The sequence below is a fragment of the Seriola aureovittata genome, chromosome 17 (genome assembly GCF_021018895.1).
Source record: "Seriola aureovittata isolate HTS-2021-v1 ecotype China chromosome 17, ASM2101889v1, whole genome shotgun sequence".
Taxonomy (NCBI): domain Eukaryota; kingdom Metazoa; phylum Chordata; class Actinopteri; order Carangiformes; family Carangidae; genus Seriola; species Seriola aureovittata.
In genome coordinates, this window is record NC_079380.1 from 7,745,812 (window position 1) to 7,855,035 (window position 109,224).

At 43.3% G+C, this 109,224-nt stretch overlaps 3 protein-coding genes across 10 annotated transcripts; all 3 read left to right on the forward strand.

The window, feature by feature from the left end:
* Window positions 1-332: 332 nt before the first annotated feature.
* syt3 (synaptotagmin III) lies at window positions 333-33,610 on the forward strand. Its single transcript, XM_056402381.1, has 13 exons — window positions 333-782; window positions 5,759-6,111; window positions 7,439-7,863; window positions 12,382-12,777; window positions 14,439-14,547; window positions 15,125-15,301; window positions 20,280-20,406; window positions 23,508-23,726; window positions 25,455-25,575; window positions 27,006-27,177; window positions 27,973-28,102; window positions 29,525-29,618; window positions 30,090-33,610. The coding sequence occupies exons 3-12, from the start codon at window positions 7,713-7,715 to the stop codon at window positions 29,612-29,614; spliced, it is 1,692 nt and encodes a 563-aa protein (XP_056258356.1). The 5' UTR covers window positions 333-782; window positions 5,759-6,111; window positions 7,439-7,712; the 3' UTR covers window positions 29,615-29,618; window positions 30,090-33,610.
* Window positions 33,611-39,580: 5,970 nt separating this feature from the next.
* Window positions 39,581-63,091, forward strand: med25 (mediator complex subunit 25). Of its 5 annotated transcripts, none has more exons than XM_056402471.1 (20): window positions 39,581-39,717; window positions 40,380-40,529; window positions 40,628-40,673; window positions 40,774-40,898; window positions 41,046-41,144; window positions 41,700-41,820; window positions 41,952-42,108; window positions 43,423-43,547; window positions 43,696-43,771; window positions 44,124-44,386; window positions 46,114-46,215; window positions 51,768-51,853; window positions 51,952-52,009; window positions 52,131-52,238; window positions 52,858-53,034; window positions 58,651-58,764; window positions 58,995-59,066; window positions 60,252-60,422; window positions 60,536-60,656; window positions 61,524-63,091. In XM_056402471.1, the coding sequence occupies exons 2-20, from the start codon at window positions 40,384-40,386 to the stop codon at window positions 61,625-61,627; spliced, it is 2,271 nt and encodes a 756-aa protein (XP_056258446.1). In that variant the 5' UTR covers window positions 39,581-39,717; window positions 40,380-40,383; the 3' UTR covers window positions 61,628-63,091. The 5 variants fall into 5 exon arrangements, with proteins under 5 accessions (XP_056258446.1, XP_056258447.1, XP_056258448.1 ...); XM_056402472.1 differs by having other exon boundaries at window positions 58,654-58,764; XM_056402473.1 differs by having other exon boundaries at window positions 51,771-51,853.
* A 4,840-nt stretch (window positions 63,092-67,931) lies between these two features.
* Window positions 67,932-101,652, forward strand: lrrc4ba (leucine rich repeat containing 4Ba). 4 transcript variants are annotated; one of them, XM_056402046.1, is made up of 5 exons: window positions 69,924-70,123; window positions 74,607-74,701; window positions 75,433-75,524; window positions 93,321-93,861; window positions 96,833-101,652. In XM_056402046.1, exons 4-5 carry the CDS (start codon window positions 93,616-93,618, stop codon window positions 98,792-98,794), a joined length of 2,208 nt encoding a protein of 735 aa, XP_056258021.1. In that variant the 5' UTR covers window positions 69,924-70,123; window positions 74,607-74,701; window positions 75,433-75,524; window positions 93,321-93,615; the 3' UTR covers window positions 98,795-101,652. The 4 variants fall into 4 exon arrangements, with proteins under 4 accessions (XP_056258023.1, XP_056258021.1, XP_056258022.1 ...); XM_056402047.1 differs by lacking the exon at window positions 74,607-74,701; XM_056402048.1 differs by lacking the exons at window positions 69,924-70,123; window positions 74,607-74,701; window positions 75,433-75,524 and adding an exon at window positions 67,932-68,062.
* Window positions 101,653-109,224: the final 7,572 nt, after the last annotated feature.

Sequence of the window (109,224 nt, forward strand, 5' to 3'; positions counted from 1 at the left end):
CCACCACCACATCTCCAGGGGCATCTGCAGGAGTATTATTATCTAATCACAGCTCTAATAAGACCAAACAAGATCCTGGGCCCTTCTAACCCACCCACCTACCCTCCAGGCTGAGAGTGGCCATTACCCTCCCCACCATCCCCGCACTCCCCCTGGTTCCCAGTAATACACACAAGCACACACACACACACACACACACACACACACACACACACACACACACACACACACACACACACACACACACACACAAGCACGCGCGCTACCTCTCCCTCTCTCTCCATCCCTCCACACGCCCCACATACATCAGTATGTCTTTAGCACTGGCCGGGCTGTAGAGGCAGTGATAGGAAAGACACAGTATTAGTATTCAGAGCACAGGGAGGAAAAATAGAGGAGGGAGCGAGCGAGCAGCCGAGAGACAGAGAGAGTGAGAGGGAGGGGATAGTGAAACAGAGAGGAGGAAAAACACAAGGAGGGGGGAAAAATATAAGAGAAGAACACAGGAAACGGGAGGGTAAAGAGGGGAGGGGAGAGATATCATATTGTTCATTTCTCCCTCTCAGTCTGCCATCCCGGTTGCGGGGCTTATTGCTCGGTGCGTCTTGGAGAGAGAAGGAAAAGACAGAGAGAGAGAGAGAGAGAGCGAGAGGTGGGGGGTGGACAGAGCGAAAGAGGGCGGAATGCCCCTTTACAAGCGTCGCATCTGACTAAAACAGCGGACAGGCTCGTAAATCGGGAAATCGGACAGAGAGGGAGACAGTGGTTTCTGCAACGCCAAGGTAGGAAGAAATCCCCCCCTTTTCCGTTGCTCCTGCAGCCAGCATGCATTGGGCTCTGTGATATCTGCGATGTGTGCGTTATTCTCATCATATCTGCTTTGATCCTGCACCCCGCACTGGGCTCTGCTGAACATGCCCTAAATCTAGCAGCATGTGTCTGTTTTTCCATTAATATTTAATCTATATTATTTGTGCATCACCCTGGCTCTTCCATATTGCATTCCACCATAGGTAGATATATGTTTCGAGCCTATAGTGGGGTGCATGTAGTGAGGAGGCAGTCCATGAGGCTATGATGTAGGCTGTACTAGCCTATGTAACACATAACAGGCTCCTAGCTGTATAACAAGTGTATCAATGGCAGCTATCCTCACTGATGATGATGATTGAACTTTTGTTTTTTTTTTTCCTCCACGTAAACCCTATTAGATATGAGACGAACAGACAGTGGGGGTGCGCGCACGAGCACGCAGAAAACACACCGAAGACAGGTTGACGTGCGTAAGCCGTGCGTAATTCCCCCCCTCCACCCACACCCCGGCGATCCCACCCCACCCCGCCCCCCCCCCCCACCCCCCTCCGCCCCGCACCATCAAAGGCACAGTTGCTCTGGCTTCCCACCACAGAGAGCGATATTTATGCAAATGGTCAAAAGGAAAAAAAGAAAAAGAAAACCCACTGAGACACACTGACTCACCGACTCTGACATAGCAGTAGGTGAAAAATGAAGTGAGGGCGGCCAGTTGTCTGTGTGTGTGTGTGTGTGTGTGTGTGATTACACTCCCTGTCTGTAAATAGGTCCCACTCTGCAGCTCCACTGGCTGTGCAAGAGACAGGAAGAGCAGTACCAATATCCCAGGGTTCCTGGCTGGCCACATGCTCTCTAGTTCCTGTGTCATGTTATAGATAATTTAGACACTTGCAGCTCCAACAGGCCCAGAGTGGCAGAGAGCTGTGAAAGCCCGGACAGCACCCTTTGATATGTGTAAATGTGGGACAGAAATAGGTGGAAACAGAAGGAGAGAGTTTCTGCTCGGATGTTACCGTGTGTTTGATTGCATGTTTATTGTGATATATGGTCTTAAGCAGATATTAAAGCCCACTAACTCCCACCTCATGTTATTTATTTGCTGAAAGGGTGTGCAGGAGCTATTATAGGACAGGCTAAATTGGGACAACCTCGAGGCTGAGGCTCCACAAAGCTATTACCTCTAGTCAATAGACATTAATATCCCCACGCTCAATCTTGGCCTCATACGGCGCCGTCTCTGTCCTGGCGAAACACAGCACTGCTCCACTGGAGTAACCAAAAAGATGAGTTGTAGTAGCCCTATCTGTTTATCCCCATGCATCAATCCGTCACAGCCGAATGAGCAGAGAGGAGTGATGATAGCATTGTCTCGGGCAGACCGTCGCCGTGGCCTCGAAAGGAAGTGATGCAAGGAGGATATGCCAGCGCCGGTGGAGCGAGGTCATGACCTCTATGAATCAGGGACAGTCCTGGCGAATAGCGGATGATCTAAGGGTACATGAGTACATCGATTTGAGGTGATACACAACATGATATGGCCCAGCAGGGCACAGCAGAGCAGACAGCATCAAAGTCTGGATAAGAGAGGAGCAGGTCACAGGGCCAAGTCACCAGACTGTGGAGTACAGCCGGCAGGAACCGACATGTTTTCAAAGGGGAACACCGCTAATGTCATAAAAACGCAGACGCGGGGACATGTGAAATTTACTTAAACACTTAAGCACATTTGCACTTTAAAACAAAAGACAACAACAGAAGCATTCAGGGCAAGGATGAGAGGTGCAATTAAAGATGACTTCCAGGTACAGATGAAAACAAAAGAGAGAGCATGGCAGTGGATAGGACGACTTGAAAGAAGGTTCAATGAGATCCTCCTGAAACATCCTATTAGGTATATCCGATGGATTAGTCTCCTTTGTCTACAGAAACGTTATGTTCTCACACAAAAAAGACTCTGACTGTTCTCTGTTAAATTTTGCAATTATCAAAGTGTTCAGTTTCTCAATTTAAAAATAATTAGACATTCTAGCAATAAACATTAATTCTTATTAGTCCAAGTTGATAAAGAGAGAAAACTGAATAAGGATGTGATCATAAACCTTCCCGATTGTTCAGTTAACTTGAAATTAAATTCTATAAAAAACCTCACCTATAATTTTGATCCATTTGTCTTTGAACGTGATTTACTTTATTCAATATAAAGGTAAATATACAATTTGGCCAGAGAATGAAATGCCAGATGATGATATGAGGGGCTTGGAGTAGATCACAGGTTTGTTGTAAGCATCTGAATGTCTTCCTCTTATTCAGCAGACAGCAGCTTTTCAAAGGCCTTATCACTGTAATTCCCAAACCCAGCTGAGGTGTGTGATTCATCCCTCAGAGACAGATTCCACACACAGATTTCAGATTTCAGTCACGCTCTCTAACATGATCCTTGTTACTGAAAAACACACCCCCTGGGTTTTTTTTTCTCTTTTTCTTCTTTTATCAAATTCACATTCGCCCTGCTCGAGGATTTTTATTTGTTGCTGGCTGTCTTCGGTGGAATTTCCCAGCGACGGGGAGAAAAGCACTGGAATTCTTGTACGAGGAGTGCTGGGCCAAGAAAAATAAAAAATCCAGTACAACTACTCAAAAAAAAGAGTGAGGGAGTGCATTCGATATTAGATAAATATTTATTGGTATATGCCTCGGCAGTAAGAACTAGGAGTACTGTGGCGAGTTCTGCTTCCTCACTCTAATTTGTATTGGATTTGCTGGACTTTTTTTTTTTTTTCTGCTCCCGCTCTCTGTGCACCTGAGGGCGGCTCCAAATCCGCCCTGTGCAAATACAAGAATGATCCCTTCATTATAAGGGGATACAAACATAAACGCCTCATCTGCTTTATCGCCTATAAGCTAGGTTGAAGATGTAACGGCTGGACAGAGCCATTAAAAATGAGACATTTAGCTGATGCTCTTATCCTAAGTGATTAACAGGAGGGGCCAGCCAGGGGCTCAGTGTCTTGCTCAAGGGCACCAGTGGAGGGGGTTGAACTTGCAGCCTCAATCTGACTTGAATTTTAGTTTATATCCAGTGGCTGTCTGGTCCTTGTTTCTGGTGCAACTGCCCCCCCCCGGATTTAGCTCACGATCCGACTGGCCGCCTTCTTTCATAATTGAGCACAGACGTCCTTCTCTTTTTTTCCCTCTCTTCTGTCTGTCGTGTGATTGGACAGGACCGGCGTACACTGATTCTCCTCTCTCCATACCGTGATTAGACTGTGACCTTGCACGCCGTCCTGTCTCCTCTGCCCAATCGGACAGTGACCTTACTGGTCGACTGGTCTGTGTTGTGGCGTATTCGTTCCCTGAGAGTATTGATCCCAGTCAGAGCAGCAGTCAATGGAGCATCTGTGGGAGGTTTAGTGTTGCTCTCTACAGTATAGTAAGAATGTGTGTTTCTGGGCATGACGCTTTCGGAGTGGAATGATTCGTCAACACGTTTCTGAAGGCATATTTATCTGTGAATAACCAGCCTCTGTAAATATTTTGCTTGTAGTAAATTGCGTCCTCAAACCCTTGATTACCATTGTTGCTGTGTCACCCTCGCCGCCAGCTTCCTATGTTTTTTTTTTTCTGCCCTTCTCTGCTCCAATTTTTTTCCCTCCCTCTTTATCTGTCTCGTCTCCAATTTAATGTCAGCATCTCTCTTATCCCTCTCTCTCTCTCCGCCTCCCTCCTCCTCTGTCTCTCGCCACACAATCGTTCTTTCTGTCTGTCTGTCTCCTCCATTTCTTCTTCTTCGCCTCTCCCTCCCTTCTGATGCTCTCACTGGCATTTGAGGCGGCCAGTTTTGTGCCAGACAGCCATTCCTCAGATTGAGATATCCTGGGTTTTAAAGTCACTCAGACAGATTTACTATCTTAATGGGAGAGAGTGATGCTGGAGCGGGGGGGGGGGGGGGGGGGGGGGGCTCATGTGGGATGTTGGGTCTGGATGGCGTTTTGATTCGCTAATTTCGGATTCATTTCCGCAAAAGGCTGCGACGCGATGGACAGATAAATAGACTCCACGTTATCTGAGTTCTAACTTTAGACTGACACACGATCTTAATGTGACAATCAGCTTCTGAACAGAGACAGAGGCAGAGGGCAAACAAGAGGCGAAAAAGTGTGTTTCTATCTTCAAGAAGAGAGACAGAAAGCTCGAGAAGGAGAGGAGGCATTTTCTTGTTTCCAATCTTGTTCTGGAGTGAAATATGTCTTTGCCTAATGTGGAGATTGACTGATGGCTGGAAGACAGATGGACACATAAGGAGCACTTTGCTAGGAAGGTGCCACTCAATGCACAAAGACTGACGCTTGACATTTCACAGAACAACATACATCAAATGATCAATAGTCCTTCCCCTGTCCGACAAGGCACCTTGCTTGAGAAATAGGTCCGCCGCCTCACAAGGACAAAACATCTCGGTGGAAAAGTGAGCTTGACCCCCTCTCCATGAATAGTATTGTTTTTCCAGTGATCCCCCCCCCCCCCCCCCCCCCAACCCGACCAAGGGCTTGTGCAAAATGTCTCGCCAGACATATTCAATACCAGGGTTTGGATCGGTATTATTAGACACAACTTTGCATACATTTTCGTCAGTCAGAGTCCCTGGAGCCTCACAGACTGTGAGAAACTGGAGTTTGGGCATTGACCTGCTTTTATTTAGACAGAATGAGTTCAAAAATAAAGACAGTATGCTAAAGAAGTCTAGTTTCTTTTGGATGAAAGGACAAGGAGCACGCACATAATGCAGTCAGACTTAATTCAGCTAATTATACCTCAGTTTGATGTTTTATGAGATTTTGTAGCCCTCCAAACATTTGTTTGATTGGTGTTCTTGATGCTATTTGTCTCTGCTGCACTTGTATTCATGTGTCTCATTGATTGATCAATTGATTTTTTTTTTTGCAAGGTGATGTTGGAGAGCTTCAAAAAACAGAGTCTCCACAATCCTTCCAGTCCACGCTGATGTGCTGGAGAGATCACAGACACGGACGCCTTCCACCGTTTCCTGTTGGAGCTAGATGACAAAGAGCTCAACTTTCCAATTTGTAGAGAAGAGAAAAAAGAAGCCACTTGTCTGCAGGCTGCGGTTTCTGGTCTTGGAAACATTAGGAAAATAACAAGCTAAAGGTTATGCATGCACTGCAGGCATAACTCTACATTCTTTAGCCAAATCCATTTGCAAAGAAAACTTTGGAGTGCTTCCGCTCCGGCTTGCAAATTCACCATGGCCCAGAATCTCGACAGTCAAGTCCAATAAAGGTAAAACACACAAATGAAGGCTTTATGACAATATTAAAGATGATGAAATGCTTTAATTTGGATTTTTCCTTCAGTACAATAGAAGCTAAATGTGAAGCTAAATATAAGGTAGCTGGTACGACTTGTTGTTGTTGTACTAATAAACCATTACCAAGAAAAAAAGCAGCTAGTCTCCATCACTCCTTCAATATATTTGTGTTACAGAAGGTTGTAATAAGTGTGTTACATAATACATGAAGTTTCAGGATGATTGACCCATTGTTCAGTTTTAGACACCAAAATCATCCTCAGGAGATCACTGACAGTAGAGCTCTGTGCAATTAAGTATTCACCATGTTGAGTGAGTACTGACTCATCTGGCATTATTCAAAGTAAGAAGGTTGACATTTAAGTAATAGAAAGTGAATTGCGGCTTTCATTATGTAGTTTGCACATTCATTAATTTTGAAAATAAATTATTAACTCAGTATGATTGTTTTAGGAAGGTTTGTTTTTGCGACACTATATATTATGCAATTTTGGCTGGACCATTAATTTACATCAGCTTCGCCACTTCCCAAAAGTAGTATTGCATTGTATGTTTTCTCTCTTGTATTTCAAAACTGTGTTGATTTTAGAACATAAAGTGGCTCATAGAACTGAACCCAGTAAGAATCAACACCTAACTCTTCTTTTAGATTCAGTTCAGTTCAGAGGACTTTATCATATGTACCTCGAGGGGTCATTTAAGGCTCATTAACTCACTGGTTTGGTTCTTCTGCCCACACAAAGACTGTATGGTGCCTTCGCTTACCCAAGAGCCTTCCCCTGCCACCCCTGTACAGAAGAATGGAAATGAATTTGACAAAACAAAAACGTACTCTGCCTGAAGTAATTTCCTGCTGCTACATAATTCACAGACCTCACTGTCAACCGGTTTTGACCAAATGTTAAAAAGTGATTGTGATAGTGACAGGAGGCTCACAGGTTCACAGGGAAGTGGGGAAACAGATTCTTTCAGAACTTGGGTGAACTGAACCTTTACTGTAAATTTGACCAAACTCAGCAAACACCTGTCATACTTTCTCACACATCAGGATACTTTTGGATGTGCCTGCAACAAGATGGAATGTTCTCACCTCTTACTTGATGCCAGTTGCCTTGTATCACTATGCTAAAGCGATGTTATGTAGCACAGGAGCCAATGATCCATCGGGTACACACTGATGGTTTTGGCATCAGTGTTTGCACTTAATGGGTAAGGTGACCAATCTGCCAAAAGCTTGATTTGTACACTTTTATGTCCTTACACTCATGCTGCCAATTTCTCTCCCTTTATCTCTTTCAGGGAAAGTGAGAGGGGTGGGTGTCGCTCAGTCACACATGGGCGCGTCAGTCTGGTCTCTGTGATCCAGACCAAGACACCCTGCAGAGCCCCTCTTGTTCTTCCTTTATCGCTGCTGGCCTCTCAGCTTCCTCTGCCTGCTCCCTCTCAGTTCACACCTTGTAAAAGGTGGACGGGTCAACACTCTACTTACCCGAGCGCCGTCCGATAGGTGAGGGCGGCGAGGGCTGCGCTGTCATTGGCTGACTGCTGGTGAGAGTGCGATGCGGATTGGAGGATGTCGGGGGACTGGGATGAAGACCTGTGTAAGAAGGCGCTGGTGCTGGTGGAGGAGCTGTGCTTCAACTCCCCGAGAGGTTACAGCCAGAGCGAACGCTGCCAGGAGTTCAGCTACCTGCTGAGAGGTCGCAACAGACCGCTGGACGCAGGTAACTGACACACCTGGAGCTTCTTATGTGATGTCTACACATGTCATGGCTGACTTTTTTTACGAAAATATCATAAGTGTAAAAGAACCTTTCTTTTATACTTTGTTCTCACATGATTTAACAGTTTGTAAAAACCCATATTAATCTGCCTCAACCTGCCTTAAAGGAGCTATTTGCAAGTTTTGCTATTATATGTAGCCAGTGTTAGCATTAGCAGCTGTTTATCTCCCAGTCTAGAAGAAATGTTTGATTTCAACAACAAGTTAGCACACTAACCAGCTAGCCCCGACCTGTCTTGTCACTTTCTGATAGCGACTCACTGTAGCCTCCAATCTGCCCTGAAGAAGTAAGCTAGTGCGGCTCAGAGGACGTATTACGTATAACCGCTTGTCTTGTAAATGCAATGATGGTGGAAGCTCTTGTCAATCAACAATCACCACCACCTGCTCCTGGCAAGAAACTGCGTTCAGCAACGGAGAAAATGTACAAATAGCCCCTTCATCCAAAATCTACCCTTGTAGTATCAGGGTCATCCCATGTAGACTGAAAGATGGCTTATAAAAGCTGGTAGTTTCCTCCTTCACACAGAACAGAGGCTGCGGTCATCTTGATCCATGTCTGTGTGAATGCACTCCAATAATAGCAGGCTCACAATAGACAACGTCCACAGAAGCATCTCCCGCTGAATAAACCACTCTGCTCTGGATTCATATTGTGTATTCATTCATTCATTCATACACAATATTATTACATATTTTTACAATGTGTTGCTAAATATTCTAAAAACTCTGACATGGCGGGTCTGTATGTTTTGATGCTGTTTCCTGTTTTTTTTCTTAAGTTGGCTTTACTCTGTGAGAGAGGAAACCATGAACTAAACAGACGCCTTTCAAGCAGACAGGGGGCGAATCTTTGATGCTAAAATGATATTGGGTGTCTGTATGTTTCATTGAAGATTTTTAGTATCCCATGATGATCTGAAACACCCATTTACTTAAATACTTAAATGGAAACCCTAATGCATGTCTATCAAAAGCTTCAACAGAATATTTTCAGTATTGCTGCATCACTTGTGGAGTCGCACGGGAACATGGCGTACTGTGTGTTAGACTTCAAGGTATGAGAAGGTAAATGTTAAGAAGAGTGCTCATGTTTAAAGCAGGTTAGAAGTGCTGTGCACTCAGAACAACAAACCATGAAATATTCATCTGCTAGATTGAAATGGCTACGGTACAAGTCCATCCCATTTCGTTTACGAGCCCCAAAAGAGTCTCAGTAGGATTCTGCGATTGTTATCTCAGAGCTGGATTTTTTTTTTTTTACCAAACTGAGTAGGTGCATCGTGCTCCACGGTGGAGTGTATTGTGTGCAGAGTATTGTGTGTGGGTTCTCATTGAAGCATTTGGAAGTGCAATGTGCTGTTATGCAGATTAGCATGGATATCTATGGCTCAGTGTAGATTAGCCTGGATTGGCTGCGTGTTGCCTCTGGAGATTTGGATGGCTCTGTGAAGAAATGTCACGCCATGGTTTTAGGCGTTGGCCCCCTTCGCTTACCAGCTGTGATTTTTTGGTGTTTGCTGACGGAAGTCTCCGTGCCCTCCGAGGGGCCACGGCCGCCGCAAGCTGTCAGTGAACGGCTTGTGTAAGCAGCGGAGATGTGTTTGATGTGGAGCAATGTATGACTCCCAGTGGGCCCGCATCAGCTGCTGATTGACAGGGAATCTTGGTCCCTCTTCACGGCGCACTTCAGAGGCCTCCAAACCACCCACCTACCCTCCCGCTGACTTGGTTTTTATGCTTTGTGGATTAGCGATGGATCTTTGACAGGATCAGTGCTTGGGAAGGCACAGCGACTGCCCTAAAGAGAGACAAATGGAGGTGATCGGTTTGGCCTCCGACAGTCCCTGTGCACGTTTGATCACAGCCACGTCTTATCAGTGCACCCTGATCTGCCAGCCACACACACTCGTACTCCTCTGCCTCCTCGCTTTGTTTTTCCCCCTCCAGATCAATACATTAACCTTTCTCATCCTTAAACCCCTCCCCGCTTTAAGTTTCACTCTAAATCACTGTCAACTCTTTCACACATGCCGTGGTAGTTGCATCGACTTTATCAATCCTCCTCCCTTCCTCCTCCTCCTCTGAGGAAACTGAAAGAGGGAATAAACCCAGTCAGCTTATATGTCTGTTCCAACATGGGCGCCAATCCGTTTTCAGGCCTCTCCCTCTGTCTATCCCGGCCCTGCTGGCCATCCTGTGGTTTCGATCGTTTTTTTCTTTCTCTCCATTCCCCTTCATCACAGCTGTCCTCTTTTTCTTGATTTTTTTCCTACCTTGTCCTACCTTCCTTTGCCCTCTTTTCCCCTCCTCTCGCCTCCTGATCTCCATCATCATGTACTATCTTGCTTCGCTCGCTCTTCCTTATTCCCTCCCTTGTTCCTCACTTCCCACCCGGTCTTGTTCTCCACCGCGACAGATCGATGTCCCCGCGCCCACCCCCCACACCACCAGCTCGCCTTCCCCCAATCATATCTTTTGAACAAGTGCTGATTAATGACATACACAGGCTGATGAATAATTCACCAAAGAGAGAGCGAGGAAAGGGAGGCAGAGAAATGGGGGAGACGAAGAGAAGGTAGGGGTGACGAACAAAGAGACAGTCGCTGAGGAGAGGAATAAAGTCAGAGCGTGCAGAGGCAGACAGCATGGGAGAAGAGATGACAGCGAGGAATGAGGGGTGTTTGAGGGGATTATATAGAGGAGAGAGTGAAAGAGAAAGAGAGGGAGGGCGGGCGGAGACAGAAGCGAACTGAATTCCAGAGGATGCACCCCAGGGCTGGAGGATTGGCTGCTGTTGTCTTGTTTTCACTCATTTGCTCTCAGTCTTGTTGTCAGCCTGTTACAGATAAAATTTCATTCTCTTTTGTGTGATTTAACAGTGCTTATGTCTTTGTCATGCCCATAGAGACGCTCTGAATTGAAGGAAAAGGGGTTAAAAGAAAAGGAGGCCTTTGTGTGGGACGGTACAAGCGTGCGGTGGTAGTGGTGGGGGTTCGGGAAACGTTATCCCCGATGGTGAGACAGCGCTGTTCTACACGAAGGTGATGATTGGCCGGCCCACATATAGGAAGACTTGTTAATTGGTGTCTCCCTGGTCTGGAGCGTGCACAAAAGCGTATACCAAAATCAGCACATTGTATCGTAATGAGTCTTCTTGGTCTACTTACAAACTATGAATATTCATGTTCAGGGCTGTGGGCCATTGAGGGCTCTGATTGGTCCTTTTGTGAAGACAGTTATCAGACCCAAAAGATGCTATTTATAAAAAAAGACTTCAAATGGTTCAGGATAATTATAAATATTCATTGTATATTTAGTCTATTTATTTATAAGCATTCATGGAATATTTATAGGGTATTTACACATTTAAAAATTCATAATGAATTTACGTATAATAGGCTCCGACACGTGCAGTTGTGCCCTTTGAAACCATAAAAGAACTACAAAAGTGGCTGAGCTCTGGAGCTGATGTCGACTCTCTTTCATTGCTGCTCCTCTTTGATGGAGGCTGTTGCTGGAACTGTCCAGCAGTCTGGGTGCTGAAACGGCGCTTTTCTTTTACTCTGTGCATTTTTTTCTTTTTCAATCGGATGAGTCATACTCAACCCTCGCTAACACACCCACATCCCCACCCTCACATCCCCAGCACCCCCACACCCCCACCAACCCTCAGACACAATCCTTGAGCCGTCACAGATTAAAAAGCTCATAGCCATGAGGAAATGTGGGATGACATTGCATAGAGACATCACTGTGGGTGTTGGTGTTTTTTTTTTTTTTTTAATTGTTTGCTGAACCACCACCCCCTCCCTCCTCAATCCCACCCCAACCCGCCGCTTTGCCTCCTCTCCTCCCTTAAGAATATCCTCTCCGCCAACGTTTGCCCCCATTTTAAGCTCTGGATTCGAATGTAGGATATGAGCTTCAGGGGACGGCTGCATATCAATTGATGCCTTCAGCGGGTTCCCTTTCCTGCTCCGTGATGTGTGATTTGTAGATGCTGTGGTGATGCTGGTGACGGTCTGTGTGTGACGGGGGTGTATGGACTGTTGATCATCCAGTGGTTTACAGCTGATTTGTTAGGCATATGTAAAATGTGTTAATGTGTGAATACATATCATTAGGTTGTTGTTTTTTAGCTGCGATAGCAGCATGGCACTGTGAATGGGAGTGTGGTTCTGTTGGCTGGTGGATCGCTCCACCACTTTTGTCCAGCTGGACGGATTACCAGGAAATTTTGTACAGTCATTCATGTTTCCCAGAGAATGGACCCAACTGATTTTGGTGATCTGTTGACTTCTTCCTGTAGTGCCAACATGAGGTTCACATTTGTGTTTTATAGTGAAATGTATCAATGCTTAATGGATGGATCGCCTTGACCTTTAGTACACACATTCATGTCCCCTTCAGGATTAAGCTTTTCTATGTTTTCTTTCTTTACCTTCATCCTCTGTAGAGATCTCTGTCAGCTTGCTGTCGGTCATCGTGACATTCTGCGGCATCGTCCTCCTCTCCGTCTCCCTCTTCGTCTCGTGGAAGCTCTGCTGGCTGCCATGGCGGGACAAGGAGGGCGGAGTCCTGAGCCTGACGTCGGGGTTGCTGCCCGGTAGCGCTGGCGTCGGAAGCCTCGGAGGCACCGGGGGCCCGTCGCTCTTGCCCCCGCTGCTGCAGAGGAAGGAGGGCCACTCCTCGTCCTCACTGTACCCCACGCTAGGGCAGCAGGGCCAGCACCACCCCCACTTCTCTGAGCTGGTGGGGCTGGAGAGGGGGGAGGTGGGAAGTGTGGCTGGGGGGCCGCATGAGACCCAGGAGCACTCCTACCTGGACATGGACTCCTACCCCAACAACGCTGGTGAGAGAGGGCGCGAGCTCACAGACATTAGACTCTTAATCCCAGTCTGACTGTAAGAGTAATGTAATGCCATGGTCAATAACTTCTCATTTTAATATACTCTCAGTACTCAATTTAATACATTTACCTACATACAGGGAAAATAATTTATCTGTGCTGCACTAGTGTGATGAATTCTGACCATTATTCTACATATAAATGGGTTTTCTTTCAGTGGAGCTACATTCAAGGAATATTACTTTTTCATCTCACTGGCCGAGTCTCTTATTACAGACACTTAGTTATACAGTGGTAAAAAAAAGTTACACTGCCTGTTTGAGTTGAAGTTTTAATTACAACAAATATCGCCTACATTTTCATTAAAGGATTAATTTGTTTATTCCTTAAAGCTGCATAAATCAATTTTTGGCAGTACGCTGCAGCAAACAGACACACAGACTGTTTTATAATCGCCTTATAAGGCTGTTACGGATAACATGTTTGCAACCGGCAGAGCTCCGGAGTCATGTTTCTGGCCACCTGATGAATATAACTCCTCTGTTCGATTTCTTTTTCGCTTTGTTTTGGTCTCTGAGAAAATCGTTAGCTGCTAAATGTTCAGCTTTCTTCACCAGTTAGTTTTATCAGAGCTTGTTTGCAGAAAACGGCTGCCTGCTGCTGCTGCTGCTGGAAACAAGGTTGATGTGAGCAGTGAAACTGAACCAAACAGTAAATGTGCCATGACAATGAGCTCAAAAGCTCGCTAAAGCTGCAGAGGTGGCCCATAATTCTGTGTGGGTTTGTTACTACGAAAGAACCCGTACACATTACACTAAGTCAGACTTGCATTAGTTGATCGGCAGAATGTTTGTTTTAAGTCATTTTTCAAGAACAAATACCATCTGACCATTACGGCTTCTCAAAGCCCTGAGAAGTTTCCGCTTTTCTTTGTCTCGCATGCTGATGGGTTTAATATTTTGGGGTTGTGGATCCATATGACATCTGGGACATTTGGCATTTGAAAAGACATTTGATAACATAATTGGCATTTTCCATTGTTTTCTGATGTTTTATAGACCAAATAATTAATCATCAAAAAAACATGCAGATTGAATAATAAATAGAATAATTTTTAGTTCTAGCCTTCTCAAAAATACATTAAAAAATATATACTTTTATGAGCTCCTTCGTGATGGCGGCGTGACTGGAATCGTCCACTTAAGCTCAACAACAACCACAATAAGCAGTAATTAGAACAAGAAGTAATTTTCACAATACAACAATGTTTTAAACTGATGTCAGCTGCAGCAGCAGCTATGAGCTTTCATTGTGTTGATGAATTAATGCTGGCTGTCAACTCCAGCGCAGGTTGTTTGTCATAATTCACAGTCAAATGTTTGCTGGCTGTCTTTATTGGAGCTGGATGTGCGGCTGTTTTGCGTCTCTGTGCTGTTGGCTTTTCATGCCGGCTCATGTTCTGCTGTTGTAAATATGTCTGATCACTTCTTCCCTTCTCTCTGCTGTTGAATCACTGTCTGTTAAATCAATGCGATACAATCAATGAGATCGATGCTTTGCAGGAAGACATACACGTTGCTGTTAGAGACACTGTAATGGCCGACTCCACAGCCACAGCAGCGCTAATGAAACACATTGTTTTGTCCGTGTTCTTCCCCTGTTAGGAACTCTGAAGCTGAGTCAGACGTCTCCAGACGTCCCCAACTCAGAGGGGGGAGCCCATCCCCCAAAAGACCTGCCCAACGCTCATTCCCAGCAGCAGGTCACCTCACGGTGAGTGTATCAGTGTGCTGCTGAATGTGTGTGTGTGTTTGTTAGTTTCTGATTGTGGGTTGTTGTTGTGAAACTCAGAGATGTCATGGTGAGTAAAAACCTACAGCTTGTGATCATTAAAGTAAGAAGGCATCATCGAAAATTACATAAAAGAAGCCTGTACCTGATAAAAAGTTGTTTTTGTGAGCACTCTGGTAAAAACCATGTTGGCTTTAATCTTGCTTCACTCTAATGAACACTTTTTGCACCTCTCCATGTCAGTCTAGTCTCGAACAACAATATTATCTGATTTTTCTCTGAGACTCATATTTTGCTATTTTGTTGTTGTTAAGTTGTGTTTCTTGTGGTTTGTACAGAAGCACCATCATCATACAACTAGCCTTAATTAGATAACACTACAGTGCACGCAGGTGTGACAGTGGTTAAACTCATTTGGATGGTTTACCCGCCACTGCTTCTCTGATTAAGCTGCTGTATAGCGGACTATATGTGTGTGTGTGTGTGTGAGTGTGCGTGAGTGTGCGCGCTGTGCTCTTCACTTAATAGTCACCCTCTGAGCTCTTACGTGTCTGTTTAGGCCCAAGCCCATGACTCACCAGCTCTCCAGTCCTGATTTCCATGGTGAGGAGAAGGAGCAGGTAACCAGCATTGGGCAGATCAAACCAGAGCTCTACAGACCCAAGGGCGACCAGGGTGAAGGCAAACAGGGTGACAACTGCGGCAAGATCAGCTTCCTCCTGCGCTACGCCTTCAAGTAAGTTTTACACCGAAACAACCTGCTGGCTCTGTCAGTGCCCTCTTATGTAAAAAGGAAAATTTAACATTAATAAATCATTGCCAGAAATAATTTTAAGTTATAAAGTTCATCTGTAAAAAAAGAAAAATGAGGCCATTACATCACCACCAGGTTGGCCTAAAGGTGCTGCAGCGTCTGTGTGGAGCCCCATGGACTTGTCTGACTGGAAAACTGCACACGTCCTGGTTTGATGAAAATAGTGCAAAAACACAAAACTCTTCTAAAATGTTTTTTTTCAATGTAGAGGTGGATTCACAAAAAACAATGTTTCACTCACATTTTTAAAAGTCTAAAATGTCGCCACAAGCCACCACAATGTAAAAACACTGTACCGGACATCGTACTGTTTTCATTTAGTTCAGTTAAAACCAGGAGAAATGTTATCAACTTTAACTTTAACTGACTATGAAACACAAAACAAAGAGTCTACAGCCACGCTGCAAGCTCACCGCCCACTGGTTCCAGAAGTGTTTCATCCTCAGTGTTACTGAACACAGAAACACGGGACCTTCAGAGATAATGTAGCCACCCTATAGTTTTATAAAGTGACGCCCAGTTTGAATTATTTCAACTTTGTTTCTGATAAATCACATTTTGTGCGTAATTTTGGTTGGTTTGGCAGAATGGTCTAGATAATACCATACATGAACTTTGACCGCTGTTGCCATGGCGAAGTGGCATGAATCAGAGCCAATTCAAAACACTTTGTTGTTACAGTTGAGAAGAAAACGCAGCGCTAAGTTGTTAAAGTCGCCCAGGAATGAGCCAGAATGTAAACAACCGTAGTTAAAATCTACCTCTGAGTTTTTATGTACACTTTTATGTACCTTCAAGTTTTTATCAAAGAAGCAGATATTTTCTGGTGTGTCTAAAAGAGCATTCTGCATTCTGCAGCTTCTTGTGACAGTGGTGCACTGTACGGAGAATTTTAAACCTGAACACTGTCTGATGAATCCAACCACTCCACTATAGTTTTGCATGTCTCCGGTGAATGTCAATGTTTCTGTTTCTGCACCACTTTGATGGTGGCGGTGGGTGTAAAGTTCTTCAAACACTTAAGTCAGAGGGGTGCGAGCCGACGCTGGTTTGCTGCATTTCTTTATGGCACTGAACAGACAGAAGGTGCTTCGTGGGAAAATATCTTTCAGCGTGTTTATCCTCCTCAGTAGACATAAAAAGAAAACCTCAAGTAGAAAATTGAGTTTTGTAACAGTGAGCGTTGGATTTACCCTCATTCTGAAAAACACCACTTAACACAGTGACAGCCTGAGATGTGGCTCAATGGTGGTCCTGTTTGTTTGTGATGATGATACTGAAATATTAATGTTTAAAAATAAGAAAGTGGTACTGTTAAATGTAAATGACAAAGCAGTGTCTGTGTCTTTTATGTACTGCGTGGCACAGATTGCTGTAGTTACTTTAATTTTGCTCCTTTGACAATTCTCCGTTAAATATTCTCTGCTGGAGAATTTGGGTCTAAGTACGTAATTGGTGGGTGCCACGCTGTGAGGGCTGGCTTGTGAGAGTGTGTATGTGAATGTGTGTGCCGGCTGTAAGTTTTGGGATGGTTGTGGGTTGTGGGGATGAGTGTGCAGCCCGCCGTCTGTGGCTCAGCTGACAGTGTAACCCCCCCACCCCCTCGCTTCTGCCTGCCCTGACATGTAGAAACATTACAACAGGCGAAAATGCTGATGGTCAGAAAATAAAGGGAGCGAGAGGCCGTTTGAGTCATGAATTATATATGGTGAGCCACTTTAAACAGCAGCCTCTGTCACCACATAATAACACCAGACTGCGCTGCAGCCGGAGAGTTACAGTTACAGGGAATTAGCAAGGGAGTTGGATGGAGAGGGAGGTTAATGATGAAAACTATTCATGTGCCCCTTTTCCCCCATTTGTAAAGTCATGAGATAATTTACGTTGTGCTGTAGCTGCCTGTCATGGAGGGAAACGGTTTAGTGAGAGGAGCAGGACAGAGGGAGTGACTGAGGGATAAAGAGGGAAAGGTAATAGATGTAGCTGCCGCCGAGTGTGTTTGGGCACGTGTGCAGAGACACACGCGTACAGGTGTGTTAGTGTTGGAACTGAGATAAGATTGGTATGTTAATGTGTTACACCCCTGCTGTTTGGAGTGTAACAGTCAGAACAACAATGTCAATCTTCCTCAGATCCTCTGGGAAAGCCATTTCCATTGACAATCCCATTAAAAGTTGACACATTCCCACTGTGGGAGTAGCAGCTAGCTTTCGGGGCTTTGTCTGCCAGGAATAAGGCCGTGAATTTTCGCTCTCTGCTCGAGCGGTAATAGGTATATGCTCTGCAGCACGCCTCGGGGATTGTGTATAAAACCTTGGTTTCGGTTCGGGCTCATGTCTTGTTCTGTAAAAAGACACGTGAGTGCAGGAGAAATCTGCAAATGTGTCTTTGTAACAGACAACAGATGCAGGAAAATTCATGACGATCAGGGAGAGGTGTTTTTTTTTTGTTTGTTTTTTTTTTTGTGCACAAGCTTCCTGTCGTTTCCAATTATTACACATCTGAGCACTGCCATGAACCACACTGGTTAATCTAGGGGACTGCAGACTCTCTACCAGCAGCATGTCACAAATTCATACTGGATTAAATGATCATTAGATACATATTTGAATTGGTCAGGGTTTTCTCGTTAAAATATTTATCTGGCTGAGCTGTAAATGTAATTTCCTGCAGCAGTTCGCTCTGTGTATCATCTCCCTGATTTGATGTGATTGCAGAGTGGGCATGTTTATCCAATTGCCTTAATTGGATATGATGCAGAGGTAAACACGTGTCCCGATTGGCCGCGGTTGTATTGTCAACCAGCATATCTTATTTGTGATTGGTAGAGATGGACAGAAGACATTATAACCGCCGGGGTCACTGCCGGCTTTTGCCCTGCTGATCCCTCCCCAGCCCCAAAGTTCATGCTGCTCTCCTAAAGCAGCTAATGAAGTGCTGACACACTGGTTAACACAGGGAGACACAGTCTAACGAGGTCTGATTAAAGGCCTCCGAGCCGTCTTCATCTTCATCTGGTAATTAAATACATAATAAACGGTGCGTGAGACGCAGCCACGAGTGTGGATGGAGTGTTCGGATGTAAAGATGTGTGTGTCCGCTTGCTCATGTGTGTGTTTATCCTTGAATGTTGTGTGCGTGACAAAGAAAGACTTACAGCCCCGCTGCAGAGTGTGTATCTGCTTGGTTTGTTGCTTTAACGGCCAATAATGCTGTTGATTTTCCTCATTTTGTACTTGTATTTATTTATCTTGAGGAAAAAAATATTCCATAAAATACAGATCAAGTGTTCGATGTAATATTCTTCTCGTTTGCGTGTTTGATTCTTATTGGTGAAACAGCCGTCACGCCACAACACATGAAAACGCTTCAAAAAGGCCACATAAAATACTGTGTATTGATATAACTGATGAGTTTATTATCACTGTAAATAACTGATTAATTGTTTGAGTCATTTTGTAATTGAAAATACCAGAAACATCCAGTGGTTCTAACAAAGAAAAATGTGATAACCTTGATTTTCTCTCTGTTATACAACAGTAAACTAAATGTCATGTTGTTCGGACTTTTGATTGGACAAAACAAGGCATTCAAGGATGTCGCCTTGGATTCAAGGAAACCATTATTTACATTGTAAGGACCAAATGATTTATTTGGTGATTAATTAAGAAAATAATCAGCAGATTAATCGTTTATTAGTTGCAGCCATTTAATTACTTAGATCTAGTAGTTGTTTAATTTCAGAGCCACATCCAAACTTTTGTTTTAAAATATTTTAAATTTTGATGTTGGGGCCAGGTTTTTAAATATAAAAAAATAGAACATATATTATTTGTACTGTACGTTCATGAAATGAAACAAAAAGACTTCATTCTAATCTCTTTAGGTTTTATGTTGTTATGTTGAACCTGTGACCCCACAGGTTGTATTTCATTAAGATGTCAAACTTTATATTTAAAGATAAAAAAATATTTAATATAATATTATATTGATAATAGTAATAATAATAATAATAATTTTGTGTTGCAGTCTTTTATTTGTACTATTTTATACCAATGACCAATCATTTGGTCATCTTTTAGATTCATCTCATGACCCTTGTGGGGGTCCTGACCCCCAGTTTGGAAACCGCTTCTTTAGCTACACTTTGCAGTACTGATTAAAATGTACAAGAAATATCCCAATAGCCCAATGCTCAATGTTTTTTGGTGGCTTTGTTATTTATATCTTGTGTAACATTGCATTATTGTCATTATTGATTCATCTTTAATCTTGTTATTTCTATTTTTCTTGTCTTCTTTCTTTCTTGATTAATTGAAACCCAAATCTGTTCAACTGACTGTCATCTAGAAGCTGCAAACACTCACATCTGACAAAATCACTCCGTTTTAAAAATTTGTTCCTGTAAAATGAGTCAAGTGATTGATTGATGATAAAATAGTATAAAATTGTCCTTGATTAATTTTCTGTTGATTGACTCGGCAGTTCATCAGTCCTCTCAGCTCTGTTCTTCTGCATTAGCAGCTCTGTAGGGTCCTGTGTTAAGGATTATTAATGAGCTCAGCTTTAGCCACACTCTGTATCACTGGCTGTACATCTGTGCTTACATGTAACATCGCTGATAGTGCAGCCATGACGCACGCACACACACACACACACACACACACACACACACACACACACACACACACACACTCACACTATTTTGGCTATTCCGTCCTCCAGAGACGCAGAACCACCCCCGCCATTATGTGTGTATAAAGCCTGCACAGGTGCTTGTGAGTGTGGGTTGATCCTGTCTGGGCCCCCCCCCCCCCCCCCCCCCGAGCCTTTTGTATGAACATGTGAACGTCTAATAGAGTTTGCTGTATATATGTGTGTGTGTGTGTTTGTGTCTCAGCACGGAGCAGTTGGTGGTGAAGATCCTGAAAGCTTTGGACCTGCCAGCGAAGGACGCCAACGGCTTCTCTGACCCGTACGTGAAGATCTACCTACTGCCAGACAGGAAGAAGAAATTCCAAACCAAGGTGCCTCCCACTCCCAAAACGCTCACCTGCACCCTCAGTCTTAATGCTCTGTGAACACAAATAAACAAGAAAAAACAATACTACATTAACTTGTTTTAGCCACCGTCATCTCACACTGACTCACTGTTTTCCTCCTGCCTGTTTCCTGCCGCTCTGATGACCCAGCCTCCTCATGGGGAATCATTACAGCTTCACTAATGTAATCTAATCTAATCTGGGACATAATTTATTCAAGATAATGTGCTTCAGACTATTACAGGCCACTGCTACTCAATTCCAGTGTGTTATTCTGGTTGTTTGAGGACAGTTGAGTCAATATTTGAGTACGTTTCAGGACGTTCTGTACCAGGAAATCTACCCTTAGCCCTCAAAAAAAAAAACAAAAAAAAAACTCCTCTCCTCTAATTTATTCTCTGCGGAGAAGCTCGAGACTTATGAGCTCGGTGGCCTCACAAATGTGAGTTGTAGTGCTCTGTTGTATACCCATAAATATCACCAGTAGTTTTCGACTGAGTTGGAATAAAACTGGGAGAAACTCTGAAAACTGAAAAGGGTCAGAATTGATTGTAGAGCCATTGAAAAGGAAGCCTTCAGTGACAGTGAAGCTGCACCAGTTTGAAATTTCTCTCCTTTGGTTTTCCCCCCTCTTTGTGTGACTGTCTCCTGTACATCACAAAAGCCCCTTCAAGGCATTGAAAAGCGTGAATGCTTCCGTCATTTGCATAATACAGGCTCCTCTTTTATTTAGAGTGTAGATGATTGTTTAATTTCAATCACATCCTCATTAACATGGAATTTTTACACCACTCATATTTCGCCACACTTTTATCCCTCCAACTAATTTCAAAAAAGAGACACAGACGTCACCTACGAGTAGATGTTAGAGCTTTGTGTTTGTGCTTTCTAAAGGCTCAGCGGCTCCGTCAGCTGCTGTTTAATCCAAAGCTAACAAGTAATCATCAAGTGCTAATAAGCCAGAGTGACAGAAAGGACTTACGCAGGAGAAAAAGCTGGATTTTGAAAATCGAGTGTGTGTCACATTTTAATTATCACAGGCTTTATTGCATGACGGCATTTACTTCAAATGATTTCATGGCAACTAGATCCAACGAATAAATCAACAAAAAGTAGAAATTCTGCGCCGGAGATTGGAGACAAATTTGCAAATGTTGTCCGCAACGTGTTATGATGATATGATGAGCAGGAAATGACTCTCCATCAGGCCAATTTAAAATGATCCATTATGTTTGACTTGCTATGGAGGAGGTGACAGATGGAAGAGGCAGGAAACACAACACTGAGTCACAACAGAGGTAAAACTGATTTGGAATAGATGCAGGGACCTACCGGAAACGTGTTGTAAACATTTAAAAGGAAAAACTACTTTACCTTGTACGTCTGGGAACAAAATATTGAGGTTTAAATTCAGTTATTTCATTTGAGAAGGTTTGATTTGATCTTTCATCCCACAAGAAAAGGTGTAATGCACTTTTCTCCCTCTGGCTGAGGAACAAGGTCAGCTGGTGCGGTAGAGGTTAATTATGTAGCCTAAGGACATTTCAGCTGGTATGGCTGCGCTATTAATCAAAGCCCCTTTTTTTTTGAATATTCGGTGTCTTGCTATGTCTTGTTTTTTTTTTTTTAAAGGAATGTAGATCAGTCAATTTAAAATACTGATTCATGACATTTACTTGTAATAAAAGACAGTTTTGCTGCTTTCAGCACGACGTGAGTCTTTCCACAGGCAGTTAATCAAAAGCTTTTATATTCACAAGTCTGTGTGACGAGGAAAAAAAAAAATGGGTTCACAGGAAGTGATGCCTTTTATGTTTCCAATTTGTTTTGGATAAAGCTGGGTGGTTTGCAGGTGCAGAAAACAGGGAAAAAGAACGCCACTTGCTGAAATGCAAACTCAAATACAACGATAAAGATTCAGCACAAATAACACAAAAGCGATGAGAGCTTTCAAAGAAAAGTGTTTTGACCAGCTGTATCTCTCGGGTAAGTGCAGCACTGATAGCTACATTTGAGTCACAGATTAAAGCTACATGACGAACTTTGAAAAACCCCGCAGCTCGTTTGACGGGAGTTACTGCGTTTGTGAAGAATCCTCAGCGACGCCTCGACTCTGCTCCTACGAAAAAAAGTCTCCCTGTTTGTTTTGTTGAGGAAATAAAGATGCACATGAAACAGGTTAGAAATCCACTTGACTGTTGCAGCCGGAGGAATATTTTTCAAATCACAAGAGTCTTTGAGGATTCTGGACGTGCCTTCAAAATATCATTAAGTCTTGTCAAACAGCAAGTGGTGGTTTCTTGGCTTGGATTTATTTCTGAGAAAACCTCAACTCAGAGCTGTCAAGGCATCAATGCAAAAGTCTCAAATGTAAAAACAAATGATGACATGAAAGGCATAAATGTGGTAAGCTTTAGATTACAGCACACAAATCACTGTGTCATTATAGAGACAAATTTGTTTTTTTACTTTACTAAGGAGCTATTTGATAATTGCATTATAAATGGATAACAAGGAAAAATGTGTCAACAATTATTTTAAAATTATGACACATTTACAAAACAAACTTTCAGAAATGACAACGTAGAAACTTTCTTAACGTTGAGAATTCATTTCTTTTAATATTATTATAGCGTACATTATTGTTGTTTCTTGGGAACAAAACATTAGGCATAAGCCTGTGAGAAAGCGTGCACCTTTGTAGCTGTAGCGATGAAATAGTCAGTCCCCTGAACCATCATAAACTATTAAGGATATATAAATACACAAGGCAAAAACAATTTTCTTTATGTTACATTTTCACATGCATGTGTAATGTCAGCTGTGGTTACTTTTTTGTGACGCGTGTGTGCGTGGGTATGTGGACTGTAGAATGAAGTAGTGTGTTGTTAACTCCCTAATGTTAAAGCTCTATAACCTCGTGATAACTTCCTGTCCTAATGGCCTCAAACCTTCCAGTAGATACCAAACTAAGTATTACATGGGTGTCCCATCTGTACAGAATATTCACACTGTAATTTGCAGGAATTAATGTGAAATGTCTCCCTCTGTCTCTCTCTCTCTCTCTCTCTCTCTCTCTCTCTCAGGTTCACAGAAAGACCTTAAACCCAGTGTTCAACGAGACATTTCAGTTCGGCGTGCCGCTGAATGAGCTACATTCCAGGAAGCTGCATTTCTCCGTGTACGACTTCGACCGCTTCTCCAGGCACGACCTGATCGGCCAGGTCGTGGTGGACAACCTGCTGGACTTCAGCGAGGGCAGCGGGGACAAACCTGTGTGGAGGGACATCGTGGAGGGCACTGCGGTAAGGACGACGCGCCGCCGCAGAAACAACCAAGAATGATCACATTCATTTGGAGGAGATGCCCAATTTAGATTAGATGAAATTTGAATGAGCCTCGCGGCGATGTCAGGGCCCGTTGCAGATGCAAATTGTTGGGCCAAAGCCGTGAGAAATAGATTTAGAACCAGGGATGGAGCATATCGAACATGACACAGGTGACAGTTTCAGTTCTGGATTTTAAGTAGAAATGTGACATTATGAAAATGAATCTGAATTATAGCTGGGAAGAAAGAGAAAATACAAGAACAATGAAATATACAAAATTGCAATATTGCAGTATGAAGCCAAATGGTAAATATAAACACACATGAGTGCAGCTGTTGTTGACAGGATGTGCAGAATGTGCCCTGGACGAAGGATATACATGCTCATATTATCAAATATGTTATATTTAAAGATGTAAACAATGTGCAGGTTTTTGCTATGTGTTGTATAGTCTGTTCACCTCTTATAGCAAATTAACAAAAGGCCATTTTATTTTGGGCAAAAGCATGATTTTAGGTTTTTTGGGGGGCTCTACAATTTTAGAAATATGAGTGTTCAATATTTAAAAAACTGTTGAATTTATATGGTTGTTTTTGTATCAGAAAATTCAAGTCAAAGTCAAAGTATCAGGTTGCTGGAGACTGGGAAAATTTGGATCCCACAGTTTAGAATTCAAAAACTGATCTGGTTTTTTAGATTGAAAAACTTTCAGAGATAAGATTTCAAACCATATAAATTCAAATATTCCAAGTGCGGTGCTGCAGGTATTTAAAATTTCAGGACTGACTATCCCGTGGTGGTTCGGTTTCAGTTTCTCAAGATCCAAAATATTACCCCCTTCTGCTGCTTTTAATGTGACTCAAAAAATCCTTTGCATTATTGTGTGTTATCTGAAGATCCTGGATGTACACTCGTACTGTGAAGAGAGGATGCACAGAAGTTGTGCAGACTGGAAATTGCCTGCAGTGTAGATTAATTCAGAGGCTGGTAATGTGAAAAACCAGCTCAGATAGATTACTGGAAATGCACTGCTGGCCACATCCAAACTTTATATCAAGCAGTGTCCAAGCAGATTTATATGGAATATTCATAGACGGCTATTAGCAAATTAGATAGAGCAAAGAATTTTTTGGCATGGGCATTTCATTTATTGAATAAGTTTAAAACATCGGGCCTCTCAGTGTATTTCAGTGTTTCACTTGGGGAAGTATTGATTTGTGAGGCTCAAAGCCAGTGAGGAGTCATCACGCCCTAGTGTGACCTGAATACCACCGGTGTCATTACTGTGGTGCCACGGAGACCACGAGGCTGCGAGAGGATCAGTAGATGGGAGCGGAGGGAGGGATATAAAAAAAGGCCTGGAGAATCGTCACCTCTACTTAGCACCTTCCTCCGCTCGGGGCCATCAGCAGATTGGCGTATGATTCATTTACAGTGACGGCGCTTCCCCTCTGCCTAAACACCGCCTGTCCACATTAGGGCGCCTGCTGTCACCCGCCATCAGATTTACTGTAGCTCTTTCCAGGCAACAGACGATCATCAAAAAAAAGATTATTATTATATCTGTTAGTCCCTGCTCCATTTCTGATCCATTTCCTGTGTGTGTGTGTGTGTGTGTGTGTGTGTGTGTGTGTGTGTGTGTGTGTCTGTGTGTGTGTGTGTGTGTGTGTGTGTGTGTGTGTGTGTGTGTGTGTTGACCCACAGGAGAAGGCTGATCTCGGGGAGCTTAATTTCTCGCTGTGTTACCTACCCACTGCAGGCAGGCTCACCGCCACAATCATCAAGGCCACCAACCTCAAAGCCATGGACCTGACTGGCTTCTCAGGTAAAGGATTTACACACTCACACACTCACACACACACACACACACACACACACACACACACACACACACACACACACACACATGTCATGCTGCTGCGAGACCTCCAGCGAGCAGCAGCCTGACTGGAAACTTGTTTAAGAGGGAAAAAAATGTGACAGAAAACAGTTTTAACACTGTCTAAAAATAACAGCGATTGGTGTTGCGCGTTGCTTTCCTGATCTGGCGAGAAGCCGTGTAGAGACATTTTTCTCATATATAACATCACTAGTAAACACAGAGCCAGTTCACTGAAATAGAAGAGGAACTTATACGCCATTTAGCAACAAATAAAAAAAAGTCTTTCCCAGTGATAGCACCCTCAATAAACCAGCAAACAATGCAGCCACAAGATACTATATGTTGCATTTGTTGCAAGCAAAACCAACAAGTTTGCGCACAGAGGTTTAGCAGGGAGTGATTTCTCAAAACCTAATAAATCAACACCTGAAGGAGAAGCAGACGAAGCATGTTGAGGGAAGCGCAAATGACTATAAATCTTTGCTAAATTAATCCTGGTATGAATATGAGCATCACAAGATTGATTGTTTCGAACTGTGTAAGAGAATCTGAGGGGAGATTTTTTTTTTCAAGAAACAGAAGTAGAGTTTATACATTATGAATATCGAACCTGAGGCTGTGAAGTTCATTTGTTGCATAAACAACATGCAGTAAAAAATTTGTTTCCATTACTGTATGTCTGTAGAAATACAGCAATAGTTTTACCCATGAGACTGATATTAAGAATTGCTAATGCTAATATTGAATTAACAAAGGCATTATGTACAGGTTTTATTCTTTATTTACCCTTCAGTTAAAGACTTGGTGATTGCTACGGCAGTGTCCTCTCAGATTAAATGAGATCTCAGATGATAATGACCACAGGCCGTTATTATTGCCACGGTGATCCTGAGATGATTGTGGCGCCTGAAAGATGCTTAAAATTGCAGCATAAAAATGGAGTCGTGGGTGTGTGTGTGTGTGTGTGTGCGAGTGTGTGAGTGTGTGTTTTCCCTGGCTGCTGTCACTGAGCTGCACATGTTGAATGGATAACTGAAGTGATTCAACCTGTGCTGCTTTTCTCCCTTTGTGTTCTTAATCCAGCTTTGCCAAGGTGACTTGATTTTCATGCCTTTTATGTGTTACAGACGCAGATACCTGTGAGCATAATACCGAACAGTGTTTGCAGGAGTCCCCCCCTTATCTTATTCTCTCTGCTTCCTCCCCCGCTTTCCCTGTCTCCCCGTCTTTTTCTTCCTCTTTCTACTTCGCTACTTCCTATCCTACCTCCCTCTCCCCCTTTCTTTTTTTCTTTCCCAATACTCCCTTTTTTTTTACCCCCTCTCCTGTCTCCCTTATCTTTCTCTCCCTCTCTGTCTTTGTTTCTCCTTCAGATCCGTACGTGAAAGCCTCTCTGATCTGTGACGGGCGACGGCTAAAAAAGAGGAAGACCTCCATTAAGAAGAACACGCTGAACCCCACGTACAACGAGGCGCTGGTGTTTGACATTCCCAATGAAAATATAGAAAGTGTATCCATCATCATTGCAGTGATGGACTATGACTGGTGAGCGGAGCTGCCGTTACACTGCTGCATGCTCTGGGGGCTTTAAGATGAAACTGATCATTACTGTGAAGTGTGCTGTTTACAGAGTGTGTGTGTGTGTGTGTGTGTGTGTGTGTGTGTGTGTGTGTGTGTGTGTGTGTGTGCGTGCGTGTGAGTGTGTGTGTGTGTGTGTGTGTGAGTTTGTACATGCAGCGCGATGCTTGCTACTGCTTTGTGGTCGTCACATTTTGATGGTGTTGCGGCTGTGTTGAACACGATGTGGGGAGCCCCCCCTCATGAGTCAGCCTCCTGGTGGACGTTCCCTGTTTTACAAAGACGGGCACCTCATGAATAGTCATGATTTATGCTAATGCTGAAAGAGGAAGTGTAACCCTGCCAGCGTCTGTCTGCCTCTCGCAGCAGCACATGGCCGGTTGATGTGTTTGTGTATGGATGCACCACCTCCCTATTATGTAGTCTGCCCTCCATTTGCTGTCTCTATAGGTGTGTGCTCTTGTATGTTTCTGCTTGTGCCTGCTCCCGCTCTCACATCAAGCTTTTATACAGGGGCCGGGTGTATTTGTGAGCTGCTATTCAATATCCTTCCTCGGCAGCTGTACTCTTTTCCTTATACTCAAGGTTGATAAATGAGACCCTCTGTGCCTGTCTCCCCCTCTCTCTCTGCTTTTTTATATGCTTCTCTCTCTCTCTCTCTCCGCCCCCCCATCCCTTTCCTACTCTCTGCTCTGTTTTCACTCTCTCTTTCTCTGTCTCTCTTGTCCTTGCTTCCATCCCTCATCCCTCGCTGCGTGTCAGTATTGGTCATAACGAGGTTATAGGGATGTGTCGTGTGGGCAGTGAAGCCGAGGGTCCAGGCAGAGAGCACTGGGCAGCCATGCTGGCCAATCCACGCAAACCAATAGAGCACTGGCATCAGCTTGTGGAGGTAATGAGCATATTATCATGTGTTCACGTGTGTGTGAGCAGGAATGTATGTGTGTGTGTGTGTGTGTGTGTGTGTGTGTGTGTGTGTGTGTGCATTCATGTGTCACAAGTATGATCTCATACCACATATGTTATGTTCTGTTCTTCTGTTGGCGCTGGGCATAATAGCAAAAATTATTATTTTTTTTATCATACAATGATTATCTTTAGAAGCAGCAGCAGGGATACTTGAAGAATAGCAGTAGTGATAGTAGTGTAGAGGTAAGGGTCCAGTAGCAGGAGTGGCCCTGATTAGCTGTATTTAACTTTGAAGAAGCAATACCAAAATAGAAAATAAAAATCCATTATAAGTAAAAGTGCTCATGTAAAATCATTATTAAGAGCATAATGCATATAATTATCAAATTAAATGTCCTCAATATGCAGAATAGGCTGTATATGTACCAAAGTTTCATTACTTTATATACTGTTGGGTAATTAATCTATCATATTTTAACTCATATTAGAAGCTGAAATGCGTTTTGTAAGTAAAACCTTGATTTGCAAACTATCTACTAACTATATCTGTCAAATAAATGTAGTTGGGAAGCAAGTACAATATTTTCCTTTGAAATATTAAACATATTGAAAAACTGTACTTAAAGAAATAATTGACATTTTGGGAAACATGCTTTCATGCCAAGAGTTAGACGAGAGGATCAACACCACTTTCATATCTGTACAGTAAATATTAAGCTACCGCCACCAGCAGCCGGTTAGCTTAGCTAACCCTGCGTAAAAACAACAAGATGTTACACATTTTTGTACATATTAAAAAATGTGATACAATTAGTGAGCTTTACAGTAAAAACCTCTGTGATTGAAAACTGAAGCAAACACTGAAGTGCCAGAAACTGCAGTTCCTTGAATGACCACTTGAGGCTGGCTCCAAAAGTGAGTCAATCCCCATGGACTCAACTTTACAGCAAAAATAAACATGTTTACAACCTGGTACAAAAAAACAGTTTTGGTCTCTATAGCTAATTTGACTGCTGTACAGGGGTGAATATTTTTATAGAAATTTTATTACAGCTTAAAGTTATGTATAATTGAAGGCATGCACCAAAGTCTTGGCTCCACAAAAGCCCCACCTCTTTGCCCATTTCAGGATTAGCCAGGAGTTAGGCGGGGTCAGACACTGCCAAGATGGCGACAGCGGAGCAGCTCACTCTGAGCTTCAAAACTGCTCTTCAGAAATCTGTGGGTGAAGTCACAGAGGCCGCGTCCATCTTTATATAGAGTCTATGGGTAGTAATAGCAATAGGCTACTGGTGGTAAAAGAAAGTCATCACATTAAAATTTTCATTTATTTCAACTGAATGTAAAAAGTGATTCATTTTGTTATAATGCTTCGACATTAATAACATTTGTTTTTCCCCTGCAGGAAAAAGCAATTGGTACATTTGTGTCGAAGAGTGTTACAACACCCTCCCCTAAGCCTCACATCGTGGTGGACAGTCCTCACTCCGATTAAAACTGTGAGCCTATCCTCACTTTATTTTTTATTTTTTTACAGCATGATTTTAACACATACAATTATTTCCTAGTCAACTGTGTATCGCATTTTGTACCATCATTCCACAAGCCATCCAGCAGCTCCTTGATTTCTGCTTGTAAAAAGACTGCACTGGAATCTTAAAGTATAGTACACATCCACATACATAGCAGCAGATGCTCTCTAGTCAGATTTACACAAGGAAACTGGTGGAGGCTTTAAAAGCATGACCTGACTGTGAGTGTGTGATAAAGTGGAGGCTGCGGAGCTGTCAGATGTAGGACCTCTAAGGCAGAAGCATCTGTATAATCTAGATGTTATGGCTTATGTAATGCATCACCCCCCTCCTCCCCCCAAACGTACAGTACTGCATACTGTTTATATATTCTCTTGCCCCCCTGCTGTCTCTCTCTTGCTTAATCTGCCTCTTCTCCCTTATTCCCTCTTTCCTCAGGTCATTATCATCTCTCCAGCTCCAGACTTTCCTTTTTTCCTCTCATCTGTGAATAATTCTCTCCATCAAAGAAAGAGAGACGCAGAGACACTGCTAGTGTCCAACTGCTAGTGCTGTTTTGCTCCAGCTAATGAATCCTCCAAAAACCTGTGCTGTCTTTGCCAAGCCGGGGAAAAAAAAAACATCTACCACAAGCAAAACTTTGAGCATCAGACTACACATTTACAAACCCATGCAGACATTAAACAGTACAGTAGGGCTCAAATCAGGTGTAAATTTGGGATATAGCAAGGGAACTCACACACATAACTCACACACTCACACACACACACATATACACACAGAGTTTGTAGTATGTGCGTAGTTCATGTGTGCTTCAGATTAGTGTAGTATTTCATCTAGGAGGAGTGTGATGTGACAAACTTTTCTCTCCTGAAAACAAAAAAACAAAAAAACAAAAAAATAATAAAAAATGAGTAAGCCATCACAGAATGGGTCATTTCAACCAGGACCAAAGGTTCATACCCTTGTACAGACTATAAAAGAAGAAAATCACTATGTCGATATTTTTCTTTGCAACATTGATGTACAGTATATTCTGTACTGTATAGGAAAACATCTCATGTAGTACTTAGCAGGACAAAACATCCATGGAGGATTCTCCCGGGCCATTTTGGACGCCTTCTCCAGGCTCCGCACCCTCTGGTTTTTGGACTTATCTCACTTAATGTCGCCGGAGGAAAGACGACGAAGCATCCTGTGGTCTTTATTGATGTCAGAGGAGTGAAAAATGAGGACAGACTCATTGGTCTAAGCATGTTACGCAACCTTGAAATGTGTCCCTCTTCCTCATGCTTTTCGTCACAGTCCTCATGGTGCTCATCAAATACCAACTTTTTTTTTTTCTAATGATTTTGCTGTGTCTTTTGTGTCATACATTATACATATAACCATCAGGAAAGGAGTTTATTCATGCCGTTTTTTTACAGTCCACTGAGGATGAGATGGTATAAGCTTCTGAGTGACATGGACTACTTGATCGTCCCCGGAACTCCGGCCAAAGTGGCTGACTTTTCGTACTGTAGGACTACACGGGTTGGATGAAACCTGCGATTAGGGTCGGACCAGCATCCGTCTGGAGTGCACTCTCTGGAGGATGTAACCCACAGGGAAGGATATCACCACTCAGTTTTATTTTTCTATCATCCCAGGACTTTTTTGTGTTCTTATCTCAAGAAGTCATCGTCCAGCTTCAACTGAGAAAAATGTTCTTCAAGTCCACATCATGTCTCCGACAAGACTTTCGAAGGACACACACGTCCGTGTTGCTTTTATTAGTGTGTGTTTCCGTGTTTGTGGGCGTGTTTGTTTTGTATTCGTGCGCGTCTGTGTGTGTGTGTGTGAGTGTGTGTATGTGTGTATGTGTGTGTATGTGTGTGTGCCTGTGTGTGTGTCACTGTGACCTTGTGTGTGTGTCTAAGTGTGTGTGTGACACGTTTCTGTGCTCACCGCCTCCCTTGTCCTTTTTCTGTCTCCCTCACTCCCCGAAATCCCGGCATCCACAGACTGAAATGCTTGTCTCGGAGCCAAATGTGTCTTCTGTCCTGTGTCTTTACAAGGAGCCATTTTGTGTGTGTGTGTGTGTGTGTGTCTGTGTGTGTGTGGGTGTGTGTGTTTGAAAGCGAGTATATGTGTGTGTGTTTGTGTGTGTGTGTGTGTGTGTGTACTATACGTGCCTGGGGAAACACTGTCTTTCATAGACATTAGTTTGTATTGTCTATGTCGTCTCTAAAATCAGCTGCCAATCATTCAACCCTCCTCTCCTCTCTAACCCTTTGCCTGATGTAAGTAACTGTGTTGATCGTGTACTTCTTTCAGTAATTTGTGTACTGTATGTCCGAGGGAAAAAAACAGATGGCACAGTGATTGGGAAATAAATTGTGGGGTGTGTTTTGATTAAATTTACAAGAAGGAACACAAAAACAAACAAACAAACAAAAAAAACTAAAAAAAAAAAAAAGAAGAAAAAAGAAAAAAACATGGGAGGCTCATTTGTTACGGCCTAAAGATCATGACAAACTTAGATCCCCTTAAAGCAAGACAACAGGGAGGAGGTGTTGTGAGAAAATAAGCGCCTGGAGTTTCTGCACTTCCTGTGTAAAACGATACAGACTTATAAAGCCATGTCTGTCACCGCTACTACAACTACTACTGTAACCTCAGCAAAAACAACAGTACAACACCTCACTACAGCTACTTGTATTTGCTATCGTTGCCATCTCCCTCTCATCCTCTCGCACGCAAACACACACACTTTTGTCGAGGAGGGTGTGTGCGTGTGAGTGTGTGTGAGTGTGTGTGTGTGTGTGTGTGTGTGTGTGTGTGTGTGTGTGTGTGTGTGTGTGTGTGTGTGTGTGTTTGTTTCCGGGGAGGGATGTAGTTTATTTCTCTTTACCTCTGGATCGTGGAAGTGCAGGGCAGGCAGGACTTACCGGTGAGCTCGATGGGGTGTTCGGGAGGTGACACATCCCGCATCATACCCGCAAGTATCCTGTGGGGTTTGTCAGCTGGGGGACTATTGATCAGCTTGTATAAGTAGATATGGTATTGATCCATTGGTCTTGAGGCCCCATAATTCTCTGTTTCCCAGCCTCTCTCTCTCTCTCTCTCTCTCTCTCTCTCTCTCTCTCTCTCCCTCTCTCTCTGCTTGTGTCTACCCTATTTAGCCCTTGTGTTACTGCCTGGTGATAGATTACAAAACTCATAGTGGAACCGGCATATCCCCTTATTCTCTTCCTCCCCCTGTCTGCTACACCCCCCCCTCCCTTTTCAGTTTCTGTCTGTCTGATTACTGTCTGATTACTCATTCTCTCCTCCAGCAATCCTTACCTTTCCTCCCGCTCCAACCCCCCCTTACCTATCCTTTTCTCACTCCATTTTTTTTCACCCACTTCCCTCCTCCCTCAACATCATCCCTCCATCTTGCCCTCTTTCTTTGTATCACCCTTCCTCCCTCTTTCCTCCCTCCCTCCTCTCTATTCTCTTTCTCTCGCTGTCTTCTCGTGTTAGTGCAGTTCTGAATGGTCATGGGGAAACATGTTTGCATGCTTATATTAACATGAATGATGTCAACTTGATGCAATGAAAAATTATATAAGTGATGCTTTAAGCAAAATCTGACAATGAACTTGATACTAATACTACTAATGACGACTAAATGGAGACCTAGCAATTGTTTATCTCTGTGGTCAAAAACAACAATGATGAAATAACATTGTTTATGCTGTATTTATCTTTCTCGAATTGGTATTCTTTTTGATTTTCAGTTGTTTTTTATATATAATTTATTCAAGAGGTTTACTTTTTTATTGGTTAATGCTGAGAATTGTGAGTGAGGGGTTCAGTCAGGGGCGATTGTTTCAGTCAGGACAGCTGTACCAGGTCGCAGGATGTCGGTGAATGTGTAAGTAACAGTGTGACTGAAGCAATGATAATGGAAATAAAGGATATGTATCATCCAGCCTCGAGTTCCTGTCTTCTTTTAATCTGCTGGGTCGGGAGGCAGAAGAAGTGGTGGAGCTACTGTCACACATTCCAGGCGGTGTGCTATATATAAAATGCAAAGCCCTGAGCATTTCAGATGTACAGGCATGGAAGGTAAGACACTTTACCTGGACAGAAGGAGCTTGAACCCAACTTTTTTTATTTTTTATTACCAAGCTCTCTGACTTTCTGCTGTGCATTAAGTCATGTGTAATTATTCAGCCACTTTGTCATGAATTCTTTATTGTGGCCGCGTTTTGCCTAAATGCAAAATGGAGCACGGCTTGCCTGCCCTGTGTGCTTTCTTCCATCTGGCCCCCTGCTTGTGTTTCATCTCCTTTTATTTTTAAAACACATATTATTTGTCATGTGGTTATTATCTCCCGTTAAAGCGAAGATGCCCACCAGTAGCAATCTGCAAGCCCCAGCGCTTCAGCGAAAAAGCCAGATAGAGAGGAGGAAGAAGACTGGAGCTCAGATGTGCAGGGGGAATGACAGAGAAGGAGGAGTAGCAGAGGATTAAACAAACGAAGGAGGATGAAGACCGGGAGAATGCCAGTGAGGAGGAGGAAGAGGAGGAGGAGGAGGACACGAATGGGAAAACCTGGAAGAGGAGAGGAGATAGCTGCATGCAGGATGTGCGTACAAGTAGAGACAGGAGGTGGAGGAGGATAGCTCTGTATATAGACACTCTCATCGTGGGGCACCTGCAGCATACTGACAGTGTTAACGGTTCAAAAAGAGGGAAACACACACACACACACACACACACACACACACACACCACCGATCACGCGCACATACACATGTGACAGCGCACAGTTAGCACAGCTTTAATGCTGTGTAGACTGTTGAGAGAGGAAAGTGTGTGTGTGTGTGTGTGTGTGTGTGTTGGGGGGGTGGGGGGGCTGTTGTCTCCATGGCAACGTTCCCACCGTGCAAAAAAAAAAAAAAAAAAATCATTTAGTCGGAAAGACATTTCACTCAGTTCAGTGAGCTGAAAGAGGCAAAGAGGGAGGGTGGGGAGGGGAGCAAGTTAGACACCGGGGGAGGTGTGTGCAATATAGAGCTGTTTGTATCACACTGGAGGGATTTATCTAAAGTAAGCTGACAGCAAGGCATTAGCTCTTATTGCTAATATCTGATTATTATACATAATGATAATGAACTCCCTCGCTTCATTAAAGATGAATGCAGTAGCTTTGGGTGATACTTTGGCCTTGTAGTTTTCTTGACAGGACCATCTGCATGAATCTGAATCTATGTCTTTATGTAGCATGATAAAATTCGCATTACCTGCACCACCTTTTCCTGACGGGGACTCCAAAGTTTAGCTTTCTCCTCTGGAAAGCACTGCGCAAAAGGCACTCCTTACAAGACCCCCTTATTATGCCACGTACACAGTTTTTAACATTTTATTCCATCACTATAAATAATACCCAAAACCTTTCAAAATAATGAATTCAATGAATGCATGCAAGAGGAAACCTCAGTAGCTTGCCTCTGCAGGGGAACAATGTATTAAAACAGGACCTGGGCCCCAGGATCTGACCTTCTCTGTAAATTACTTTCAAGGCACAACTTAATGATATTCACCTTACAAACAGAAACTTCTGTGAAACATCTTTTGGCATTACATCTCTGGTACTGAATGAAGTATGTAAAAAGGAATTTCTGAATGTGGGGTTCTTTATAAAATGAATAAAAGAATCTTGCCATTTAAGAAATGAAAGTAAAAAAAAATCTGCATTTAAGCCCTGTTCATTATTCACTACATGGACGGCACAGCACCAGTGCTAGACTCAATAGAAAAAGCCCCAGAGACTGGCAGGGCAGGGTACTATCACAGCATCCCAAATGCTCTGGGTAGTTCTGGTAACCCATTTGTGTGGATGTCAGTGTATCAGCATGCTGGCTGTGATTACCTGTTGTGAGCAGACCATCTGGCCCTCAGCATCCCAGCTGGGTACCGCGGTCAGGAGACGGATTGTCTTTACCACACCACCTGGACCTCGCAGACATAGAGCGCCACAGCACCGACCATATTTCTCATTCATATTTTATTATGTCATTTTCTGACCAAACGAAAAACAAAATGGAAAAAAAAAAAAGGGAAAACATTGTGTAGTTTTCCAAAGGCAGACCCAGGGAGCAGGCTTTCTGTAATTGCTCGGCAACTGTTGGCACTGTTTGTGTTGAAGTTCAAAGCAGCGAGACACACAGTATATATCCCTCTGAGCAGCAGAGAGCATCAGGGTTGCAGAGTATAGGCTAGCTTACGCAGACACATTCACACACATACACACCCAAACACTCATGATCCATTCTGTCAGTTTAATTTGGCCACGATGCTCAGTCAGAATAAAAAGCTCTGCGGGGGGGGGGGGTTTAATGTTTGGATGCACAGGCTTGCCTTGGGCATAAACCCTTCCTCAGATGAACTTTGCTTAGATTGCTGGAAGCGGCCCTGCCTACTGACGCCTAAATTGAAAAGCTGCTTGAGTCCACAGCTTGTTGCCCTTCCTAGAATTTGGGGTTAAATTGATATGTAGCATTGTTTCTGTGGGAGGTTCTGAGTTTGATGAGCTCTGAAGCCCTTTGTTGTGCGCTGTGCTGAGTCGACTGCCTGGCATTGCCACAGGGGAGTAGATGCTATTGTTGGACCCACAGAAACAGTACGCTGCTGTCTTACAACTACAGGTTAGGCGCTGGTGTATTGTGCTCACCTGACAGCAGGTTAGCCTGCTGATACCTGCTGTAGTAATTATGCTCTTGTTTTCAGCAGTGAGGCTTTGGAGGGGATGGGCAAGTGTTGTAGAGAAAATGTTATATAGGATGGGGAAACTGCAAAGCAGCCAAGCCTGAAGCAAGCTGGGTGTTTCAAAGTATCAGATCACATTTTCTGTTCATTTAAATATAATTAAAAGAAGGGTCAGATGAAATTGTTCCTGAGGAAAAGGGCTGTTGTTGGTGGTTGTCCCTGGAGCTTTTCCTTTAAGTAGCATTATGCAGTCTAAACATATACATACTATACATAGATCCATCTCAAGGCTCTCTGGCTCTCAGTGAGGGCGATGTTCTTTCATGTTTCCATCTGTAACAGTGTCTCTGTGACGAAGAGCAGACGTCTACTGTACTTACTGTAGATATTTGCTGACATCTCCTGGAGATCTGGCTCAACAGCACTTGGAAATCTCCAGCGTTCTTTCCTGTTTCAAACATACAAAAAAGAAAACGCTCAACAGAACAATGGTGATCAGAGAGTATCACACAGTACAGTCAAAGGTTTATGATATTTCACTCTTGAATCCCTCCATTTCTGTCACGAGTCTGAATCGTGCTTTTGCTTCCAATAAGTGGACACGTGTTAAGGCTGTGCGCATGATTTCTAGGCCTACACGTTCCAAGGGATTTGTCCTGAATGGGCCGGTGCTTAAATGGTGCACCTCAGCTTTCACTGCAACAGACACGCTCAAGGTCAGTGCTCAGCAAGGTGCTGGGGTTTAGCAGGTCCGTGTAACAGCATCAATTCTGCTGCTGTTCACGTAATACCAGGAACACGTTCAGGTTTCTCTTCCCTCCAGGCGAAGTATCAGACCAGTGTTAGTTTGATTTTTATAACAAGAATGTATAAAAATCTGAACACGATCTTGAGCTTGGTCAGTAGAGCAAAACTGAACATCATGTTTCTGTCATTGCAGTCTGTTAAAAGTCAGCGGTTAATTGTGTGATGCCTTCTCTTCACAGTCAGTTAGGATTTTAAAAGTCTTGTATAGATTCCCAGTTTTACCCTTGATGAAAGTTCTCTGTTGGCCTCCTGCCCTGTCCACCTCAGGGTGGCCTTTAGATGGATTTCAGGCAGATACGATAACAGACGACCTTTCTAATGACTAATGCCACTGGTGGAGGACTTGCAAAGAGTGAGGTTTGGAGGTTTAATCCAAGATAATATTCAGTGATGACCTTGTGCCTCCAGGCTTCATTCACCCTCAGTGTCAGCACCTACTAATGCACTTCTTTGACAAGAAGCGGTTAGCTCATAGAACTAAACTGAAGTAAAATGAACTTCACTGGATGCACAGGAAGAAATTGTCATCTCAGTTAGGTACAGCTGGCCTGCACATGTGGAATTTGCAATTTAATAAAATTCGTTTTCTGACCAACTTGTATTCAACAAAGATAACCCCATTAAAAACTTTTATCTTCTGTCGGCTTGACTACTAATGTTGTCTTTAGAGGTCGTAAGGAGTCGATGAGACAACAAGCCAGTTCAAGAAAGAGGAAGACATCCCACCAGTTCTCAGACCTCTGCACTGCCCTCCTGTGTGTCAAATACTTAGTCTTGAAATACTACTGTTGTTTTATAAAGCAGTGAATGGTTTGGGGGCAAAACACATGTCTAATTGGCTGCAATGTTATGAACCATCCAGACATCAGGTCATCTGCAGGAGCGGTGTGCTTACTCCCCAGAGATGAAGCCAGGTTTTATACACCACATATCTGGAACAGCCTCTGAGACAACCTGAGGTCTGACCAGCTCTCAATTATTTAAAACCGAGGTTTAAAGCGTTCCTCTTCGCCACCGCCATATACTTAATTACATTTGGGACTATTCATTCATATCCTGAACTGCACTGTCACTGCACAGTAATTTTTATGCCCCTGTTTCTTCACTTTTATATCTTATGTTTTATTTTACTAAAATAAAATTTTACTAAAATCATGTTGCTTTTCATTTCCTTTATATTTTGTCTTCATGCAATACCTTTTCATGTGTCATGTAAAAAGCACTTTGAATTGCCTTGGTACTTAAAGGTGCTATACAAATGAGCTTGCCTTACCATGGTGATAATCTGGTGAAATCACAAACACGAGCTTGTGAAGAAGACTGCTTGAACCTACAAGATGAAGAAAGATAAATATCAGTCATTCCATTTAAATGAAACAAAATTCAACAGCTTTATCCCATTTGACCCAACAAATATTCAGTAAACCATTTATGATGCAAGTGTACAATTTGTACACTAAAATGTACAATTCATTTATTCAGTGTCATCCATGCCTTTATTTCTTCTGGCCTGGATTATTGTAACTCCCTATTTTGTTGTTGAAGTGAGTCTGCAATTTCACGATTGCAACTGGTTCAGAACACAGCAGTCAGGCTCTTGACAAACACAAAACGAAGAGAGCTTATCACCCCATTCTGGTCCAACTTCAATGGCTTCCCGTACATTTCAGAATTCAGAACTGCTCTTAAATATCCCATGGTCAAGGTTCAAAACACTCTGGGACTCTGCTTTTGCTGTTTTAGCTCCAATGGAATGGCCTCCCTCTCGCTGTCCGGTCAGCTGAGTCTGTACCACTCTTTAAACACTTTTAAAGACCCACTTGTAGGCTATTGGCTGGTGTTTTTTATAAGATTGCTATTTATCCCTGTTGGTTTTATCTGCCTTATGGTTTTGTGTGGTTTACAACATTGTTTGTTTGTTTTTTGTTTGTTTTTATGACTAATTGAAATTGAAATTGTTTTGAAAAGTGCAATAGAAATAAAGTTTATTATCATTATCATTATCATTATCATTATCATTATCATTACTATTATTATTATTATCATTATTATTATTATTATTATTATCATTGTTGTTGTTATTGTTGTTGTTGTTGTTGTTGTTGTTGTTGTTATTATTTAGCATTGTAGGCTTACTTCAAGCTCAATCGTAATTGAAATGAACAAAAACATCCCTGCTTTTGGACAGCACCTGTAAAACGTTGGCTCCCAGCGAACTGTGCTGAAATGTACTGGCCCTTGGTTGAAACCAGTTGCTGACCTGCTGTGATTAAAGGCTTAAAACTGTGGGTGGCAGCACTCCGCCGCGGAGCGCCATTTCTGTGCAAGAAGAAGACAGGACGAGGAAGTTGTCCAGTACGTCACTGTTTGTGGGCGTGTCGTTTCGTCACTTCCGTCGAAAATACAACAAATGGTTAGGCTAGCTGCTCTGTGTAGTTACTGTCAGTTCAAGCTCATTTTTCCCTATTTTTGTGTTTAACTGATCCCACGACTTCACTTACAGCCGCACACCATCAGGTCGGTCCACATCCTTTTCTAGCTCGATGGTAGCCGGCTAGTTGAGGCTAGTTTAACTGTGTTAGCTTAAGTCGTTCATGGACGTTTACCTACTTTAGCAATCGTTAAATGTAAAGCTCTGTCCAGTTCAGCTGTTGTGGACGTACAGAAAGCTCTTGCTTTCCTTTGCTTGCTTTCTAACTCAACAGCGCACTGAAATACTATTAGGCAGGACTTAATGATTTGTTTTAGTGATGGGTTAAATGATAACCTGCTAGTATGCTAGCTCCAGTGCTCATGAACTTTAGCTTTCTAAAGTTCTTACTTTCTCTTTTGGGATCAATAGGAATGCACAAATTTTAATGTGAAACAAGATGCGGTTAAATTGAAAAAGCCTTATTTACAAGGCTTGAAGCTTTTGTTTCTATAACAAATAGAGAAATGTGATGCTCAAAAAGCCAAGGTGTCTACTCATAAGCAATGTTACACTTTTTTTTCTCTATCCCAGAGAAGCAGTTTGTCCTTACAGTCAGTAATAATGAGCATTGAGAAGCTTTGATAATGCTGCTTGTGTCTCCCAGTTGTTCGGTTACTTTGGATTGCAGTTAAAAACTTAATGGATTCATGGATTTGCAGGGACGGGGGCTCATTAAATGTAAAATCTGCCCCTTCTCCATGTCCAGATCCATGGTGGCAGGTTCGGCACTGATGGAACCATCCACTAAGCCTGGGAGCAACCAAGTCGCTGATGTGGTGTTTGTCATTGAAGGGACGGCAAATCTTGGACCCTACTTTGAATCTCTAAGGAAAAATTACATACTTCCAGCTATCGAGTAAGGGCACAAAGACGCTCCTTTGCGAAGTTACTGATTATTATTCATGTAGTTTTGCTCAAATGCCTTTGTTTTATATCTGATTTTATTTACCATAGATATTTCAACGGAGGGCCCCCGGCAGAAACAGATTTTGGTGGAGATGTGAGTGTTTTCTCTCTTTTTTTGTTTCAGAGAGCAATTTCAAAATAAGGCTTTTGTTCATATGGCTAATAAAAATATTCCTGTATTTTGTTACTTCCAGTATGGAGGAACACAGTATGGTCTTGTGGTGTTCAACACAGTGGACTGTGCTCCTGAGTCATACGTCCAGTGCCATGCACCAACCAGCTCTGCCTTTGAGTTCGTCTCGTGGATCGACAGCATCCAGTAACTTATTATAAATTATTTACTCAATTATTACAAAGGAGACGTTCTCCTGATTTTAATGTTGCCTTTTCTGTTATCATAAGATTTAAAACGGAACAGAAAATATGTCATTTTGAATATTAAATAATCTCCTGTTTTCCCACACAGGTTCATGGGAGGTGGAGCAGAAAGTTGTAGTCTAATTGCAGAGGGGCTCTCTGTGGCCTTGCAGCTCTTTGATGACTTTAAGAAGATGAGGGAGCAAATGTAAGGCAGTCACACTGCTCTCTGATGGAAGGATCATTACTAAATAATATATTGCTCCGTTAAAAATTATATAACACTTAGCTCATTACATCTTGGATGTGTGTCCTGTTTGGTCACAGTAAAGTAATGGAATCTGTGTGCATGATCATGGAACCTTGTTAATGGACAAAATTATTGTCATCTATTTGCTTGATAACTCCAAAGGACTGGGTCAGTGAGGTGACTCAGTGACACGTTGTCCTATTGTTTAATGTGGACCTGTTGAGTGTCTTCATTGAAGTAGCTGGAAACAGATCTACAGACTGTACTTTTGTTTCTCTAAATGTGAAGCACCAAAACTGAATAGTGAAGCCATTGTGGAAGTGTTTTACCTCTAGTTCCTCTGATGCCCTCCATAAGCCGGCTCCAGTAAACTACAAGTGTGGAAATATCCTCCAAATTCTGTCATTTTATTAAATTTTTTTAAACAATGCATAATAATGTGATGACTCAGTAGGTGATTTACTACTAGTGATTAAAATCTTAACCTTTCACTTTCTCTCCTGCCATCACCAGAGGTCAAACCCACAAGGTGTGTGTGCTGCTGTGTAACTCTCCCCCTTATCTGCTTCCTGCTGTGGAGAGTGTCAGCTACACCGGCTGCACAGCTGACAACTTGGTCAAAATCATCAGAGATGTGAGTTTTTATTTTTCTCCTTTAGGCTCTTGGTGGTATAGTATAGAAGTGTTCTTATTTAGTGTGTTGGATAAAGAACACCATTGCTGTTCTTCATTGAATGTATTTTATTTTCATGTTCTTTATTTTAGAAAGGAATTCACTTCTCGGTGGTGGCTCCTCGGAAACTGCCTGCTCTGAGGGCTTTGTTTGAGCGGGCGTCTCCTGTAGGAGGGGTGGTTGAACCCCATCCAGACTACAGTCAGGACCCCTTCCACATGGTTCTAGTCCGTGGCATCTCACTTCCTGGTGAGAAATATTGTTTAAAACTTGGTTTGTGTGAGCAGCCTGTGTGGGATAGAATATGCTTAATATTGTCTGATTGATGTTTTTGACTCTCCAGTCTTAATCATCATCTGTGAATAAGCACAGAGTTTTTTGTGGTTCACAGGTAAAACAGTTCATTCCTTCATTTACACCATTAAGGATAAACACAACGACAACTATATATATTTTAAAATGAGCTAAACCTATTTTAGTCACCTCTTTATTTTTTCTTTTTCTTTTCTTTTTCTTTATTTACTAAATGTACTAACTTTTTTAGGAGGGGTTATATTGTAATCTATTCTATCTAATATGTACCTATATACCTATCTAATATGCCATAGCTATCATAAAGTTGGTATTTCCCTTTGTTGTTTTCTGAGAAATAACTACTGTAAGGGAATGAAATTTAAGAAAAAAGAGTATTAAAGAAAATCACACGTCTTTTGATCTAATTCTTTTTAAATTATGTTATCTTTAAGAGAACTGCAGAGTTGGTTGGGATTAGTTATAGTTATAAGTTATATTATATAGTTATAAATAAATCTTTGCTCACAGTACAGCAGACAGAAGCTAAGACGAGAGGAGTATTTAGGAATGATAATACAGTGAAGTACTTGTTCAGGATGAACAATGTGCAGCAGTATATAGAATAGTGTACTTTTATAGATTCAGCTGTAGCATCTGCATTCTTGTAAGCTTCTTATCTCCAGACACACTTTTGATAGGATGTTACACTACTTTTTTTGCATTCCTTCAGGCAGCGAGTGAAGAGTAAAGCTGGCATTAATGTTGTTTATCTCTTTCCATTCATCTTTTTCTTTCTTTTTTTTTTGGCCGTGCTTTTCAGTGAGCTACTAAATTGCCCTTTTATTATTTTTTCTCTGCAGTGCCTCCTCTTTCAGCAGTAGATTCTCCTCCAAGCTCCTCTCTATTTATGTTTTTATTTCATTTTGGCCAGTTTCCTATAATCACATCCCTGCTAATTTGGTTTTAAGATACTAGTTGCTAAATTAACGTGTTAATTGCTGCTGGAAATATTAAAAACGTCACGTAGTTCTGCTGTAAGATGAGTCTTTAGTTTGTGGTAGTTGCAACAGTTGTAAATAAAAACTTTTCTTCCTTATGGCTACCCCTACACTTTTCTCTGAGTAGTTAAGAATTTCTCGATAAATATGTCTCATTCCTCACCTAAAGCGAGGCACTGTTGTCCTCCTACACTGGGCCTTCAGAGCAGTCTCAAGTTTATGTTGCAGGACTGTGTAAAAACTCTAAGCTTCTCCCATTGTCTGTCTCCAGTTTCCTCAGGTGGAGGACCTGGGCCGCTCAAACCTGTCCTCCCTCCTCAGTCATTGCCTGTCACTCAGCCTCTCCCTGGAGCTTCACAGCCCCCTCCACCCATTAACACAACCCACCCTTATCAGGTAATGGGCAAGCAGCCATACAGCATAAGGCTGCCTGGAGACTAATTCCTGCCGCCTGCTTTTGGCTCAGTTTCAGACAGCGGTGTTTATGTTCCTTCCCTAAAACGTTTTACCCAGCATTGTCTTCCTTTAATCTGCTTGCTGACAGAATCCGGCCTCCATGACTGCTGCTCAGGTGGCTGCACAGATGGCCGTGGAGGCAGCCAACGTCCAGAAGAGTCGCTGTGAGTTACCAGTGGACTCTGTGGGCCTTTTGTGAACAATTTATGTTAGCCAAGTTTTAGTTGCAGGGTCTCAGTACTGTGACTGTGTCTGTGCGTTTTACAGTAACGCTTGCTCTCACTTTTTCCAGAAAAGAGTTTTCCTAGGACAGTATCACTGTTCTGATGCTCTCACCTGCAGTGATAGTAATAGGATCTTTGGATCAGTAAAAAATTAACAGTAACCCAAAATAAATCTACAGTCAGAATGGATAACTTATAGTGTCTCTATCCGTGTAATGGTCATGTTCTTTATATGTTCTTAAACGTGGCGTCTGTTCAGGTTGTTGTTGTTGTGTTTTCTCTCCACATCCAGTCCCAGGAATGGTCAATCAAGGTCCCCCGTTCACCAGTCAACCACAGATCCCCTCAGTCCCCGGGGTGAAGCTCAGTCAACCCAGCATATCAACGGTCACCACAGCAACACAGCCTATGATGTCACAGCAACAAGTCCCTCCAAATCAGCAACAGCCAGTCCCGCCCCCAGGACAGCCTACACCCAATCAGCAGCCGCAGCAGCCACCTCAGCAGCAGCCCACAGCAAATCAGCCCACAGCCCCATCAGCGCAGCCCAACATGGTAAGATGTGACAATAATCAATACGAAACCAATGAAACTATACTATTGTTTTAAAACCAAAACTTCTGCTACAGCAACTTAACAGCATGTAACTTGATGTGTAGCCTTTGTTACGGGTTCTACTTTTTTTTTTTTTTCACTTTCCTGAACCTGAATTTCAGCGCTGCTCAGGAGACCAATACTACATCAAAATGCCATGTAGCCTCCAGGCAAAAAATGCTAAGTTGCGAACCCAGGAATCCCAACACAGGACATATGTTTAGATAAACACTGCAAGGAGGTGTGTTTCAATTTACTATGTTAATTTAATGTTCTGATTTAGAATACCTGGCCTGCCTGTTTTTGGCTGGCTTGTGGTTTAATTTCAACTTTGCACCATTTCATTGTTGTAAAACACAATGGAAACACATAACAGAACCTAACACCAAAGCCTCATAGGATAGGGTTACATTTTTTAAAGTTTGTCTTAGAACAACAGTCACATACCCACATGTACATTAAAACAGTTATTGGTTGCTGTAATCATTCCTCCTGTACATACTGGCCATGAAGCAATTTCCCCCTAACACAATTCCAGTGTAAGAGATGGGGGACTAAACCTGCTGTACTTGTTCTGGACAAAAATGCATTAGAGTTGGACAAACCAAGAGGATATCCGTCTAAATGTCTGTTTAGTGCCAGATCGCCTCTGTGCTGCCACAGACAGTGTTTCTTTGCTGACCAGTGGTGGAGGGACAATAACACAAAGAGCAAATTTTATACTAAAAAGTCAGCAACTTGGAAGATACTGGCACGATTTGATTGGCTCAGACTGCTGAAACAGGAACATCTGCTTATCCTAGACTAGATAACTGCATCATAAATCTCATCAGCTGAGCTGTTGTCAGTCCACATTTTTAGGTGTCCTGCCGGTGGATCTGATGTCCACACCTAACCCTGGTCATTTGGTAAAATGATTAGTCATGGGTTGTACATGGGCCTTTAGTATCAAAGCAGTATGAGGCATGTTTTAGTTAACTTGTCACTCACTGGAGGAATGTTTGTTAACCTTGTGTTGAATAATGTTTCATTATATTTGTTGTAGTTTCATCATGGTCGACACTCTGTGGAGTTTTAACTGTCCCACGGCACTCAGCCGAAGACTTGATTTACTATTCTCACCCGCTTGTAAACAATATCAATGTTTAAATCATATTGATATTTTCAAATGTAAGTGCCCCTGCTCAATTTAGGAATCAGAGAACCAAGACTTTAATCTGTGATGCTGTATCACCAGCAGCCTAGAGCGGACTTTGCAGACTAACACACTGTGTGAAGTCTAATATCAAAATGAATTTTAAATGTTAGAACCACTATCAGATCAAAACCAGAAGATGTTCCCTTTTCCCTAGAAAATCACTGTGGGTACACTCATTGTTTTTTCTGTTTTCAAATTCAATCATTAATTCTTCTTCCTGGAAGCAGAACATACTTGTGAGTCTTATTTTAATATAGATGAAACTGTCTAAAATTAGCCAGATCTAATATTTAGTGATGTTCCAGTTTAATCAGCTCTACAGAATAACATATTTCATATTACCAACTTAGTGGGAAACATCATTTAGTCTGTGTTTTTTTTGTTTTTCAAATTGACAAGTGCACTTCTATTTCTGACAGGTAAAGGTTCTGTTCCTAAACTGCACCTGTAGGCAACATGTAACCCCCTGCTCTTCTGTTTGCTTTGACAGCCTGGTGTGTCTGGACCTCAAAGCAATGCAAATCCAATTGGACAGCAGCAAGGCGTGGCCAATAAGATTGTTGCATGGACCGGCGTTCTTGAGTGGCAAGAGGTAACACTCAGTAGAGAGCCTGATTTTAAACTGATGTCCTTTTGGGCGAAAAATGACTCCCACTCTGAGAGAGTGGTTGGTGCCCTGAAAAGAGAGCTGCAAATTGAAGCTACGTAAGAAACTCTTCAAAACTGAAAGTATTATTCAGATCATTGCCTGCACATTAATTAGAATCCCCAGTCATAGTACTGACAACTGAATTTCAAGTGCTGTTTTTTCCAAAATGGATAGACCAGCATTTAGGATTAAAACTCAGCTATCGAGTTCAGTGGTTCCCAGCTTCAGTCCTCCAAATTCAGAGGACACAAGTTGGTTTAATGAATAGTCAATATTTTAGTTAATAGGCTCCTTCACTTTACTTCAGATGAGAACACTGATATAGTCGCATGTTTGTATGGTGAATATGAGACCACAGCCAGCTTAGCTTAGCATAGCCTAAAGGATGAAAACAGGCTCTGTCTTCCAGCACCTCTAAAGCTCACTAATTAACACGTCATATCTCATTTGTTGAGGTTTCTATGTGTTTTTGAAGTTGTAGTAACAGCAAGTTGTATTCTTACGGGGGTCGTGTCCTGCAGTATTTCTTGGCCAGACGCAATGACACCATGATATGGATGTATATCAGCACTGATCTACAAATTCAATTTCAATTCACAAAGTCTAGAATTGATTCATTTCAATTCCGGTCTTGATGATTCAGTTACATCAGGTGAATACCAATTGTGTGTAAAGCACTTCTCAGACGTTATCCCCGGAATATAAATGTCTACTATATTCAACTAGTGAACAACACTGTTGCTTTCCTTGAATACAAGATTGTGTAAAGCACACATTATAGCCTAAATTGGAACCACATTTCCCAGGTATAAAACTGGATTCATTTTCCTCGTCAAATACGAAACTATTTATGTCTTTTTTAGGCACTTGCAAGATTAATTAAAAAAAAAAAACTGCATCACTTACAAGGGCATCATCATTATGCATATTAGTTTTAAGAAAAAAGCTATCCCGTACAGATACACATGGACTGTCAGTAGCACTGTAAGTTTGAGGACAGACAGGACAGAAACTGAAAGCCTAAGACTAATTCACATCAAGTACATTTTTATTTATATATCGCCAAATCACAGCAGAAGTTATCTCATGGCACTTTTCACACAGAGCAGGTCTAGATTGTACTCTTTATAATTTAATCTGCAGAGACCCAACAATTCCCAACAAGAACAAGTAGCTGGAGATGTTAGGAAGGAATACTTCCTTTTAAGAGGGAATATGTGAAGAGAGAGAGAGAAAGGTGCACGTCCTGGATGCTCATGTGCTTGACAGAGTAAACAAACAGAGTCAGAGAGATGCAGTGGTTTTCAGAAAGTTTAAAGTAAAATCATCGGCAGGACAACATGGACTATACTGTGTATACTGGGTTTAATTGATCTAATGAGACTGTGGCCGACCCGTCAGTGGTTCAATGGTAACCTGTACAAGTCTGGAATAGTAAAAGAATAAGGTGCTAACTGAAAGTTAAGGTGTTAAGAGATTTAAAAGTTTGGATTTGAAGGCCTCAACGAAGTCAGACAGTCTGATGTCAGCAGGGAGGTTGTTCCAGAGCAGGGGGGCCTGCTAGGAAAAGGCTCTGCAGCCAGCAGATGTCTTTTTAACTCTGGGGACAGACAGGAGCCCTACATTCTGAGAACGCACAGCACAGGATGGAATATAAGGTTTAAGGAGATCAGACAGGTATGAATGAGCAATAAGTTTATATCATTAAAAGCAACTTAAAATGTAATGTGACAGGGATAGGGAGCCAATGAATGGAAGCAAAAATTGGTGTAATGTGGATTCAGTTAAAACGCAGCATTCTGAACCATTTGAAGACTTTTCGTACTAGTAAGTGGCAGGACAGAAAACAAGGAATCAACGCTACAGTAATGAAGTCTTGATGAAACAAAGACGTGAAGTAGGATTTCAGCATCTGCCATAGACAGAAAATTATTTTAGCTATGATATATAGGTTGGCTGTTTTAGCTGTCAGACTATGGAAAATTACTTGATCAGCCTGATGTCAATGTCGGGCTGGGCAAATGACCAGCATCTCATTTTTATCTGAATTTAATAACTGGAAATTCCGAAAAACATCCAGCTTGGACAGTGGAAATGAATTCCAAGACTAGGAATGATTTGGCCAGGAGGTGAAATATTAAGAGAGGAAAGCAGAGTGCCAAGAACAGAGCCCTGTTGTTCTCCATATTTCACATCAGAATATGTTGATATAGTATTATTCATGTGCGCTGTTTGTGTTGACAAGACATCAGCCTGATATCTCTGTCTCGCAGATGCAATCTCTTCTCACTATGAGATGGTCCACATAACCTGTAATTATTCTCTATATTGTTGTGACTCAGGGCAGTGCATACAACCAGCTATCATCTACCTTACTTTTCAACTTAAAATTATAATTTTGTGCACATTGTAATAATTCGTTTTTTCAGAAGGTAGACTTCTTACACATCATGCAGCCCTAACTGAACCACTTGAAAGTAGCCGATGCAAACACATGATATTTATCATGCGTGTTTAATTAGAAAAGAAAATGTAATGATTGGGATTTTAACAATCGATACTGATTAATTCAAATAAAAATTACAATTAATCTGAAAATTTCTTTTTCTTTTTTATTCAGCCCTAATCATCAAGTCTATGCTGTTTGTTTGATTTTGTTACCGAAAGACTGCTCTCAGTCTTTATGCTAAGCTGAGCTCAGCAGCTGTTGGCTCCAGCTATATATTTACCAGACTGATAAGAGAGTGGTATCGATCTTCTCACCTTACTCTCAGCAATTAAGTGAATATTTCACGAAACATCGTACTATTGTTGTAGTTGACTTTTCTGGCCGGGTGTTCCAGCTGTAAATCTGCCTGTAGTAGACAGCTGGAATAAAAACTGGCATGACCTGAGAACTGGAGTTGGTAACCACTGCCCTGCCCAACATATTGTGATCATCACCACTGTCTAGGACCTATCATCATGGTAGTACGTCTTAATAACCACCTGTCATTGATTACACTGTGATTAATTGCACATCATTTTACCATCCTGCTGCTATCGGCTTAGCTCAAGGTCAAATCGATTTAGTTTACAGTTGCAGTGCTGAGGCAGGAAAATGGATGTTAATGGCTTTTAAGCGACACTCATGAGGCCTTCAAGTGTTTGTGTTTGGTGAACAGACTCTGATCAATCTCCCCTATCGACTATAATCTCATCCTCCCTCTTCTGTTTGTAAGAATTGTTAAAGTCAGTTAAATGTACAGGAATAAAAGTGAAAACCTCAGGAAACTTGCAAACAACCCGTGGACTGATTAGGAGCATGAAACATTGCTCTTAATTTGTTACTTCCTCTTGTCAGGCTTTCAGCTCTGATTCTTCTCTGGTGTAATCTGTAATGTTGAGAAGAATTACACCACAGACACTAAAACTCATTTAAAGAAATGGTTGTTGATTAAAAGTTCTCACAAAGGATGCCAACTCACTTGGCTGGAGCTTGTTCTGTGTACAGTGTTATCAATATGGTGCGTTCTGTTTTGGCTGAATTTCAATCTGTTAATTCTGGAAAGCTTTTGTCGTCTAAAATGTGGGGTAAGTTTCCAGAATGGTTTCGCCAACTTTTTTTTTTTTTCCAATTTAAGGTGGATGTGTGTAAACGGGATTGTTCTATCACTGTCCACACACCTGGCTCTCTTCCCCTCTTGCTTTAGCAAGCTCTGGGAATAAATAACCCATTTGTCTGCAGAGAAAGCCTAGCACAATACATTTGTAATGGGCAGCACCAGGACTACAGTAGGCCTGACTTAAATGTGATTGATTGATCATTGATCCTTTATTGATGCCCTGGAGATGAAGAGTGCTGGCAGTTTTCCCAGTAGAATTGCTGCATTGATCTGTTTGGAAAGTCGTTTCTTTTTTCTTTTGATTCTTGACATTTTGTTAAAGAACAGGTTATCTGTACATTTTTAAAAGTCCATCCATCCATTTATTTTCTAATTGATTGTCCTGATTGGAGTCGCAGTGGCAGGAAGGTGAACTGGGCAGCCCACACGGCCTTTTCCTCCGCAATATTCTCCAACTGCTCTCAGGCCAGTAAGAAGATGTAATCCCTCAGCATGTCCTGGTGTCCCATACTGGGTTTTGAATCCCATAGCACCTCCAGAAAGGGACAGTTTGGAGGCATCCCTAGCTGAACGCCCTCAACTGAACTTATTTGCTACATAGACAGAGAGACAGCCACTGATGCTACAGCTGGAATACCTTGACTTTCCTCACTTGGGACAGCTGCTCGTCCTAGATTGAGCAATCAAGCTTATACCTGCAGAGAACCATGATGTCAGACTTGCAGGTGCTGTTTCTCGTTCCAACCGCTCCAGCGAACATTGAATGTCCTAGTCAGACACACCCAAAACGGCAATGATATTCACAAATAGCAGAGGTGCCACTCCAATGTCACCAATCCTTAGCAGCACTTTGATATCCTGTCAATAAATATTACAAACAACAGAGAAATAATCCAGAGATTCACTCACTCTCATAACCCTCTCTCCATTGGAAATGTTGAGCTTTTGATGTAAAAGTGTGAACACAGCTTTTGCCAGGAATATAGTGGGTACTCATGGATCACAGCACCAACCAACTCACCTCATAATTTTGCAGCAACTCTGCAGTTACAAGCCTTTTCAGATTTACAAAATACTTATAGATGGAGATAATAAAAAAAAAAAAAAAAACTCATGACCCTTCAGTTACTTGTGAGAGAATAGAATATTGACCGAAATGCCTCCTGAATTTGAGGTTTGAAAATTGAAAATCCTTTCTGGCACCTTCACAAAGACTTTTGCAGGGACTGTGAGTGTTGTGCTTCCAAGGTAGGAGGTGCACCATCAAGTCCCTTTTTTAAAGTTAGAAATCTAGTGGTGTGAATCATCATATACCAGGTTCAGACAAATACACAATATTTTTGTCTGATAAGATAGTCATTGTGTAAGCGATCACAGAGGCATAAATTCTTGTTGTGACTTGGCCGTGAGAAACAACAGACAACACATTGGTCCCCAACCAAAGGCAGGGGTGGTGTTGTCATAGCTCCATGAACCTTTCCTCTGTTCAACAGTTGCACCTATCAGCGACTACAACGTCATTCCTCTTTCATTGCCATGTTTACAATGGAAGACAATAAAAAATTTTGTTTGTCGCGAGGCGTTCGGTGTCGGTTGTTGTCCACCATGATAAACTACATAGGATAAAATGATCAGTTGTTGCGCCTGATGCCCTTTTTCGTTCCCAGTGCCCGACATCTGTCAGGTCAGGCTCTCATCAGGTTTATATCATGAAGTCTGAACCCGGTATTAAAATTATGTGTTGAAAGTAATTCATTTTTTTTGCTTTTTTTGCTCCTCTATGTGTTTTTCTCACTTCCTAATTTTTATTTCTGTACCCCCCTACCCCTCCCACCCCTCCCACTCCTCCCACTCCTCCCACTCCCCGCTTTCTGTATTAATTCCCTGCAGAAGCCTAAAGCCTCATCTATGGATTCAACCACCAAACTGACACGTTCTCTGCCGTGTCAAGTGCATGTCAACCAAGGAGAAAACCTGTGAGTAGCCAGATAAACACTGTGGGCCTCGTCTGTATTAAGAGGATTTGTTTCAACACACAATTTGACATTGCCATGTTATTTGTGTCTCCAAACAGAAACACAGACCAGTGGCCACAGAAGCTCATCATGCAGCTGATTCCACAGCAGTTACTGGTGAGACCATTTTTTTTATGCTATTGTGTGTGAAAGTGCTGTGCCGACTTCTGTCTCCAGCAGTGATTTTGTTTATGAATGATGCATAACTTGAGTCCTCTCTCGCCTGCTCTCTTTGTAGACAACCTTAGGTCACCTCTTCAGAAACTCCCGAATGGTTCAGTTTCTCTTCACTGACAAAGACGTGGAATCTCTGAAAGGCCTGTATCGCATCATGGCCAATGGTTTTGTAAGTTTTCTAGCACTCTACCTCTCTCAGAGCCTTGAATATGTTCTCCCTCCACGTCCCTAATGTTATACATCATTCAGTGTGACACAATACATTTTCCATGAGTGGCAACTGAGTGCAGGTCCCACCTCTGTCCAGTAGATGGACTGAACATGAAGCTGTGTTGCAGTGTTGCAGGAAAGACTGTAGAGGGGGTTCCAGGCCATACATTTAGCTACTTTCAAGCTAGATAATAGGATTTGAAACATGCTTTGCCATCAGTTCAGACAAGAAAACTTTAATTGTTTAGTTTTGATTCAGTTGCAGAAGGCTAGCATAATGATAGGGGTTTTGTCAGTGTGGTGCATTGTTAATCAGGTAATACCATTGAGAAATAGCAGAGGCATTAATAGTATTTAGTCCAGCTGAGCTCTGCCACTTTGCCTGAATTTGATTTACGACCCTGGGAAAGCACAGTATGAATTAAGTTAATACCATTTGCATTCAATTTATAAAACCGATATGTTTGATCGCGCAAAGGAGCTCAGGAGTAGGTCATGTCCCCATGCCGGAGCCCATCCCATAATTACGCCCATGTCCCATGTCAAGGTCTTAATCTGCCCTGTGACCCTCCCTGTAGGCCGGCTGCGTCCACTTCCCCCACACCACTTCACCCTGTGAAGTGCGGGTGCTGATGCTGCTCTACTCATCCAAGAAGAGAATATTCATGGGCCTCATTCCCAACGACCAGAGCGGCTTCGTCAATGGCATCCGGCAAGTCATCACCAATCACAAGCAGGTCCAGCAGCACAGAGCGGTGAGTGGTGATAGGAGGAGGAAGTGGAGCCGGTGGGAAGAGAGGGAAGGTTTCAGTGTGGGAGAGAATATGTGGAGTCGGAAGACCAAACGGAGGTGATAATGAGGAGGCATTATAGAGGCGCACCGGGGAATTGAGGTGCATTGTTTAAGGCATTAAGGCACATTGTTATTGACATTTCATTTAGCGAGTCCAGTATCTTCACAGCAGCCACTAACGTCTCTCACTCTAGTAGAGGCTAATGGGGCTAGCATTAGCTAAATTCCTACTGGAAGATTAGCTGACTGTTGTACTCCCACCTCATTATCTCTGCTTAAGTGTGGGAAATATAGGTGCAATACATATGAGCTCTTTATTTGTTTCATCCACAACAAAATCATCACCCAAACACAGTGCATTGTGCACTGTTAGATTATTGCTCGTGCTGAATATACTATGTTAATGCGCTGTTGGTGCTTGATAGCTTTTAAGCTTTTCTTTTATACTTTAATTGCAAATAACAGCTTCAAATGACAGCACCTACAGAAATTAAGGATTACATCTGTTTTCTATTATTTTTCTCTACCTCATACAAAGCAATGAAGGATAAACAGACACACCTCTCTGTTTAACGCAATACAGTTCAGCAGCAACAGATACAAAATGATTGAACAGTTGACTCAACATCTCTGTTACACAGATTGTGTCACCTAATAAACTGACAATCGAGTGTATGTTCTTTGTAACCACTGAACACATCCCAGGGGGTGAAACACTAGAAATGGCACACTTCCTGTGGTAGGAAACCTTTCTACCTTTACTACACTGGGAACTGTTGGCTGGTTGGTCATATTTGGAGCTAAAACGATTGGATTGATTAGTTGATCAACAGAAAATTGATTAGTAGTCATTTTGATTATCAATTAACCATTTATTTTAATTTAATTTTTTAAGCAAAAATTCCAAAATAGTTCCAGCTTCTTAAATGTGAAATGTGTTGGTTTCTTTAGTTCTGTGTGATAGTAAACTGAATATCTTTAGGTTGTCGGTCAGAAAGAACAAGCACTTTAAATATGCCACATAAGATGGAGGAAAATGTTCACGAAAATTCTTCTTAATTTTCTGACATTCATAAACCAAACATCTTAAAAATAGTCCTATTACTCAATAATGAAAATAATGGTTAGTTGCAGCCATAGTCCTATTACACCTGTCTTGTTTCGCAATACCCATGCAGTGTAATGTCATCACAGCGGTTAAAGAATATATTCATATTCATTCTTTGTGTATATCAACAACAACAGCTTCATCAAATCAGAATATTCACACTAGTTTCTCCGTCACCTTTGCTATAATTTGATAATGTAGAAAGTTTTGATATTTCAGCTTTAAACAAAGCAAAGTTCTGGTTGATGCTAATTTTCCAGATGTTAACATTACATTAGCGATGGAGTGGCGGCGGTGTGTGCAGTGGTGTGTGCCAGTCTTTAAGGACAGAATAAGGAAATTTAGGGACAAGTCCCCTCCTTCTAGCCCCGGTGAACCATGTGGACCAGCTCTTGTTGCAGAGTCCATTACAGGTTACAAATGCTGCTTCCTTGTCCACATGACATGGAAATTTCCCTTTCCCTCACTGCTCATCTTCATCCCCGGAGACAGGGTGATTTAAAATGTGTCCTCTGGATTAGCTGTCTTTTCCATCACTGGGTTCCACTCAAGCTTATTGCATCCAGTGAGGAGAGGTTCTGCACGGTTGTGAAACAATGCAGCATCCAGTCAAAGAGAAAGCAGCATGCCTCCGTTTAAAAATGAAGCCTGTTGTCAGGTTTACATGAGATGGACTACACTTCTCCTCGCAGCCTGCTCTCATCAGTGGTGATAGCACTTGTTTACTCACCCTGCTAATTTTATGCCGCTGCAAAAGCGCATCAACCCTATATGTAACTTGGAGTCATGTGTATATGAACATCAGGACATTTAGAGGAGGGAGAAGACATGAAATTATAATGAAGATTTTTTCTCCTACCTCTTGTGTATCATCACATATTCAGTGCTGCATTGCTAATAGGGAAGCGCTACAGCAATCTTAACGTAATTAAAATTTCAATTTGGACCAGTAGTTAAGGTTTCCCTGTGCAAAGCCCTGGAGTGGCATTCTTTGGGAACGAGATTGTAGTTTGTTCTGTTCATGGCAAGACAGAATTGAATATTTTTCCCTGAAATGGGGATATAGGCTCTAAATCTTGATACAGGATTTTAGCGGTTACTGGGTTAAAGACAGGAGATAAATCATAGATGGTAGAAGAGAGAAAGAGGCAGCTGTTTTGTTACTTCCCTCAAAAGACCTAAACCTGTGTGTTGCACTCTTATTTTGGTCAGAAAACACACCATGCATTAGCACAATCCCTGGGTGATTTGTTCAGATTCAACAAGATGGATGAAGGAAGCTGTCTTTCTTTTTTTCATCCCGTTTTTCTTTGCTGGTTTAGAGGAGGGATGAAAAACCCTGTATTTGTCCTTGTCTCAGTGAGGAAACACAAGCCTCCACAGCAAGGTTTGGCAATAATACCTGTGTCCCGCAGTATTTGAAAAATAGCAATGTGTCTGTTTCATTACCATCATGAAAATATTCTGCTGTGCAATGTGTGCATATATAGGCCATAAAAGGCCTTTATAGTGTTTGTCCAGCACCATGTGTATGTGTGGATGAGGATGCTATGAAAGTGATGACAAAAGTTTTTGTAAGGCGACCATACTGACATGTCACATGACAGCTTTGTGCTCTGTGGACCCCGAATGACAGGCACACAGAGGGCCGGTAAAGAGATGGAGAGGGACAATAAAATGTATGCATGTTTTGATGATGCAGTGTAATTTCTCCCAGCGCTCCCAACAGCCACTGACAGAAACAGGTTGCCCACCCTGTTGCTGCATCCAGACTAAATATGTAGGGGTCAGTCATTACCTTGTTCCACATCTAAATGTGTGTGTGTGTGTGTGTGTGTGTGTGTGTGTGTGTGTGTGTGTGTGTGTGTGTGTGTGTGTGTGTGTGTGTGTGTGTGTGTGTGTGTGTGTGTGTGTGTGTGTGTGTGTGTGTCAGAGCCATGCACAGCTCCACAGTGAAGCTATGGCAGACAACACAGCATTAAACATCTTTTATGTTATTTTGAGAAGTGTAAATATATTTTCAGTTCATTATGAAACTGTGGTGGGACCAATTAAAGTGGCGGACTGCCATCTAGGTAATTAATAGGAAACACTGAATGAACATAAAAACACGTTAAGAATGTTAATGTAATGTAAGATGGAAAATCACAGGTGAAGTCTACGGCAGGAAATGGTGTAGCAGTGAGTAGCGGCTCCCTTACACTGATTTTTTTAATCAGCTGCTAATCAGCCAGTAATAATGTAAACGGCAGGAAAATTTGGGGAAGGTTTAATAGTGGCCAACTCTACTCCACAGCACCTGCAGAGCTAACTCAGCAGCTCTGCTGACAGTATCAAATCTGGCCTTTTTAAAGCAGTTGTCAATAGTCTCATGTTGCGATTTTCTGTCTTTTCTGATTCCTTCCTTTTAAGGACATGACTGTGCAAATAAAATGTGAATTTTGTGTATATGTATTTTCAGGGAGAGGTGTAAAAGTTAGAATATAAATCTGAATAATCCCAACCTATATATAGTTGTTTCCAGAATCTGTTGGCAGGTAAAGCAACAGGCTGCCTCCTCTCTTTTTACTTAGCCTTTAACTGCGGATTGATAATGTATATGACTTTCCACACACCAGACTGCCGACGGCTTTAGTCATCAATCTTCAGTTTGTTTTAAACCGTGAAATCCAGAATAGCAAACACCTCAGCAGGAGGTGCTTGAAGTTAAATCTCCACTGGTGTATCATCATCCTCCATGTTTGTTTTTGCTTTCCTTCTGCAAACTGTTGAACAAAGGAAGTGGATATGCAGACTCAGCCTGACACTCAATGCTGTTAACACAGTAAACATCAATTACATGCTGCAAATATGTTGACTGTAAACATAGATTATGGATTCAGTATAAATATCTGAATTTGTAGGATTTATTCATTTATTTGGACTGAAGTGCTGCTCACAGGTTTGATGATTCAGCTTTTTAAAATAAAATACATTGGTCCTCTGCAAGGAGCGATTGGCAACCATATGACTGTTTACATATTTTATCCCTACAATAAGGCATATCCTTATCATTTAGCCTACAATTTCAGTAATTGTGGGTGTGTGGCTCTTATTACTTATAACTACTTTTAAATGAATTTAACTTTCAATATTACTCTGCCCTGATGACTTAAAAAATAGATAATTTGCCAACAAATTGAATGTGGTTTTAGTCATTTAGTGTCAATGCATCTTAATTTATAAGTTAATACACTCACCAGATACTGCTCTTTGTTTCCATCTGGAGCTTAAACAAAAGCCACTTCCCAGCTTACATTTTGATAGTAGAAGGACAGGTCAAACAGGATGACCCCTCACTCCCAAGTCAAACTGAACTGAGATTCAGACCACCAAAAGACAATCCAAGCATCTTTGATCATTACAAGTGTGAGACTGCCTGTTTCTGGCTCAAATGTAGTTAAACAATTCTTCATGCATGTTCAGATCATCTGTCACGCTCATGATTCTGCCCTCCCCTCGCGCTCAAATCTAATTCGGCTCTTTCAAATCTGTAGCTGCGCCCGCTCAAATGTTGACTCGCAGACTGAGCGGCGCTTGAATTTGTTTTGTGCTCGCTCAAATCTTTTACTGTTGTCGATATACTTCCAGAGTGTTTTAGTTCTGAGTCGCAGCAGAGGGACAGTAACACAAAGTGAGACTTTGGTACTAAAAAGACTTTTGTAGATACCCAGTTGATTACTTTGTCTTACTTCTGTTTGTGGTATAATCATTTTTATTGTTTTGAAAACAGTTGGTATAATTTGGGGAATGAAGTCAGTGCTGTCAATGAGTTAGCTTTCAGCTGCCACTCGAGGCCCATTTTTCTTCAGTGTTTATTTTTTTACACTTTGCCAAATTATTAGCTGCTGTGATGAACGTCAGAGATGTGTTAACCTCACAAACTGTAAGTTACACTGAATCTAAAAATAAGTGTATTATACCTGTATGTATAGATCTGACTGAGTTTTAACTCCAAAAAGGAGTGTGATTTTTGGCACGTGCAATAAGAAAACTGCTGACTGTGTTGATTAGCAGGCCAGATCAGTGGGCCAAACTACCTACCTTCCTGTTGTTTTTAGAAACATGTTTTATCCACCTCATACAGTGTCATCTCTGTGCCGAGGCTTACAGTTTAAAAAGCCTGTTTAACCAAAGATCTGCTCTGTTTTAACAACGCTTCATTTATTTTACGGCGCGTTTTGTTACTGTGCATCTCCGTGTGTTTGAATGTTTATGGATGTGTAACACTCCCCCTCCTTTGAGTAGTGTTGTGGACACTAAGAGCAAAGTGGTTTGCCACAGTCACCTAAAAGTATTTGTGCTGGGCATATTTGAAACATTAATGAGTATAGAGGTGAGGCAGAGTAGTGTGCATACTGAGTTGATAGATAAAGGTGATAAAATGTTGTGTACTCACTGCTGTTTCTCATGCTCTCTGTTTCAATGCAGCAGCTGGGCGGCGCAGGGGGTCCAATGCAACCTGGTCAGGTCCCCCCCAACCAGAACTTCCTTAACAGGCCCCCTGGTCCCATTCCTGTCTCCCACGGCAACGTCCAGCAGCAGGTAAATGACCCCGCTCTGTGCTGGCATGTCTGCCTGTGTTTCCACATCAGTTTCCCTCTCTCACTGCCTGTTGTTGACACCTTTTACTGCCGCGATGCCTGCTGACTTCTGCATGCCTTACTGGTAACAATCTCCTCCGCTGTCCTCCTCTGTTTTTTTTTTTTTTTTTTTTTTTTTTTTCACACTTCCACCCCCCTCCCCTCCTTCTCTCTGATCTGTCCTGTGCCCAGTCTGTGGTGGTGGGCATGCCCCCTGTTAGTCAGGTTTCTATGATGGAGGAGCAGCAGAGGCAGAGCAACATGGTGAGACCCACAGTAGCAACATGTGGTCAGGGTGTCCACAGGTACTTTAAAGTCATACATTTAGTTGTTATAGGTTTCTGTTATGCATTGACAGGTTTCACTGAACTACACAGATTAGCACATCACAGATTTATCAATACGACACTGTCGTTATGTTGCCCATTTACAGTGTCAGAAACGACCAGAAATAAGGAGCAAGCTGCTTTGTTTTTCTTTATTTTAAATGTTAAAATCAATTCCAGTCTTTCTTGTGGACATACTGTATATCTTTTGTTACACATACTCTAACACACATTAAAAACACAACACAGTGTCATTCATCTCGCTGCTCAACATCAGGCAGGTCCACAGCTAATTTCCTGTCAGTATGTGTTGACTTTACAGCTCCCTGCTGAATGCTCCTCTTACAGCATGCCACTGGTGCAAAAAAACAAAAAAACAAAACACTGATAACATGCATGCATAAGTTTGTGTATCTTTTTGAATAGGAAGTGTTTGTATTGAGCATGAGGTGACGGGCACCACAAAACCAACAGGAAGGACAGACCTTGTCGAGACATGATGGTTGACATCATACAACTGCTGTCTGCCCTGTTTGTCCTCAAAGGCCATGTTACTGCCATCTAACAGGTGGTAGACATTAGTTTCACTAATATCAGCCTTAAGCTGGTAAATACTCCTATTTTCAACATGTGAGTCATTTTTTTATTATCACTTCCACAAGTGCCCACCTAGATGCAGCCGCCGCTTCACATTCTTGATTGTGGCTGATACATCAGTGACGTTAAAGTCACTGTATGTGTGAAAAAACCATCATGTGTAACCAAAATCTGCAAGATTTTTTTTAACAACTCATTCATTGCATTCGTGTATGGCATGAAATTTGCTCCATCTCCCATTCGCTCCTGTTGAAGCATACATAGTGGTCAAGGTGATCTCTATTCAACTTTGACCAAGCTGTAATTCTCGGACAGCCAATAGAAACACATCTGCACACTGTTTGTAAATGTAGATTTTATTATTCAGCTGAGTCTTTCATCACCATATTTAGTTAACTATCACACTACTAGACTACAAATATAGCAATGCTCTACACTGTACAGGTAGTGAACGCTTTGATCAATACGTTGGGTGAAATGTAATGTGACCAAACCTCACAGCTGGTTAAACTGTGCATTCCCTCAGATGACAATGAGAGCAGCCGGACCGTCCAACCAACAGCCGCCGGTCAGCGGCGCTCCCCCCAACCAGGTCGCACAGAGTGGACAAGCCCAGCCTCAGGGTCCCATACTGCGCCTCTCAAACCCAGTAGCCAATCCACAGCTTCGCAGTCTCCTACTCAGCCAGCAGCAGCCAGTAAGAGAGCAACAAATGGCCGTTTGACTGAATCACCCTGTAGTAAATGTCTCATTGATTATCAAGTGACTGTAATTACTCTGTTTTTCTCTTCTGTCTCTGTGTCCTCGCAGCAGGGAGCGGTGTCTCACATGACAGGCATGATGTCTCACCAGGGTTTAGGGCAGCAGTTGGTCCACTCAGCACCAGGAGGGGGGGCTCAAATGCAGGGCCAGTGGAGGCAGCCCTTGGGAGGTCAGCAAGCACCCCCACAGATGTGAAAAGATTTATGACTCAAGTAGACATGAAATTTCAGAATACAGGTCTGAAAATGTACCTGAAGGGCAAAAAGGTTGATATCTAAACAGATATAAAAACTTAACAACATCGACAGCATCATGCATCCAAAGTTAAATATAGAAAAGTTCTAATCCTATTTATTGCAATGCATGTCAACTTTACATCATATTTTCCAAAGCACACATATATTCATTTATTTATGTTACCAGTTTTAAATATGTGTTTTCCAATTCCACATGCAGGTGTCTGTATAACAGACATCACCCTACAGAGACTTGCTTGAGTTAGATATTCCATCCCAGAGTGCACGCTGCCCAAAATTTTTCAAATTCAATTCGTCAATTATTTTTGTGCACATTGATTTGAAAAAGTTTGCAGAACTTCTGGTACATTTATGTATTGATCTCCGAGGCTCCAACTTTGAAGATTTCCACCACTGAAAAATTAATTTCCTTTTCATAGCCAGAATATGGTTCCATTCAGACAAACACCAGGTGCACTGAAGATGAGTTACGACCAGCGCGAGTGCAGATTGTTTTTCTCAGGCCTCTTGTCAGTCATTGGTCACTCTTTGTGGTTTGACAGGTTATTTGCACTTAATTTCCTAAAAAAAAAAAAAATGTAAATACTTTAATATAAGAATCTCCTTTCACCTTGCTCTCCTCAGGAAGAAACACAATCAGTGTTTACCATCTTGCTTGAAGTCTCTTTGACCTTGTGCATTAGTTTCATCCCTGAAATCATAAAGACAATCCCTCTAATAAATCTCTCTTCCTCTCTTTAACTCTTCAACTCCCCACCCCCTCCCAAACCTGTGTGCAGGTCAGATGCTGATGTCTGGAGGTCAGAGAGGAGCTGTGCCTCAGCCCGGGATGCCCCAGGTCTCCAGTGTCATGGAGGATGAAATCCTCATGGACCTTATCTAACTGAGCATTGTGGACTCATAACAGGAGGGTTTTTAGATGAATCTCTGCAGCCATTATCCCAGTTTGGACACATACATCCCCTCTGTTGCTTTACTGCTACAAATGTTCAACATAATTAAGGAGCGAATCATGAGTAGTTTCTTCTGGGTTTTTTTTTTTTTTTTTTTACGGGACTGAGCAGCTGAAGTTAATTAGGGGCAGACAATGCGAGCATTAGTTTTTCATGTAAATGGTCAAACCGGCAGCATGCTAATCCTTCATGCTACACCCTGGATGCAGCCAAACCATTGGAAACAGTCAGTTATGTTGTGCTTCTGGAAACTCTACTCATCTATAATTTTTACATTTTATCATTTAAAACTGAAATGGTTTTTTTTACCTTTTAAATTCAGATTTTTCTTTTTTCTGTTAGATTTTTTTTTATTATTGATAAAGTTGTTTAGGGAGGATTCAATAAAATGAAGCGTAGACAACTGAAGAAGTCATTTCTCGTTGTGAAGAGGTTTTTCTGTTCATACATGGTGATGCTTTGATTCATTTGATATACAGCCAGAGTCGTCGTCCCCCCCCCTGCGTGAATGCAGCATGGACCCTGAAGGTGAGAGAGAGACTGGAATAGACACAGTAATAGATAGTTCAGTGTCTTTTTCTGCCAAATAGTGTCACAGTGTTAATTTTAACTACTCCAATATGTCGTGGAACCATAGAGAGTCCCCCTTGTGCCAAGTAGTCCTACCAGATGGCATCAGTTGGCCATGTTTCCTTTGGCATAACATACAATCAGGCTGACCGCATGCGCACATGGCACAGACTTCACATATATGCCATGGTCTGCTTTCGAAACGCACCCTGGCATGCGGACGCAATGCATTCAAGTTAAACCCTGCGCACCAGCAAACGCAATCCCGTCATGTACCTGATGGTGACATTGGTGCTGAAGCTGCAGAGCTGAGCCGAGCGCGCACGAGAAGAGAGAAACGCACGTGAACTTTGCTCAGCCTCGCACATGACACCTTCATGATATAGTCATGTATCAATTGGTGCTGTTTTTTTCACACTTGGACACTGTGTATACACATACACTCTCACCAACAGGAAGTGATGTCAGTCCCCGTCACCTGGGAGACAGAGACGGTTGCTAAGATACCGTGACAGTGGGTTCTTGTTTCTGAGCTTTTCCTCAGCCCTGCTTTCACATGGACTCTCACAGATAGACACTAGTCCCTCAGTGGCTGGTGTTCATCCCTCCCATCCCTTAATCACTGGCCGGCCCTCGGAGCCCGGCTTAGCTTCACTTTATCTTCCTCTCTCGCACTCGCTCTCTCTCTCCATCTATCTGCCTCCATCTCACTATCAAGCTATTAGCGCCTGTCTGAGCTCATAAGTTTTTCAGTATCTCTTTTATTAACAGCAGAAAGGTCCGTATGATGAACAGTAGTGGTAAATAAAATGGTGGCTTATGGTTATGATGGTCATTTGGCTTTACTTTAAGAAAAGCATTAGTTTATGTTTCTCCTTTAGCCTCATCAGCCTGATGCTGTTCACTGTATATGGCCTCCATTAGTTCCATTATATTTCCCCACCATGATACACTTGTACACAGTAACTTAAGAACAATACACCTTAAATGGATGATAAATGTGACCTGAGGTTCCATCAAAGAACCAGGATCTGATGAGAATTTTAATCTTAAACTGACATAGAAAAGAAAAGTAGAATTTCTGAAAACTAGTAGAAATCCTCAGTTTTTTAAAATACAAAATTCACTTAACCCCCATTTGTGCATATAGTCATAAAGAAGTATTCAGTGATTAATGCATTAGCTCAGTGGTTCTGTTCGTGTTGCAGTGGACTAGTTATTGTCCAAATGAAGACAATATGATGTTAAATTGAAACATCACAGCTTTAAAGTGAGGTTTAGTGTTAGCCTCTCAGAGTCCTTCAACTTTAATATCTCATACAGTCGTAGTTTCCCCCATGTCAACCTGCAAGTTCAGATTATCGACCAGCAGTGGCCTTTGGCTGAAATCCAGCAGCTCGGGTTCGAGAAATATGGATGTGTATTTGATTAAACAAAGAAGAGTAACTTGGTTAGGTTTGGATTTGCAGCATAACAAAAGTAGACGCACCAAAGCAGCTGATGAAAAAACAAAACAGGATTAAAAATCAGTCATTTAGAAAGTCCGACACACAATAAAAAATACAAACAGTAAGTTAAAACAAGTTGATAGTACATGTACTTCTACCTGGCCATCTCCTCCAGCCACTGGTAGATCCACATTTCCCATATCAGAGTGGGTCTCTAATCTGGAGATCATCACTTTTGAAATAAAACCTGTGACTGTCAAATTCCTTCACTTTGGGCAGCAAATGCCTCCCAACTCCAACAGGACAATCGAACATGTTCTAGGAGACAAGGAGGTGCTGGCGCCAGGCAAGTTTGGAAATACTTGTATTCAGCCTTTGACTGAGGCCGCGGTGTTCCAGTTTTCCCCAGATAATGAGAAGGCTGCATCTGTCATTGAGAGGAAGGCTCTGACTGTTGTTTGTGCTTCGGCACAGGGTGGCAGTTTGCAGATGCCTGAAGTAGTATCAGGTCTGTCGGACAGACCTGGTAAACCCTAATGTTTAGTGAGGGTGAACTGGACACGCCTGGCCCAAGTCCCTGTCAAGATGAGCTCCCACTTCCAGAGAAATATTTCCATCATTCTTGAGGAGGGGGGGCTGTAGAAAACTGAAACTGAGTGGACTATGTTCAACGCCTACATTGTGAAGGGAGCTGTCTACATGTGCTTTGTGGATTTGGAGATCATGCCCCCCGGGGTGTCATGAGGTACTGTGGGAATACGGGGAAGTGGGGTTGCTGATACGAGCCATCAAAGCCATTTGGGCTTTGTGCACCCAGAGAGAGCCATGACATGTTCTCTATGGGTGGCAGGCTTTCCAAAGATTATGTTCCCTTACAAATATGAGATTTTTATTTTCAAATTATAAAAAAAACAACAAAAAAAACAGATTTACAAGAAAATCATTCTTGTTATGGTAACAGTTCACTCAAATCCTGTTGAGCTGCAAGTGCTGCTTTTCCTCTGAGGAGAACCTTACTGTTTGACAGCAGAAAAAAACATTCACTTCTTCCTGAGAGGAAACACACACACACAAACACACACAAACACACAAACCTATATCAAAAACTCAGTTTGAGGTAACTTCAGGACAACACAGCATTTTTTTTTTAACTTTCCCCCAAATCCACTCACACTCAGACACTATGGATTTCTCATTATAAGAGATCATTTCCTCATGAGTTCACTTCATCTTCTTGAGGAAAATCCTGATGTCAAGTGCATCAAATATGTCAGGACAAATAGACTGCAAACAGCATTCATCAGTGTGGATCATGAGATGAGAATAAACTACTGTTCTGATCCTCATTGCCAACGTTTGATTGGCAAACCCCAATTAGGATCGTGTAATGTGAAACGTTTTTTTCTACTAAAGCTTATTCTGTCTGGATCTGCACAGTAAAGTTGAATTATTTTTTGCCAAATGTATGACTAAATTTCCTATGGTGACCAATTACACCTCCAGAGACTGATGTTTTCGTTTCTGTAAACCAAAAAGCAATGCAGCAACGCTCGTCGTACACCTGCACCCCACAGCTGACTCTAACAAGCTCTGGCAGGTTCTTGTGAAAGATGTTCTGAGAAATAAAGCCCAGGGTTCCACACACACAATATTTCCAACTACGTATTGAGTATGTAGAAAGTTGACAGTGGACAAATGACCTCCTGAAGTACTTAAAACTCCAGACATGCAAACAAAATGGCTTGATGTGTTGTGTAGAGAGACTGCCCGCAAGTATCCCACAAAGAAACACACAATAGAAATTATGGACCTACTTTTAATTGAAATAAATTGCGGATGGTGGTGTGATGGTAGCTAATAGCTAATAATAAATAATAAAAATAAATTAACAGCCATTAGTTCTCTCTCAGAGTCAGGTCAGTTACAACAGGTTAAGTAATGTAGTCTAGACATTCTAGGCCGTAAAACAGCAACGTTCCCAGGCCTGATGTGTTCTGCGTCTACCCCGTGTTCTACTCCGAGCTTCCTCTGGACGTCTGATCCCCTCACCCTATCCATGCTCCTCTGAGAAACATGGTGGAGAGGTTTGTGTGTCCCCGTGATCCTGGGAGCTGGTTGGGTATCCCGAGACAAAATTGGTCCCATTGGAGGGACAAGACTAAGAGCGGCGATTCATATAACCCTGATGAACAGCGCTTGAAGAATACGTCACCTCGCCCAGACCAAAGTAACCGGCGGTGCCATCCTGGAGCCGGACCTGGGAGGGGAGGTTGCCGGCGAGCGCCTGCTGGCTGCACCACAAACCGTGGAGCCCGGTCGTGCTCATCCTGAAAAGATTACATGAGGCTGCCGAGCTGTCGACACACAAACCTGCAGGGAAAGGAATCGGGGTTGGGTGCGATGCAAGTGCGGGTACCTGGCATCAAAGATCAGTCCAAGGGATGTGGAATGTCACTGCCAAAACCAATAGTTTCATTACTTTCCAATACTTATTCTAAAGTAATAAAAGTATTCAAATAAAATCCAAAATTAGGACAAAGGCATAAATCACAAACTAAACTAAATGCACCGAACATCTCAATATAAAGCACGAGTATGGACATTACCTTTAACATGCCTCATATAGATTTATAATGTTTCCATTAAAATAATGGAATTAAACACATTAAGTGCACTTAACCTTACTCATTATATCCATGACCACATCTTTACATATGACCAAAGCCTCAGCTGTTGGACTGCTCTTTACTGCAAAGTGGTTTGGGTCAGAGCAACAACAGCCTGAGATTAAAATGCTCCCGCTACGTGCTGGATGTGTGGCATTTTGGTTGTCCCTGTTGTCACCATGAGGAAAGTCAGCGGACCAGTTTAAGGGCCAGTTGGAGGAGGCTATAGGCTAGAGATGAAGATTATACAGCCTGGTGGCAGGAGTGCTGCTCAGCATAATGGGGTTTATAGGCCTGGGGGCAGAGTTTGTTTTACGGCCTGCCGGAGGAGGCGATGACAGGAGCGAGCGACGGAAGAGCAGGAAGAGACGGTCTTATTATTAAGCCTTGCCACAGCGAGAGTGAATGTGTTGTGATGGCCGTGGTGGTGGTGGTGGTGGTGGTGGGAGAGTTTAGCCTGCACATGCAGAGACGAGGACGAGGAGGAGGAGGAGGAGGAGGGTGGGGGTCGGAGGAGCATATAACACCCAAAATTGGATTTGTTTTCAGGGCCTGGTGGTTGAGGTCCGCTTGGCCTGGGTGTGGGAAGATCAATGGCACTATCGGCCCTAATGGATGCAGTTGCCAGATAGGGCTGTTTCTGATAAGGGAAGAGTATTGGCTTTAGTGGTGGAGATACAAGCTTGGTTAACTCTGTGTTTTAAAAGAACTTCTTTCTCTGTGGGTGAAAACAGTGTTTCGGGGTGTACACAAGTATGAGCGTCAGAGCGTTCAACCCTTGCTTGCTAGTCACGACAGCCTGAATGTTCAATTTGGTATCACACAGGTTGGAATCTCTGCAGCCGGTGGCGTGCTGTTTCACCATCAGATACGGATCAGGGCTCAGTTTGGGCCTCGGAGGCTGTGGAGAGTTCAGTCTTGAGATAGCATGTGAGGGAGGAGGGGGTTGAAGCAGAAATGACAGGAGGAGAAAGACAGGCGGCCTGTTTTCAACCCCACCGGCGTATCTGCCCCACTTCCTCTCGCCACGCCGTTCCAGCACAGCACGGCGATGGCAGAGGTTTCACCCCGGGGCAGCTGCTGCCGCCGAGGCCCCGGGACCTGAACATAACCCAGGGCAAAGAGAGTGCCTGCACGTCTCTCAACCAATATGCCAGCACAGCATAGCACACCGCAACACAAGGCAGAGCACAGGAGGAGAGAGCAGCTTCATCCACAGGGCAGAGGCAGAAATACTAGATGGCAAGCTTTCTGTCTTCATATGAGGCACATTAATCCTCGCAGTGCCTCCCATCTTTATTCATTTATCGGCCTGTGGTGTCCACTCAATCAGTCAGTTAAAGGCTGGCCTGATGGAGCGAGCCCTGCACACCCACCGGAGAGAGGAGGAGAGGGAGGGGAGGTTATACTCCACACCATATAGCCTGAGCAGACACTGCAGCACAGAGATACAAACAGAGAAGGTTGGGGAGGAAAAGGAGGAAATGTGAGGGCGCTCTTTTAAATAATGAGGCGAGGGGGGGTGGGGGGATGGGGGGGGCAACTAGAGGTGAAAAGAGAGCAGCCTTGTATCAAGAGTGAGCAAGATTGAGAGGTTCAAAGTAAAGGAGGGAGAGAACAGTCAATATCAAGAGCGAGCGATAGGGAGAGATCCAGGACAACACCTCCACAGACTACTGAGGTATGTATGTGTGAGAGAGGGAGGGAGGGAGGGAGGGAGAAGGAAGGAGGGATGTGGTGGTGGAGAGTGTGTGTGTGTGTGTGTGTGTGTGTGTGTGTGAGAGAGAGTTAGAGAGAGGGAGGGATATCCACTGCACTGTTGTGTGACTGGAAATTTAATAGAGAGAGAGAGGGAGGGAGGGAGGCAGGAAGGCAGCAGGGGAGGGGAGGGGAGAGAGAGAGAGAGAGAGAGAGAGAGAGAGAGAGAGGAAGGAGCGACGCAGTGCAAGAGCACTGAGCGAGAGCCGTTGCTGTTGGAATTACAGAGGACTGGGACAGGCTGTGGACACCGCTAGACCCTCACTGCAGAGCATGGGGCTGTGGGGGTGGGTGCTTGGGGGTGGGGTGCGGTGGGGGGGGGGTCAAGTGAGCGAGAACATATTGTGCATAAAGTGGAAAAGGGCGGCCAAGGCCATGCGGAGTGTGCAGTGTTTAATAAGAGAAACAGGTTGCCCACCCTGTTGCTGCATCCAGACTAAATATGTAGGGGTCAGTCATTACCTTGTTCCACATCTAAATGTGTGTGTGTGTGTGTGTGTGTGTGTGTGTGTGTGTGTGTGTGTGTGTGTGTGTGTGTGTGTGTGTGTATAACAGAGCAGTGCTGGAAGGAGGACACGTGTGTGTGGAGTGTGTGTGAGAACACGTCCCTGTGATGGAGAGCTGGCGTTGAGGTGCTGCAAGGATGTGAGAAAGAGTGATCCTCCGAGTCTCGATATAGAACATTATCAATCCAGCACTAATCACCCGTCTGAACACACCCCCCACCCCACCCTCAACACTCACCCATCACTCTCCACCTCCCTCCCTCTTACCCTCTGCTATCTGATGGACAGACACACTCAGCCACCCACCCACTCTCTCACACACGTCCTCATGTTAATATCCTGCTGAGGTGATTGACAGCTGACCAGACCTGTAACCTTAACCTGACCTTAAACCTCACCTCACTCCCCCTTTTAATTATGTAAACCCCCCCACACCCCCCTATCCCTCCCCTAATACACACACATACACACGTATCCCTGGGGAGTCTTTGCTAAACACTCACCCTCTCCTCTCCCCCATCTCGGCATGTCAATCAATACACACCTTGTGTACATACTGTATGTTCCGCATGTATGATGGGAGCTGCAATGGCAGGCAGCACTCAGATCCAATGAGGCAGTGCTGCTGTACAGGTGGGGCTCGGCACTGTGTGTGCGCTTGAGCGTTGCCAAGGGAACCGGCCAAGCAGCAAATGTTCCTTGTAACAAGCTGTAAACACCACCATCATCATATTATAGAGATTATATGACCATATGGACACGTGTGTGAGCGTCTGCACACTGACAAGCAAAAAAAAAAAGATACTAATAATAATAATAAAAAATAGAGAGAGCGTGTGACAAAATGTGCAGTTTAGTGCTGAAATGCAACAGTAGAGTTGTTCCATATAACTAATCATAATAATAGAAATCCTGATGATTATTATTACTATTACATTAGATACTTTATTATGATTATATGAATATTATGTCATCCCATTTTTTATTAATATTTAAACCTTTGCCATGGGCTGTCTGGGTCTTGTGTGCAGGGTGATTTGTCTGCAGATAGCAACAGTAGGCACTGTGATTTTTTTTTTTTTTTTTTGCTTAAAAATAATAAGAGAATAAATAATGAGCAAGTAAATGTTATATTCAGTGTCCCAGCGGCAGCAGCATGTGTAGCCCAACATCCCCTCGCCGTCGACCAGTGGTTCCATCCACCTGAAGATTTCTGAGACAGTTCTCATTACCAGCGGTGGCAGCGCGGTACTTGGAAAGGGTGAATCAATCAGAGAGAGAGAGAGAGAGAGAGGAGAAACAGTGAGGGAGACAGTAGAGAGAGAGGGAGGGAGAGAGAGAGAGAGGAGGAGAAGACAGCGTCGGCGGCGGCTCTGCAGTGGAATACGCTGTTATTTGAGGGAAGGTGAGAGCTCTCGGAGTACCGTGCGGAGCGAGATGTGTTTCAGGACTTGATCGCAGCATCACAGAATAAAGAGGTGAGTCCCGATGACATTCACGCAGTCTGGATGCAGATAGATTCATGCGCTCTGATTGTGTTGTTTGTCTGCTTGTATGTGTATGTATGTGTCGGCGCGCGCGTGTGTGTGTGTGTGTGTGTGTGTCCAGACAGTTTGTGCATTTGCTCTGCGCGCAACAAACTACTATTGCGCCGGGATGGAAATCCTTATTCATTGACCTGATATGATGTGTGAAGTGTCCTGGTGCGAGTGTGATCCGGTATCAGGCCTCCTTCACTGGCTGCTTGGCTCTAAACGGTGGCTCATACCCGGGATCTACATGTATGACGAGACAGGCGCGTGTGAGAGAGAAAAATGGGGAAATGAATACATTTCCAGCGTCTGCTTTTATCCACATCGAAGACTGAAACTTTTCTCACATCCCCAGCTTGTGTTTGGTCTTGTTGTGTGTTTTTCTTTCATGTGTTTGTCAATACAAGTTAATCTAACCTTGGCGATAAGAGGAGCTTCCTCTGTAGCACAAGCTGTTGACAGGGCTTAATGTTTGATCCGGTTAACGCGCAGCTTTCACTCACATATACTCAATTAAACCTTCCTAATCGGGGCAGTTTACAGTGTTAATTTGCGTGTTGGGCTTCGGTCACCCTCGCTGGCCCCTGCCGATGACCCCAGATTTGGAGGAAAAAAATGCGCAGGCACCTTGCGGCTAATGCGCGGTGGGTTAAGCTCTGAGTCAGAGCCTGGGGCCCCTCCGGCTGAGAACAAGGAGCAGATAGATTAGGACTGATGAATGAAGATCTACTGCCTCTATCTGCAACACAATGATACGGTTATGAGAGGATTTAAATGCTAATGTGCAGTGTTTCAGAGAAATCCGAACGGGCTGGGACTGGCGGGAGGAGATTGCTGCCAGTGTGTGTGTGTGTGTGTGTGTGTGCGCGTGCTGTGGACCAGCTGGATGATCTCCTGAGTTTTATGATAGAGAGAATAAGTTATTAATGGGGTGTTGGAAGGTGAAGTGGGGCACTGGGGCAGGATTAGACAAGACAAGAAAGGGGTGGGGTGGAGGGGGGGAGTGTTGAGCTGTGTATATGTGCTCTAACAAGGAGGGGGGGGGGGGGGGGGGGGCACTGAGAGCCCCCTCCAACTCTGCAAGTTTTTTGCAGATTTGCATCTGAGGAAGGATTTAAAGGAAATTCTGGAGCAGAGCTTTAAGGCATTTTTGTTCGACATATTACTGGATGGTGTCAGTTTTGATTTTCTTTTTTTTTTTATCCCCCTCAGGCCGATTAAACACTCCTGTTCTGCTGCTTGCATTTTACGTCCTGTGATTTTTATTCATGCACCCATATTAGATTTAATGCTTGTTACAGTACCTGTAAACTTCTCCACCATCGTAGCTCAGCTGTCAAATGAAAGACCATGACACATACCATTTATGAGCCATTTGCTTCAACGGCAGATTCTTTTCCATTAGATCCAAAATAGGCCTACAGACGTAAAACTTTAAGAGGATGGTAAGCTTTTATGTTGCCTGTAAAGTAGGCCTATGTATTTTATCCACTAATATTGTGGCCTTTATGTTCAATAGTCAGGAAGTGAGGCTTCTTTTCTTCCCCAGCTGATCATGAGCTGTGTGCAACAGCACCAGTCGCTGCGAGGCCCCGGCTCCATGAGAGGCTTGTCACATGATATCACATTTAAAGGCAAGGTCCTCCAGCTCAGGGCAGCACTTCAAAATATCAAGACGTGTCACTGCTGCAAAAGCGAGGCCAAAATGTCAGTGGGATTTGTTCGTCCTGAACTTTGTCGCTGCCCCCCACCCCTTACCCCGCCCCCACCTAAAACCAAAGCCTTACCTAAGCCGAAATGAATTCAAAGTGGGCCAGGTTACTAAAAGCCAGCCATTTACGTGAAGGCGGCGACTCTTAAAGAAAACGAGAAGAAGTGGTTTATTTAGCATCTGTGATGTGGTTTTATGGATGGAGGGATGTGAACTCTTACAAGCTTCAGTTTGGTGGCGGAGCACACTGCACTGAATTAGTAAAGGCCTGCAAGCAGAGGGAATCTATTGCACAACTTAGGTCAAATCTCTTGTAAAGTCCTGAAGGTGCAAAGTCGCAACACCTCTTGACCCAATATGCATGTAATTAAAATTGAACAACTGGAAAAGTTAACATGGATTAGTTAATGGGAGGCGGGTGGAATGTTTTGTTTTTTCAGGCTTCATATTAACACAGTTCTGCTGGTGGCTTCATTGTGGTGGACAAGAGGAAAGACATATAAGCTCTTAACGTGTGCAACCATCGAACATCCTTTCAACAACCACTTTTTATTCCTCAGCAGCTGTGGAAGAAAAAATCAAAAGAAAGCCTATCCTGAACTTTTCCACCAGCCTGATGACTTCAGCGGCCATCTTACTAATTTTAACTGTCAACTGTTAATTTTAACACAAAGGTGCACGTGTCCCACAAAACCGAGCGCTGAATCCTTCCCGTGTCGCAAATTAAGCCCCGGCTGAGTGATCTCAGTCATTTGAGGAATCAGGCCAGGCTGCGCTTTAATTTCCGAGGCACACCACTTATGCATGGCCGATGAGCTTGATGAAAACAAGCAAGCAGGTTAACAGGGACATGGTAAATTACACCTGCACACCTGGCCTAGAGGGAAGGTGTGACTTTGAGATAATGCTCAGCCCCCTACCGCTCCGCCGCTGTCGCAATTGTGGAGCCATTGCAAATTATTTCCAGAGGAGATGTGGAGAAGCCATGGCAAATCCTCTCAAAACAAACACATGAGGTGGGAAAGGGCACGAGAGGAGCCCAGCATATAAATGACTGCCCCCAAAACCATCGCCCAATGTCAACGATCTGTGCAGCTTTCTCTCAACGAAGCCAGGATGCTTTCAATCTGGTTAGTGTGGTTTGCCTTTCCTCGTCCCTTTACTGTACCTAAAAGGACAAAGGACTGCATTAATTCCGAGGGACGTCTCTGCTGCTACATTAGAATGCAAAGAGTGTAACTGTTGCCCTAAATTTGGTGTCTGTGTTGAGTGTGCGTTTTTGCGCACGCACTCATTTCTGCGCGTACGGTGGCGAGCAAGAGGGAGACAGAGATTATAGATGACACTAAAACTGCTCTAATCAGGGCAAGCTGGTCGCTGATCTGTTCATAGGGCGAGGGTGTCATTGATTGATGGCCGCACGACTTGCTGATGTACACAGGTTGAAGGGTGAGGAGAGAGTCGCTGATCAGCCGTGAGAGGCTGAAAATTGTGGGAACAACCTCCGGCTGTCCCTTAATAATGCAGCCCGAAGAGCCCCCAACCCCACCCCCACCCACCCCATCTGAGACACTGGGATCATATCACACATGTCGCTGCCGGCCGACCACGTGCATCGCTCCATGGCTGAACCCCGGAGATGGAGATCTGAGATTCTGTTTTTGCGCATGATATGGCACAATTTGAATCTTAGTAACCAGGGGGACGGGAGTGCATGAGCACTGACCCATCCGCAGCAGAAATGCTAAGCTGCCTATGATGGCGGGGTGGATATAATTAGCCGTGATTGGTTTGATTGAGTCTCCCGTCCAGGCCTGGGTGTTGGCCCTTCGGGAATCATGATGACTGTCCGGGCATTAATTATTGAATAATAGTTGGAAGAATGACGATGGTTAATGACACAAAATGAATGCTATAATCCATTGAATTGACATAATTAGAAATGGTGAGATTTCCCCTGAGGAATATATTCTCATCATGACCTAAAGTGGAGAGGGATGCCTGAAAAAGTGGACAGAGGCGATTCCCTTCCCTCCTTGTGAGTTCGCGAATGTGCTGTGGGAGATCTGTCGGGCGGCGCTCGGCCAAACATCTGATCATGTGCTAGTAAAGACGGTGAAGAGTGGCTTCTAGCTCGCGTGTCGACGCAGTGACTCCACAGACTGAAAGAGTCAGGACGCAGTTGGGTTCATCCTGTTTGAAATGAGCTGGCCAGAGAGAGAGAGAGCGAGAGAGAGAGCGGTCAGCCCTGTGTGTCTGATATTGAGTTTGGCAAAGGGAAGAGATATTATCTTCTCCTGGTTAGATTAAGTATTAGTAAATGTGATTGGGTAATGAAGGCGGTCAGGCCTCAATGACCACCATGCTTTGCGGCCACTGTCGGCTTGGCTGCATCCAGGCACAGAGTCTTGAGGGAGTTTGTTTCGGGTCAGTGACGGCATAAGAGCTCAATACAGCATTGCAGAGTCAGGCTGGGGCCTTTCCTCTGTCTGCCTCAGTGACTGGCTGCGCTGGCTGGAGGCACAACAGTAGTGGCATACTGATGCTGATGATGATGACTGTATAAATATTGATGATGTAGATGGCAAGAAACAGATAGTGCATGAGAGCAGTAAACATGAAATTATAACCCTGATGACCAAAGTGTGATGCTTAACAGTTTTTTTTTCTCCTCCTCCCTCTCCTTGTTGTTGTTTTCTTCTCTCCTTGTGATTCAAGCCTGACACAGACAGGTTTGGTTTCCACGGCGCTCGGAGAGATCACGATGAGATGCCTGGAGAGAAGCGTGGGCGCGCTGTCGCACAAGATGACACGTAATCAAACGTCAAATTTTTTGGATCTGGTTGGAGGTTGTCGTACTTTGGAGGTGGGGGGTGGGTGGGTGGATGGCTGGCTCCAGAGGAGAAGCGGTGAGACATGCCAGCAGTGGTCCCTGGAGGGCCCCGCTGCTGAGAGCCACAGAGGAGGTAGTTAGTGAAGCTACGCGCCATCGCTGTGATAAATCACAGATTGGGCCGTATGGTTAGGACGGTTACTCTCACGTGAACCCGAGCACACCTTCACTATTTGTTTTCCAACTCCCCGGACTCTCTGCCATGTGTATGTAGAGTGTTGACTCAGTTGTACTAGTTTATTTATATATATTGCCCCTCTTGCACTTTTCTCTCGTGGTAGCTTTTGGATTGGGTGGTGCAGTGGTGAGGGGTTCAGGCTCAGATTTCACTGTGTGGACTATTGAAATCTTGGCTGTTAATTGGTATGACAATGTAAGGTGTACTGTGTGACGTAGCTAAAGCCCAAGTGAGTCCTAATTTGGTCATTTTATTAAAATGGAGAAAGTTGGAGGCCATAACAGCCTATCAGGAGAATTCAGAGCCAATTTTCCTCTTAGCTGTGTGCCTCTGGTGACCTATGTCTAATAATATAGCAAACTGGCCTGCAGATAACTATTGTTATCAGTCAATTATCAGTTTACTGCCCTCCTCAGAAATGTGCTCGTGTGGAAGTCCAGTGAGGCAAAAAACACTTTTCCATCACACTGCAGGGTTTACTGAAGTGACGCCCCGCTTTGGGAGCTGCAGAGCAGGGCCACGGACGCCCCGAGCCCCCGCCAACATGACGGAGACACGCAAGATGGTGAGTGGTTACTATGGCAGGTTACTATGGCAACCTCAGGTCTCTGTGAGAGCTTCCATTTCGCACAGCGTGGGAGAGAGGGAAAGAGAGAGAGAGGGGTGGAGAGAAGAACCCGCAGAGAGGAGAAGGGTGGAGAAATCAGCAGAGGAGGTGAGGTGTGGAAATAAACATGCCTTAGGTGTAGGGAAGGGAAGGGAAGGGAATTGGGGGGGGGGGGGGGGTGCAGAGGAGAAAGGAGGGTTTTAAGAGGAGAGGAATGTAAAGGAGAAAAAGTGATGGAGAGGCATGAGTGATGGGGTGAGACTGAGGTGTGAGAGGAGCAGATCGGAGGGCAAGGAGGACGGATCACGTGGCCCGTTAGACCAGATCTGCGCCGCATCCACACACGCTGGAATATTTCAGCGCTGCATTGTAATCACTCCGGTGCTGCACAGTGTGTTTCCACTCTTTATCTCTCCCTCTCTCTCCCCCTCTCCTCCTCTTTCCTCTCGCTCACCTCTCTGATTTGGTTGGCAAGGCGCTCGGCTGCGAGAGACATTGTGTCAGTCTTGGTGACTGGTCTCCATGGAGACGTCCATCAGTCAGTCCGTGTCAGTGTTTCGTGGGCAAAGGCTTATCGTGTTTGTCAGTGTGAGTGTTTATCTGTCTGTGTATTAGTCAGTGTGTCACTCATAGAGGACGCTGGGGCGAGGCCTGAATGGATGGAAGGGGGGCGGGGGGCAAAGAGCGTGCTGCTTATCCCACATGCTTTTGTTTGTTTGTCAAAAATAATTTTTTATCAAACCTTTTATACTAAAAACTGTAAGGTGTCGTGTACAGTGGTGGAGCTGAAGGTGCGTAGACAGATGGACACATAATTAAAGCGTCTCCACCTCTGCTCCGCATGCTCCACATGTTGCACCTCGCTGTGTCAATGTTTATTTGCCTTTTTCCACCTCTGAAATCCTAATTAAGCTCTGAGCCCTGCTACACTGTAAAATCTGTTGCCGTGCACTGCAGAGTCCCACTGTTGTTGCACAACCAGCTTTTCAATGTTATTTGCTGTTATATTAACTTGTCCATTCAACGTACAGCATTAAGACACTGTGGTCGAGTAACGTTTCTGAGTCGTTACAGTGCATTGTTTTGCATTACCTTTTTTTTTTTTTTTTACACTAAACATACACAGGCATATATATATATATATATATATATTTATATATATTATATAGTGTCCCCCTTTACTTATATTAACAAAATAGTGCACTGTATACTTTCTTTATCAACTGGTTTCTTAATGATTCTTATTTTCAATTGTAGCTGTTCTCAACGTTTTATTCTCATTATTTTTCAGCATATGTAGCATGAGGGGAGGCACCAGCTCCATTTGTATAATGCTGTATTGATGACCTTGACCTTGACGAGCAAAGGAATACTTGTAATGCCATTACTTATTCTAATTAGAAACATATGTGTTAGCACTTTAAAGGTGCTCAGGTGGAGCAGTGCATGTGTGTGCATGAGTGTGTGCATGATGGGTGAGACTTAGAAAAAAAAAAAAAAAACTACACCTGCTAACTCTGCTAGCTAAAGTGAATCCTTGTTGAAACCGAGTGCCCCCCTCCCCAGTTCCAATTAACAGAAGCAGGGAGCTTTGCCTGCTCTCTGGATGTGCAGCACACCAGCCTCCAACTGTTAGATTTATACTTAATAATAAGAGTGCACACTCTTTGGCTCTGCACCACCCTAAATAGTGCAAACTATAAATCCCCTCAGAAGTGCAAATGGTAGAGTGCGTTAGACACAAATAAATGAACAGGAATGCAGAGGATGGCACTTACAGCACATGCTGCTCCACAGAGTCTCAAAAATGTAACTGCAGTCTGAAATGATGGATATGAAATGAAGCAATGTACAGACGATATGTCTCAGGCACGTTTTGCATGGGACTATTATGCACTTGCTGTAAATGCCAAACCACATATTCTTTGTGTTACTGCAAAACAATCTGCACGCTTTAGTTTACACCAATTCAGTGCGATGACAAAATCAGCTTGCACAGATTTCCTTGATGTATCATCTACTACAGTTAATCCTCATTGTTTCATGTTCACGAAAGTGGCCTTATTGTTTTTTTGTAATGTAAGTTATGACTCTTAAGTGTGTACGGTTGACTTGAAGCTGCGTTCACGTGCTGGTGAAATGCTCTGAAATGCGAGACGTGAAAGTAACAGCACTGCATTCACAAGCAACAGCATTTTGTCAGAAAACCCCAACCCAACAGAAGCAAATGTATATTTTGTTAAAAGCACGGTGTGAATTGGACAGCCGACACTTATGATAAGTGATTGTAGGACAATCACTTTGATGCATCAATAGTCTAAGATGTGTAAGTGAACAGAAAAAAAAAATCCACTCATCTCCAGTTTTATCCAAATGAAAAATGGCTTACCAGGAGGGCAAACATGGAAAATCAATGCATTATTTTAGAAAATGGCTCTTGATGACATTCTTTTTTAATCTATGACTACCTTGATCTTTGACCCTGACTGTAATCCTGGAGGAGGTGAAAGTGTAAGGGAACAAGTTTTAAAACCCCACGTCCGCTCATACACAGACTTTAAACAGTCTTGTCGCTTTCACTCTCAGACGTGTTACACTAACCTTTTTTTTTTTCACTGAACGCAGCGTAGACTGACCCCATCACAGAAATGTCACTAAACACACTCACAGACAGTCACATGGAGTCAGAGTTGACACGCCAGTTTGACCTCCTGAAAGAAATCACATACACCCTCACATGGTTTCTCCTGTGCCAAAACAAAAAAGGAAAAGGAAAAGGAAAGCGAGGGCAGCGTGAAATACAGAAATGCTGAACCAAGTCCTCCTCTATCCAAAACAGCTGCGAGCAACAAACGTTCAGCTCAGAAACACTGGGAAAAGGTTTTAGAGCAACCCAAAAAAAAAAAAAAAAATAGTGCAGTTTACATTGCTCTGTAAATGGCTGAGAGACATTTTGATTAGCTGCTGGCTTTGGCTTCTTCTTCTCAGCGCACTGGAATTGAGTGTATCAACACACTTAACAACCTTAAATACGGATTAATTGTTCACGAAATCGGCGTCCCGACCAGGCAGGACCACAGCACGGACAGTAATAACTGGATTTTATTTGAAGTTGAGAGCTGGCGTAGTGAATGTGAAAATGTTAACATTAAAAAAGACTTTTATCCCAGCATGTAATGACAAGTGGTACGAAGCCCCCAGTCAGGAATTTGAACGTGTGGGGTAGGTAATGTAATGTCTGTTAATGGGAGTGCTTTAGCAGGGAGATGAACACAGTGACTTTTAATCTGCAGCTCTTGGCCCCCTCTGAAGAGGAGGAGGTCCCCGCTCCTGTAGGAGCCGTTCTGAATAGATCAGGGCTTCTCTCCGCATCCTGCATCCTAATGAGAACAACGGCGCGTCTTTGGACATTTTGAGTGGGAGGGCGAGGTAGGAGATACAGTGCAGAGGGGGCTGCAGTATATCCTATTTGACAAGGTTGAGTGGTGATTAAAATGTGGAACAGTGCACTGAATGCTCCGGTTTAAGAAACCTCATCAGGCTGTTATGCTGTTTTTTCTAAAAATAAGTGCTTATTGTCTAATATTGCTCCAGTAACCAAACTGAACGCTCTGTTGTGGCAAAATCACACGCGAAAATGTGAGCGCAGTGGCATCTGAGGCTGCACGTCCTGTCATGACATCACATTAAGAAGCTTAATAAGTAAACAAGGAGGAAATGAGGAGGAGTTTTTGTCTAATTAATAGTTTATCATACAATCATAAGCTCAATTGACCTTCTGCAAATTCAGCTGAGGAGTACAAAATGACACATTAGCTCAAGTGGTAACGAGGCATTAGAAGACATCAAAAGTGCATTTACTACATTATAAATATGTTATATATGTTACAACAGGAGTTAAACCAGTGTGTTCTCAAGTTCATCTGGTGACGGTTTGATTTTAAGGAAATATTGATGAGTGTATAATCTTCTTGTAATCCGTTATAAAGCAGTCTAGTGCAGGTGTTTAGAAGAATTCATCGGACTTTCAGAGCGTCTTCATCTTGTAATCTGACACTTTTGCAGCTAAAATTGATTATTAATAAAGGTGCGTGATCAAAAGTGACTGATGATGACCCTATAGGCAGGAAGTTCGCAGTACTGGTACGCCATAATACCACTAACTATAGAGCACACACCTCTACTATGGCTGCATAGCAATTTTAAATTTGTCACTCTGATCCGGATCCAGAAATGAACTGAGGAAATGTTCAAAAATTTCCTTTATAAAACGTGATAAATTGCTGGATCCTAATTTAACTTCATTTGTTTCTTGGCAATTTGCTCTTTCTACCAAATTTAATTGGACTCTTCTTTTTTTTGTTTTGTACCTATTGCAACAAAAAGGGTAAAATTATACCGTTTCAAAATGACAGTTTTATGTATTTTTTATTATTAACAATCATATCATCTTTTGTCCACAGCCTGAAAATTACAAACCCAAAACAAAACGGTTCCTGTTTCTTACAATCAGTCTGTAGTGACACTGAAACAAATTTACAGAGGCACAAATGTGGGAAAAATGTAGGTGTGTTTAAGACTTTTTCTCAAATTGTGAATGTATTTGACTGGTTTGCTTTGTGTGCACTCCTGATACAAAATTCACAACAGTGAATCAGACGCCTGCTGCATGCTAAGTGGTGGGGATTACAATATGATTGTCCAGCAAGGTGAAAAATGATTGATTGTAGTCCTTTGACATTTCATAAGAAGTCATAAGATGTAGTGTTAATTTTGTCAGTTGTTTTTATTAGATTTAGTTTTAGTCCTGAAATCAAAAGTCTGTGTTATTATATTTGGTCAAACTCTTCCTTTTTACTTTTATTCGGCTTTTAGTCTTCATCAAAGAAAACCATAAACATTTTGAACTATTGTTATTCAGCAAAAACACTTGACATTTTAGGTTTTTAGTTCATTTTAGTCATCAGAAGATTAACTGGAAAAAAACGTTGTGGACATTTTTGTTCAGTTTTAGTCCAAGAACGAGCATTTTAAACATTTCAAACTTCAGAAAACGGCTTTCAAATCAGACTTCATCCAACTGATTTTAGGCTAAAAGAAAATTAAAATAAAATAACAGGTTGTATGATTAAGAATGCTGCTTTGCAGCGAGGGTGTCTCCTCTGACGTTATTAATTTTAACAATCCACACATGAAACAACCACACATGAAAAGGAGAAAACAATGAAGTCTGGAAAGATGCAACATTATCAAATCCAATGCAATCCAGCTCTTGCAATATGAGTCGGTGGTTGTTATAATCTTAACTTTTAGTTTGAGAACACCCTGAGTATCCAGGAAAAAAAAAAAAAAAAAAAACCTGCACAAGATTGTTATAAATCCTTCAATTATAATGTTCGGTTTTCGCTGACTGGGCTATCTGCAAGCAACGTAGCACAGCCCTGTTGTCACATACTAATACATAATGTTAAACCACTACCTTCATTATCTGGCTTTAAAAGTAACAGAACCTCATTTAACATCTCAACATTAACGTTAACTCAGTTTCTTGTCAGGTGTCTCTTCAGGTTTGTGGTTTTGTTCCCAGAGATTTCGAAGCTGCAGGGCTTCTCTCTCGACAATACCACACACTCACTTTTTCTCTCGGTGGCATTATATCTGAAGTGGGTCCAAGAAATGTCAACCCGTTTTGCTTCCATCATGTTCTTTTCCCATCACTATATGCTGTCTGAGCTCATACTGCTGTAGCATTAAAAGTGCATGCAGTGGCTAGGTGCAGGCTGTTGGCGGTGCGTTCATGGTGCACTGCGCTCGTGTGCAGAGTCACAGGAAGTGAAATGTGCAGCGCGGCCATACAGTGGTCGCAAATGAAAGGTTAGGAGGGTTTCTAACGGCGTGAAATGACGAGGATGTATCTTAGTGGCAGCCATGATGAAAGCCGGTCATATTCTCTAAATGCTGAGGAAAGGAGCTGCAATGCTTCCTCTCCTACCTCCTTTAGCAAATACACTGGTGCATCCTTTACAAAAGGAAAGGAGATAAGGCCGCCCCACAGTTCCTTGCAACAGCAACATTTAAAGCACCGTACTATTATAGTTTCACCACAGTGGACCCACATAAATGTAGACACAACAGAGCAACTATTTTGTGACATGGTCAAAAACTCCTTTTATGTCTGAATATAAGTCACCCTGGCCCTTTGCTCAGTTCCTTATTTTTATTTAATTATCATTTTATTGGCTCATCTTTCTCTACTTCTATATTCCTTTAGTGTTATTATATTATTTCCACATTTCAATCCTGTTTGTTTGGTTTTTTGGTCTTATTTTCTACAATATCTACGTCGTTCTTTCCTCCGTTGAGTACCTGATGGTTATGTATGAACTGAAACATCCTATCCTACGAGGTGTGATCCTGTTTCTGCAGGAAACATTTATTGTCAGTGTGTTTATAGATGATTTCTTTAAAGAGCCTATGGTCTAAGTGCTAAGTACTCCACCCCACGGTTGTCGTTTCCTTATGAATTCTCCACATCTTTCTTTGACCTCATGATGTTTTCCATCAAGGTCAAGGAAAGGTGTTTTTTTTGACTGCAGCCAATGAAAGAAGATCTGGATTATGTCATTGTTTAAAAAAAAAACACAATGTAATTTAATCTTAAATTCTTTTTCCTCAACAAAAATATAGACAGTTTTTTTTTTTAACTCCATTTTAGTCTCCTCTGTTTTCATCAACAATGTTGTCTGGAGATTTAATCACAGTTATTGTTTGATGGCGTCAGTTTCGTCTCGTCTTCGTTGTTGGTCATTGACGAATATATGTCGTCACAGTTTTTGTTAACAAGCGTAACACTGATGTACAGGACTGGGTTTTGTAGTAAAACATATTAAATATCTATATAGATGAATGCAGTACCATTTTTTATTGTTTAACACTTACCTCTCCTTCAGAATGCCTCAGGTCTTTATAGGCTTGTTGCATCAATAATAATAATAGTGAACCACACTTCTACCTACTCCCCTTCTCCCTTCTGTCCCATTACAATGTGTACCAGTCATTTAATGATATCAGCCATCAAACACAGATCGAGTCAATAGGTAGGCCGAGTGTAATATGTTTCTACATAAACCTATACTTGTGGGGAAATCACTGTGAAATATCAGGGAGAAAAAAAAATCTATATGAAGTACAATAGCGGTGTTCTCACCTGAATCTGGCAGCGTGCTGGCATAACAGACCCCTGTCCTTAAATCCCTGTTGAAGGGGAGGGGGGGTTATCGACTGGCACCATTGATTCATCTGTACTAACATCTTACGTGTGTGAATATTTCAATAACCTGGGGGGGGCTTCTTCCCCTGGGAGCCAGACATGAATCAGGTATAACTGAGGCAACACAAAGGACGTTAATACACTATTAGTCACACTGCTTACAGTGTGTGTATGTGTGTGTGCGTGCGTGTGAGAGAGTGCGTGCGTGCGTGCGTGCGTGCGTGCGTGCGTGCATGCATGCGTGTGTGTGTGTGTGTGTGGGCAAATGACGTCAGGGCTTCATTCACCAGCAAGGCCAGTGCTCTTCCAGCTTTCTTTCAGTGCCAGGGGGTGGGAGGGTAAACAGAGCGGAGGAGGCCCGCAGAGGAGACAGAGGGAAAGGAAGTGGGGGAGTGCGGGGCTTCCTCTCTCCCATCCAGCACAATACAACACAGCGGTGCCCCCCACCACCACCACCACCACCACACCACTCCCCATTTAAAAACTATTCACAAGCACCTTCTGTCACAGCCCAATATTCCCACCCCCAACCCCCCGTCCCTGATCATTAAAAAGAGAAAACCCTGTGCGTGACTCGGCCACTTCTGCTGAATAAAACTGCTTTTTTTTGTTTTCCATTAAATCAGAGCTTCTGTGTCCTGATGCAGAATTTCCCTTTTCATTTTTTTAAAAGCCCCCTGGTCTTTCATCCCAAAGTCAATTTTGCCTGGCAGTTAGTCAAATGCTTTAAATGTTTATAAGGGCCTGTGAAGAGTGTAAGCTTTAAGTGTGATAGACTACCCTGGGACCAGGAAGGGGCTGAGTGTGAGGGAAAAATGAGGCTAGATGAGCAGACTGAGCGAAAAATTAATGCTGGTTAGTAGCAGACTGTGGAAGGTCTGGATGGGATTATGGGCTAATAGTCTGGTTATAGAGAAACTGTCTCTGTGGCAGGATTATCATCTGACATGACTATGGAAAGATGCTGAAACAAATGAAATGTTTTGTTATATATTTCAATTTTAAATTTCTGAATGCACTTTTCAGCTTAGGTGGCATGGTTTATATTTAGTTTGAACTCTGCGTACTGTATATTATTCTGCATGAGCTGCTTCCCCCCCCCCCCGGCTGGGACAAACAAGATATTGCAGGCTGAGTGAGGAGCGCCTGCTAAGTGAAAATTTAGTGGTTGTTTTATGTTAACCAGCAGACACTGAGGGTAATCATATTAGCGCTGATTTATCATATCCTAAATTTGTCTGCTTCTTATGAGCTGTGCAGCAGCGAGATCACACTTGTGATAGAGCAGCTCCGCCTCGGCCCGGGAAGGCCTGGAGAAATTAACGTCTGGGAAAGTGAAAGACCTCACTGCAGCCTACTTGATTGTATTGTGGTCCGTCATATTCCCTTCTAATAAGAAGCAGTGAGATGAGACTGATTTGGTTTGGCGCTTTGTGTTCAAATGCAGTTCACTGGAGGGGGCAGCCTTTTTCAGAAATCTGAATCACTTTGTGAAATTATGATTGAGCTGATCTGGTATTTAGAGGACATTTGTCTGCTGGTCAAATGACTTTTAAATGATGAGAAAACTGCCACATCTCCATGGTACACAGTTGGATGCTGCATGCAAGAACTTGAGCATTCAGGAGTTAATATTGAGACAAAGTGTGAAGACAAAGAGATTGCTTGTAGAATTATCACAAATGAATCCAGCTCAGACTTGGGCCACATGTTTGTTTTTCTTCAGCCGCAGTATACGCCTGGTTCCACGGCCCAAATCTGGCCCATGTACAACATGCTTGTCAAATGCTACTTCCACATCTGGACTCCTACTGGTGCACATACAGAAAAGCTTCTGGCTGTCAGCCAACAGCAGAGCATAACAGTACATGGGCCAGAGTCAGACAGAGGACCCAGGACTGTGCAACCTTTTTCTAGCAATTCATTGGCAATAAAATGCACCATTGCTCAATTCAATACACTCACAGGTTTTACTGCTGCAGGGTTACTTGGTTTGGTGACCATTAGCTTATGCTGGCTGATGTTAGCTAACTTTAGCTTAACTTTAGCTAAACATTGCTGAATAAAATACATTGATGAGTCAGCTGGCTAACTTTATGACTGCTCTTTACTTACAATAACATTTTGCTAGATGCTACATTTAGTAAATACATTTAGATGCAGTTGTTGTGCATTTTCAGACCTTCAATCTTACTGCGTCTCTTTCTGCTCTCCTAGCATTCATTGTTTTTGGCCACACTCACCCAGTGTACACTACCAGCACCAAACAAAACACAGACAAAATTAGCGACTAGCTGACGAAGACCATAGTGGAACGTTTAGCAGCTAAAGAGACACATATTTCCATCAGGAGTTAGTGAAGACCAAAAACAGCTAAAAGACAGTAAATATTTAATTCATATTAACAAAGTGGACAGAAACATGACTCCTCATCTGCTGGATTTGTAAATGAGCATATTTCTTGCTAAGAAAATTTTTTATTGTTTTTCTTTTGTATCTCATTGATCCGTATCAAACCTCATTTTCTTAAAACGAGTTTTTAAAAAAAAAAAATCTGCACAGTACATTGGCATGGTGACACTATCAATCTGTTTCCAACAGAAATAAACTTGTTTCAGGGATCTGCAAGAAATTAAAGTCTGTATCTTGAAAAAAGACAGAAGAAGACAGATGTCTGTTCTGGAATAAAGAAAGATTTGATTTGATTTCATAAAATATTTGAAACAAATTGATATATATTGGAAAAGAAATCTACTCACCGCACTGAAAGATTTGAAGACTGCAGTTACTGGGGAAAATGACTTGGCATTGGCAATGACTTGTGATCCCCTAGATTTACTTTCCCCATGGCTACTGTATTGTGAGTGAAAGTAGCCTAAGCTTTTAGCATTGTGTAAAGTCCGAAGATCTCCAGTACATTCCATGTTAATCCAGAAGTTTTGATACTTAAAAATCTTGTCTTTTTTATAAGATAGACATCTTCAGTCAGGATAGTGTATAGATCTGGATTGATCAGGAGCACAGTGAGTGATCCAGTGAGTTGACCATTGGAGTAAGCACCAAAAATGTTTTGCACTCCTAAAAATGGAGTTCAAAAGAATCTCCACAAAGATAACAGAGTGGGGGACAATCCTCTGTTCACTTGTCCCTTGAGACTCCGCCCCCTAGCGATGCCTCAAGGAGTCAAGATTCTTGTGAGGAGACGTCCCCTCATTGCCGTTGGCATTCATACTGAAATGGGAGACAGAGGGTTGGAGGGAACAATCCAGGAGGTGGATCTGGGTTCTAACTCTTGCCCTCTTCGTCACCCTGCTACACTAACTCCCTGCCAGTCGTAAAGCAATTAGACCACAAGCATTGTTCCTGTTTACAGACATCTTGTGTGCTGCAAATTCTGCGAGATTGTTTCTGAATCGTTTTTTATTGGTATCTGTTATGTGGGCTGTTAAGGCCGATATTGATGCCGTTTAGATCGAAGGAGCCAATTTCCCTCAGAATTTTATTTTTCTCTGGGCGGTAAAGCCTCTGGAACAGCGGTTACTGCAGAACATGGGCTATCTGAAAGACGGTGACATAAGGGAAGTGCTTTCTGTGGAATCTGGTCTTTGGATTCAGTTCAGATTAAGAGATTCACACAGTGTTGTTGATCAATATTGATATTGATCAGAAAAACATTATCACATTCATCATATCAAGTATAGACCATCGCTAATTGAATTTTAATAAGAAAGGAAATTGATTGACTGAATCATCAGCTGCCCATACCATCCCTCATATAACAGAAGTATCAGCAGCTGTGGTACAGTAGCTAAAATCTGTTTTACGTTATTACTTCAAATTACTTCCTTGTCTCAGAAATTGAGGCGTGTGAGAACGAATTTTCCACTGTCTTAAAGCCTCACAGACTAAACCCTGATTGGGGAGATGTCACTGCGATCAGGAAAGGTCATGGCTTTATTCCCACCGCACAAACCAACATTATTAGCTTTTCTCTCTCTTTTTTTTTTTTTCCTCTTCGGCTGTTTGTGGCTGCATGAGCTGCCATCTTGGTGTGTGCCAAGTCATTATAGATGGACCTCCATGCTGATGTGGAGACGGGACACTGGAGAGAAGGAGCGTACTGTTCGACTCCCCACTTGGTCGAACTGTCCTGGTCGACCCTCCAGCTGTCTCTCACTCTTTGTATCAGGTAGAAAAGTTTCCATTCATGGTCAGTACGCTCTGCTGATCATCCCTCGCTTCTGGTGGAGAAAGAAGAAGCAAAATACTCCTTATTCTCCCCCCTGACATTATGGCTCTGTGGTCACAGGCAGAGATGTAGTGGAGGGTAAAATTATCCAAACTCAATTACCCAACCTTTAGAGGCTGACATAAATCTTTATGAAATAAAATTTGCAGGATACATCATTGCAGAAATGATCAGAAAACATGAAGATAGTTTTTTTTTTTTTTTTACCTCTTCAATCCTACGGAGCCTTTGGCAAGTCAAACATAAAAAATTCATACTGGGCAACCATGCATTGATCAGATGCACAAAAATTTGTTTTAAAATCCTGTGAAGATCGTAAAGATAAATAAGTCAGACCACATTACACAGAAGTATTGTGTCTGCAGAAAAATGCACAAGACGTCTAGAATTTTTCATGTGATGGAATCATTCAGCCTCAAAAAATGGTCTTGAATTTTAATATTTTATAGAGCCGAGATTATACTGTATATGTAACAGTGAAGGGAAAAATGTTTTATTTAACTTTGAAGCTACTCTTTGAAGCTCAAGGGAAAATTTAAGAGAAATACTGGGAACGCTCTGAGTTGACGATTAAGGGAGGGGTGGGTGGGGGGATGAATTCAATTTTTTTGTCATTATATTTAAAGGCTCAGTGGTTTTGCATGTTTTAGCCGATCTGCTACCAGTCACTTATACTCTATACTCCAACTAACCTTTTTGCAAAACATGCTACTGTGTTTTAGCAAGAATCCACTGTTTTCTATTCATTTCCCTATCACAGAAAAATCTATTAGCGCACTTAAAACCTGCTTGTGCTACTGTAATCCACCACACTGAACATCAACTCTGCATTAATTTTCACATTTTTGTTGTGAGGTAATGCAGTGCAGACTCTTCAGCTGAATTAATTAATGAAAACAGTGGCTGCCTGGAAGTGTAGGGGAAAAGGTCTTTAAAAAGTTTTAAACCTTTCACTGGAAAATGGTTTTCAAAAAATGTTAAGTGCCGATGGTTTAGTAAAAGTCCCTATGAATGTAAGTCCAATATTTACTCTGCTTTTAGCTCTTTTTTTGGCTCATCTCACTCCTGAGGGACATATCTGGCTCTTTAGCTGCTAAATGCTCCCAAACGCTGCTCCACTATTTTCACCAGCTTCGTTTCTTACTTTGTCTTTTCTGCTGATTGTAGGCCGGTGGTGCACAGTGGGTTTACTTTCTCTGAAAACAGCTGCCTGCTGCGGCTGAAAACGATGCTATCAGAGTCGCGAGAGTGAGCCAAAACAATGAGCTGAAAGATGCTAAAAAGCTCCGCAGAGTCCACTGAGGGGGACTGTGTGATGAATATCTGTGGGTTCCTCTTCAGGACTTCACACATATCCATTGTTAATATAAAAATATTGATTATAGGCGCTCATAAATTATTTGTGACTAAATAAGCAAAAATATTAGTTAAAATTTAGAAAAAACATGCAGGAAAATACAATAAGTGTCATCATGTTTTGATTCAGATGATACTAAAATCTGTTTGGTTCATGGCAATATGTGACATCATCTCTTTATAGACGGAGCCGAGCCTCCTTCAGACCACAGAGAGAAGCGAAGACGAAACCACAAATATGGAAATCTCTCATTTTGTATAACCAAAACTGTTTTTGACTTAGACAGAAAATATGTGTTTTCATGTAGAAGCCCATATTAAGAAGGTGACTGAGGGCCTTTGAGGTGCTTTTTTCATGCCCATTTAATTTCTATTTAATCTCCAGAATGTCAGTTTGCTTACCTTTTAATCTGCCACTGCATCATTACTCATAGGAAAGATGACCCTGACCTTTACACGTGTGATTTATGGTTGTTTGTCATTTGGGGCGACGTGCTGGGGGCGAATTCAAGTGCATCATCGGTGCTAAAAACATAAATGCAGTAATGCAGCCTCATGGTTTTCGGAGCGCTGTTGTCATTCACACTCATGTTTGCTCTGTGCCATTTGTGTATGAATGTGTATAGGGTGCTAATGAGGGAGGAGGAGGAGGAGGAGGAGAAGTGGGGTGGATGTGGAATTGGTGGGATACAGCTGGACGGAGTGGGAGACTGTGGTGAATAGGTAACCATGGTAACTCTGTTGGCTAAGATTTGAATGCAGAGAGAGGAGAGAGAGCAAAAGGGGGGGAAAGGAAGCTGCAGTGTGTTTGTGTGCGGCGGATGGAGAATTAAAAGTGTATGTGTGTGTGTGTGTGTGTGTATGTGTGTGTGTGTGTGTGTGGGGGTGGGGGGTGGGTTTAGGGTTCATATGAATCATTGTTGCAGGTTAATCTTTCATCAAACTGCGAGGTCAGTGCAGCGTTTACCCCCACCGGTGGACACTACAGTGTGCCACGCGGGGGGAGAAATGGGGGTCCAGGAAATAGGCAGTAGTGGGGAGGAAGTAAGTGTAAGGAAGGCAGCTGGGAGGGGAGATGGGGAGATGGAGAGGGGGGTGGGTGGGTGAATGAGTTTGCAAAAGAGTTCACAGAGAGGAAGAGAGTGTACCTACTTTTATAGAAGGAGATGAGGGATAGGCGGAGGATAGATGAGGAAGAGGACAGAGGATAAGGAAGGGACAGTTACAGGTAGTGACTATTGTAACATGTGGATAGTGACAGCACAGAGGCAGAACACAATCAACCAGCCTCTAACCAGCTGTCAGCTCCAACTAGTCTCAGTCCCACCCACCCAACATCTGAGCTACCATCTTAACCTCAGCCTCAGCCGACTCTTTCTTTCTTTCTTTTTTTTTTCTCCGCACCTTTCGACTCTGCTCAGACGCTGTCTACCTGAAATAGCTCTGGCACTTAGTTTTTGCTGGCAAGAAGAAAAAAAAAAGAAGAAAAAAGGTGGCTGGAAATTAAAATACGTAAAAAAAAAAAAAAGAAAAAAAAAAGGTGAGAGTCGATCCAAAAATAACACTTGAGTGGCTCTTTATCCATCGGCGCTGGCACGGCTGTGTGTCGGGATACAGACGAAGGGCAGTTGCAGGTTCCTGATGGATGTTGCACCGTTGCAGTTGCAGTTGTTGCCGTTGCCGTCCCACTACTACTACTACCGCTGCTCTGCTGTGCTGTCTGACCAGAGATGTTGCTGCCGATATGATTTATCATAGTGTCCTTGTGTATGTTTTAATGTCATTGAACTACCAGGTACGCATTATTGATCAATCCTACCCCCACCCATCTAACCCCACCTCTCCTCCCACTCATCCAGCGCTTAAGAGAAGCCTCTCTCTCTCTCTCTCCCCATCTCCACCTGTTTCATATTCATCCCCTTGTATTGTCTCTTGCCTCCATCGCTCTCTGTTTTATATGCGTCTCTGTGTTGTCATTCCCCTCCCTCCATCTCTCTCTGTTTTATATTCATCTCTCTATTGAGCCCCCTCCCTTCTCTCTCTCTCTCTCACTGAGCGAGAGATTATTAATATTAATGTGTCTCTTCTTCTCTCCCTCCCTATTTTCCCTCTTCCACTTTTTTTTTATATCTTTCTTTTACTACTGATCTCTTTTCTGCTCTTCCCACTATTTATACCTCTCTCTGGGTCTTTATCCCTCATCATCCCTTTCACTCAACCTTCCCTCCATCCGTCTCCATCTCTATCTCTTTCTTTCTCTCTCTCTTTCTCCGGCCCGCTCTCTGCAGCTGTTCAGTATTCATCTATTACTGTAGTGTTGATAATTCCCTTCTCTGCCTGCAGCCATACAGTCATCTATCAGATTAATAATCCTTCTCTCCTTCTCACCCCCCCCCCTTCTCCATCTCCTTTTCTTACTGTGCCAAGTGAGGATGCTCGGCGTGTCAAATAAGTTTGCGTGTCAAAGTCCCATCATTACAACCATTATCATTAATAACCGTATCTAGATTGCTGGATGCCCTTATTTAAGGTTATCCAGGTCTAAATAACCTGCAGAGGGGGAGAGGGGCTCCGTGCCTTCTCCGGGCTGGTGGGGCCTGACTTTACCCGGCCATCTATTAGTGTTAAATTGGACTGCACCAATCGCTACCGTTCTAATGCCCCTGGAGCGTGCAATGCTGTGCTCATACAGGACTGGAATTAGCATTTCAGTCCCACTGCTGCGTCTGTGCCGCTGCAAAAAAAGTGACACTTCTTGCTGGTTTAAATCTCGTATTGTTTTTAAGGACTGGAACCTGCTTTGATAAGTATGAATTTAATTATAGGTTTTGAGGGCAGCATGTTCAAACATCAATATATCACTGTTGTATTAATTGTTATACCTTTGTATAATTAGCGTTAACAAATGAGACGGTTGCTGAGATGACTGGAAGCCTCTACTTCACACCGTCGGTGTTATTAATGGTTCTTGATAGCAAGACCACATGTCCCATAAACCCTGTTGCTTCCTGTCACAAAGTGGATGTTGGTTTTCGGGAGCCATTTTTCCTTTCACTCCTTCCACCATCTGCCCTTGCAAGAAACCCGTTCAGTCTTTATCTTTGTTTGTGCTGGAAGAATGACAGATTTCCTGTGGAACGCAACACTGTTTGCCAATAGAGAAATGTAGTTTGTAGTTTTAAACCCAAAAGTATCTGAGCCATCGGTTCCCTCACCACATTTTGTCTTTGTTAAATTGATTCTGTGGTTAGTTTACACACTTTTCACATTTTGTTCCACAGATTATAAATTACACCTGCTAATATCACAGCCACGACTTTTTGATGTTTGTCTTTCGCTTCATATCGATTGCTTGTGGGAGATTATTTTGTTGAACAAAGTATGTTCTGTTTTATATTTCTTCCCTTTCTCCTTTAAAAACCAAATTGGTGCTGAAACGATTGGCTGATTAATCAACAGAAATCTAATCCATGACAGTTTTCATAATTGATTAACAATTGAAGTCATTAATCAAGAAAAACTGGATAAAGCTTCACAAGTGTGAAAATTTGCTGCTTTTTTTCCATTTTACATCTTGCGGATTGAAAACATTTTTTTATTCTGGATTGATTGTTGATCTGACAAAATAAGCTCCTTATTAACCCCAGGTAACTTCTGATGGGCATTTAGCAATTTTATTGTATTATTGTATTGTATTGCAAGTAATAAATAAACTGATTATATAGCTACCTAAAATGCTGCTGTTCAAAAAAATGACCCGAAGTTTCAACAGTGTGCAGGACTCTCTCTCTCTCTCTCTCTCTCTCTCTCTCTTATCATCCTATCTGAATATGCTGTACTGTACGTGTGCACTGGACACATTTTCTGTAGACATTTTACTGAATAAATTAGTTGATGATGATAAATTGATAATGAAAATAGTTGCAGTGCTTTCCAGTCTAAAACTTGATGCAACATTTCCCAGACTGGAACCTACTGTAGCTCCATCATTGCTCGACTGTTTCAGCGCAGAGGTTCACCGACAGGAGAGGGAAACCAGGCAGATACTTGGGGCCCCCAAGGGGAAAAGGGGCCCCCTAATGGCGACCCCATATTGCCACATTTTGCAATGAAAACTATAAACCCCCTTAAACCTAGCATAAAGATACCATACAGTGCACTGCTGTTGCCCCAAAAACCCCTAATTGGGGTGTTTGACAATGTGTGCGTAGCTAGCATCTAACCATTGCCTGAATGTGAGGCATTCAGGGAACATCTGTAAACTGCAGGGTCTACTGATAGTCTGCATGTGAGGCATTTAGGGGACATCTGTAAATTGCAGCATCTGCCAATAGTTTACGTGTGTGGGGGGTGAGGGTTGTGGTGGATGTGCTTTTTTGCTTGGGCCCCCCCAGGGTCTAGGATCGCCACTGTTCCAGCGTGATTGTGTGTGACGCAGCTCATCTGTTCGCAATTATACCAATGTTTCAAAAATTAATGTCTTCCTGATTTATTCATGTTTACATGCTAAATGCAGCCCTGTACAGACAGAAATATCCTGTTGTCCCACTTCAGGCTGCATGTTTTCGTTGTGTTTCTGTCCCAACACCTCGAACCATTAATTACAGAGATCGGCTTCCACCTGCCCCGGCTATAAGGATTTGATTTCTGACAAAATGTCTGCTCAGGGATTATGTGGGATTTGATATGAGCAGTGACACAGAAGTTCTAATGCTTCTCAAAGATTTTCTGACAGGCTGTCCCATGATAAGCTATACTGTAGTTGTCTACCTATTATTTGTTCTGTTCATTCTCTGTTGGTGAAAACACGAAGCACCGTGTGTGTTCTGCCTTTAATATCTGCTCTCTCTTTGTCTCTCTCTCTTTTGTTCTTCCACAGTAACTCCTGGGTTCTTTTCACTTCACAAAAAGCCTCGCTCGAATCCCCAGACAGCACGAGAGAAAAAAAAGGGAGTAACATCTGTTTATCTGCATATTTCTATGTTCAAAAAACAACAGGAAAAAACAGAGAGATCGACAGAGGACAGAAGACATCTCAGAGGATGCGGAATTAGAAAGAACAAATTGCCGCTGGAGAACCAAAGGGAAAGTGAAGCTTTTCTCGCAGATCCACCAGAGTGGAGTCACCTCACCTGCACCTTCGGATTAAAGAGCAGGGTCATGTCCCAGTTGCCATGCGCATCGCCACGCTGACCTGCCTTCCCGGCCCTTCCCCCTTCCTCTTTCTATTGGCCCAGCTGCTACTGCGGCTCCTCCTCCCTGGGCCGGAGTTGGTGGGAGCCGCCTCCTCCTGCCCCTCCCTCTGCACCTGCTCCAACCAGGCCAGCCGAGTCATCTGCACCAGGCAGAACCTGGAGCAGGTGCCGGAGAGCATATCAGTCAACACGCGATACCTCAACCTGCAGGAGAACTCAATACAGGTAAATACAGGCTCTGGTCAAATCATGTCCTGTCGGTGGCAGGACACACATGACAAAAAGTTTTGCACGTATCACACGCAGATGATACATAAATGTAGGTGACAGTAAAACACATCTTTTAATTTGAAATATATTCCCATTATTTATCGCTGTAAGTCGTATCAAATGATATAATTTAATGGTTGTCTGAAAATATTGATTTCTCTCAGCTGCTGGTTGTTTCTCATATAGCAGGGACCGACTGGAGGTCAGGGTTCACTCTCACTTTCATTTACAACCACATGGCAGCATAAATCACACTGAGAAAACACACATTTTATCATTTCATACATGTCTGTGCCTCATGTAGTCTTTTCAGTGCGCAGCGTATTGACACATCTTAATACAGTTATCGATTTCATTTGTTATAAGTCTAGCTATTTATATGGTTATTGATACAAGAGACAAATCCCGTGTGACAGATTGAGGATTTTCTCCTTCCACACACAGACACTAATATACTTATGTGTCTTCTTTTTTTGCCCATAATCATAAGGAACATTTGCTTTTGCAGCCAGTAGAGGATGTTAGGATTAACTTGTTGATACAGGTTTTCTTTGAGAAACTGAAGTTGTGAGAGAAGACAGAGGAGTGAGGCAGCGGTAATGGTAGGAAAAGGGGCACTTAAGTCTCTGCTGAACTGAGGGAATATTTTATGAATTGACACCGTGCTGCCTTTTGTATGCATTACCAATTTATCTAGAGTCCCTAGACGTCGTTTTGTGGCTTTACAGCTGCAAGGGAAGATCATTTAACCACAGACCATCGATACAAAGCACATGAATCTCTACATTTATAAACAGAGTGGGTTGATTTTACTCTTTGCAGCAGCATTTGAAGTAATTGGATTCCTCTTCATGTTGCTGACAGTGCTTTGTTCTTTTTTTTTTAAATTCTTTTAAAAAAAAAAAATTCATTTCCACCACATTTTATCTCCTCTAATGAAAAGCAACGAGCATCCTGAACGCTGCTAAAGTTGTCCACTGCATCTCTTATCATGTCAAAGAGCAGCCTGACATCCCCTGCTCCTCAGAGAAAACATCTTATTAAACGTTATGTGACGTTAACGGAGCATAAATGGGACATCATGCCTCATGATTTGGTACGTGAGTTTTTTAAGAGACACTGCTCACAGGAGAAAATAAAAAAGAAATAAAGAAATAATAACAATATTCGTCGCGTTTCGTTTTTAGCCTACAAATTCCGATTCGGTTTGTCGTATCCTGCAGCCCCACTTGAAATGATTAAAAATCTAAAAATGTTTTAACACCTGAAGGCATCCTAGATTCTCAGGCTTATTTTTTCCTTCACTGAGTACCCTGAGAGTAAAGCCTTGACAGCTCCCACCCCCTCTTAACATCCCCACCCGTCCCCCCTCCCTCCATCTTTGCCTAAACCCCTCCCTCCTCCCCCCTTCCTGCTCTACATACAGAAGAGGCAATGGCCTGACTCCAGGAGTCTCTGTGCGTCTCACAGAGGGCTTTGGCCACACAAAACTCAAACAGTCAGAGATTTAAGGGGCTTTTAGTCGCGCTCACTAGCTGTCTGTCTTTCACCTCTCGCCAAATGAGCTCCAGTTGGACCGCACTGATGCAAGTCCACGCCGTCCAGGGCCTGTGGCACCCATGTTTTTCATCATGTCCTACTGCAGAAACACATCTCTTTTAGTTGTTCACTTCTAAAACACATTAAAGAAAAGTGTCACACAGAATGTTTAGACAATGTTTTTTGTTTTTTCAAATGTTAATTTAGTTTTATATTTTTACCTTCTGTAGTGATTTGTGTAGACACTTTATGTTAATAGTCCAACACTGATAATCACCTTATTATCGAGGGATTATCAGTGTCAGTAGAAATTCCCCTGAGTCTCCCTAAAACAACAGTGTGAAAAGCACTTCAGTGTCTGGAATAGGTAAGGTCAGGGTCAGGAAGAGGACTGGGTTTACAGTTGGTTTACCATAGGGCTCAGAGATGTAACGAAAAGTTGAGAGTTAAGCGCCTGCTTTTCGTCACGTTTGCTGAGTTTAAGCACTTAACTCCAAATTAAGTGTGATCTTTTTTTTTTGGTCATTTTTTGACTATGAGTGCCCCATAAGATGTGCTATGCCCTGGTACCACAACCTTAGTATGGTCACTTATTTTTCACCCTTATTTTTGAGGTGAAACTAAATCTGAGCTGAGTGACCCTTCAAAACAATACAACTGTGCCGGTCAGGATTATGGCTTTGGCACTATTTTCAACCTTTTTTTTTAGTGGATCAGAGCTCTCAGTAAGACTCTCAGTCCATCTCCTGATGCATATTGTTTTTTCAATAACATGAAAGGTTCAAATGGGGCCAGGGTGGCTCTTAGAGCTAAAACAGACGCTGTATGTTTACCTGGCTCGTGTTGCTGTCAACAGTCGGAGGGGATCCCACCTTTCATGCAGACAGCAGCAATCATTTGGCTGGAAGGGTCAGCTGTTATCATTATGAGCAGAGAAATTAATTATCTATATTTGTATGGTTTATTAATTTGAACATGCGTTTAGCTACATTTTTGCCTTTGAATCATTCTTTTACAATGTTTTTTTTTTTCTTTCATAATGTATTGCAAACCATTTAGTTTCCTATGATAAATCAAACATCAACTGAGTAAATAAAACTTGTACTTTTAGGAAAGCTATATGTGATCCTGATAACAATAACACATGACAGACAATTAAACATTTTGTATTTGATTAAAACAGAAACAAGAGAACACCCTGATTTTGTCACAAATGGCTCTTCTAAAACACAACAGATAGTCCACATTTTCACTTCATCTGACACCTTCCCTTGTCGGTTGTAACCCCACAAAAAACTTAAGTAACAAACATTTGAATGTCTGATTGTAATTTACATTAACCATTCTACATGTTGTATCGTAACGTTATCACCGTCTGTCCTTCCAGGTCATCAAGTCTGACACCTTCAAGCACTTGAGGCACCTCGAGATTCTCCAACTCTCCAAGAATCAGATCCGTCAGATTGAAGTTGGAGCATTCAATGGCCTCCCCAACCTCAACACACTGGAGCTCTTCGACAACCGCCTCACACTGGTGCCATCACATGCCTTTGAGTACCTCAGCAAGCTGCGGGAGCTGTGGCTGCGCAACAACCCCATTGAGACTTTGCCAGGCTATGCCTTCCACCGCGTGCCCTCGCTACGTCGCCTGGACCTGGGTGAGCTCAAGAAGTTGGATTTCATCTCCGACGCAGCCTTTGTGGGCCTCATCAATCTACGGTACCTGAACCTGGGCATGTGTGGACTGAAGGACATTCCCAAACTGACAGCCCTTGTGCGTTTGGAAGAGCTGGAGCTGTCAGGAAACCGGCTGGAGATCATCCGACCCGGTTCCTTTCAGGGCTTGGTGTCCCTCCGCAAGCTGTGGCTCATGCACTCACAGGTGTCCGTCATTGAGCGCAATGCTTTCGATGACCTGAAAAACCTGGAAGAGCTCAACCTGTCCCATAACTCCCTGCACTCTTTGCCCCATGACCTCTTCACACCCCTTCACCAGCTGGAGAGGGTACACCTCAACCACAACCCCTGGGTCTGCAACTGTGATGTGCTTTGGCTTAGCTGGTGGTTGAAAGAGACAGTGCCCAGCAACACCACCTGCTGTGCCCGCTGCCACGCTCCCCCATTCTTAAAGGGCAAGTACATTGGAGAGCTTGACCAGAGCCACTTCACCTGCTATGCGCCTGTCATTGTGGAGCCACCTACAGACCTCAACGTCACTGAAGGTATGGCTGCTGAGCTGAAGTGTCGCACAAGCACCTCCACGACTTCTGTCAACTGGATCACCCCTAATGGCACCCTAATGACCCATGGCTCTTACCGGGTGCGGATATCTGTCCTGCATGATGGCACGCTCAACTTCACGAACGTCACCCTGCGGGACACAGGCCAGTACACCTGCATGGTCACCAACGCTGCTGGCAATACCACGGCAACCGCAGTCCTCAATGTCACTGCTGCTGATGCTAGTGTTAACTACACCTACTTTACAACAGTCACCGTGGAAACAGTGGAGACTCCAGGAGATGAAGATTCTGCACTGATTTCCATCAATGAAACCTTCATCCGGGTTCATCCTGGCCCGACTCCCTCGGGCCACTTGTGGCCGGAAGGTGTTTCTACTACAGCCTCCTCTCTGTCAGCCGGCTGGTCCTCCTCCTCTCCTCGAGCCACCCGCCCCACCTTCACTGTGCCCATCACTGAGCCAGGCTTCTCAGGCCTAGATGATGTGATGAAGACCACCAAGATCATCATTGGCTGCTTCGTAGCCATTACCTTCATGGCAGCGGTGATGCTGGTGGTGTTCTACAAGCTGAGGAAGCAGCACCAGCTGCACAAACACCACGGCCCCGCTCGCGCCATCGAGATCATTAATGTGGAGGATGAGCTGGGGGCCGGGGCCAGTGGTCGAGGCAGCGGCATCTCAGGAGGGTCCACCGTGACGCAGAGCGGCAGCAGTGGAATAGGAGGGGGCCAGAGCCTCAGGCTGCACCACCCAGAGATGGTCAACCTGCCGAACCTGGCTCGATCAGACCACCTCAACCACTACTACAAAACCCATCACTTCAACAATATGATGAGCCTGGGCATGGGCACAGGTCCTGGTGTGGGCCTCAACAACAACAACAACCCCTCGCCTTGCTCTCAGTCTCAGAACACATCCATATCCTGTTCCCAGGTTCCAACCTCCACCAGTGGGGGAACACCCACAGGTGGCACCCTGCCCTCCCCTGTGCCCCTGCCCCAGTTGGGCCTGCACAGTTCTCTGAAAGGCCTAATGGGGAAAGGCCAGAATGAGCCACTGCTGTTTAAGAGCGGCTCCAAAGAAAATGTGCAAGAGACTCAAATCTGAGTAAAAGTGAGAGTGGAAGTATGAGGTAAGGAGAAAGGGATGCTAGATAGAGACAGTGATACAGAAAGCGCCTGGGAGTGTATGAGACTGATTGTAGCCTACTGTCCTCATGGACAGATTCCAGAAAAGATGAAATTTCACATAGTCACTGCTTTGTGTTGTCAATCTGTTGACAGAGAGAAGCAGATAGGAGGACTGAAGGAGACAGAATAGGATATCTGATCAGCACTAGTCCCACAATAGCATCTGCCCATACTTTTCAACTAAATCAGGCACAAACACATGATGTAAACCACATACATCAGAATCATTCAGTTTCCTGTGCAACCTGCTATAGTCTTTGCCAAAGTCCAAGATGGAGCCAACTCTTTCCATTTGCGTCCACAATCACAAATAGTGGAAGTGGCTATGAATAATACACATGTGCAGTGAGCCTGTCTAGGTTTTATACAGTTTGCGTCGTATATTTCCAGACACATTCAGTGTATATATTTGGAGGGAGACATAATATTGGCCATTGAACATGTTGTCAGATTAGTGTTTGGCAGAGACACTGGATGACAAACAATGGTTTGGGTGAGCGGTACGGCTCCAGGTTTTCCAGGAAGCACTAAAACAGAACAGAGGAAGCAAAATTAGAGCAGCGCAGCGACTCTGTCCAGGACACACACATCAGACTAGTGCTTTGCAGGGTGACAGAACAACAATTGTGTTTTTCAGAGTGGTTTCACTCTCACTTTCTCACTTTTTTCCCCCTTTCACACTTTAACTGGCTACTGTCTTCTTTGAAGGAGGAGAGAAACAGAGTGGGTTATAATGGGAGAGGAACAATCCCATCTCATAAAGGACAATGAGAGATGAAAAAAGGACAGAAAGTACATATTATATATACCGTAAATATATTTTCATTCAAAGAAATAAATTATAAAGAATCTTTATCAAGCTTCTGACTGAAAACTACAACGTCTGATGAATATATAAAAAAAAAACACACACACACACACACACACACACACACACAAACACACACAAACACACACAGCTGTTGTAGTGGCCCTCCCTTACAACTTTTCTCAACTTGGGGCAAGATGGCCGCTCCAACTGTGCCGCATGAGGACACATGAGGGCGAGCGGCGTCCGTTGAGAAAGAGCTGAAACGAAAACCTGGCAAAGGTGAATTCGAGTGAATTTATTTTGGTCTCAACATTTTTTTTTTTTTTTTGTAGCCACATGAAATGTTTTCCCTCTCCTGTCGCTTTCACATAAAAAGGGTCACTGGAGAAAAGGGGGGGGGGGCATCTTTAGGCCCCACTGCGAAAAATATGAAACACGACCACAGCTCTTCATCGTTTGGTTTCCAGCTCAGCTGCAGTATTAATAATAACGATCAAGATGGTAATAATGATAACACGCTTGAGCTTTGTTTGTCATAATGGTCGTTTGATGATTAACACGTTAAATGGTCAGCGATATGTTACTGTACATATTACTCAAAAGTTGCACATGCTAAAAACCAATTCTAGATTTGATCAACATTCGGTTTCAACACATAGGATCTGTCACCATGGTGATATGACATGTTATTATGTTATCATTATTATCATTCATACGACTATTATTATTACTACCTGTGCCTACAAATAGCTGAGAAGTACTTTTTTTTTTCATTTGTATATGACACTGAAGTTGTTTTATGACTGATCCTGTTGGACTTCAGCTGATGAAGGGTGGCGGGAAGGACTCAGCGCGCCACTAAGTGAACTCCACACGCATCAGCAGGAAATAACCTGGCCCCCTCAAAATGGCTCCCTCAGTCCAGCCCCCACTGACTCCGTGCACTCTGATGTCTCAAGCAGTCAGGACCCCCCCACCCCACCCCACCCCACCCCTCCCCATGTTATCACGCATTAAAGAACAGGACATGAACCTTTGATGAAGACTGCTCCTTTGCAGAGGATTATTTCACAACTGTATCTCAGTGTTATCGTGTGTGAGTGGATTTCATGGCAGCAGGGAGCTAAATGGACGACAGGCATTGCTGAGCATTTTTAAAGGTAAGCGAAGCCCGTTCAGTGAAGGAGGAGATGACATACAGTAACAGTATACAGTGGTGGGTGAATTTTTTTCTAAAGAAAAAGGACAATTCAATGAAAAAATATAGAACCTTATAGATCTCTTTTAAAAAAAAAAACAAAACTATTACGATAAGTGTTTTTCATTTTGGGTTTTTACCTAGTTTGATTATTTTCTGTTTTTTTAAATCAAGTGTTATCTTTATTGTAATATTGTTATTGTTATTATAATTAGCTAATTACACTGGTTATAATTATGAGAGATGTTCTGTTAGCAGAGGTCACTTTGAAAATTAAAAAAACCTGGCACATAAAATGGCAGTTGAAGTTTGTGAAATTTGGTGGCTATTTTTTTTTTTTTTTCTTTTTGTTCTAATCAACTTTAATTGTAGTATCACTCTTTGTATCCCTTTGGCTCTGCTTGAGATGAGACAGTGAATGTGAAGTGGGTCCTTTTTTTCTGCACAGGGGGACAGGAAAGACCCTGCTATGGTTTACAAGCTCACTCACGCTCGCTCTGTGCTTTCCTGAATGTCATCACCATCACAGTGCTCAGAGTGCGATTGCGCTATGTCAACACCTTGTTGCCATGACTACACGCTCAGACTAATGCGCCAAACGGCGTCACCATCGCCGCCTCGTAAGGCACCCTGTTGCCCCTTGTCAGTCACGTTCCATTGAGGTGCCATATCTCGACAAAGTCGGCTAGTGTTCCTTCAGTGGCAGCAAATCAACCTGAGCATTGTACCAATGTCCTCACATAAAACACACCCCCCCTCCTCCTCCTGTTCTCCAGAGCCCCCCCCCCCCCCCCCCCCCCCCAACCCTCAGCATCCTGCCATCAGGTTTCCCTGGCAACTGTTGCCGCTGCGACAGCTCTTATCACAGCGTCTTGATTTGGGTTTCGAATGTTAAACGAGACCAGAGCAGAAGGTATAGAGTTTCTTCCGTGTGCACAAGCAGCCAAACATCCATCTCATAAAGATGTCCCCCCCCTTTTTGCCAGGTGATTCGCCCCATAATGTTCCTCGTTAATGTGTTTGATTTGTTTACACCAACAGCTATATTTCTTTCCCCGCTGACTCTCTGTCAGTGGACCATGCGATTTACACACGCCTGCATCCCCTATGCATTTCATTTGCATAGGCCCCACACCATTGCTAAACGCATTTATGCACCCTACACTTGTGATTAACACTCATACCCTGCATCAGTCATTAACATATTCCTTTCCCCAGCACAAGGGATCCATATTCCCCTCACAAGTTATTTACATATTCATCTGCCTCTGTGTGTGCAAATGACAGAGGAATTATCATGTGGGTATGAGTGTGGTGTGTGTGTGTCAGTTTTCTGTACATCAGTGGCTGAAAGCAAGGACTGTTACAAAAGCTATTTACCCCTAATTCCTCAGATGTGGCGTGCACTGCCTATTGCCTGTAGTAGCTCATCACTTTGGAAAGCATTGTGTAGCCCCCTATAGCTCCTGTGAAGTGGCACAAACCAGGGGCCATGTTTTTGAGGCTTGGTGTTAGAGGGAGCAGCGGCTGAGCCGGAGACACACAGTCACTGTGCTGCAGTGTCTGAGTCACAGAGCACCGAACACACTCCCAACACTCTAATGGAAATGCTGTGTTTACTGTGCAGGAAGGGACCCGCTCGTTCACCCATTCGGGAAATAGGTGAAAAATACCAGAATCTGTGTGTGTGTGTGTGTGTGTGTGTGTGTGTGTGTGTGTGTGTGTGTGTGTGTGTGTGTGTGTGTGTGTGTGTGTGTGCCTCTGGATTATAAAATGCCTGTTGTAGTGTTGTATAAAGCAAAGAAATCAGGACATATGAACCACCTCTCTGTTTATGGCAAAAGATGTTACACCACTGTTGATGCAATACTCCTCAGTGTGTGTGTTTGTGTGTTCAGGTGGACTTACGCTAGCTAGGTTGTGTAAGGAGGGGAAGAGGGAGGAGGGGCGGTCAGACCTCCATTTTAAATCCCCAGTTTAAACCAGCTCTGTCTGTCTCCCTCTGCTTCAGGCTACTTTTATGATCCTCTCACTGACACTTAAAGTAAAAACAGGATTTTTTTTTTCCTTAAGCAGCTCCCTCCCTCCCGTCTCTCTCTCTCTCTCTCTCTGTGTGTGCATATTGGGATAAGCCCAAGTGATGTAAGGTCTGTTCCATCGGGCCGACCTCTCCTTTCAACATCCTCAGCCTCTTTTAGCTCTTTTGTCAGTCTGCCACAACAAGTCGAGGGTCAAGGGTCAAGGCTGGATGCAGCTTTTGTTTACCTCACTTCTTTGTCCAGCTAATTGACGTTCCCATTTTGGGTCGAACCGTTTGTTTTTAACTGTTTTGCTCCTGGCTCAGCTGTACATAAGTAACACCTGTTGGTGAAGCGTAAGTGATTTTTAATGTGCATTATCGGTGGCTGTGTTTTTGGTTAATCTCTTTGATAGCGATGCGACTTTTAGTCATAATCGTAGCGATGCACATTAAATGCTCTCGTATGGTGGGTGAGGTTTGTGTGATCACAGATGCGAGGGCACATCAGGTTCAGTGCGGCCGGCAGTGTTAGAAACCGGGGCCACACTTGTGCCAGTCCCTGAGGGAGGTGTTGCACACATGTTAACCTCAGCACTACAAGCCCTGTGTGAGCTCCGCGCTGCTTAATTTCTTTTCTGTCATCCTCCCTTTTAAAAATAGCAGTGAGGCGACAGCAGAGCCCGATGCATTATTGATACACATGGTGTCAATGATGCATGTGCTTAGGCACCAGTGCTAATTTTCTCCCTGTTGCAGAGGCCAAAAGCATCATGCCGCCGGTAATTTATATGCATCGTTATTGCAATTATTTCTCACACAGCCATCAAGACGGTCTGCGAGAGCACAGCCAAACGTCGCAGCTTGTCTCCCTCACATGATGGCTGCTGTGATTCTGTTAAGTGCAGCAGTGTTTTGTGTGCCACTGTGTCACTGAGGCCCCCTCCTCTCACCCCCCCCCCCCCCCACTCAGCAGCAGCAGCCCTGTCTCACTTTGCTTCGCTCTGTCTCTGCTGTGGGATGTTTGGCAGTAAGGGGCTAGTTCCATCACCATCATGCTGGTCTAAGGCCGATTTGATGGCACCAGTTTTCAGATGCCGGGTCACTCTGCTCAGTCACGTTATGAGAGAATAAAGAGCTTTTTTTTTTTTTTTTTTTTGTCACTGCAATGTTGCTTCTGCTGCAGCTTGAGATGAGATGTGCACAGACATTTTTCTGTGTCATCACTGTGAAAACCCTGCCCTGCAGCCACTTATCAAACCTGACCAACACACAGCCGTATACACACACGCACACACACTCTCTCTCTCTCTCTCTGACACTGACTGACTGGGTGATTTATTGATTGAGGTGGGGCTTTCTTAAACAGTTTGCAGCTGAGTGCAGTGGAGGTTAACAAAAACCTCTCAACCGCTGCCATTCACGGGCGCGCTTTATATCCTGTGAAGGTGTCCTTAATTTGAGAATGGCCGGTACATTAGCACATGGCTTATTTCCTTGTTGCCTCGGTAACCGTGTCGCTGGTCACAAGCTGTCCGTTTTGGTCGTCTATTGCGAGCTTCGAGCTGTGTCGCGGAGTTGGAAGGTGGAGGGTTGGTGGGTTGGGGGGGGGGGGGGGGGGGGGGGGGCTGTCAGTGTGTGTGGGATGTGATGTGAGAGTGATGAGCGGTGTCTCATCCCAGATGACTATCTCCTCTGTGTCACTCAGCTGTGGGTCAGCGGGCCTCCGAGCCGCCGCTCCGAAGGAGACTGAGGAAAATCCACGCAGTCAGTGACGTGGTAAAATGGGGCGTGCTCACAGCTCATGTAATTGTAAAGTACCAATTAATGGGAATAGTAAAGCCGGAGCACTGCTCAACACAGCTTCTCATGAATGCTTTATAAAGGAAGATATCGGTGTTGTCACGTGAAAACCTTGTAACTCCAATTCTGTACATCAGTGAGATGATTACATCTTTCTGTTTGTGCTGAGAGCCTCTACAGCCCCTTGTGCCTGTGAAACTCTTTCAGAACTCCATGGGGTAAACTAAAAAAAAATAAAAATCTGTGGCACGGCAGGTTCAAAAGGAGTCTGTTTTTCTTAGATCCTGAAAAGCTCAAATTTTGGGCGATGCAAGGTTTTCACCCGACAGCGACCATATTGTGCTTTCAAACGCAGATTCATGTTTTGAGAACAATCTGGGATGTTGCGGCTCGTGTTGGGACTTGAGAACATTCTTCTGGAGCGACTTTGTGCCCCGGAGCGCTGTGGAAAACCAGATTTGTGATGTGTGCCGACTCAGGGACTTGTATTGGAATGTCCTGAACCATCCGTAACTATTAAAGGATGTGCTGACCCAGCAGCTGTGCTCCTCTCAGAGGACGGGCTCACAGTGAAGTTTCCAAATGCACATTCCCCTCTATCCACAGCAGCCCCGGCTCCCAGATTTACTGTTTATGGGCACCTTGGCTCAGCATCGTAATCACACTCTGCTGTGTCTGATGTTTGTTTGAAGCTGGGCGGGGGCCATAGAGTACATTTCAATGCTTTGAAGTGTAAATTCAGGTCTGGTTGGAGCACCGTATGGAGGCAGCAAGGAGATAGCAACAGTCATATGGATATAAGCTGGTGGTTTGATAATGGAGCTGTCTAACCCTTATCTGTCTACTGAGGTTGCCGAGGCTCAGGAGGACGTGGGGTCAAAACCAAACCGGATGTCAACAGCGAGGGTCAGAAGTTGTCTGGGCTCAGAGAGGTGTAGACAGAGCAGAAATTAGCCCTGACCCAGATAAGCCTCCCCAGCTGAGCTTTGAATCAAACCTGCAACATCCTCCCAAGATGTTAAAAAAAAAAGAAGCAGGAAACGGTTGTAAACAGTCATCAATATGAAATAAACTTTTACTGGAGATATTGATTTTTCTTTACCCTTTTTTGTCTCCACCCCCACATGTCAGCCAGTGAGGCATGCTGCTTTTCTCATTGGTGCTGATTTATTTATCAGGTCTGGCCCTTAGTACCCTCATTTCATGTCTGCTCTCATTTCTGCTCGCAGTCTATCTGACACCAACCTCACAAGTTATATTTTTACCCCTGATGCACATGAACGGCTACGAGCGACGCTCAGCGGGCAGTGCAGCGGCGGTGGTGGGGGCGGCGGCAGCGGCGGCGGGCCTCTGTCGCGGTCAAGCTGCAGCGTTTCTGTGTGGCCCGTCATGGCTGTGCCACGTTTACCAGGCTCAGCCAGCAGTGGAGCCCGCTTACTATGCAACAGCTACTGTCACCTCAGGCCTCCCCACCCTCTGAGCCCAGAGGGAAAAGAGTGACAGGGGAGGACAGGGTGGACAGAAATAGAGAAAGAGAAAGGAGATAGATGAGAGATAGAAAAGAGACGAGGATGACAGGAGGAATAAAAAAATGACACTGAGAGACATCCTGTCACTCCATATCTGTGTAGGGTTTAGTCCACGTGTGTTTGCGTGTGTGTGTGTGTGTGTATGAATGTAATACGTCATGCACACAGAGAGGCCCCGGCTTTGTGCACTCTGTGTGTGTCTTTGTGTAATATCTGCATGAGTGGCATAAGTATGCATATTTATGCATACGTCCGAATGCGTTGCGTGCGTACTCGTGTGCACTCGAGTGCGCACAGTATCCGTGTTCGTGTATCTGTGTGCGGCAGAGATAAAGACATGAAGGAGGAAGGGCCGCCGTGGTGCTTATATGTCACCCTGCGCTGGAGGGGAAATGACTCCTCTCTGTCCCCGGCCCGGGGGAGGCAGAGGAGGAGCACAGCTGACTTCTCCTGCTTCTCTGCCTTTTTCTCACCCTCTCCTTCAGAAATGTAGCTAAAGCCTCAGTCACAGCCTCTCTCTCTCTCTCGTTCTTTGAGTCACACGCACACATACTTGTATGCTCGCTCGCTCGCTCACGGTAGTATGCCTCACATCGCCCCCCCACCCCTTTTCCTCCTCTCATGCTTCTCACCCCCTTAACCCTCCTCCGCTCTTCTCTATCTACCTCATGCCTCCTGTTTTACCCCCCCACCTTCTTCTGCCCCCCCCACCCCCACCCCCCACCCCACAGCTAGATGTCAACTTGTGATTCTGTATTAACCCCTTGATCCACACAAGTACACACACACACACACACAGCCGTTAGCCTCCTGCAACACTCCAGTTCTCTCTCAGGAAAATGGAAAACAAACCCAATGACAAACCAAGGCTTCTGATATTTCCTTCCCTCTGTTCAATTAAACATGGCCTCCATCTGCTTCTTTGTTTCGCTTCGGCTTTTCTTCTGCAATATTGACTATGGTTGTTCTTGTGATTGTTTCTTAAGACTGTGTTTTGACCTGTTATAACCACAGATGTGCGTATTAACACTGGAGGAACATGTCACGGGGGGTGTGTCTGTTTGTGTGTGTGTGTGTGTGTGTGTGTGTGTGGCAGAGAGAGTGAGTGTGCGTGGAGGAGGGTGGATTTGTTCTGCTTCAAGGTTCTGTGCCCAAATCTTTTTCAGAACATTCAATCTCTGTTCATGTGCCATACTGAGAAATTTATGAAATAAAAATAACGTTTTTTCACAAAATTCAAAGTGAGGTTGTGGTGCTTATTTTATGACTGGAGGTCTCTTAAAGTCATCGAGACAGAAAACAAGTGGAGAACCATGTGTCCTAAATCACTCGAGCACAGCAGCAGCAAAACCGTGTTTGTCTGCAGGTTATTTTGCCTGCATGTGTGTGTGTGTGCGTGTGTGTGTGTGTGTGAATTTATGTCAATTCGTAATGTGCATGTTCTTCCGTGTCGCTGTTGTTTTTCCAGAGCGGCACCTCTTCCTTCAGTTTTTTTTTTTTTTCTCTGTGTGCTGCAGCAGTGTTGCAGTGTGTGTGTGTGTGTGTGTGTGTGTGTGTGTGTGTGTGTGTGTGTGTGTGTGTGAGTGCTTTGAAGGCATCGTGTCAGTGTGTTAAAGCTGATTTGAGACTGAGGCTGTGGACCAGCTGGCTGCAGGGTGTGCTGCATCGTGACCCAAGTGGCTGACCTACGCCTGTGCCCCATGTCTGTCTATATATGTGTGTGTGTGTGTGTGTGTGTGTGTGTGTGTGTGTGTGCGTGCCTTTGTGTTGATGTGGGTGCATGTCTGTGTGTGAGTGTGTTGTTTTGTAGGATGTTGTTTAGCCTGCGGTGAACACTTAGCTCGTGCTGGCTGGGGGTTTGCCAAGAGGTCAGCTTCTGAATGCTACTGACTCAGGGTTACAATTATTTGCTTACCGTGTGTGTGTTTATATATGTGTGGGTGCAGGGGTAAGGGGCACAGGAATGGGCTGTTGGGGTGGGTTAACGCTGATTTACTACGTCTTAACACAGGTTCTCCTGAAACGTTTGAGGAATAAATTGTTTTATTCACATGTTTTAATATCGGAGCTCTGGCAGTTCACTGCCTGTCGATCGACAACAAAGGTACAAAGCTCACCAAACCTATCTCTGAACTTTAACTTTGCTGCAAACCAGTGATGGAAAAAAGATTTACTGCCTGTGTTTGTGTGTGTGTGTGTGTGTGTGTGGTGTGTGTGTGTGTGTGTGTGTGTGTGTGTGTGTGTGTGTGTGTGTGTGCGTGTGTTTGTGCCCTCACAAGCAGAGCTTATTGGGACAATGCACAATATTATTAATGTCCAGGTTTAAACTGTGTTCAATAGTGTAGTTTGGAATGAAACATAGTCAGTGACACTCGGTCAGAGCTGTACACTTGAATTGGCCTTGAATGTTGTTAGACTTGACTCTTGTGTGTTGACGTGCTGAAATCGTCCCTTGCGCAGACACATACCTTGAAAGTTATATTAATATTATTATTAGGTCCAAACATAACAAGGACTAGGTCTCAGGTATGTGACAAGAAGAAGGGTCTACCACCACGCTAACGGCTCTGTCAGGCTTTACCCAGGCACAGCAGTTCTCCAAGCTAAATGCTAACATCAGCATGGTAACATGCTCACAATGACAAGCAGGCTAGCATGCTGAGTGTTAGCATGCTAACATTTGCTAATTAGCACCAAACACATTGTACAGCTGATCTGATGGGAACAGTTTTGCAGGTATAAGGATCAGGCAGAGTGAAAATGTTATCCAGATGATGGCACTGAATGGAAAGTCAAGAGGATCACCAAAGCTGTTATAATTCATCCTGAGGGGATATGAATCGGGGTACCACTTGAAATGGCAATGCATCAAATAGTTGTTGAGACATTTCACTTTAAACCGCAAATGGCAATCTCACAGTGGTGCCGGAGGAAAAGTCAGCGGATCACCAAAGTCATTAGGATTAATCCTCTGGGGACCATGAGCAGC

Bases quoted from the DNA above. Each gene is read 5' to 3' on its own strand.
- syt3 (XM_056402381.1), top strand. From the start codon at position 7,713: ATGTCGGGGGACTGGGATGAAGACCTGTGTAAGAAGGCGCTGGTGCTG. The intron at 12,778-14,438 runs GTGAGAGAGGGC...TTCCCCTGTTAG, and splicing joins CTCCTACCCCAACAACGCTG to GAACTCTGAAGCTGAGTCAG. The intron at 20,407-23,507 runs GTGCCTCCCACT...TCTCTCTCTCAG, and splicing joins AGAAGAAATTCCAAACCAAG to GTTCACAGAAAGACCTTAAA.
- lrrc4ba (XM_056402048.1), top strand. From the start codon at position 93,616: ATGCGCATCGCCACGCTGACCTGCCTTCCCGGCCCTTCCCCCTTCCTC. The intron at 93,862-96,832 runs GTAAATACAGGC...CTGTCCTTCCAG, and splicing joins TGCAGGAGAACTCAATACAG to GTCATCAAGTCTGACACCTT.
- med25 (XM_056402471.1), top strand. From the start codon at position 40,384: ATGGTGGCAGGTTCGGCACTGATGGAACCATCCACTAAGCCTGGGAGC. The intron at 52,010-52,130 runs GTGAGACCATTT...CTCTCTTTGTAG, and splicing joins TGATTCCACAGCAGTTACTG to ACAACCTTAGGTCACCTCTT. The intron at 60,657-61,523 runs GTCAGCAAGCAC...ACCTGTGTGCAG, and splicing joins GTGGAGGCAGCCCTTGGGAG to GTCAGATGCTGATGTCTGGA.